Raw genomic sequence first — 144,179 nt, 5'->3', positions numbered from 1 at the left:
GTTTCCGGGAAACCTAGACCCTAGAGCTCAAGAGTTCCGACCTCGACATAATAATCTTCAAGATTTCACTACAAAATTTCCTCCTTTTGGGCCGCCGCCTCCGCCGCCACCACCACAACTACCTCAGCTCCTGCACCAAGTCTACTACCCCTACACCCCTCAAGCGGTGCCGTTTTGCGACTTTGTAGGTTTCACCCAGTATCATCATCATGTGCCTCCGATGTACGATACCGTGGGTACTCCTCTCCCTCTTCCTCCTACTGGTGCGCCAACCCGGACTCTGGTACTGAGTTCAGTGCCGAGCGACGTGAGCGAGACATTGATTAGGAGAGAATTGGAGGTTTTTGGAGAAGTTAGAGGGGTCCAGATGGAAAGAGTAGGTGATGGGATCGTGACCGTTCATTTCTACGATTTAAGGCATGCAGAGAGAGCCTTGAGGGAGATACGAGAGCAGCACATGCTGCATCAAGCCAGGCTAAGGAATCTCTTTATTCAAAATTGTGAGAGCCTGAGCTTGAACATTGCACCACCCCCACCGGCGCGTGGTTTGATTGCGGGTTGTGTAGTTTGGGCTCAGTTTATTATCCCGTCTTGTAAAGCGGTGCCCGACGGGCAAAATCAAGGGACCCTTGTGGTCTTCAATTTGGACCCCAATGTTTCTACTAGATGTCTCAAAGAAACTTTCCAAGCTTTTGGTAAATTATTTGTCTTGTTCTGGGGTTTTTTTGAGGTTTTGGTCTTGTTGGTTCAAGTCAGATTGCTTGAAACTTTCGTGGACTATTTTCTTCCTGCTAACTGTTTTTTGTTTTTGACATTTTCTCATTGGGCAGGTGCTGTTAAGGAATTGAGAGAGACTCCTTTGAAGAGGCACCAAAGGTTTGTGGAGTTCTATGATGTAAGAGATGCAGCCAAGGCACTCGGAGAGATGAATGGAAAGGAAATTTACGGAAAGCAAGTTGATATTGAATTCAGTCGTCCTGGTGGGTATGGAAAGAAGTTTTTCAATGCCAGCACCACCACTTCCAAAACCTCCTTCTCTGCTCCTGACATCAACTCCACAACAAACCTTAACCGTTCCAGAATTTCAACTTACGCCTCTCCACCATCACCACCATTGCTTCGTAGATTCTCCTCCGGCTGCTCGTCTCCGAATATCTCCCCCCGCTCATTTCTGTCTGAAACTCACTCCTCAGCTGGAAAGAAACCGTCTGGTAATCCTGGCAAGGGAAACCCTAATGAGGCTTCAAATGAAGCTGCTTCATCGGGGTGCTTGTCATTGGGTGGTGGTGCAGTTGGAGATGGAATTGTTGAGAAGGTTACTGATCATGGGCATCCCAAGAAAAGCTCAAAAAAGAGCCAGAACAGCCAGTCCTTCATAGCTACAAAGCATCAACAGAAGAGTGCGAAGTCATGGAAGGGAACAAGGCAAGCGAAGAAGTTTGATACTCGTTTTCTCATAAGTGGTGATGATTCCATGGTGGAAACCAGTGGTAGTGATTCCAGAACCACTGTCATGATCAAGAACATACCCAACAAGTATAGGTTGGTTTTCTTTTCTGCTACCATCATTATTATTCCTTTATTAGAACTAATCAATAAACTAATACTGCTGCGCACCTTTTTTTAATACTTACATATATGAGACTAGAGAGATGTTTTTACTAATATCTGCTGTTAATTTAGAAGCGTATATATGTTGAGGTGATTCATTAATGTTTATTAATGAATAATTGCAGTCAGAAGCTGTTGTTGAATATGTTGGACAATCACTGCATTCACTGCAACGAGCAGATTGCCGATGGGGATGACCAGCCCTTGTCTTCTTATGACTTTTTATACCTTCCCATTGATTTCAAGTGATTCCCCTTTTCTTCTCTATCCTTCATTTATTTCCTTTCTTTCTTTCGTTTCTGTGAGGTTAGGTTTCTTTGGCATATAAGTAGAAACAAATATTCAAGCAATTGAATTTCCATGTAGTAGTTAATAATTAAGTACAGAGCTGCACATTTCTGAATTTTTCTTGATTTGAAAATTAAACAGTAACAAATGCAATGTGGGGTATGGGTTCGTGAACATGACGTCCCCACAGGCAGCATGGAGGCTCTACAAGGCCTTCCATAATCAACACTGGGAGGTCTTCAACTCTCGAAAAATCTGTGCAGTCACTTACGCTAGAGTTCAGGTATTGCCCCCTATTTTCTCTTTCAACATCCCCAAGCGTGAGCAATACTGAAGTTTGTATTATTTTGTTCTGGTTTTAAAGAAAATATTTACTCGTGCAAATGATGAAGGGATTGGAAGCGTTGAAGGAGCACTTTAAGAACTCAAAGTTCCCGTGCGAGATGGACCACTATCTTCCAGTTGTTTTTTCTCCGCCTCGAGACGGGAGGCAACAGACGGAGCCTCTCCCCATTATTGGCCTCAAGCAGCTCCAACAGCCCATCAATCTAGGTCACCGCCCCCACCATGAGATTGAAGATGGTGTAGATGATAGCAGCCTCAAGACTTGCAACAAATTGTGTGGTAACACTGACCAAGAAGGAGAAAACCAGCACAAGTGCTGTAGCAGCATCTGCAGCAGCCAAAACGGCGGCGATGTTGGTGATGATGACAAAGACAGTAGTGGCGGCAGCAACTAGACGATAGGAGTATCATATAGATAATCATATATTTACTGCAAAAACCAACGCTGTGTCCATCACTGGTCTACTGCTAAAAACAGCTTAAGCTGCACCGCCCAATGAGGTGCTTGTTGAGCACCGAGCCTCCCACTCACTTACATATAAAAGCCCACTGTCACTTACCAAGCCTAAAACCTTTATCTGTCCTCACTCAGTCTAGCTAGCTGACCTGACCACCATCACCTCCATTTACTCTCTCCCTCTACTGTAATGTGGCAGTAAAAACTAAAGAAATTGTATTGTACAAGCTCGTTTTTGTTTTTGAATCTCTCTTTTTAGCTGGTTATGAAAATTGTAGTTCAAAATGGTGGTAGTGTTTATAGCATCATATGCATGGGGTTCTTTAGATTCACTTGAAAGATTATCATGACTGGGTTATGATTTATTAATTTATTTATTCTTGGTCTAGAATTAAGAATGGAATAATACTATTATTATGAAGATAATAAATATAAACATTGGAAAACGCAGTTGTATGTTTCATCTTCTTCGATACGAGGGATTAAAAATAATTTGGGTTTACGTTGAACGTTCCAAGGAAAGAGGGAAAAACCAGAGGATAAAGGGAAGCCTCCTCTATCAGCCGTTCAATGCTTTCTTCGCAGATGGCTGCCATTCACTTGTAGCATGTGTACGTCACCCTCTTCTACCATTGTTCATGCTCATGCTGCTGTCATTTTCGCTTCACCCTGGCGCACTCTAGCATTGCCTTCCCCGTTTATGCTATAATGCGCTGTACGTCCTCTTTACCTTTCACGTACTTGAATCCTGTTCGTACATGGCTGGGGTTATTTAGAGCACGTTCTATGTACCGCGGCGGATGCACTGTGGTAGTATTTAATTTATTTGAAAATATATTAAATTAGTTTTTTTTAATTTTTTTAATATTAATATATCAAAATAATCTGAAAAATATTTTTAAAATATAAAAATAAATAGCCTAAACCTGTTTCGTTTTTGTTAATAATGATGTTTGTTGTTTCAAGGTTGTAGCCTTGTTCGATGATGTTCCAAAAGACTTAAAGATTAGACTTTTGGTTTTCAACAAATGGGAGTTTTAAAATGCTTGGGGGAGGCAAGATTGTCCTTAAAGAACATGGAGCAAGATTGACTTCCATGAACGCCCAAAGTATTTTTTTTATGTTTTTATTAATTTGTTGAAATGTTACATAGTATGCTTGATATGAATTATTTATCTGATTGTTTTTGTGTTTCAAAAACGTTTTTAAAAAAGTCTAAATTTTTTTTATTTTTTTCTTTACTTCAAATTAATATTTTTTTGGTGTTTTCAGATTATTTTGATGTGCTGCATGAAAATGATTTTAAAAAAATAATAATAATAAATTATTTTAATACATTTTCGAGTGAAAAACACTTTGAAAAACAACCACACTCCAAAACAAACTTTAAATATCATGATTAATAGGGAATTAAATAGAAATTATGTTAAAAAAATAAATACCGAATACACTATGGTGGGTTCTAGATCTTACATGTGTAAACAGAAAGGAAAAAACTTGATATTGACTTGAAAACTGTGAGAGAACAGGTATAGGAGACGACAATTTTTCCTTCCTCAAACATATTTTCCCCTCGTCCTTTGAGGGCACATCCTCTTGTATTTGGTCTCGGATTATAAATTTAAGATAACTAGATTATTTACCTGCTTCATGCTGTGGGTTAGGTTAAACTGTTTTTCAATGTTAAAAAAATATTTAAATGCTGTTGATATTTTTTTTAATGGAAAATAATTCAAATCATTCAGGAGTTGATCTGATGTCATTCGATTGACTTTACAGGTTCAAAAACAACTCGGACTGCTTGTAAGAATATTGTTTGACTAAACGAAATTTCAAGATGATTTTTTTTAATATTAAAATAACAATATATTGAATTGACAAAAGTAAACTCAGGTTAATATGTTAAATTTACGATCCAGGTTATGAGACTATGATAACCCTATAAAAAGTAAATCAAAACAAATCATGAAACTTAATTCTCAATGAACTCAATATTAAAGGATAAAATAAAAACATTAATTGAAAAAAAGAAAAGAAAAGAAGAAGCACTATTTCAAGCTTTGTGAGATGAGATACAATAAAAACCTAATTTTTTTTAGTATTTTTGTTAATCATTACAGAAATAATTAATATATGGGTAGTTTTAATAGTTTAAAAATGGCTGTAAAAATGAGTTTTTAAAATTAGTTGATAGGAAGCTAAAAACTAAGTATATTAGCATGACACTTTAGAATTAAAAAAAAAATATCAAACAATATATAGAGGACCCATCGTTCATCAAAAAATTATTCCGATCCATGAGTTTAAGTTATTTAATGAGTTTACTATAATGATTTTATATTAATTATTCAATATATCTTCTGAAATATCAGCCAACTTTAAATTTTTATAGGGTAACCATTATCTCATACTCAATTTTAAATTTAATTACAGAGAATAAGAATGATGAGATTTAAAATTATAATTACTTAGACTACATTTGTTTCCTGTAAAGTAATTTCTGAGAAATCACTTTCTAAACTTTTTTGTGTTTGTTTGCCATTAGAAAAGTTGGTTAATGGAAAATATTTTCCGGTCAACGGAAAACACTTTCCAGTCAAAGAAAAATTTGGCTTAGTTTCTATGAAAGTGTTTTCTAGGGGTGATCATTTTCGGTTCGGTTCGGTTTTTATCAAAAAAAGTAACCAAACCGAAATTTTTTTTTTTTAAAAAACCGAAACCGGGTCAAACCGACCAGTTTCGGTTCGGTTTGTTTTTTTAGGGCAAAAACCGGTTCAAACTGCTTTGGCTCGGTTTTTTTGGTTTGGCTCGGTTTTTCCGGTTTTTTGTCGGTTTCAGTTCGGTTCGGTTTTTTCAGTTTTTTGCTTATAAAACCGAACCGAACCGGCCGGTTTTTTCAAAAATTTAATCGGTTTTTTTTTCGGTTCGGTTTTTTTGGTTATTTGTTTTCCGGTTTTCTCGGTTTAATCGGTTTTCCGGTTTTTTTGCTCACCCCTAGTGTTTTCCTTTTATTTTGGATGGAAAACACTTTCCGGAAATTGTGAAAAATTTAGAAATGTCATATTATTTGCTGATTATATCAAATTTGATCCTCAAACTTTTGATTACTATATATATTTTGTTTTGAATATTTGTTTTTCAATTTCATCCATTAGAATTTAATTTTTATATTAATTTTGATCCTCATTTTTATAATTGTTATTTTCTTTTCTCTTATCATTTTTAATTGAAATTTTTTTCTATCAAATTTAGTCCTCATTCTTTTGATTGTTACTTATTTTATTTGAAATAATTTATGAAATGTTAATTATTATTATTTTAATTTCTTCATCTTTCAATTTTTTTATTTTTTTGATTTGATCTCTATTATTTTGATTATTATTTATTTTATTTGAGATAATTTATGAAATTATATTTTTTTCAATTTCATTCTCATTCAACCTTTTAATTTTTAAGATTTGTTCCTCATTATTTTAATAAACTTGAAAAAAATAAAACATTAATAAGTTATTTTTCAGCTTATTTTCCATGACATAATCAAACACTGGAAAGTGTTTTCCAACTTATTTTTCATTACACTACCAAATGTCGGAAAATAATTCACTTTCCCGGAATTCACTTTTAAAAAGAAAACTACTTTCCAGCAAACAAACGGGGTCTTAGTTATTAAAATTTTAATATCATATTAAAGAATTATCATAATTTAAAAACTTAAAATATTAAATAAAATTCTTAAAATAACTTTAAATTAACTCTTTAACAATGAACAAATTAAAGAAGAAAACATATATTATAAATGTTAAAAAAACACAAATATAAAACTAATCTTGAAATATCACTTAAAAACTTAAGTTTTGGATCGAGCGATTCATTAATACGATATTAAAGTTTTTTAATCAATTATTAGGAGTTCATACTACCACACTTAATTTCTATAATTTATTAAATTAAATTTTAATATAATATAACATGGATCTATGTAAATATTAAAGTTAAATAGACTTCACTTAAAAAAAATACATTAAAGATTTAGATATAAAACTATTACTGTACTTTACTTGAAGCTTAATCTTTTAATTCAAAAAGGTGTTTTTATCTTAAGTTTGAGGTGAGAAAAGAAAAAGATTTTAACATGTGAGGTTGAAATTGAAATAAACTAAAAGGAAAAGGAGATGTTCACATTGCACATTATTGAAGTTCTATAGTGCATTGTGAATTGAAATAATAAAATTATAATTTTGCTTATCATTACATAAAAATTTAGCTTGGTTTGTAATGGTAATATGGTTTTTATTAATTTTTTAGTGGTAAAAATATAAAATTACCCTCGGTTGCAAAAAAATTAAGCTTGACATTTAGGGATATTTTTGTCTTTAAATACACAATGAAATTACTAGAACGCCTTTAAGGTAAAAAAAACCCTTATACATGATCAAGGAATATCTTGGTTTCAACAAATTTAAGCTTGACATTTAGGGATGTCTTTGCCTTTAAATGCACAATGAAATTACTAGAAAGGCTTTTATGTCAAAGAAACCTTAGGTATGATCAAGGAATAGTTTTATTTATTTTGACTTTTTGTTTTTATTTGTTATTATTACATGGGATTAGGGAGTAGATTTGTACTTTAATATTTAATAAATATTAAAAAAAAGTGATGATATCTGCGATGCACGTGTAAAGGATGATCTTTGTATTTAGGATGCGTGTGCTGCGTCGCCCAATGACTAGATGATGGCTTTCAGGGCAGCATCTATATCTTTTCGACGGGCCCTCCATCCATGGTCGGCACGTGTCCTGAAAGGACCTCCGGTTTGGCACAAATATCCATTTTTTCTTCTCTCTTTCATCATCAGATTTCGAGCCTAACCATCCAAAGCTTCCTCTTAATTTATTTATTTTTTTGTCTTTGGATTTGGTTATGTTCTCTTGGTTTTTAATTTTTTTTCCTTAGACCTTTTGTATAGTTTTGATTTTTTTTTAATTTTATCATTCAATCCCAATTTAGCATGTGTTAATTTTTTTTCCACTTTGGTCCTCATTCTTTTATTCTTTTATTTTTTTTCTTAACCCTTTTGTGCAATTTTTATTGATTTTTAATTTCATCCCTCAATCCAAGTTTATGGTACATTGTTTTTTTTTTTCAATTCGGTCATTATTCTTTTGATTTTATTATTCTTTTGTTAAAATTATTTTTCTTTTCAATTTCACCATTCAATAAAAAATTTGTAGTTTCCCTCTAATTTATTTTTTATAGTTTAATTAAAATAAAACCATCTTATTATACCCAATTATGGCTATAACTCGAGTCATTGCTTTTTTTTTTAAATACGCTTTCAACACCTAGATTTCATTTTTTATGAGGAAAAAAACACGGTCTTGCAGCATAGCCCGGGCCCAAATCTAATTAATAAAACCTATTTAGTGTGGGAAAAGTACTGTACACTTGACTTTGTGTCATTGTGGATTATAAAGTAAATCAACATTTTTGCCTTTCACTAACAAAAACCTATGAACTGGTCTTAAAGGATAAAAAAGTCTTTTCATGATGTTCATTTATTATTCTAAAAATTTTGGGGGCATAACAAGACTATTTTCATGTTCGAGTTATTTTTTTAATTGAATATTTTTTTTTTCATTTTATGCTTATGATATTTGGTTAGTTAGAATTGAATTTTCTAATTTGTTTCGATTTAAATTTTATGGGATTATCACGGGCTCATGCCTCATATTACATGTTTCACAAATTAAATATTGTTGGCCCAGGTAGATATAGTCTATCAATGTGAGAATATTTTTTAAAAAATGTATCGTCTAGTATTTTAAAGAATTTTAGTCCATTATTCATTAAATTTTTTACTTGCTAATGTCTTTATGATTTTTCAAGATTATAAAAAAATGACCTAACCATAGTGCAGTACGAGTAAAAAAGATCTAGTCTGTACTATATGTATGGAAGATGATGAGAAAGTGGAGGAAAAGAAAATGGAGAGAAAAAAAACATAAATTTCAAGATTTTTTTTTTTTGAAGGGCACTTACCAATCTCTGCGTTTAAATTTAAAGAGAGCAAGTAAAAAAAAAACATATTCATCTTGAAATTTGCATAATTTGGAGAGTAAATTGCAAGTCCCTTGACTGGAAAATCTCTCACTTTCATTTTCTTTGATGCCAAAAACTATATAGTATCAAACAACATTACTCGTGTGGTAATATTTTATCCCTTAAACCTTTCTATTTTTGGATAATGAATGTTGTAAATCACATGATGAGTTGATTCTTCACGTGAAGGATGTCTTCTGGGAAATCTTATTCCTTTGTCCCTTGCCAAAGATTAGATACAAAAAATGGTGATCATTGCAGAGATTATCGAACGTTGACCAGTTAAATATATCCTCCCTGTTAAAAGGATGTCCATGCAGAAAAGCTCTTGTTCCTGTGCCGTTGGCTTGACCATTTCGAGAAAGAAGCAGAAAGCTGCAGGGATTTGAGCTCATATTGCTTCTTTGGAATATGAACAGCAGCCATGCTTCCACTTTTCGACCTAGACTTGTTTAACGAAGATAAAAATAGTCACGTCTTTTTACTGACCGGATACGCTATATTATATGGTGATTTTGTGTATTCCCCCCCCCCCCTTTTTTTCACGTCTTTTCATTTGGTAAGTTGGAATTCCGAACATTTTTTATTTAAATATTTATTTTTATTTTGAACCATACAGGTGGATAGATCGATGTCGATCGACCTTTTTTATTTTGTCAACTAAAAAAAAGGAGAGGATATAGTCAATTTTACAGAAAAGATGGACGGAAGATTAATTAAAACATTACCAGAAAAGAAGACATTAAATTTCAACATCACTACAAACCCATAAATTTCCATCCAAACTAAATCGTAAAGAAATAACTTTGTGATTTCACAAGTAGTTTTACTTGAAACTTTAAAGCTCCTAGAACAACCATTGACAAATCTGAAAGCAAGGAATGCAAATCAAGAGGCATGCACCTTGTGGTGTGCCTGCCTATTGGGAAAATGATGAGAGGTTCCATGCATGCCTCCGTGGTGCTTCCTTCCCGGCTAGGCTTGTCGTGCGTCTATATATGATGGAATGCACATGGAAGTTGAATCAAATGCAAATTCGTCTTCGTTCTTTAATGCTATCAACTGCATTTCAAGAACACCCCCATCAACTAGAACCAAGTCAAATAGATAAAAGATCATGTTGAGAATGATCCCAATGAGGTCGTGAAAAACTTAAGACCGGATTTTAGCTCTTTAGAGTGCGATCTAGGGCTAGTTCATGAGTTTTTTTTTTTGCAAAACAAGTCCCATATGGATATAAAGAACACTCCAATGTTTAAGTTAGTGAAATAATGTTCTGGAATATAACTAAAACTGCAGGGAGAATGTATCTGTATGTTGTGTGTATGGATCCCAGAACTTAGGACTTGTCTGCGGCTGAGTGTAATATACATCTACTTTTTTAATTTTTTTCATATAGAAAAAAAATATTTTTTCAGAAAATTGAGTTATGGATGATGTGTCATGCTCGGTGTAGATTTTGGTTATGATTGGTCATGATGTCCTGCTATTTGATTGAATGACATGTTAGGAAGCCATCGTAGGCATGAAAAGTGGACATAGGAGACCAGCTAGCACGCCAAGGGTGGCCTGTGGCCAGGAGAGTAGTGTTGCAATTGGCGTGGAGAAGCAGTGCTGCTTTGCATAGAAAAATATGGTGCTTGCACATAAAACTTAATAAAAGCATATAGGTGGCTTTTTTTCTAAAATAAATCTGTGCACCATCAAATTAACCAATGATATTTGAGGAGGGGCATCGCTATTTTTCTTTCACAAAATATTATTTATTAAAATAATAATTTGTTGATAATAAGTTTTGCATATTAAACCGATTCACTTAGAATTTTTTGAGTATCTTTTTATATATATTTTTTAATTTCATCATTCATTATTTATATTTTGATTAGGAATTAAGTATCATAAACTGTTTTAATTTACTTTTTATAAAGTTATTATAGTCTCATGAAAAAAGTCAATAATTTAATGAGTTAGCCCGAGTTGTTAAATGTATTTTTTTTTTAATTTCATCCTTCAACATTTAATTGATTATGAAATAAGTTTTATAATTTATTTTGATTTACTTTTTATTGGGCTATCCTGGTCTCATAATCCATGTTAATTCAGGTTAACCTAAGTTAACTCGGGTTATTTTTTTGTCATTTTTTAATTAATTTTTCTTTCAATTTTATCTTTTAACACTAGGTTTATTGAGAATTGAACTTCAATATGTTTTTTTATTTGTTTTCTATGATGTAATCACTATCTCATGATTTGGATCGTGGATTTACATGTTAATTTCGATTGACCTATTGATCTTGGATCAAACCAATATATTTTCATCTCAATATATTAATACATATATTCTTAAAAGATGTCATTTTGAAAAAAAATATTCAGTCAAATTATGTTTTTTTCTTGGTTATGTAGACTGTTTTTGAATTTGCTAAGTTAACTAGATCATATCAAATCAATTCCTGTATATTTTAATTCATCTCATAACCCGGATTTCAAATTTTATATGTTAATTTGGATTGATCTAGATAAAGGATCGAATCAATCCCTATTGTGTTTGACTGCATTGTAAAGTCAAACAATTAAATTACTTAAAAATAAGTTATAATGTTATGTATACCGTGAATAGATCTACTATTGTTTATGCTAGTTGAATTAAAATGATTATAAAAAATATTCTAAATTTATTGTAGCTTTTTTAGTAGCTAAACTGGTAAGAAGAAAAACTTAAATACTGTTATTTAAATTTGAAATCTCGTATTAATTTAATATAACTTTTATACTTGTATTTTTTCAACTTACAATTTATAAAACAATTAATTTATTTATATATTTCATATGTCATAGATGATATTTAGTAAGATAAAATGTATAACTATCCAAAAAAAAATATATATTAAAAGAAAACAAGATAAAATGTTCAAAAAATGAAAAAAAAAGAATTCTAATCACTATAACATATAATTTATCGAGTTAAAAGTAATCTATTTACTCTATTTAAACACATCAATATTTATCCATAGATTTGCCTAAAAAAAAAAAACCAAACAATTCTTTTAGTGAACCCACAACACTGCATCTACACAAACCAAGCCCTCATACTAACTCACATTTAAAACACATGGTAGAACGATTTATTTTATTAAACTCAGTTAGATGATTGATTTAACTAAATGTTTGATTGTAGGTTGGGTAACTCGGATTAATCTAATTTTTATTTATTTTTACTAACTTGGCATAGTTTATGTTTTATGTTTTAGATTGATGTTTGACATTGCGTTGCAGACAAGATAGGGTAAATTTTGAATTTTTTTTATTTAAAATAAAATTATTTTATGATTTCGGATTGATTTGCTATATTAATATTAAAAAAAATAAAAAATTATTTTAATACTTTTCCATTTGTAAAATGGAAAAGTATATTTCTATTTCTATACATAGAGCTGTATGTTTCTTCGCCGTAGACTCTCCCTTTCTTGATCTGAGGGAGAGGAGAGAGGCTCGGTTATCTATACGTTAATCTGTAGTAGTATTAATGTGTGTTTGGCGCAGAATATTTTTTATTTGAAAATAAATTATAATAATTTCATTTACATATTTAAAATATATCTCAAAACAGCTACCGTACTTCCACGTACTCACTTATTAATCACTAATTTATCACGAAAGAGAAAGGAGACCATGTGATTTTGCTGATGAGCAGGAATCCAATGCCAGGTTGCAGCTGGTATACGTGGCAGTACCAGTGGCTCCAGGGCCTTTTGACCTTCATCCGTACTACATCCACCACCAGGCGCTGACACAAAGAGCCCTGAAAGGCCAAAGCCCTGCCTGACTCGGCGGCAAATTAGCATGACTCAGCTAAATTTTATTCTTAATTAAATTTATAAGACCCGGATAATTATTATAGTATTTGTTGAGCAGTTTAACAAAAAGAAGCTTTGGTTGGTTTTTTATTTGCCTTTTTTACTTCTTAAAATAAGATATCTTTTACTAGCGTGAATAAGAAATTCGAAAATAAAAAGGTAAAAAGTCTAGCAATAAATAAATAAATAAATAAATAATTGACAAACTTTTCAATAAACTCTAAATTTTATACTATATTACTTTCTACTATGCTTAAAAACAATTCTCTTAAATCTGAACTAATTAACATGACTTACAAGGGGCCTGTTTTAGAGTATAATTAAGCTTAATATATTATTATTATTATTATTACTACTACATTAAAACTTTCCAAAAAAATACTAAAAATATAACAATTTAATATTAAAAAATTAAAAATTGAAAAAAAAAAAACATGGTAGAGTCAGAATACCAATCAATACCTTAATCAACTCTACAAGCTTCACTTGAAATTGCCCCGTCTAATTTGCAATCCTTCTGTTCCATCCTCGTCTGTGCTGGATGCTTGTTGGCCTGGCCGTGCTTCCGCAGTGGTCTGTTTTTCTGTTCTTTCCTGTCACAGGGCGGAAGCTCTTCCAATCCTCTCCCTCCTTTTCTTGCTCTTTCTCAGTACCCATTTTAAATGCTTTCTGTCGTTTAGCTTCCTCCTCTACCTCTCTTACTGCCACCGTCGCTGATCCATCTGCGTGTCTTCGTGCTCTTTAATTTTCTCTCGTTTCTTGGGGTTTTGACACGTGGGCCACTTGATAGCTGCCACGTTCGTTGGGTTCTCCAGGCATCCCGTTCAGCCGTTTGGATCTCTCTGTACAGTACAAATATACATCTTTCAACCTCGTATTATTGGCATCAAATTGCCGGGCACTGCTGACAGTTACTGTTTCTTTTCAACCAGCAATCAAGCACTGCAAGACGAATCTCCAGGCTTCTTTATGAACACTACCAAATTACTAATTACTAATAATAACGGATAAATTGTGCAATTCGCATCGTAAAATGATATATATATATATATATATTGATTGTTAAATAACATATTTCTTAAAATCACGGTTCCAATATTGATTATATATGCAAATAATAACAAGATTTTAATTGATATCGTGGTTTATAACCGCGACATCTATTTAAATTCAAGATTAACTGGTCAATCGATTCATAAAAAAACCATAAAATTACCAAAATTAGAATTCCATAGTAACATTTTTAAAATTTAAAAATACGATGGTTATAGTAGCAATTTCATAACTACTTCAAGGAAAACAGCTTTCGAAAACTTATGTACAAATTTGAATTCGAGCCAGCAATCGAATCAAAAGTTATGATCATTTTGAGTCATCATTCGATCTTACGCGACTAAACCTCTTCCTAAGTCTAAACTAGTCATAATCACTTGTGAGAACTACTACGTGAATAATAACTTCTTAATATTTTAATTGGAGTTTGTTTTTTAGTCTATAAGTTGACAAAGATGATATTTTTACCCATAAAACATATTTGAAAGAAAAATTCATAAAATTATGATTTTTATGTGAAACGGTTGATCGAATATACAAATGTATCCAACCGGCTGACCGATTGGCAGTTGTGGCGCTTCAAAAGAGCAACAAGTTTAAACGACGCTATTCTGAAGCGCGACAACTATCTTGTCACGCTTAGAAATAATGATATTTAGTAAATATCGCATTCCATAAACACGACAAAGTGAAAATATGCTATTACACCAAATCTTTTTCAAATAGTAATATTCTATGAAAACTTTTAATTTACTTTACTAATTTTAAAAAAAATCCAATAACAACTCAACTCAACTTAAAATTTATAAGATCATATATATATAAAGAAGATAGAGAAAAAAAAAAAAAATCATTGATCCCTAGTGCTAATGCTTCTTCTTTTTTTCTTCATTTTAGTTGCATTGCCTTGTTTTTGCACCTTGCTAGTTATTCAGTACTGTGATTTATGTCAAATTTTCATGGTGGGTTTGTAAGAAAATTGTCTGTTTGTTTCTTTTATATATATATATATATATATATATATATATATATATATATATATATATATGATCTTATAAATTTTAAATGAATAAATTTGTTTGCATAGCGTTATTATTGTGGTTGTTAGCAGTTATTTATAACCGGTGGTGCATCGTTTATCAGACCGGGGAAAGAGAAGAATGGCCGGTAAATGGTCAAAGATTTTGGTTCGGGAGAAGTGACTGGACAGTGGCCAGTGGGCACCGTGGAGATAGTGGCATGCGTGCGCAGTATGTTCTTTTGTGCTGATCAAGACGACACGGTTGGCCACTTGGATCCTTCTTCTTAATTTATTACAATCAAGAAAGAAAAAAAAAAGAAAAAAAAAAAGAAACTGAATAGTACGTGCTCGATACAAGTAAAATAAAAAAAGCTTTTGAAAGACCCCCTTGCACGGATGCCTGTCTTCTTTTGGACACTGCATTTCTTTTAGAACAACACTATTTTAATGATGATGGTTAGAATGTTATTTTATTTATGGATTTAGTAAAATAAAATAAAATTAAATTAAGTTTATGTAAAATATTTAAGTTTAAAAAGATCAAATTTGAAATTAAAATAAATATAGTGGGGTGGGGTGTACATGCTTGCCAACTAGACTGACATGGTGGCGTCTAAAAGCGTCGCGTCAAGTTTTATCCATTAAAACAACACGTGTAGGTCCATGATCAATGATTACATGGCAGCCACATTTTTTCCTTCTTCCCCGTCTTTTCTCTCTCATCCTCTTGCTATTCGTCAACCAAAATTAAAAGGTGTGATATATGTTAATTTTAATTTTAATTTTTTTAAGTTATTTTTTAATTTATTATTTATTATTAAATTAATTTGAAATTAAACTTTGTAATTTTTTTATAGGATAATCATAACCTTATGATTCAGATCATGAGTTTAAAAAATTAACTAGAGTTTATATTGATCTTCTTTTCAGATATATTTTTACATTAATTATTTTTATTTGATTATTTAATTTAAAGCTCGTTAAAAATTAAATTTTATAATTTTTTTATTTTTCAAATTCATTCATTGCAGGTTTACAATTGTTTTTTAAAGATTTTTTTTGTTTCGTCCTTCATACATGGGTGAGGTGATCTACTCTCTTATTTGGCCATATCGACTGATCTCCATCCCTGCGAGATGGTGCTTTCTTGTTGTCTGAGCGCAGCTTGACTGGGTAGGAGGCCTCCAAAGTTACACCACACAATCCTTCCTCTGCATCAATCCCTCGTTGCATTCTTATGTATCCCTTTTCACCCCAATCAGTGCCCCATGAATTCTTCACTATCCAGTACTTCGTTCCATCTTGATTCAGCTCCATGATTCAGCTCTGTGCCACAATCTCCAGTGAATACTCCCTGCAATCAGAGCACACAAAATCCGTATTCGTTAATAATATATATAGCTGGAGATATTGGATTCTTGGCTTGCTAAAATTCAGTCAATGTTTATGGTTCTATGAATTATCATTTTAAAAATTTAGTCAGAAACTTGCCTCGGAAAAGAACTGGAGATCCTTGCCACCAGCATCCATTGCGATTGCTACAGGTTGGTTTGCGACAGCTTTCATCAAGGCATTTTCATCATTTTCAGGAACCATTTCATACCCATCAATATTCACAACTGGGGCATTCATCTGCTACAGCAAGAGGAGTTATGGTCCCATATGCACCAGGAAGATGCAATTAATGGAGAATTAATCTTGACGCAGAGGTCATCTTAACCTTGGTTGAGTCGCAAGATTCGTCTTTAGCTCTGTAAGGATACGAATTCTCTGATGTTAATCCACCAATTTGCTTAATAAACTTAAATGCGTCTTCCATTAATCCTCCATCGCAGCCATGGTTATCAGAATCGCAGTCAACTAGCTCTTGCTCAGATAAAGAGACCAGCTCTCCCGTTTTGATTTTGTTTATGCCTTCCACTGCTGCTACAGTTGAAAATGCCCAACAGCTACCTATAATAACAGCAGGAATTTTTGAGTAATATTGTTCAAATTAAGCAAGATCTAAAGTCATATATATTTGCCAAGTATATATATATACCGTAAAACTTAATCTTAACAAATTAATTAACACCGATAGGTAGAGGCGGAAAGAGAAAAAAAATCCAGTGATCAGAGACTTACCACACTTGCCTTGGTCCCTGATACTGGTTACTGCTCCATTCTTCCTCCAGTCAACAGAGGAAGGAAGGTTACTTGTACCCTCATGAATGAACCCAGTTCCTTGTCTTGGTCCATGGAGCATCCTGTAGTGGCTAACCTTTGAGCCTCCATAGTGTTACAAGAACTCATGGTTAGTCATATCAGCAAACCTATTCAGTTTCAACTTGTAAGGCTTGTCCTTGCTATTCACCTTGTGAACATGTTTCAAATTTGCCTTGAATACATTGAAGCGCTTTTGTTTTTCAGTGAGGCTGCGGGAAACTGTGTGTTGACCCCTCCATCTCTCTCGTACAAGTCCCAGAGTCTCTCCTCTGATGCCAAGTCCTCTTCAGAGTAATCAAAACTCTGAGCCAACCTGAAAACCAGAACTACTGAAAATACAACCAGGATGACCTTTCCCGTATCCATAACAACTGTCTCAGGTACTATAGATTAGCAAAATAGCTATGGTATTTTCTTAAAGGATTTAATGCTAATGTTGACTAAAGAAATAAATCCGAGATAAAGCTGTTTGATTTGATTTTGGAATGACAAGATGTATCCCTGTATTATATATACTCCCAGTGAAGAGATAAGCTTGTAGCTTCTTAGAACTTTAACCCAGAATCGAGGGAAAAATTTGTGAAGAAAATGGCTATAAATGTGGGAGAAGGGTCATATTCTTGGCTTCAAGCACCGAAAGAGACATAATGATTCTTGAAGAACTAGCTATTTGATTGACAGTCATTGGTTTTATATAGTAAGTATATCAAGAATAACGTTGTGGGCTTATATTATGCGTTGCAGCTTTTCTGGAGGTGATGCTTGATCATCTTGCGTCCGTCCTGAAGCCAACATGAAAACCACGGTCCGTACTCGACTCGTTTCGTAGAAGGGTGCCCAAAGTTTGCATGTCGTTTCTTAGAAAAATGAATAATCTCGTAGGGGTTCTGCTATTTACCTCTTTCATGAGTAAATTAATTAGTGCTTAGAATGATGAAACACATACAAAATCGGCGTAAGAAGTCACCAGGCGAATCCAGTTCCATGAAAAGAAAAGAATTACAAGGTGAAACAGCGTAGGTAATAGCATATGCATATTAAAGTAATGAAGCAGACTTGGTTTCTTCATAAAGATCCTGGCAAGCCCATCATCTTGGTGCAGTCAAGCTCGAATAGTCGTGTGATAGAGATTCTGATGGATCTTTGAGCTACTATCAATGAACTTTATAAGGGAATAAATTTATAGCCTTGAGCCCTTGTTGTTCAATGTCCCAAGGGAAGGAGATGGTCTTGGCTCAAGAAGTTGGCTGATGGCAGTCCTGGCATAGCAGGTGGTGGTTATGTCCTCCGGAGATGGCAGTCCTGGCAAGCCCAACTAGTATATCTACGCATGTATTAGCTTTTAAATCTGTTCTTTAAATGATGGGAATCGATGGGGTCTGATCGTCAAAGCAGATTTTCCATTTCAGCACTATGCGGTTAACCAGGTTGTTTTAAATATTTTTTTTTTTCATTTTAATTAATATATTGATAAAATATAAATTTTAAAAAATAAAAAATATTATCTTAATATATTTCTAAATAAAAAACATTTTAAAAAATTACCTACTCTCAAAATCTTAATATATTTCTAAATAAAAAACATTTTAAAAAATTACCTACTCTCAAAATCTTAATATAATTTTAAATAAAAAATATTTTTAAAAATTACCTGCTATCAAATAAATCAAAGCAAAATGATGGATATTATAACAAAATTTTCTTTTCCTTTCGCAAAACGAAGGAAAAAAATACTAATATTATTTTCGTGTTTCAACGTCCACTTTTAAGGATCAACACATTTATTTTAGTGCATGAGTTTACGTCTATTCTCATCTCCATCTCATGAAAAAAATTGTTATTAAAATAATATTTAACAGTTGTTTTTTTAAAATATTTATGATTTAATAATATATTTTTTAATATTTTTTAATTTATTTTAATATTAAAACATCAAAATAATTTAAAATAAAAAAATAATTTTTTTTAAAAACATTTTTAAAATACACAAACAAACAAGTTATAAATCTAAGTATTTTCCATAGTAATTAGGGAATTGGATCAACACCTTAACCCCCAAGGACTACCCATGTCATGAAGCGAGGTGAGAGTGAGACAGATTATTTTTCCAAGGAACTGATCCTTTTTCTGTCTCATCTAATTTCAAATTAGAACATGAACTCTTCCTCTCATTAACAAAGGGTTAGTTAACCATAATTTAATTAGTTGGTTTTTAACCAAATGGAGATGTGAATAGACGTCCGAAATTAATTAATTTATCATAAACACGTTCGATTATAACAACTAAGACTTTGATAATATCGAAATCAATTATTTTTTTCCTCCTACATAACATAACTACAAATGTTAATAAGAAGAAGAAGATGATGATGACGTGCCTAAAAATTTTGAAAAAGAAGAAGAAAAAACTTGCTGCTTTTGGGCCAAGCCCAACAAAATCTTTCTCCAATGAAGCTCACCCGAATTCTCCTCCTAACAAGCCCACCTGAACCCTTCTTCAATGAGGCCCAACCAAACCCTCCTCCAAGCAGGCCCATCAAAACCCTCTCCAAAAAGACCTAACCAAACACTCTCTCTCTCTATCATTAGTACATATTTAAGATTGTGATAACACTAATAATTCAAAATACTTTTTACTTAAAAATTCATTAAAATAAATTTGTTTTATTTTTTAAAAATAATTTGTAACATCAGCATATCAAAACAATCTGAAAAAATAATTTTTTTATTTTAAACAAAAAAAAATAATTTTAAAATTTTTAGGAACACTATTTGCACCACGTTAGACACACAACAATACAAATATCTCTCATCAAACATTATTCATCTTCTACAAAAACTATTTATCTTCTACAAATAGTATTTTTCTTCTTCAAATACTATCCATCTTTTTTATACATTATTTTTCTATTATAATTTATTAATTTAAACATTGAATTAGGATCTTATATTTCGATAAAAAAAAAAACTTGTTTTGCAGAAACCAAACTTATTAACAGTTTAGGACATACCCATGAAAACCTGAATCTAAGTCCGAAGATAATAAGCAATAAAGTCTTTCATGGTGAAGAGAAATGTATGTTGGACTTAGCTTACATTACAACACACATGCTTAATGTATAAGACCAAAAAAACTGAATCATGTAGCTTTAAACAAACAACTCTCGACTCTTGTCTTCGTTGTTATCGTATCAATGCCAAGGCCGTCAAAGCAACCTTAGTATGAACTCTTCGGCTTTAGGTTGAGAAAAACTAAAGAATGCATGGTATAAACAATTACTATTACACAAAACTAAAAGATTTGGTTGAAATATCCATTTATTTTGTACATTTACACCAAACACTATAGATTACATGGTATAAACAATGCATTTTTTGTGATTTCTTTCCTTTAAGATCTTTATATATTTTTTCAATTTGGCCATGAAAATTAATTTATTTGTAGTTTCATCCTCGTGGTTTGCATTAGTATTGTTTTAAGTGTTATAATTTATTTCGCAGCTAAGTGTTTTAGAATATACTAACAATAAATTAAAGATTGATATTATTAGAATTTTAGGTTAAAATTATATTAAAAAATGTATAAGGACTTGAAATATCACAAAAAAAAAAAAAAACATAGGCCCTTTTCATTTCCACAGTTAAAAAGGCACAAATTTTTTAATTTGAACCATGAAGTTTCAATTTAAACATATTTGATCCTTATTAATCAAGTAATCTAGTTTCAGTTCTAAACTTTATTTTTTTTTGTTACATTTTAGTATGTCAATATGGAGAGAGAATAGACTAAGTTGCAAAAAAAATATGAGAGAGAACATTTTAGTCCCCCATAAAAAAAAATCGATTTTAGTATCAAATAGTTCATCTTAGAAATGAGATTTCCTTGGACTTAGACTTTTCCTTCACGCTTGTCGGAAAAAATAGACAGAGATCCTTGTAATTTTTTATTCAATTTAATCTTTGGTTTTTCCATTTATTAGATGTTGCATTAGGGTTAAAAATGTATTTATTAAGGTTTTGAGGTTGTTTTTGAAAATTCTTTAGATGAAAACAGGTTGAAATTTCAGTGTTTGGGGTTCAAAAAGTTGGAACCTAATAAACTAGTGAATGGCATATTGCCCACCAAGCAAACAAGGTGTTGTTTATTTTGTAAAAAAAACATAACAAAACAAGGCGTGTGGGCTTGAACTTATAGGACAAGACGCACCAAACGCGATCAATATATATATATATATATATATATATATATATATATATATATATATAATGACTTCTTTTTAAAATCTATATTTCAGTAATATCCTCAAATTTTTTAAAATTATTTAGTTTAACTTTTTTGATAAATAGTAATTAATATTTTTGATTGTTTGCATAATTTCATAATACCTCAAAGATATTATTATAATTTGCCTTTAATTCTTTTTTATATTAATTGATAAAATTACATAAAAGGCTCAATTATGATTTTAAATTCATGATTAAAATCTATTTTTTATAAGACATGTTAGCAATACCTATATTCTTTTGTGATAGAAAACAATTTTACTTCAGCCTACATCGTAGCATGGACCAATTAGCTAGTTCATTAAGCTATTTGGCCAACAATTCATTATGAGTAAAATATATATATATATATATAAAAGGTGTTTTCCCGTGTTTGTTGATAAAAAAAATCTAATCATAAATCAAAAAGTTGATGTCTATATTTAATTAAATAAATCGAAATCATCTAGGGTCATATAAATGGAAAAAAATGTTAATGATAACCAAACACTTAATTAATTTATATAATTTTTCAGTTATTTGATTCTTGACATCGATAATATATCCGAGAAAGACATGATATTCAACTTCATGTCTGAACTCCAACCATTGGTGCAAACAAAACTAAAACGACAAAAAAACTAAAACGACAAAAAATAAAAGATATGTCCTCCGTTATTGTTGTTGCGGACAACTTGGTTAATTTTAAATCGAGTACTAGAGAGGGCTATGTGTCATCCTCGTTCAAATCTAAGGTAAAGGACAAGAAGGAAAAGTTCTAATAGGGGTGCATCGAAGGTTGTAGTGGATACGCGTGAGGCTAAATTTGTAGATGTATAAGGTAAAGGTACTAAACCAAACTATGCTTGCTTCATTTGTGATGATCCTCACTTTGAAAGGGAATATCCAAAGAGGGAGAAGCTAAACGCTATTCGAGTTGGAGATAACAATGAAGATGAGGGAGTAGTTACACACATCAATCATATACGTGTGTTAAACTGTCTAGTAGCTGAATTAATGGATTCAGCTTCTCAAACCAGTCTTGTTGATCAGGACTTAGCGAGGATTGATGCGTTGTGAAAAGGAAAGTCAGTGGTAGAAGATTTGATGTATATACAGACCAGTGTAAATGAGCAGCCAATTAATGTCATGCTAGATTCGGGTGTGACCCATACATTTGTGTCTAATCAATTAGTGAAAGATCTTGGTTTGAGATTGAGCAGTAACCACAACTTCATGAAAGCAGTCAATCCTAAGGCACAAAAGATTGTGGGTATGTCCTATGATGTGCTGATTATGCTGGATCAATGGAGAGGTAACCAAGATGTGTTGGTTGTGAATTTAGATGATTATGATATTATTCTTAGTCTTGATTTCTTGAGAAAAGCAAAGATTGTTTTGATGCCATATTTGAATGGAGTTATAATTGCAAGTTTGAAATTTTAATATTTCATATAAAAAAAATTAAGAAACAATATATAGGTTGTACATGTTGTAAATAATGAAGTTTAAAAGATTATTTCAAAAGGTTTTTTTTATCCCATATTGAAATGATATTATCTTATCCTTTTAAGTTGAAGTATTTAAACCAAAAATATTTTTTTTATCTCATATTATAAAAACACAACTTTTTTCTTGTGAACATAAAGTATATATACTAAACAGCTTCAAATTTTATATTGAAAAATTAACTTTTTTCTTGTGAACATAGAACATAGAGCATATTTCCCAAGTTCCAGGTTAACTCAGCAGGTTAAATATATGGTTTTCTCTATGCCAATACTTAGCCTTGATTTTGAATAAAACAAACCCAACCAAAACCTCAAATTTTAAATAAACCCGTCAGGCCGAGTCAGATCTAATAACTATGATATCAAGCCGAGCCTGGACGCTTGGAAAAGGTGTACAAGACGTGGTGGGCATCAATTGGGTCTAATCTATATTATTAAAGCACTGCCTGGTTAGAAGCCACTTCCTGTCCGAAGAGACATCACCGTAGAAGAAGGTGGCATTCGGGCCTGGAGGTGATGGTCTGATAGAGAGAGATTGTTAAACTGGCACGGTGTTGTTCGTCCATGGAGATATTTTTCAATTAAAGAGATTTCATTTACCATGCAGCGGGGCTAGATGCGGACCCAGTTACATTTTCTTTCCACTTTTTTTTTTAAATAATTATCTAAACCATTTTAATCAACGAAAGGAAAAATTAGATTCAAGTTTTCTGAATGATTAATCATAATACAATAATCTGTGCATCATGTGGTGAGTGAAATTGAAACATGATCTAAATATATATCTTTACGTGGTCTATGTTACTGTTTGGTGCAGCGGTTACATCACCTTTTCTTTAATTTTTTTAAAAAATTTTGTTTCAAACTATTTTCTTGGTATTTTTATATTGCGAAGATGTTAAAAATAAAATAAAATAAATATTATTTTAATACTTTTCTAATTAAAAAATATTTTAAAAAAAACAATCTTTACAGCTATTTTAAAAAATAACAAAAATATCTCAACTTCCACCATCAAATACTACAGGCAACACTACAAGGGATATATATATATATATATATTTCAGGGCCAGAAGGTGGAAAAAGAATTGAGGAGGAGATTTTGCAAGATATGTTTGCCACAAATATTCGTAGCTGTAGTGAAGTTGAGCTTTACAAACCATGTTCCATGTGCGGATCCGCATAAGAACAGACGCTAAAAACCACTGAACTTCACTTCATTTCTGTAAAGAGTGAAAAATTGATAGAGTTTTATCATGCAAGCAGTTGCACGATAAAACTCTATCAATTTTTTTTTAAAAAAAATAAAAAATAATTCATTTTTTATTTAATTACATTCATTTATTTTAATTTGTTGTTTTTTATAAATATATGTAACTGACAACATTTTTATCTTGTAAGTTACGATTCTTGGATGTGAGCAAAGCCCAATGAAGTTTTTTGCGGAAACGCACGTGCGGAGTGATGAACATCAAAAAATAGTGTAGCAGTTTGTGAATAACCGAGCTCAACACTTTGTGGCATGTTGGTTTTCAACTATTTTTTTTTCTTAAGTTATTATTTACTTAAATTTGATGAATTTATTTTTTATTTCCAAGAGACATATAATAGCTGGTTGGAGAAGAGATACGAGGATGATTTTTCGACCCACTTGAATATTGATTCGGATTTGTGGTTGGAGGCAGGATCGTCTGGTGGATTCGATGGAAATCAAGTGTATAAACTCTCTAACACTACGACTGAGAATTTGCGGATGACCTGTAGTGTTTCGAGCGTTGGATGCTTGCAACTGGTCTCGAGCACTCAATCTTCAGAGTTCGTGGACTTGTTAGATCAAGGAGTACAAGAACGTACGACTGATCATCTCAATGAAAAATATGAACGATTCTTTACGGATTATGAAAAACTCTGTCGGGTGGTAATGAAGATGAGATCAAAGATGAGTGGACATGTGTACCCTCTTATTGGCCTCACGGTCATGCGAACGACCAACCTCCTCCTCCTCCAGCGCAGCCTCTATTCTAGTTATTTTATATTTGAACACATAAATTTTTAAATTTTTAATAAATATTTGGCTTTTATATTAAGATAATTTATTTTTAAATATTTGAATTTTATATTAATTTAATTTTTGTAATTATTTTCTATTTCTGTTTAATAGATTTTTTTAAAAAATATATTTTTAAATTATTACTTGCGAGGTTACCAACAGACTAATTCTGCCGTTATATTACAGAGAGTTGGAAAAGAATTACAACAAATATCAATGCTACTGTTTACTCACCGACAAAATCAGTCTGTCGGTATATTCTAGAGAGTTGAAAAAGAATCACTGCAAATATCACTACAACTATTAACTCATCAAAATAATTACATGTGGTTCTCATGTCAGTGATATGCTAAATAGTACTGAGGGAATTATCAACAGAATGAAGTGGATATGTTTTTTTTTTTTTTTTTTTGCGAGCATGGTCCGTTTGTAAATCCATCGGTAAATTTATTGACAATAAACTTACCAACAGACCAGAAATTACCGACAAGTTTTTTTCAATGAATGTTTTATGTCCGTGATCCTGTTGATAAAATAATCACAGATGGACTGTTAGTGTAAAAACCGACAGAAATTTTTGTCAGAAAAACTATTAAATCTGTGTTGCAAATACAAAGCACTATTCGAGAGATTATTTTTTAAGGAATTGATCCCTTTCCTGTCTCATCTAATTTCAAGTTAGAAAATGAAATCTTTCTCTCATAAATGGAGATGAAAATAGACGTACGAAATTAATTAATTTATCATAAACAAGTTCGATTATAACTGCTATGACTTTGATAAGATCGCTCGGCTCTATCTGCTTCGAGGGACCAATTCCAAACTACCCGTCCCAGAGGGCCAAAAAAGAAGAAGAAGAAGCAGAAAAGTGCTAACATTACGCCATAGATGATGAGCAGTGAAGTATTTGATGGTATGATAATGCCACGAAGAGAAATGCATGTATGGTGGACTTGGCTTTCATTACAGCACAGGCTTGATGTAGAACCATGTAGCTTTAAGCAAATACCTTTCTGCTCTTGTCTTCGTTGCTGACGTGTTATTATGGCAAGCAATTTCAACCAGTGCCAAAGCCGTCAAAACCTAACTATAAACTCTTCGGCTTTTAGTTTTTGCAAGTGGCATAAAATAAACAAATAATAATTGTTGGTGAAGTTCGCAGGTAAATAAAACTTTTATTAGATGTTTATAGGCATAAGTTTTTATTAAGTAGTAAATTAAATAAAATTTATGGTGGATGGACTTTTCTAGCAGTTTTTTAAATGTTATTATATGAATATTTATAATATTAAAATATAACATTGTTAGGGATTATTGAGATAACACTGAATAGAACTATTCAGTTTAATTCAAAATATAATTATCTTATTAAGAATTATATAATTTCATTAAAATATTATTTTTTTTATTTATCTTTTAAAAGATTTAGAGAATTTAATTATATGTTGTCTCTATATGTAATAAATAAATACCTTAAAAATAATATTTCCATCCATCTAAACTAATTGATTTTACTTTTTATTTGTTTAATGTTACTAAGAATAATTGTTACAATCAAACAATAAAACACCTTATGAGGTAGCTAATATATGTTACTTCCTTGTAAAATAATAGGAGTAATAAATAATTTTTATTATGTTAAGAGATTGACTATTCCGACCTTTTTTGATTTACATGTTTTATCTGAAATTTTTTTTCTTTTGAAGATACCAAGTTTTAGCACTATGACTTTGCCCAAGCCATGTCATTTTCTTGCCACCACATCTTATAAACAAAGTTAACCACTACATCATAACGTATACATGTCATCATCTCTTTGCCTTTTCATTCTTTATTTTCTATTAATCTTCAATAAATTTGGATTGGAATCATAAAAAAAAAATTTATAGTTAGGTTGGTAAGTTATCATGAAGCTTAATTTATTTATAATTTCATCCTCGTAAGTTATATTTATATTGTTTTATGTTTTGTTTTATTTAACATACTCTCACATATTTGAAGTGTTGAAGAATATTTTAACATTAAATTAGAACTTGATGTTATGAAATAGAATTTAAGATTATGAATTAAAATAAATAAATAAACAAGGACCAATAATAGTTATCTATGAATTTACGTTAGAAATTAACATAAAATCTCATCCATAATATAACGCAAAAACCTTAGTAGTTATCTATGAATTTACTTGATAATCATCTAAATCATCTAATTAATAAACTCCATTTTCTAAATGATTGCACAATATATACTCCTATTTTTCTATAAATAGCGCCCCATTTATTGGATTAGGATAGGTTAATATTATGAGTTATGAATGTTATAATTGGTTAAATATAATATATATTTGATATTTCTTCTTGGATAAGTATAAATTCATAGTTCCTAGTTAACGTGGACTAAAATAGTGTTTTTTTTTTCCAGAGTCACCAAAATAGTGTAGTCGGTGCAATGACTTGAAGTATACCTTATAAATAATTTCTCTAGCTGTTTAATTATTTTCATTAAATAATTCCCCATATAAAAAAAATTGAACATTATTATTAGGATTAGTGAAAACAGATTTTATTCTAGAGCCGTCGATGTTCCTTTAATCCATATATATCTCCGTCCTTCTCGGTCATTGAATCCATTTACAAGGGACTCCAGAGGACTCAGAATTGTTAGCCAATAACTATTAGAAAGTAAGTAGATTATTGCCTGTGTTATGTTTACTGTCAGATTAATTTTTTTTAATATAAAAAAAATATTTAAGTATTGTTAATGTGTTTTTTTTAAAAAAAATTATATGAGAATTAATCTGATATGATTTAGTCGACTTGACATATTAAAAGACAACCAGGAAGACTGATAAAAATATAATTTAATTTTAAAAAAATTAAGATAACATCTTTTTTTAAATATTAAAACGACAACATATTAGATTAACTCAGATCAACTCGATTTAACCTGTCAAATCTATTATTTAGGTCATGAAACCTTGATAATCTTATAGGCTGCAAATAAAAAATTATTATTAAACTCAATTCTTAATCAATCCTATGTTAAAAAATGAAATTAAAAGCAAAATTCAACTAAAAAAACAAGTTGAGTTAACTCGGGCTAACCTTCTAAACATGGGTCATAAGACCGAGATAATCTTGTAAAAAACAAATAAAAAAAATATGAAACTCAATTCTCAATCAATCCTACATTGGAGTGTGAAATTAAAAAAAAAAATTAAAAACATGACATGAAAAACCTCTCAAGTCAACCGACCAAACCCGCAACTCGGGTCATAAGACAGAAATAATCTCAAATAATGCAGGTAAAAATAAATCATAAAGTCTAATTTTCAATCAATCTTATATTGAAGAATGAAATTCTAAAGAATTTAACTAAAAAAAGAACAAAAAAACTCAAAGCCTACCAACCTAACCCGCGACTCATATCATAAGATTGTGATAACTTTATAGAAAACAAATAAAAAAAATTATAAATCTCAATTCCCAATTAACCAAAGTCTTAATAATTAAATTGAAAAACAAATAAGAAAAAATAACTTGAGTTAACCAGGGTTAACTTGTCAAATCCAGGTCAGAAGACCGAGATAACTCTATAGAAAGATAATAAAAAAAATATAAAATATAATTATTAATCAACCCAATATTGAAAGATAATATTGAAAAAAAAATAAGAAATTGACAAAAAATAATCTAAATCAACACGACTATCTCGCAAAATTTACTATCCAGTTCATAAGACCAATATAACTTCATAGAAAAAAAATTGAAACATATTATGAAGCTTTATATCCAATAAATCTTAATATTAAAAGATAAAATTGAAAAAAAATATAAAATTAAAAAAAATTCTCAAAACTTTTGAGAATCATAGTAAAAAGTGCTTTTCACGACTCATTCATTTTAAAGTGAAAAAGAAATTTTTTTTTAGTATATATTAATATAATTGTTTTTATAGCTTCAGTCAACTCTCAAAAAGATTAGGTAAAGTAATTATATATATATATATATAAGTTAAATTAATTAGGAGTTTCTCTTGTTTTTTTTTTTTCGACATCCTTGAAATTAACTTTTTTTTAGATATTTTGAGTAAATTATCAACTAGTACTTTTAGTTTTGAAAAATGAATTAAATAGTTGTTCTAATTTTAAAAATTAATCAGCAAGTCCTTTAATTACTGTTGATAATGTTTAATTTAGTAATATTTTGTTTCAAAAATATATTATTTTCTCATTTTTTGATACTATCTAGCTACCTTTTTTTCCCTTATTCTATTTATTAAAATAAAAAAAAACATGAAATGAATAAAAATGATTAAGTTATAGAAGAATTCAAAAAACATAAAAACTAAATACATAATTTATGAAACTATGAATTAATAAAAAAAATTGATGAAGCTATAATTAACTTGAGATATTATTATGTGAAGCTATCCATACATGTTAACTAAACTAATTAACCATGCTTCATTAGTCAATTAAAACAAAAATAATATTGTTTTGATTATAATTATTAAATTAAGTTGGGATGTTCTTGCGAGTCAACCCAATGAACCCCTGATCTAGGGCCTAGTTTGGATACAATTTAATTTTAAATTTTTTTTATTTTTATTTTATTTTTATTAATATGAATATTCGAATCAGTTTGCACACACATCGACTAATTTCAAAGCTACTTCGGAGTTTTTTTCCCCTTTTCATCATCATTTTAGGTGCCTTTTATCTTATTTCCCTGGCACCAGTCCATAAATGAGTCTAGACTCGATGAATTCGGCATTTTGAGATCCTGTTGGCAAGTGGAAATTCCAAGGCCCATGCAACAGGTCATAAATACAGCAGGCTTGTGATGTGTGGGGTGCTCTATTTTCTTTCGTTTTTTTTTGCTTTATTCTTAATTAATCAAGGATGGTTAATTAAAGACTTAAACCTGTGTTAGTGTAACATTGTTTCCCTTAATCCAAAATATATAATTGGTTATAAGGAAAGAAAATTGAGGATTATAATTTGTCTCTGAGATTATTAAAACTTATATTCAAATTAGACAGCTTGAGCCGCCTCCTCCTCCTCTTCTCCGCCAGCCCTGTGGAGATATCATCATCGCCATCGCCATCGCCATCGATTTCTTAGAAAGAAAAGACAAAGGACCCATTTATGAAACAAGGAAGATGAGACAGCAACAATACCACTCCTTGTTTTTGTTTACTAGTACAATAGAAACGCGTCGTTTGGCCACCACTACTCTCACTGTAAAGCAACTGCTAGGAGTTAGGACCCACCCCACTTTATCTCTCCTCGATTACTATAATACCCCTACTCGCTATATCTTCTCTACATATAGATCAAAGGTAGGGAGGAAGAGCCGCGATACCATTCCACATTCTCCCTCCAATCGGCCGTCCGTTCAGAACCTCGGATAGATCGTACTGTCCTTTCTGACCGTCTACGTGGCATCTCTTTAATTTAGCACCTTCCCCTCGTTCTACTATATAGGATAGGAGTTTCCCATCTACTATCTGCCAGATTTTCCTTCCTGCCTTCCTTCTTTCTATCAAGAATCTAAGCTACCAAGTTACCAACCATGAGAGTCCGATCATGGCTAGCCTCCACCTGCGCCACCAATTCCACTCTAGACTCCACTTTCTCCTTCTCAAATAACCAATCACAGCCTCCGAAGCATCTTGCTTCCGACACAAGCAGCTCCTCCAACAGCACTCCATCGACCACTAGTACCGCGACAAGCAGTGTCAGCCTTCAAAGCAATCTCTCCCTCCAGACTCTTCCTTCTGTCCCTTCCCTCCAAAAAATCACACCCGAAACTCTCAACGTCTCTTCTCTTTGCATAAATTCTCTTAAACCCCAGAAAAATCACCTCCCGATCACCTGTCTAGTAGTTCAAGATAACCTTCTGTACGCTGCTTCCTCTCACGAAATCAATGTCTATGATCGAACCAACTTATCCCTTGTCGATTCCTTCAACGATAAAGATTCCTCCTTGGGCTCCGTCAAGTCAGTCTCTTTCTGTGACGGAAAAATCTTCACTGCTCACCAAGACTGTAAAATCCGTGCCTGGAAGATATCGTCAACTACCAAACACCACAAGCTGGTAACCGTTCTCCCCACACTCAACGACCGCTTACGCCGTTTCGTTCTCCCTAAGAACTACGTGAATGTTCGGCGTCACAAGAAGCTGCTGTGGATAAAACACGCTGATGCCGTTACAGGTCTTGCAGTTAACGATAACAACGGTTTGATCTATTCTGTTTCTTGGGATAAGAGCTTGAAGATATGGAGGGCCAGTGATTTGCAATGTCTAGAGTCTATCAAAGCTCATGAGGACGCAGTCAACGCTGTGGCTGTCTCCGTTGACGGCATGGTTTACACTGGGTCAGCGGATTGTAGGATTCGGGTTTGGGGCAAACCGTTAAACGAGAAGAGACATGTGTTGGTAGCTACTTTGGAGAAGCATAAATCGGCCGTAAATGCATTAGCCTTGAAGGACGACGGATCGGTGTTGTTTTCAGGTGCTTGTGACCGTTCTATTTTGGTGTGGGAGAGAGAGGACAGTGCTAACCATATGGTGGTGACTGGAGCTTTAAGAGGACATAATAAGGCCATCCTGAGTTTGATTAACGTCTCTGATTTGTTGCTGAGTGGGTCAGCTGATCGGACGGTTAGGATTTGGAGCGAGGGGCATGATGGGAAGTACATTTGTTTGTCTGTTCTTGACGGGCATCGGAAACCGGTGAAGACTTTGGCTGCTGTCAGGGATAACGATAACGATGTCGTTTCGGTGTTTAGCGGCACTCTAGACGGAGAAATTAAGAAGTGGCAGTTGTCGGTTTCACCTTGCAGCCAAGATATTGCAAAAATGAATTTGTAAAATATTAAAAAAATAAACAAAAATTATTTTGATAAATGCAGTGCCTCTCATTCACTTTGGCTGCAATTAATTATTTCAACTGTTTTTTTTTTTTTGAATTAATCATGTGATTGGCCTTTTGCATGTGTGTTCATTAATAGTTTGTGATGGTGTATGTCCCTAGCTAGCAAAAGAAAGGCGACAGTATGCTTGACATATAGATGACAACATTAATTAATTAGTTGGTATGTCACGTCGTCTTAAATAATATAATTAATGGCGTGATTAACTTAATTTTTACATTTTTCTTAATAAAAACATTTAATTAATTCAGTCTCCACCTTTCTTTTTTTCTTCTTCGTAAATATTACTGTGTTTTTTCTATAAATAAAGACCTTTTGTTCTCATATTGTCATTAAATTAGTGAACTCATATATATATATATATATATATATATCCATCCTCTTATTTCATTTACATATTTATGATTGTGATGACCAATGAGATGACTCAAACATGAACGATTTCTCAAGGGTATTTGGCTCTGCATTTCAACTGGATTTTTTTTTTTAAATTATTATTTTTTTATGTTTTTAAATATATACTAATATAAAAAATAAATTTTTAAAAAATATTATTATAATATATTTTTAGATAAAAAATAAAGAGCCCTGAATTAACCAACAACCCCTCATGTCATGATTTGTCTCTACACCATCTACCACAAGAAAAATTCTGAGGATGCCAAGTTTTGTACTGTTTTCATGGAAACGTGAGAGAGCAAGCTAATTACGGGTAAAAAAAAACAATTATTTTATTAAACAAGCATTTTACACGGCTGTTACTTTTGCAGTAACATTATTTCAATAAAGCGTTCAGTCTCTCCATCCTATCTAAATAAAATAAAGGTCAACAAAACCAACAGTGGAAATTGCTTGCCAAGTTGATAAGAAATTACCACAGTTGACTATTGGGAGACTTGGTAAATACCTTCGGCTCAGCTGGGATTAATTATTCTTTGCGGGTCTAGCATTTCCTCGATCGGCACTCAACCATGAAAAAAGAGAAGAAAATTCCTACGTGCTGCCGAAGCTGCTGGTAAAATGGTGTAAATGAATGTCAAAGAAAGTGCAAGAAATGTGCCGACACGTTAAGACTTTTCTTGAAGTGATCCTTTGTCAGGCTCTGACCTAGCTAATTTAATATTGCAAAATTCTTTCGGGCCAATCACTCGATGTTTTGACTCTGGAGTCCGGATAATGGAAGTGTACCAAACTGAAGAAGCATCTCCTTTGAAGATTTAGGTTTAGACATGGAGCGTATACAGGCACACACACAAATAAGAAAAAAGTTGAAATTGCAGACCAAAGAAAAGAACAGAAAAGAAAATTTATGATGCAATTTAATACTGTGTAGCCAACCAGCAGTAGTTGGTTGATTCGATGCTTTTTAATTTTAAATAAAAGTTTGAATTCGAGTTTTATATATAAAATATATTATAACTGAAAGAATTTTATTTTTTAATGGATCAACCTCATTCGACCGGATTAGGAGGTACAGTGAAATTTCGGATACCTACCTGTGTTTAGAAAAAAAAAAAAAAAAGACATGAGAAACTAATTGCTAGCTACCATGTTAGGTCTCTATGTTTATAGGGGTGAAAAAGGCAAGATTCAACGTAATATGCGAGGCCATGAGTCAACCTTTAGGTTTAGGATGTCAAAATTGTTGGTCTTGTATTTCTCACCATATCCATAGCTTGGGGAAAAAAGGAATTAACTCTCGAAACATTATCCCCGTTCGTCTTCTTTCCCCTTGCTATCTACGGCAATGATTGCAGTGTCGTCTAAACATCGAAATGAAAGAAAATTCAAAGAGAACGGCCACGAAAAACAACGATGACCAAAGCAAAGGGCCCCCTCTGAATTTTAGAACCTTTTGTATGAAGCTTCTCCTTGTATATATTCCTTTTACATTGTAAGCAGGTTGTGCAAGACAGCAAGCATAAAACTTCCAGGTTTTGCCCGAACGCATGAACATTGACCGTACAATTATTTTGTTGTTTCTTCTTTGTTTAGACAGCCTAGCTAAAAACGAAGAAAAACAATACCGGGAAATTTGTCAAAGACGAGACAAATACTAGTGCCCATAGAAAAGGATATTTCAGAAGTCGATTCTTCGAGGTTGTTCTCCACAAGAATGAAATGCAAGGAATGTTATTTTAATACCAATTAAATCATTTTGCTTATTAAAAAATGTTGGCTCACCAACATGTATAAATCTTATGTTATCTGGGTTGGTATAGCAAGCAAAACTTTAAAGGTTAGAATTATTATTTTTAAAATATTAGTTGCCTCCATTATAGAATGTATAGCATGTATATCTCTGAATATAAAATTAATGTAGGATTATTCCAATGTTGTAATCCCTATGGTTACTGCTGTATTCTGCCCTACATATATAAATAGGAAAGGTTGGCTAAGGCCAACCCAAGTCATTCTGTTATTCTCAACTTGGTATCAGAGCCCTAAATAAACTAAAACACCTCTTCTCCTCTCTGCAATGGATCCCTCTCAGCCGGCAGCCATCTCCTCCTCTGCAGCAGCACCGGTTGTGCCTTCCTGCACTCCTGCCGCAGGACCACTTTCTTCTTCAGCTTCAGTTCTGCAGTGGCCACAACATACAGATGTTGGCCATGCTTTTCTAAACCAATTCAACCCCAATAATGCTCCTCTGCTGCCGGCCTCTTCTGCTGAAGCTACTGCAGCTTCTGCCGTGGCAATTGTGTCCCTCTCCCACACTCATCAGGTCATCTCTTTGAAATTGACAAACACCAATTATTTGTATTGGCGAATGCAGATGAAACCGTATCTCTTAGGCCAAGGAGTTTTCGGCTTTGTTGATGGTTCAAACTCCTGCCCCTCTCCACATATTCTTGCTGCCGATGGTGTCTCTCTTCAGGTATCTCAACTCTTTCTTCGTTGGAAACAACATGACCAACTCATTCTAAGTGCCTTGCTCTCTTCGCTATCCATGGAAGTTCTTCATCTTGTTGTTGATTGTCCAACCTCATGTTCTGTCTGGCACACCCTTGAGCAAGCTCTAGCTTCTACATCCAATTCCCGTATTATGCAACTTCATGGCTCCCTTCAAGACCTTCGACAAGGTGATGATTCGGTAACTCAATTTCTGCAAAAAGCTAAGACTTTATTTGATGAGCTAGCAGCTGCTGGCCGGCCTATTTCGCTAACCGATTTCAATCTATATGTGTTTCGTGGCCTTCGCGGAGAATTTAAGGACTTAGTGACAAGTCTTGTTACAAGGGCAGATCCTCTACCATATGCAGATTTGCTTAGTCATCTGCTAACTCATGAATTTATTCATAAATCCTCTCACTTGTCTATAGGATCTGCTGCCATTCCTGCACCATTGCTGCCCACGCCGAACATCCCACCTTCAGCACTCCTCTCTCACCGTCAGCCTTCTGCTCAGTTTGGACGCAACAGGGGCCGTTCTTATGGCAGCTGGCATCCTCAACAAAACCTTCACAGAGGTCCTCGAAATTCTGGCTCCAGGCCTGATTTTTGTAGCTTCCATAGCACTCCCAGCAACGACAATAGACACAGCAGCTGGCAGGGAAATTGGCAGCGCAACAGGGGATCCAATTCCTGCTGCCAGTTATGTCAAACCTTCGGACACACTGCTCCTCAGTGCTCCCAACTTTAGCAACGTGGCTATGGACAACAACATAGTGCCAATCTGTCACTACATAATTCTGCAGGTACTGCTGACTGGTTTCTGGATACCGGTGCAAATCAACACGTCACACCTGACCTTGCAACCTTGACTGCTTTAGAACCATACAATGGTAATGATAATTTGCATGTTGGTGATGGTAAGGGACTTTCCATATCTCATATTGGCCATACAAAAATATATAACCCACATCGTTCGTTCATTTTATCTAATGTCCTACATGTTCCTGCAATTACGAAACCTCTGCTTTCTGTTCAGAAATTTTGTCTCGATAATAATGTTTATTTTGAGTTTCACCCTTTTCTGTTTTATGTCAAGGATCTCAACACCAATGAAGTACTTCTCTCAAGACAGAGTAAAGATGGTCTCTATACTTTGTCCAGGTTCAGGTCTTCCGTCCCGTCAATTCCTCAAGCCTATTGGTCTCCCTGCATCTCTGCTTCTGCTGATTTGTGGCATCGTCGCCTAGGTCATCCTACCTCTCGCATTTTTCAATTTTTAGTCTCGAAAAATAAGATTATTTGTAACAACAAACGTCTTAATTTTCAATGTCAAAGTTGTCCCTTAGGAAAATCATCGCGTTTGTCTTTAAGACCTACTGGTCACAAAACTTCTGCTCCGCTTAAATTAATTTTTAGTGATGTATGGGGTCCTGCTCCCCTTTTTTCTTCGGATGGTTATCGTTATTTTGTTATATTTGTTGATGCGCACACAAAATATATATGGTATTATCCACTTGTTGCAAAATCTGATGTTTATTCTGTTTTCCATCAATTTCAAACTCTTGTCAAACGTCAGTTTTCTTTAAAAATAAAATCTGTTCAAACTGATTGGGGCAGTGAATATCGCAAACTCTCCACTTTCTTTCAGACTATTGGTATTCATCACCGTCTGATTTGTCCTCATACTCACGAACAAAATGGAACAGTAGAAAGACGTCATAGGCATATTGTGGAAACCAGCCTTACTCTTCTAGGTCAATGTAAAGCTCCATTTTGTTTTTGGAATTATGCGTTTGACACTTCGGTTTATCTCATTAATCGTATGCCTACTCTTGTTCTTGATAATCGATCCCCTTTTGATTGTTTGTTTCAACGGTCTCCTGATTATAATTTTTTACGTACCTTTGGTTGTCTATGTTTTCCTTTTTTGCGTCCCTATAATAATCATAAATTGGATTTTCGGTCTTCTCCTTGTGTGTTTTTTGGCTACAGTTCCTCTCACCTTGGTTATCGATGTTTTGACATTGAATCTCATCGCATGTATATCTCCCGTCATGTCCGTTTTCATGAACATGTTTTTCCGTTTGATAAATCTGAACAGATTGCACAGGTCTCCACTCAAACCCACACACCATCTCCTATTACCATCCTCCCAAATCTAACCCACTCCCCATTGTTCACCACCCAAAACACACCCCATCCCGCCTCTGCCTCTGCCTCTGCCCCTGCCCTACCCTCACCGCCGAACCAAACACCACAACCTCCATCTTTCCCTTGCCGCTCACCACATGCATCTTTATTTCACCATACTGTTGCAGGTACAAGTTGCAGCTCAGAGTTTCCTGCTCTCCAGCACGAAGTCCTTGATAGCAGTGGGACATCCTCTGGTTCCTCCTCTGCTTCTCTTTATTCTGCCAGTAACCCGGTATCTGCAGACTCTGCCTCTACTGCCAGCCCTCCACTTGCGGCAGCTTCTTCCCCGGCTTCTTCCCCTGGTATAAATCTGGTGGTTGATCTCTCAGCTTATCCACGACATCAGGACACCTCTGTGATACCTCCTTCTCCTGCATCACCACCGTTGCTCAGCCGACACCCTATGGTCCTTAGATCACGGCAGCCCAAAATAGCAAATATGGTCTCATCTGCTGCAGCTAATACAGCTGCCACCCGGGTATTGCTCTCTCCTTCCTCTGAACCTGTTGCCTTTTCTGATGCAGATAAATATGTTGCTTGGCATGATGCTATGTGTGATGAGATCAAGGCTTTACGATCCAATCACACTTGGTCCCTAGTGCCCTTTCATCCTTCGATGAATGTTGTGGGAAGCCAATGGGTATATCGCATCAAACGTCGTGTTGATGGCAGCATTGACCGTTATAAAGCCCGTCTAGTTGCTAGAGGCTTTACTCAACAGGAAGGCATTGATTATTCTGAAACTTTCAGTCTAGTTATTAAACAGGCCACCGTCAGATTAGTCTTTTCAATTGCAGTTTCCCGAAATTGGAAGATTCATCAGCTTGATATTCATAATGCTTTTCTCAATGGTGTTCTTACTGAAGAGGTCTACATGAAACAACCTCCAGGTTTTGTTGACCCTACTCTTCCATCTCATGTGTGCAGACTGCACAAGCCACTATATGGTTTAAAACAGGCACCAAGGGCATGGTACACTCGTCTGAGTGACTTTTTACTCTCTATTGGTTTCATTGCCTCCAAGGTTGACACGTCCCTGTTTATCTTATCTGATGGCACTAATATCTTTTATCTCCTCGTCTATGTTGATGATATTCTGCTTACAGGCAGCAACTCTGTCATGCTTCATCATCTAGTCCAGTTACTAAGTTCTGAATTCAAGCTTCGTGACTTAGGTGATGTTCACTACTTTCTCGGTATTGAAGTTCAGTCTACAGGTATGGGTCTGATGTTGCGCCAACACAAATATATTCTTGACATCCTCACTCGGGCTGGTATGACTACTTACAAACCCGTTGATACTCCAGTTTCTCCTTCTAAACTTGCTATACAGCCGGATCATCCATTTTCTGATCCCACACGATTTCGTCAAATTATGGGTGCTCTTTAATATCTTACATTCACTCATCCAGATATCTGCTTTGCTGTTAACAGAGTCTGTCAGTACATGCATGCTCCTACAGATTCCCATTGGGTTGCTGTTAAACGCATACTCCGCTACCTCAAAGGAACGGCATCCTATGGTTTTCATATCACTCGAGGTACCTCTTTTGCTCTTCATGGTTTTACAGATGCCGATTGGGCTGGGAGTATTGATGATCGCAAGTCTACGGGTGGCTATCTTGTTTTCTTTGGTCAAACACCGATTTCATGGAAATCCGGCAAGCAACGTACTGTTGCTCGCTCATCCACTGAGGCTGAGTATAAAGCCTTAGCAGATGGTACTGCTGAGGTCATCTGACTTCAATATTTGTTAACAGATCTACAGGTTCCCTCCGTCTCTACTCCTACTATTTGGTGTGATAATCTTGATGCAACTTATCTCTCGGCGAATCCTATCTTTCATGCTCGTACTAAGCATGTTGAGGTAGATTATCATTTTGTCCGTGACTGGGTTGCGAAGAAGGAAATTCAGATTCGCTTTATCCCTTCTCGAGATCAACTTGCTGATGTTTTCACCAAACCACTTTCCGCTGCGTCCTTTACTGCTTTCAGGTTCAAGCTTCGGGTCGATCCTCCACCATTAGCTTGAGGGGGCATATTATAGAATGTATAGCATGTATATCTCTGAATAGGAAATTAATGTAGGATTATTCCAATGTTGTAATCCCTACGGTTATTGTTGTATTCTGCCCTACATATATAAATAGGAAAGGTTGATTAAGGTCAACCCAAGTCATTCTGTTATTCTCAACTGCCTCCACTATATTTATTATAGGTTTAAAACAATATACTTTCAAGAAACAACAAAACTCTAAATTTATAGAAAATAATTTTTATAAGTTTTTTAAGAATTTATGTTTTGTTTATGATAAACATGAATAAAGAGAGAATTTGTAGAGAAAAAATAAAAAGAAAAAAAAATTATTTTCTGATTGATTTTTAAGCTAATATCAATATGCCTGTAAAATTAAAAAGATACATCTCATCGGATTAATATGCTTGTAAAATTCAAAAGAAAACTCTCCATACAAATTAACTAATTGAATAACTTAGCAGGTGATGTCATATATAATTAATTAATTTAAAAAATAAAAAAAAAATATTTATTATAACACACACAGAGGCTTTCCTTCCAAATCTTCCCTCCAATATCTATTGATTTAATATCCCTTATGGCATAACAAAGCCTTTTTATCTGTATAATATATAATAAAAATCTCTTCATTTATCTACAAAATATAGGAGCTATTTTATAACATGATCAAGCCTCAAGCTGTCAAGAAGGAAGCAAAGGGAAAAGGTGTTGGTCGGGCGTGACCAAGTTGGCAAGTTGAGATATATATGGAGGTAAGGATCATCCAAGGCAGAAAGCCTGGTGCATGATAGCCTGTAGTGTCAAGTTGGTAAAAGCATTGAAGAAGATAATGTGAACATTTGACGCATGGCACGTTTCTTCAAACCCATGACCACGCCAGCATCGTATTTTCTATGTGGACATATTCATATATTGATTCCTGGTCTCGTGAATTACAGCCACAGCACGAAAATTATATGGTCTACCCAAAAAAATAATAATTACATTTTATATTACTATAACAAAATTGGATCACATTCCCCAAGTATTCACAATTCGATGCTAAATTGGGTCAAATATTAATAATTATTTCACCACATACATCACCGACCCCACGTATTCCTAGTCTAGGGTTGTGATCTGTAACGCATATTAGTTGAGACTGCAAATGGCAAAAAAAAAAAAAAAAATGTTTAAAGAAATAATCCACACCGAGTAGAAAAATTGAAATGAAGTAATGTGCATGCTAGTTTCGTCCATGTAGACTGTAGAGGTATTATAAAAGTAGAACTTGCATGATTTGATCATAATATATACTTGCAACCTGATTAAACTCTAGTAAATAAGATTTCCCACGCTGCTTTTCCAATGTAATCTCCAATTAAGTAGAATTAAGAACACAACTCTAAACGTGATTTCTTGTCTTATACAACCGTTAAACAAGCAATTAGCAGAGGTAAGCACATGAATCTGTCTCCTTGCCAGTTTCTTTATCGGTTTATAATTAATTAATTAAGAAAGATTGTGCATGGACCGACGTCCATTGCATAAACCAGGGATTATGACTTAATTATGAGATTAAAAATGGGTAAAGTCAACACTTGAACATTGATTACACAGCTTAAATATTAAATGCTTAAAATAAGCGTACGTACGTAGAATGGGGAAAGGACTTGGGAGTTGCATTGAAATAACTTATATAAAGTAATTATTGTAAATTGATAAGTCATCAGCTTAATTGAACATTTGATATGGATAGGACCGATGGGCTTTGTAGTCTTGTTGATAAATTGATTTGAAAAGATTATTCAAATATGATAAATAATTATAGAATCTAATTAAATATGCTCAAATCGTTGAATATCAGTGAAATAATTGATCTGATCGATCAATTCAAGCGTAAAAAAATGAAGAAATATAGCTAGTTCATGCATGGGACTCCAACCTGCAACTTTTATATAAAAAAACAATTTTATTTTGTAACAGTTATATATATATATATATACACACAAAAAAATTTTGTTTTATTTATGTGGGTGTCCGCATTAGCTTGCATAAAATTCTTAATTAACTTACAGATGAATATTTAAGAATTAACGGAATAATTTGATTAAAAAAAAAATATAACCTAGAGAGATCAACATCAAAATTTTGTGATCCATCAACAATAATTTTTTCAGCTGGAATATTCCTTGAACTGCATGCAATTCCTGGAGGCAAAAGTTTCTTGAAAAGAAAACTCTTTCATTGGTAGTTCCGACGGTAGCCACGATAGGGCATTGCCTGGACAAGCATTGCACAGTCAACTTGCCAAGTTGAGTGCTCATTGTTTTGTTTTGGAAGATGATAATTGTAATATTTTATCCATGCAAGCATCTTGGACTTATGTACAGTGTAAAGCTGCCAAAAAGCTTTGCTCAAAAATCCATGGTGGTTTCTCTTCCTTCACCGATACAAAAAAAATGCTTGCTTTCACCCACAGACCCTTGTGATCCAGCTCTCTTTGACTGTGGTGTCTGTTCCCTTGACCTCGCCGTTTGTTTGTTTGTTTTTTTTAATATTTCGTCTCATACTCCAATTCACGAAGAGAGCGTCATCGGAAATAGTCAATGTATTTAAAGTCCTGAGCTGTCTCCCACAAATTCACCTTTGCAAATCGCAGAAAAGATATATTCAAGAGAGAGCTGGGAAACAGGGCATGGTCAGAGAAAATGGATCGCTGTCTTCTCTCATGTTATTACCGGTGGCGAAGGGGCGCAGCAGAATTTAGATGGGAGGCAGTTTTTTCAACTCGTACGAAATGGCCTTGAATTGTTATTATTTTGAAGTAGCTGATATATTGAATACTACAAAACTAGTATTTCTAATTTTGTATCCCATGTTAAAGTAAAATAAAATATGAAATCCTTTTTTTTTATTTGCCTATACTTGTGATAATATTAGTCAAAAATAATGTTAAAGTCTTTATTAAACAAAGGGTGTTAAAAAAATAATATGATCGGTGTAGTATTTATATTATTTGAATTGACTTAACTTGTTAAGATAAATAATAATCAAATAATATAATATTATAAATGACAATAAGTAAACAAAAAGTCTAAAAGATAGATATTAAATGTTGGGTGACTGGTTGAGCTTTTTGAAACCCGGTCAACCCGTGTATCATATATTTTCATTGTCTTTATATTTGATAGTTTGTGAATTGAGTATTTATTTTTGTTTTATTTAGAAATATTTTAGCTCTAGAGTTTTTGTCAATGGACTTACTATTACTTTTCTTTAATATAACAAAAAAATATGAGTATTAATTTTTTTGCTTGAGAGAAGATGGGAGGTAAATAGAATTTAATATAGGTACAAAGTATGAAAATCAGACCTAATATTAAAGGTGTCATGATACCTATAATTTATGTTGTAAACCCGCCTTTAATATGGTCCGATAAAAATTAGTAATATAAGCCCAACCTGTTATTATGTGTAGTATCCACACAAAATTTAACCGAACCTGATGTATCCACCCTGCTTAAATCTAGAAAAATAATAAATAGATTGGATCTATAATACCTATATTCAAATATGAAAAACGATGAACTTTACTATTATAAAAGTCAATGCAACTTTAAATAACTTTAACTTCAAATCTCAAGTATACTCAATCCTCACATAATTATTAACTTACAAGAGAATATAATTTGACAAAAAAAAAATTTAATGAGCATTGTTTTTTAAATGAAATGATTCTTGATATCAGCGAGCATTGTTCTCTCGTAAAACATGTTATCTCTAGCCAAATATGTGGCACTTTGATTATTACTAGGAGGTAATTATTTTCGGTTCGATTTGGTTTTTTTTTTAAAAATAATCAAATAGAAATTTTTTTTTCAAAAAAACCGAAACCGGTTCAAACCGACCGGTTTTGGTTCGGTTCGGTTTTTTAGGACAAAAACCTGTTCAAACCGGTTTTGGCTCGGTTTTTTCCGGTTTTGGCTCGGTTTTTTTCTGGTTTGGCTCAGTTTTTTGCAGGTTTGGCTCGGTTTTTTTTTAGTTTTTTTCGGTTTCGATTCGGTTTTTCGGTTTTAGGCTTATAAAACCGAAACCGAACCGAACCGGCCAGTTTTTTTAAAATTTTAATCGGTTTAATCGGTTTTTTTTCACAGTTCGGTTTTTTCGGTTATTTTTTTTTTGTTTTTCTTAGTTTTTCGGTTTTTTTACTCACCCCTAATAATTACAATTCAAAACACTCTCGTCTTCATGGTAACCGGGCTAACTGAAAAACCCCTAAACCAAATAACTTAAATTTATTTTCCCGTATATAAGTTATATATGACGTTACATGGATGTTTATAATTAATATCTTATATAGACTTTATTTTTTACTAATTTAGTCTAACAAAAAAAAAAATGCTCTTTGTGATGTTATTTTTCTAAATATTACTCAGCCTTATAATAGCTTATGAAAATCTTAAGATCTTGCCTCTCTTAATTACAAATCATTGCTTTGCTAATGACTATCGCAAGTCATTTAGATTTAATTTTTAATGTAATACGTGTAAAGTTATGTAAATTAGTTGCTAACCTGGATCATTTACCCGCTTTACATTGTGGATTTGATTATTTAAAAAAAAAATTAAAAATATTCAGGTATTATTATTATATTTTTAAAAAGAAAAAAAAATTGAGTATAGATTGATCCGATATGACCTGGTTAACTTGACAAGCTCAAAAACAATCTGAATAGTATAAAAATAAAACATGGTTTGAATAAAAAAAAATTTAAAATGACATATTTTTTTTAAAAAAATATTGAAACAACAATAAATTGAATTTAAATTGAGTCAACTAGGCTTAACAAGTAAAATTTATAACTGGAGCAATGAGATTGTCATAACCCTATATAAAGCAAATAAAAAAAACATATTAAAGCTAGATTCTAAATCAACTTAATGTTGAAGAATAAAGTTGAATAAAATCAATTAAAAAAAAGATAAAATAACATAAGTCAACCCTAGATAACCTGTCAAACTTTGATTGTGAGATTGAAATAACCTAATAAAAAGTAAATTAAAATAAATTATGAAACTCAATTTCTAATCAGTCCAACATTGAAAGATTGAATTGAAAAAAAATAATTAAAAAAAGACAAGAAAAAAACCAAGTTAACCTAGTTTAACCTGCTAAGGCCTTGACTCGGGTCATGAGACTAAAATAGCCCCATAGAAAACAAAAACTTAAACAAATTATGAAGTTTAATTCCTAGTCAACACAAATGGTGAATGATGAAATTAAAAAAAAATCAATTACAAAAAAAGGACCTAAAAATCCTGAGTCAACTGGGTTAATATATAAAACTCGCGACTCGGGTTATAAGACTAGTATAACTTTACAAAAAGCAAACTAAAATAAATCATGAAGTTCAATCTTTAATAAATTTAATATTCATAAATAAAATTAATAAAAAAATTATTGTTTCAATGAACAATGCAATTTGAGAAGGGAAATAAATAATTTCCCCTCCACAATCAGTCCTTGTTGTTAATTTTGAAAGTTAAATGCGGTACCTGTTTTCTTATGATATAAACACAAGCAGGATTAATTATAAAACAAAAGGAAATAGTATTGCTTTATCACTCCTGTTAATTAGTTAAATTTTAATTAAAAAGGCACGATTCAAAAAAAATAAAATTATCAGACTAAAATTTCATACTCTAATTCTTACTATATCGATGGCCCACACTATGTCACGAAACAAATAAAAAAAAAATGTTAAGGTATTTGCGAGTGTATTTGCTAGAAATAACAAAATTTTTGATTCGGATATGATAATTTTCATAGATCTAACTAGGTTTAATAATATTTTTTATATGATAATAAAAAAAAATTCAACCATGATAAATAGTAAAAATTTTTAAAAAAATTGATCATTATGACATGCACAAAAACAATGCCTTAAAATTATGAAAAGATTTCTATAATCTTATTTGATAAGAAGGCTAAAATCAAATGAAATTTAATAAAATAACATATAAAAACGCATCTTTAAATATATTATAACATAAAAGAATATATAAATTAACAAAATATTATAGGATGAAATTGAGTGAAAAGTTCAATTTAAAAAGAAAAAAAAACCTAAATTAACCCACTAAACATGCAATTTGAGTCATAAGACCGAGACATTCTGATATAAAGAATATAACAAATCAACAAAATATTGAAGAACAAAATAGAAGAAAAAGATTTACGTTTTAAAAATTGACTACCTGCCAATCCGCATGCCAGGTCATGAGAATATGATAACGTAATAGAAAGCAAATCAAAATAAATTATGAAGAAATAAACCCAATGTTAAGGATGAAATTGAAAAAAACTAATTAAAAAAGGACAAAAAAATAACCTGAGTCAACCTGGGTTAACTTGACAAACCTGCAACCCGAATCATCAAACCAGGATAACCCAATAGAAAAAAAAGTTGAAATAAATTATGAGTCTAAATTCTCAATCAACCCAATATTGAAAGATGAAATTGAAAAATAAATTGATTAAAAAAACACAAAAAACCGACTCGAGTCAACTCAGGTTAATCCACTAAACCCCTGACCCCATTCATAAGACTAATTTGATAAGAAATCATGAAGTCTAATTTTCAATCAACCCAATATTGAAGGATGACATTGAGAAAAAAAGTCAATGAGAAAAATAGAAAAACAATTGAGTCAACCGAGTTAACTTGTCAAATCTGCAGTTAGGATCATGAGATTAGGATAATTTTATAAAAAGTAAATTGAAAAAAACCATAAAGGTCAATCCATAGTAAATATAATGTTGAAAGATGAAATTGAAATTCAATTAAAAAATAATAAAAAAATGACTCGAATCAACCCGAGTCAACCTATCAAACTTGTAGTTTGAGTTATCAGATTGAGATAACCATATAAAAAAGAAATTAAAAAAATAATGAAGTTAAATTCTCAATAAACCTAATGTTTTAGGATGAAATTGATTTTTTTTAAAAAAACATAGGTTTTAGATTAATGTTTGTAAGGAGAGGTACACTAAAATCCCCTTCTCTAATATTTCTTTGTTTATAAAATTAAAAAAAAATCAATTAGAAAAAAAAGAAAAAAAACTCAAGTCAACCCATCAAACTTGCGATTTAGGTCATAAGACTAAGATAACCTCATAAAAAATAAATTAAAATAATTATGAAGTCCAATCCCAAATAAATATAATATTAAAGGATAAAATTTATTTTTTTTTAAAATAAAAATGGTAAAAACAAAAAAACTATTTAAGTGAGTAAAATAAAATCCCCCTTTCTCTTTAGTTTTTTTGTGAATTCAAAATACAGGAAGGTCTTAACCTACACAACCCAACCCAACTCGAACCCACGTGCCTCGGGAGTACCGGTTAGAGTGAAGCCCATCCGTGTTGACTTCCATTAATTATCATTCTGGGCCTTGGCTTGAGGGGCATTCTTGTCATGTCACGAAAAGGAAGTCACATCCACGCTATATAAATAAAACGCCTAGCACGAGCACTGGAAGAAGCACAAGAATCCCTAACTCTGCTCTCCTCTCCTCTCCTCTGCTCTCCTCTCTTCTCCGTGTAGATCAACTTGTTTTAAGTCTCAATTTGTTTGTGTTTCTTGTTTTTGATTTTGCTGTTAATCGCTTTCGATAGGCGTTGCGTTCTTCAATGGCTTTTACAGTTCCGTAAGGACGTGTCAACGGAAGCGTATATTTATTGCAATCCCAAACCCTTTCATATATATGTACGTATGTATGTATGTATATAAGACATGCTACGTTTCTTTGGAAATGCGTGGTTTGGTTTCATGGCTGGGTTTGCAACATTTTTAATTAATTTCCATCTTTAATGATAATTTGGTGTTTATCTTGCTGTTGCTTCCTACTGGTGAACTCTCCCTTGTAATTAGTGGGAGAAATTCATGTTTCCGAAGCATAAATTAATTGATGTTATTACCAGTATTAAACAGCACGGTGCTTTGTTTCCAGCACCGTGTTACCTGTCTCCTGGTACATCCCTGCCTTTCTTTTTCGATCTGGTCTCTTGTTTTCTACTGTTTTTTTTTTTAATTTTATGGTGATGAAATTGATCGATGCCCGCCTGTAAACAAATCTTCCTTCTGCGAAATAAACAATGTATTCGAATAAGGAGCAGAGACAAAGAGTGTTCAAAGATCGAAAGGTTAATTTCAAGTCTTCATGAACTTCCAGGGGGGAAACGAGATTAAAAACGCCCCACGCAATAAGAAATCCGAATCAGTTACTGGCTGTTATTAAGGGTTGAGTATGGATTCAAATCCCTGAAGTTAATGGCTTTATGTTCTAAATCAAATCCTTGTCATCGAGGCCTAAGATATGCTCTGATTTCTAGTAGATTTTCGGATGAGTGGTAATAACATTGCTAAGCAAATGGACATGTAGAAACTAGAAATGGTACTGCAAACAACACCAGTTTGGTTTGTTTGATAGTGTGTTTGTAGGTTGTAGTTGTTTTTGAAAGATTTTTTTATTTTAAAATATATTAAAATAATATTTTTTTATTTTTTTAAAGTCTTTTTTGGAAGCATATCAACTATATAATATATATGATAAATTCTCCTTTGGACGGCCGCATTCAGCACAAACAACCCTCTCTGGGATGCTCCCTGTAGCCCCTATACGGAGTTCATGGAGGTAATCAATCAGTGCAGGCAGAAAACCATTTTCCTTTGCACCGTCCTTCCATCTCTCAAAGTCAACAAAAGATTTTAATATGGTTTCTCCCTTTGCCTTGGCCATATCAGCAGATCCCCTGCTGATCACAGCCCATCCTTGATCACTTCCATCGAAGATCAACATTGTTATTATCTCTTGCATGATGACGTCATTCTCTACAGTCCTCTTGTGTTGCACCTTGGAATGCCACATGCTCTCCAGCCTCACCCAAAAGAACCAGATCAAAGTGAGGTCTGGCAATACATGGCTAAGTTTCTCGGTCGTAATAATAGAGTTATTTTTCCTAACTTTCTCCCTGGGGTTGCTCTTCCCTACATAGAGCATTTCTAACGTTATACCGGCCCTGCTCGCAACATCTTTTGCAGTAACGGTGAATTTACGGATCCACTCCATGTCCTCCCCACCATACAAGCATATGTACTTCCTTTGATCTATCTGCAATAACAATTAATTAGTTGTGTAAAATTCATGAACAATGCGCGTATGAAATTCATGATCACCAGTCGGGTTGTTGTCTAGTTTATGAATCAGTTTCAAGTTGGGAAATTTGAATCCCTCTGCTGAGAAATTGCAAGTGGTAGATGATGTCGATAGAATGTTGAGATAAAGACTGCATTTTAGTTTGATTATGCATGCAAGAGAGCAAAGCTATACCCAAGACAAGATCATTGGATCAATGCTATCTGCCAATAGCTCGATGTTCCAGGTTTCTTCTTTCCAGAGTGCTTCCTCTTTTAAGCTGGTGAAAGGGAAAGCCAGGCTTCCCCAAATCCACATCATGTGGATTGCATTGGGGTTGACTACTCTCCCTTGTGGATCCAAAACCACAAGGAAGGGCCTCTTGTTGAAGTGCCACACCTCTTTGATGTACCTGATGACTGCAACATCTAGCAATGAAGGGTGATAGACAGAGTACCATGGCATAATCCTTTGAAAATCCTCAAACAGCTTTTCCTTTGTTTCACTCCACGGGGATGATCTGTCCACAACTGGGAGCCATACAACCTCATACTGGCTCTCTGGTCTTCCTGGTTGCTCCCGCGCCTCACTGTACATTTGTTGCAGCACTGAAAGCTCTTCGTGGGAGATTTCGAGGTCCGAAATCAGCAGCAACACACTCCTCCTTCTCAACACATCAAGGCTTGCCTGTAATCAACAGTGGGAAGTCTGTTTTATCCTTGTATATTCATATAGGAGGATCATTACCAAATATTCTCGTCAGGAAGTATGATTGATATCTGCATAACTACTATGTGGTAAGATTTCAAGCTAGACCGCATGCGGTTTTTACTCAACAATCTCTCTGGTCTCTATCATCCAGTGAATTAACTAACAGCATAATCTGAATAAAATGGACTGAAAGAACAGAACAATAACCGAACCCTTTTCTTGGTGGAACCATCAAAGAGTGGTAGTTGATCGTCCTCGGCATAAATCAAAGCCTTTAGAATCTTCATGTTGTCAATGTGGAAAGCTTCGAACAGGCTCACAAGTGTTTGAAATGCTTCAATATGTCGTTTCTCATCTGGGCCACAGAGAGATCACTAGTTATCACTATCCAGCATGTATTTTGCATCAAAACATAATTTTTTTAAATGGTGAATATATATTATAATATACTACGTGATATGAATTGCACTTGTTTGAGTGGGCTCGGACTCACCTATGTGCTGAAAACAAAGAGTGAGCTGCTTCATGAGATGGCTGTGAATGTTATTAACCTCTTGGGCCACGCTTGATAGCTCCGAAGCCTCTGTTGTGGATGCTATGTACCTGTGGAGCAGATAGTGAGATGCAAAAGAAAAATTTAGCACCCTTTTCACTCCACTTGGCTGCTTTGCATGCATGTGCAAACCGTTCTAGTACTTTTATAGCCAGGGCCAGAGTAGACTGAGCTTGTCTATATGTTATTTTGGTGCAAAAATATTTCTGATTGATATAAGCAAGTCATTGAGTAGCAACATGTATATTGGCTGGGAATGGAGCAAATTTATAATGGAGAAGGAAACACATACTCATGACCCTTGCCACTAAGGCCCATAATTTGTGATGCGCAAGCCACAATGCTCCTGATGGTCCAGTAAACAGCAGTGGGGATATGCGCAGTGGCAGTTAACATTTCTGGAGTGTCAGGGGTGATGTATTGAGACGGAAGCTCCTTGAACTCAAATATGCATTGGGCCACATCCATCATGACCTTGATAAGGCTTGTAAGTTCCTCAAACTTGGGCTTCATATTGTCAGCTCGTTCAATTATATCCGGCAATTGCTTCAGAAGTGCAACCGCTTTAGCTAGTGGGTTTGTAAGGTAAAGCTGGGCGACAAGCCAAAACTCCCCATAGTTCACGGCAAATCCAGCTAACGCTAGCACCAACTTTTCGTCCCACGTGTAGTTTGATACCAAGTTGAATATTGCCAAAGTTGTTGCATGTGCATCTCCACCTCCAGAACACTTGCAGGACATCTGTTGGAAAAAAGCAGCGTATTCAAAGTGTCTTCAAACATCATGAACTTATAAACCCACAAATCTTTTCTGTCCAAACTTACCTCGCAGGAAATCTTGTTGATAGTGTAAGACAGCATCTCGATCGTTTCATGAAAGCCATTTTGAAGAGCCTTCTCTTCCAATTCATCAAGTTGTGCTTGATGAGCTCCCTAAAATATAGAAGTACTCACCAGTGATGATTAGAAACATAATAATAATGCTGAATAAATTATCATACCAGTATAATAAGCACATAAAAATATAGCATGCAAGAGGCAGTATTACTGGTTATGTATCTACCTGCTGCTGAACAATGTTGGTCATGCCTAGGGCAGGAGCGGCACGGAGGAAAATGTCCTCAACAATATGAAGAAGAGGCTTCACTGAAAATTCACGGCCATCAGGAGCATGAGTGGCCTGAATTTGCTTCATCATTGCAGTGTCATCAGATGATGAAAACATACTGCGTTCACGACCATCAGGAGCATGAGTGGCCATCGAGGTCAAAGAAAACTATATAGATTCAAATTCTAAGAGGGAAAGAGAGAGGAGTGAACAGCTTGTGTTGGTATGGATTTGGTTAGCTGATCCGAGACTTGTATTTATAGGTCAAAGCTAGAATTAATACCTTGCTTCAGACGGGGTTTAAGGACTAAAGTGTCCCAGGGATATAATTTTGGTTAAGGTGCTGTCTATAATTAATGTAACTGATTTTACTCTCTCTTTTGGCTTTGATTTTAACAATGTTGTGGAAGATTCGAATACTATGATTGCTGATTTTACTTCTATATATTTTGTGGAACACGTTGATGCCGAGCATGTCACAGGTCCATACTTTCCGGTCAGCCCATGATCGGAATGTTGTTTCAGCGGCAACGCCCTTGCTATGCTTGTTGAGACTCAGAAGCTGAAATCCTTTCTTTTTCTTATAGAAATCATTAACGAGTTGTAACTCATCTGACTCAATGTAATCTACTCTTTTCAAGAGATCTGGAATTCAAATTTCAACGTCATAGAATGAAATTACGTTCTCAAACAAAGAGAAAGGCAGCAGTACTCTGATCATATTATTATGATGAAAGGCAACATTCAATCCACTAGCAATTATCTGTGCTGCACCCACATTCAATCCACATTCAATCGATTTGCACTTAGATTTTGAAAGAACATCACATCAAATCACTCCAAATGATTTTTGATCCTATCGAACTTGAAATAATAGCCCAAACTTTATGAAATTCCAAAGAATGACATGGTGGAAAAGGAAATTAAAGGATAAGGAAGAACCTTATATTCTCTAGACTTGAAGGCCAAGGAATGTGGGAATAAGACAGGCGTTCAGCACCTATACCTAGGAGGGGGGAAAAGTGGTGGATAACTAAGTTTTAAAATTGGATCTGCCCGTCAGGTTATCCAAAACCCGTCTAATTTGAGATCAGACTAATCTGGATTGAAGAACAAAAATTGATTGACTCAATGATTGATTTGACCGGGGTCTGACCCGTTTACAATATGATTATTAATTCGTTGATTTGTTTTTAATCTATTTTTTTTTTATCAAAATGATATTATTTTGATTCTTTAAAAATAATTACATCAACCTAGATTAATCATTTTGGCTTGTAACTAGAGACTTGCTCTTGTTGCTTTAAGTCGAGTTTTAAAACTATGATGGATGAGTTAATTAGATTTGATTTAGTTAATGATTTTTTTTATTTAATTAGAGTATGTTTGGAAGTATGATTATGGTTGATTTTCAAAGTACTTTTCACTCGGAAATGTATCAAAATAATATTTTTTTATTTTTTAAAAATTATTTTTGACATTAGCGTATCAAAATGATCTAACAACACCAAAAAATATTAATTTAAAGTACAGAAAAAAATAAAAAAATTTTAATTTTTTTTCAAAAACATTTTTAAAATGTAAAAACAAACAAGTTTAAAACTCAACCTGATAGAACTTTGGGTCTGGTTTTCTAGGATCAACTAGAGAGACTGGCCGGGTTTAACATCTATGAAATAATTAACTATGCTAGTACAGGAAAACTAATAAGAAACCACAGATTAACTGCTATTTGCTTCTAGCAAGTTTGGTTATATTTTATTTGTGATGGGAGATTCTAGTTTTTTTCTTTGCTGTCGTCTTTCTACTCATTTTTATCAATGGGCCTATATCCAGAGGATCAAAAGCTGCACCTTGTAGAAGGCCGCCTTTTCTACCTTATTTTTCTGCTCTTTATCTTTATACAGATCGCCGAGAATTAACAGAACATGATAGCAAGGATATAGTTACTGTATTGTTTACTAAGAACACGATCAAGTGTACTGTAAAATTAAGTTGCATCAATCTGTAATTAGATGATCATAATAAATTGTCAGACATTCTGTTTAACAGCGATAATCAAATAAATAGCTTGATGTTCGTTTGCTCAGTACATATCGATATTTCACTCATAAACAACGTTCTTCTTCATGGGATGTTTACACTTCTCACACAGTACAGTTTCTTCTGTTAGCCCTTCTGCATAAGGAACAACTTTCGAATGATTTCAAGGCCCTAGAGGAGGAGGAGGTGGATCGATGGCAGCTCTAAGTGCTGACACGAATCCTAACTTTGCCACATTTTCTTCCCATTCTGGAAACCTATCCAACCATTTTATTGCTTCACTAGCTGAAAGTTTTACAATGTCTGCCGTATTCCCTCTTCCGATTATAGCCCACCCTTCGTTGGCCGTATCTAGTAATGGTGACACCTCTTTCAAGATATATATGATCATCAGAATGGATTGATTGTCCCAGTTGGAGTTTTGATCTTCTGATACTCTCCAACCGAAGTCAAAAGAAATGAAGTTTTGTGAAAGAGAATGAACTTCTGTGCAGTTCTTCATCGATAATAGCTAACAGGCGTCTTACTTGTTCGCCAAGGTCTTTGCAGCCAACATACACCATTTCAAGCTGCACACCAGCATTTCTGATCACCTTACATGTGGCATTGAATTCCCTAATCCAATCTAGGTTGTCACTTCCATAAATGCAAATATTTCAGCCTTCTTCTACCTGAGATCAATGTAATGTAATGAGTGCAAAAGCGATGAAAGTAATTCCTTAAGTATGCAACCATATTGAGGATGCTAGTATCATACCCAGGTGGTTAATAGAGGGTCAATTTCATCAAGCAAAAGTTTCAGGGTCCAATTCTCTTCGTCCCAGAGTTCCTTTTCTTTCGAAGTTGAGAAGGGGTATGCTCTGGCATCCCAGATGAACACCATATCCATTGCATTTGATTTTCTGACCATACCTTATGAATCAAACACTACAATAAGAGGGACATTTTTTTAGTCCCATTCTTGTCTTATGTAGTTCACAACAACTGAGAAGAGCACCCACGGTCGCCGAACTAAGTATCATGGCAAAGAGTTTGATAAAAAATCGAATATGTCCCTTTCAGCATCAGTCCATGTATCAGAAATTGAGATCCAAACAATTTCATAACTTCCCTCTAACTTCTTGTGGTAAGGATGATCATATGTTCTATCAAGCAGTAGAAGCAATCCCTCTTGTGGAAGGAGCTCTGCCTTAGATACCAAAAGTAAAACTACCTTGCCCTTCATTTCAGATACACCTAGCTGTAAATGAACTCAAAGAAAATTGTATCAGATGCAATGTTGTGGATAGCACGAAAATCATAGGTTTTTTTTTGAAATCCAAAGGAAGAAAAAAAACATTATTATAGTGAATAATATTTGCAAGAGACATACAGTAAAACCTCATTCTCTTGTTGTTTTTTTATTTGTGAAATTAAAAAAAATATTAATTAAAAAAAAAGCCTTGAGTCAACCCGTCAAACTTGCAATTTAAGTCATGAGACTGAGACAACCTCATAAAAAATAAATTAAAAAAATTATAAAGTTCAATTCCAAATAAATTTAATATTGAAAAATAAAATTGATTTTTTTAAAAAAATAAAAATTGTAAAAACAAAAATAAAATCCAAAGAAAGAAAAAAACCACTATTCAAGTGACTAAAATAAAATCCCTCTATCTCTTAGTTTTTTTTTGTGAATTCAAAATACAGGAAGGTCTTAACCTACACAACCCAACCCAACTCGAACCCACGTGCCTCGGGAGTACCGGTTAGAGTATATGACTATAATCCGTGTTGGCTTCCATTAATTATCATTCTGGGCCTTGGCTCGAGGGGCATTCTTGTCATGTCACGAAAAGGAAATCACATCCACGCTATATAAATAAAACCCCTAGCACGAGCACTAGAAGAAGCATAAGAATCCCTAACGCCGCTCTCCTCTTCCCTCCTCTACTCTTCCCTCCTCTCTTCTCCGTGTAGATCAACTTGTTTTAAGTCTCAATTTGGTTGTGTTTCTTGTTTTTGATTTTGCTGTTCATCGCTTTCGATAGGCGTTGCGTTCTTCAATGGCTTTTACAGTTCCGTAAGGACGTGTCAACGGAAGCGTATATTTATTGCAATCCCAAACCCTTTCAAATATATATGTATGTATGTATGTATATAATACATGCTACGTTTCTTTGGAAATGCGTGGTTTGGTTTCATGGCTGGGTTTGCAACATTTTTAATTAATTGCCATCTTTAATGATAATTTGGTGTTTATCTTGCTGTTGCTTCCTACTGGTGAACTCTCCCTTGTAATTAGTGGGAGAAATTCATGTTTCCGAAGCATAAATTAATTTATGTTATTACCAGTATTAAACAGCACGGTGCTTTGTTTCCAGCACCGTGTTACCTGTCTCCTGGTACATCCCTGCCTTTCTTTCTCGATCACTGTTTTTTTTTTCAATTTTATGGTGATGAAATTAATCGATGCCCGCCTGTAAACAAATCTTCCTTTTGCGAAATAAACAATGTATTCGAATAAGGAGCAGAGACAGAGATTTCAAAGATCGAAAGATTAATTGAAGTCTTCATGAACTTTCATGGGGAATACGAGATTAAAAATGCCCCACGCAACAAGAACTCTGAATCAGTTACTGGATGTTATTAAGGGTTTCACTTTTGAGTATTGATTCTAATCCCCAAAGTTTAAGGCGTTATGTTCTAACTCAAATCCTTGTCATCGAGGCCTAAGATATGCTCTGATTTCTAGGAGATTTTCCGATGAGTGGTAAGGACATTGCTAAGCAAATGGAAATGTAGAAACTAGAAATGGTACTGCAAACAACACCTTTCATTAATTATAATCATCATATTACAATACAAATAGCATGTAGTAGTAGAAAAGCCTTGGTTTTTATTGAAATAGATAGTGATCGAAAACGTAAATAGCATACCGTATTACTGGTAATAAAGCTCAATCGGTACAGCAACGATACATGATGAACTTCTCCATGGGACGGCCGCATTCAGCACAAACAACCTTCTCTGGGATGCTCCCTGTAGCCCCTGGAAGTATCAGACGGTTGCAGTGTAACGGGCTATGGAGTGCAAGGAGGTTATCAATCAGTGCAGGCAAAAAACCCTTTTCCTGTGCACCGTCCCTCCATATCTCAAAGTCAACAAAAGATTTCAATATGGTTTCTCCCTTTGCCTTGGCCATATCAGCAGGTCCCCTGCTGATCACAGCCCATCCTTGATCACTTCCATCGAAGCTGAGCATTGTCATTATCTCCTGCATGATGGCATCATTCTCTACAGTCCTCTTGTGTTGCACCTTGGAATGCCACATGCTCTCCAGCCTCACCCAAAAGAACCAGATCAAAGTGAGGTCTGGCAATACATGGCTAAGTTTCTCGGTCGTAATAATAGAGTTATTTTTCCTAACTTTCTCCCTGGGGTTGCTCTTCCCTACATAGAGCATTTCTAACGTTATACCGGCCCTGCTCGCAACATCTTTTGCAGTAACGGTGAATTTACGGATCCACTCAATGTCCTCACCACCATACAAGCATATGTACTTCCCTTGATCTATCTGCAATAACAATTAATTAGTTGTGTAAAATTCATGAATAATGCGCGTATGAAATTCATATTCACCAGTCGGGTTGTTGTCTAGTTTATGAATCAGTTTCAAGTTGGGGAATTTGAATCCCTCTGCTGAGAAATTGCAAGTGGTAGATGATGTCGATAGAATGTTGAGATAAAGACTGCATTTTAGTTTGGTTATGCATGCAAGAGAGCAAAGCTATACCCAAGACACGATCATTGGATCAATGCTATCTGCCAATAGCTCGATTTTCCAGGTTTCTTCTTTCCAGAGTGCTTCCTCCCTTAAGCTGGTGAAAGGGAAAGCCAGGCTTCCCCAAATCCACATCATGTGGATTGCATTGGGGTTGACTACTCTCCCTTGTGGATCCAAAACCACAAGCAAGGGCCTCTTGTTGAAGTGCCACACCTCTTTGATGTACCTGATGACTGCAACATCTAGCAATGAAGGTTGATAGACAGAGTACCATGGCATAATCCTTTGAAAATCCTCAAACAGCTTTTGCTTTGTTTCACTCCACGGGGATGATCTGTCCACAACTGGGAGCCATACAACCTCATACTGGCTCTCTGGTCTTCCTGGTAGCTCCCGCGCCTCACTGTACATTTGTTGCAGCACTGAAAGCTCTTCGTGGGAGATTTCGAGGTCCGAAATCAGCAGCAACACACTCCTCCTTCTCAACACATCAAGGCTTGCCTGTAATCAACAGTGGGGAATCTGTTTTATCCTTGTATGTTCATATAGGAGGATCATTAACAAATATTCTCGTCAGGAAGTATGCTTGATATCTGCATAACTACTATGTGGTAAGATTTCAAGCAAGACCGCATGCAGTTTTTACTCAACAATCTCTCTGGTCTCTATCATCCAGTGAATTAACTAACAGCAATATAATCTGAATAAAATGGACTGAAAGAACAGAACAATAACCGAACCCTTTTCTTGGTGGAACCATCAAAGAGTGGTAGTTGATCGTCCTTGGCATAAATCAAAGCCTTTAGAATCTTCATGTTGTCAATGTGGAAAGCTTCGAACAGGCTCACAAGTGTTTGAAATGCTTCAATATGCCTTTTCTCATCTGGGCCACAGAGAGATCACTAGTTATCACTATCCAGCATGTATTTTGCATCAAAACATAATTTTTTTAAATGGTGAATATTATAATATACTGTTTGATATGAATTGCACTTGTTTGAGTGGGCTCGGACTCACCTATGTGATGAAAACAAAGAGTGAGCTGCTTCATGAGATGGCTGTGAATGTTATTAACCTTGTGGGCCAAGCTTGATAGCTCCCAAGCCTCTGTTGTGGATGCTATGTACCTGTGGAGCAGATAGTGAGATGCAAAAGAAAAGTTTAGCACCCTTTTCACTCTACTTTTGGCTGCTTTGCATGCATGTGCAAACCGTTCTAGTACTTTCATAGCCAGAGCCAGAGTAGACTGAGCTTGTCTATATGTTATTTTGGTGCAAAAATATTTCTGATTGATATAAGCAAGTCATTGAGAAGCAACATGTATATTGGCTGGGAATGGAGCAAATTTATCATGGAGAAGGAAACACATACTCATGACCCATGCCAATAAGGCCCATAATTTGTGACGCGCAAGCCACAATACTCCTGATGGTCCAGTAAACAGCAGTGGGGATATGCGCAGTGGCAGTTAACATTTCTGGAGTGTCAGGGGTGATGTATTGAGACGGAAGCTCCTTGAACTCAACTATGCATGTGGCCACATCCATCATGGCCTTGATAAGGCTTGTAAGTGCCTCAAACTTGGGCTTCATATTGTCAGCTCGTTCAATTATATCCGGCAATTGCTTCAGAAGCGCAACCGCTTTAGCTAGTGGGTTTGTAAGGTAAAGCTGGGCGACAAGCCAAAACTCCCCATAGTTCACGGCAAATCCAGCTAACGCTAGCACCACCTTTTCGTCCCACGAGTAGTTTGATACCAAGTTGAATATTGCCAAAGTTGTTGCATGTGCATCTCCACCTCCAGAACACTTGCAGGACATCTGTTGGAAAAAAGCAGCGTATTCATAAGTGTCTTTAAACATCATGAACTTATAAACCCACAAATCTTTTCTGTCCGAACTTACCTCGCAGGAAATCTTGTTGATATTGTAAGACAGCATCTCGATCGTTTCATGAAAGCCATTTTGAAGAGCCTTCTCTTCCAATTCATCAAGTTGTGCTTGATGAGCTCCCTAAAATATAGAAGTCACCAGTGATGATCAGAAACATAATAATAATGCTGAATAAATTATCATACCAGTATAATAAGCACATAAAAATATAGCATGCAAGAGGCAGTACTACTGGTTATGTATATACCTGCTGCTGAACAATGCTGGTCATGCCCAGGGCAGGAGTGGCACGGAGGAAAATGTCCTCAACAATATGAAGAAGAGGCTTCACTGAAAATTCACGGCCATCAGGAGCATGAGTGGCCTGAATTTGCTTCATCATTGCAGTGTCATCCGATGATGAAAACATACTGCGTTCACGCCTCATCTTTTGAGGTACCACTGCCATCGAGGTCATAGAAAACTATATAGATTCAAATTCTAAGAGGGAAATAGAGAGGAGCGAACAGCTTGTGTTGGTGCGGATTTGGTTAGCTGATCAGAGACTTGTATTTATAGGTCAGAGCTAGAATTAATACCTTGCTTCAGACAGGGTTTAAGCTCTAAAGTGCCCCAGGGATATAATTTTGGATAAGGTGCTGTCTATAATTAATGTAACTGATTTTACTATCTCTTTTGGCTTTGATTTTAACACTGTTGTGGAAGATTCGAATACTATGATTGCTGATTTTACTTCTATATATTTTGTGGAACACGTTGATGCCGAGCATGTCACAGGTCCATACTTTCCAGTCAGCCCATGATCGGAATGTTGTTTCAGCGGCAACGCCCTTGCTATGCTTGTTGAGACTCAGAAGCTGAAATCCTTTCTTTTTCTTATAGAAATCATTAACGAGTTGTAACTCATCTGACGTCAATGTAATCTACTCTTTTCAAGAGATCTGGAATTCAAATTTCAACGTCATAGAATGAAACTACGTTCTCAAACAAAGAGAAAGGCAGCAGTACTCTGATCATATATTATGAAAGGCAACATTTAATCCACTAGCAATTATCCGTGCTGCACCCGTGTGTAAAACAGAATTTCATGTGTTATTCTGAAATGGTTGCACGTTAATTTTAACCAGACAAGAAGACGAAGGAATGGAGAAAATGTTTATGAACTTTCTCTGAAGAATGTTTCTTTGTCTTTTATGACGTAAGAAACCTTGCATCATTAAAGTTAAAGGTTATTAGATGCTCATTGTTTTCTCTGTTTTCCATATCACCAGCAATAATGACGCATCTCTTTCCTCACTTTGTGGTAGGGTTTTTTGATTTAAAAAAACAATAACTTTTTTTATTTTTATTTTTATTTTTATTTTAAATTAATTTTATTTATTTATTTTAATTTTTATTAAATAATTTTAATTTGCTGATATCAAAAATAAATTTTATCTCGTTATATTTTTTTTTTAATTTTTAAAAATAACCTTATCACAAAATCAAACGGGCTCATTATAATGAATTATCAAAATAAATAAATAAATAAATTCATATAGTTTATTGAAACTAAGTAATTAGTTTTTATAGTATAAAAAATGACTAAACAATCATATTTACCATCCTTAATTCAATGGGATTTTCTTTTCTTCTAAAAAGTTGCTTCTTTTCTGTTTAGATCTCTTCATCTCACATGCTCCTTTAATTTCTATTTTCTTTTTATTTCTCAAAAACGAAAAAATAAAAAAAAAAAAACCGAAACAAATATAAAATTGAAGAAAGGAACATCCAAACCTTTCTAAATTTATGAGGATTCATTAATTAATTTTGTCAAACTGTAAGTACTAATTTATAGTTTAGTCACCACGTACGAACCATCCAGATTCTGAACTCCAAGCCATGCAAGCCACCTTTCTCCCCATTTCTTTACATTTTAGAAGGGTGTTTCCTATTTGCTCATCCTGCACGAGTCAAGTTATTAAAATTCTCCTCTATCCTCTGTAGCACTCCGCCGATATGACCAGTGACCACCGTCAGGTTGGGAATGCCGCCGCCGCTAGCCTCTGTCTTATACATTCCAAAGCCATTAGAATCCGATGTATAGAAGAAAACAAACTCGTAACTACAATATTAAAGTTTTTATTTTCTTTTTAATTGGCTCTCGTTTACACTTCAAACAAATATGAAAAACCACTCCTGCCTTTTCCTTTTTCCTTTTTTCTTTTTCCTTTTTACTTAATTACTCTTTCCCCCCCTAATTTTCTTATGAATCAAAATTCAAAACGCCAAATTATTTCCAACTTATTCATTTACCCAAAACAATATTTTAAATATATGGAAAAATTAAAATAAAATCTCATTAACTAATACAATACTTTGTTTTATTTTTTAATATACTCCTTTATCAATTATTTCTGTTAAATTTAATGGTAAAGTGTGCATCACATTATAGTTTTAGGTCCGGTTTGTTTTTGTTTATTAAAAGTATTTTTGAAAACATTTAATTTTTATTTTATTTTTTTGCTTCAAATTAATATTTTTTTAGTGTTTTTAAATTATTTTGATTCGCTGAGTTAAAAATAATTTAAAAAAATAAAAAAATAATATTTTAATATATTTTTAAATAAAAAATATTTTAAAAAACAATTAGAATCATATTTCAAATCAAGCCCTTGATATGACTTAACAAAAAGTACTTTAAAATACCTTTAAAAACTATTAATGGTCGTGTGCGCGTTGCGTTACATGAGGTCATTCCAATATATAACTAAGCTTACCCAAGTTCAAATATTTTTTATTATTATATATTTACTTAAAAGAGTACTTTTATTAATTCAAATTAAAATTACTCAAGCGTTGCAAACGTATGATTGCTTTTTTTCTTTGAAAAAAGTATGATTGAGAAATTAAAAATATTAGAGTATAATAAAAAGTTAAAGGTTACAATTGATTGCTTTTTTTCTTCGAAAAAAGTATGATTGAGAAATAAGAGTATTTTGATAGGTATTTACTTCCTTAATTAAAATAAAAACTCTCACTAAATTTTACGGGTGATTGAAATATAACATTATCTCAAACTAATCAAAAAGAAATTATAAAAAACCATCCAAGAACAGTGAAGGAATAGAAAAAGAAGGTCGTCTTTTAGTTCAGAACAAATATCAAATATACCATAAAACTATTGGATCATCATCGATTTGCACTTAGACTATCCAAACACCCTGTTTAGATTTTGAAAGAACATCACATCAAATCACTTCAAATTAGTTACATGCCTCGCGCGATGCCGCGGATCATTTTTTTTGTATAAAAAATATAAAAAAAAAACTAAGATTTAAAAGTGTTAGATCTTTCCACAAAGCTATACCCAAGAGTTTTGGGTTTGGCTGCAACGCCTGACCTAAGAGTAATATTTATAATATTAATAATAACATTAAACTTGCATGACCTAAGTTTAAGTGAGTTTGGCTGCAATACCAGATCCAATAGCCTTGGATGTAGGTCTGGTTGCAAGGTCGTGTCATAAAAGTGTAATTAAAAAGATTAATTAAATAGAAAAAAACAAAGAAAAAAAACAAACAGAAAGAAAAAAAACTAATGAAGAAAAAGAAAAAAATTCTGAATTAATTGGGTTAACCCTTCAAAGCAGGTTAACTCGTCAAACCTTGGATTCGTGTCATGAAAGTTTGATAACTGAATAGAAAAAAAATTAAACATTAACAAACTAAATTAAATAAAAAAAATTACTTAAAAGGGAAAAAACCAAGATAAACAAAAGGCATCAGCATTTTTACTGTGGATTGCACTTTGCAATCCACAGTCAAAGGCATAAAAACAAAAAAAGAAAAAGCAAAAAGACAAAAAAAATTCTTCAATTAGCCAAACCTAAGATAACTAAATAGAAAAAAAGGCATCAACCAATAACTAAATAGAAAAAAAAATCATATTAATGAACTAAATTAAATAAAAAAATATTAATTCAAAAGAAAAAATAACAAAAAAAAAAACTTATAAGAAGAAAAAAATTAATGAAGAAAAAGAAAAAATAATCTAAATTAATTTGGTTAACCTGTCAAACCTAAGATCTGTGTCATGAAAATTTGATAACTAAATAGAAAAACATTTAATATCAACAAACTAAATAAAAAAAATTAATTAAAAAGAAAAAAAAAGGCGCCAGCCTTTTCACCGTGGACTGCACTGTGCAGTCCACAATGAAAGGCATAAAAAGAAATAAAAAGCAAAAAAAAAAAAACTAAAGACATCAGCCTTTTCACTGTGGATTGCATACAATATTAAAAGATGAAATCGGAAGAAAAAAACTAATGAGAAAAAAGAAAAAAAACTGAATCAGCTGAGTTAACTCGCCAAATTAGGTTAACTCGTCAAACCCGGGATTCGTGTCATGAAAGTGTGATAACTAAATAGAAAAAAGATTTAATATTAATGAACTAAATTAAAAAAAAGATTAATTAAAAAGGAAAAAGCAAAGAGAAAAATACCTACAGGAAGGAAAAAATTAATGAAGAAAAAAAAATCTGAATCAACTGGGTTAAACCATCAAACCTGGGATCCGTGTCATGAAAGCCTGATAATTAAACAGAAAAAATTTAATGTTAAGAAACTATAGAAAAAAAATTAAACTAAAGGCATAAGCTTTTTCACTGTGGATTGCATCGTGCTATTCAAAGTAAAAGGCTTAAAAAGAAAAAGAAAAAGGAAAAAAAAAAAAACAAAGGCATGCACCACGGGTTAATTTTTTTTTCTTGCATAAAAATATCAAAAAATACTAAGATCTAAGAGTGTTAGGTCTTTCTGCAAAGATATACCCAAAAGCTTTGGGTCTAGCTGCAATGCTTGACCCAAGAATACTATTTATAATATTAATAATAACATTAAACTTACATAACTTAAGTTTAAGTGAGCCTGACTGCAACACCAGACCCTAGAGCATTGGATGTGGGTCTGACTATAAAGTCGTGTTATAAAAGTGTGATAATTAAATAGATTAATTAAAAAGAAAAAAAACAAAGGAAAAATAACCAATAGGAAGAAAAAAACTAATAAAGAAAAAGAAAAAAAATCTAAATTAACTGGGTTAACTCTTCAAATCAAGTTAACCCGTCAAACCTGGGATTCGCGTCATGAAAGTTTAATAACTAAATAGAAAAAAACAATTGATGAATTTACCCAAAATTAACTGGGTTAACCCGTCAAACCAAGTTAACCCGTCAAGTCCGGGATACATGTCATGAAAGTCTGATAATTAAATATAAAGAAATTTAACATTAACAAACTAAACTAAATGAAAAAAATTAATTAAAAAGAAAAAAAAATCCGGGTTAACTCGTCAAACTAGACTAACCCATCAAATCTGGGATCAAACAAAAAAATTCATTAAAAAAAACTAAAAATAAAATTTAGCGTTTCATTTAATTTTTAGTATATATTATATTATAATATAATATAATAATAATAATAATTATTATAATATAATAATTATAATAATATAATATATTAAAAATAGGAAAGTGAAAGGTGTGGGAAAGCTACAATAGTTTTCCCACGCTTTTTAGAGTATTACTTAATAATTTTTGATCCTATCAAACTTGAAATAATAGCCCAAACTTTATGAAATTCCAAAGAATGACAATATGGGGACTAAAATCTAAGCATAAGATGGAAAAGGAAAAGGACAAGGAAGAACCTTATATTCTCTAGACTTGAAGGCCAAGGAATGCGGGAATAAGGCAGGCATTCAGCACCTATACCCGGGAGGGGGGGGTAAGAAGCACTGTTATTAAACCCGGCCCGGCCCGGCGGGTCGACCCGACCGGTGGCTGGACCGGTCCGGGTTTAATAAAAGACCGGCTGTGGCAACAGCCCGGCCAAACCCGGACGAGACCCAGTTTTTTTTTTTTTTTTCAAATGTGGGATTTGAAACTCATTAATATATATACTTTATGTTCCCATAAAAAAAACCATGTTTTTTCAATGTGGGATAAAAACCTTTTGGTTTAAATATTTCAACTTAAAAGGATAACATAATATCTTTTCAATGTGGGATTTGAAACCCTTTCATATATATACACTATGTTCCCATGAAAAAAACCATGTTTTTTCAATGTGAGATAAAAAACCTTTTGGTTTAAATACTTCAACTTAAAAGGATAACATGATATCTTTTCAATGTGGGATTTGAAGCCCTTTCATATATATACTCTATGTTCCCATGAAAAAAACCATGTTTTTTCAATGTGGGATTTGAAACCCATTAGTATATATACTCTATGTTCCCAAGAAAAAAATCATGTTTTTTCAATGTGGGATAAAAAACATTTTGGTTTAAATACTTCAACTTAAAAGGATAATATATTATCTTTTCAATGTGGGATTTGAAACCCTTTCATATATATACTATATATTCCCATGAAAAAAGTTATGTTTTTTCAATGTAGGATTTGAAACCCATTAGTATATATACTCTATGTTTCCAAGAAAAAGCTATGTTTTTTCAATGTGGGATAAAAAACTTTTTTAGTTTAAATACTTTAACTTAAAAGCTTAACATAATATCTTTTTAATGTAGGATAAAAAACTTTTTAAAATATTCTTTTAAACTTCATAATATGTATAATCTATATTTACATGGATTTTTTCATATGAAATATTAAAACTTTAATTTTTTTTAATTTTTCCGGGTTAAGCCGGGTTGACCCGGGTTGACCCATGAAACCCGGAACCCGGCCCCTTGGCCGGGTCAACTCCCGAGCCGGGTTTAATAACTATGGTAAGAAGTGGTGGATAACGAAGTTTTAAAATTTGAGATCCGCCCGGCAGGTCACCCAAAACCTGTCTAATTTGAGATTGGACTGATCTGGATGGAAAAAAAAATTAATTGACTCAGTGACTGATTTGACGGGGGTCTGACTCGGTTATGATATGACTATCAATTCATTGATTTGTTTTTAATCTTTTTTATCAAAACGATATTGTTTTGATTCTTTTAAAAAAATTATGTCAACCTAGATTAATCATTCTGACTCGTAACATAGACTTGCCTTTGTTGTTTTAGGTCGAGTTTTAAAATTATAGTGAATGAGCTACTAAGTTATTGAGTTAATCTACTAGGGTTATAAGATCAATTCAAATAAATAATTTTTATTAAAAAAACATTTTTTTAAAATAAATCTTTTAAATCCAGTCTAAATCTAGTTGAGTTTGGACCAAGCGAGTCAGGTAATTAAAAACTCAATCGAGTTAATCAGATTTGACCTGGTTAATAACCTTTTCGATTCAACTTAAAACTCAATCTTGATAGAAGTTTGAGTCATGGGTTTCTAGGATCAACTAGCTAAGACTGGGCGAGTTTAACATCTATGAAATAATTAACTAAGCTAGTACAGCAAAACTAATAAGAAACCACAGATTAACTGCTATTTGCTTCTAGCAAGTTCGATTTTATTTTATTTGTGATGGGAGATTCTAGTTTGTTTCTTTGCTGTCGTCTTTCTACTAATAAAAAAACCAATCACCGATGGAACACCGACGGTTTTATAGACGGCGACGCGCGACAAAAAAATATTTCCCGCGAGAACATTACCGACGGACCACATCCGTCTGAATTTTCAATGGTAATTACCGACGGATAGTCCGTCAGTAATAGTAATGGTAAACACTGACGGAAATATTCCGTCGGTAATTATGGCATGGGTGGTAATTGTTTGGCAACTCTCGATAAAATACCGACGGCCTGGAGCCATCGATAAAGCCGTCAATATGTATTTAAAATATATATAAAAAATAATTTATTAATAGTAAAAAAGCTTAATAAACAAATAAAATCGTATTAAACATTAAAAATATAAAAATAATGTTAAATAATATTCATCCAAATATTCATTACAAATTTAATGTGTTTAAAAAACAAAATTAAACTAGAATAACGGTGGAGGAGGAGGAGGAGGCTAGTTGTTCTTGGGACCGTACGGCCAAAAAGGATTTGCACATGTATCATCACCCATCCTTGATCTAATCTCCATGACCATTTGACGAAGCTGATCATAATTCGTCGAGAGTTGTTGATATTGTTGTTTCAAGGCAATAAACTCCTCAGATTGGGTGCTCGATACTGATGGAGAGCTCCCAACAGTTGAGACACTACGGGCCGACCACAAGTTTTCAGCCGCAGTGTTGGAGAGCCCGTAGACCCGATTTTTTTTGGGTCCACCAGACGATCCCACCTCCATCCACAAATCCGAATCGAAATCCGGATGGGTCGAAGGATCGTCCCCATATCTCTCCCTCAACCGGCTATTATAGGTCTCCTGATTTTTTTTTTAAAATCATCATATTCAATTCAAGAAAATAATAACTTACAAAATTAAATGATTGAACGAACATACCATGAAGTGTTGAGGACGGTTGTCCACGAACTGCTGCACCTCCTTTTGGCGGTCTTGACTCCGCACATGTGTCTCTACAAACAACTCCATTGGACTCGGCTCACGTCCAAGAGACGCAGCCTGTAAGGAAAAAATAGGTTGCAAGTTAAATATATTATAAGGGACGACAAATTAATTAACGATATAATTCATTAAAATTAATCTTACCATCCGCTTTGCATGTGCGCTGAATGGGACGGAGCCGCCGGTGTGCATGGTCACCGAACCATAAATTTGCCGGTTCCGGTTGTTGGCGCCGGACTGTGATCGCTGTGAGAATCGCTCTGAGGTCACGTACTCAATATATGCCGTCCATATATCCCCCGAGATGAATGGTGGTTTGAATTCCCGCCAAACCGCCACCTCATTCCATCCTGCAAGACCGTTATCCCTCGCATGTCTTTTTGATTTTTTTTGGATGTCATACCAAAAATCACGCAACCTACTTCCATAGTAACAAATTAGAATTTAAACATAAAATTATAAAACAAAAATAAATATTATTTTTGATGTTACCTAGTTGCTACGTGATTCTCCCATACCCTCCTCACAACATTGTTGTTCGCCCTATCCCACTCAAATTTATGTTGTGTATATAAATAATTCATATAAAATAAAAATAGTACAAGATATAAAATTATAAAAATAATTTATTAAAAATAAGCTGAAAATTAAAAGTTAACACCGACCTGAAATCGCTGAAACCATGCATCAATATTAGGTCTCCACTCAGGATGTCTGGAAACCTGACTCCATTGAAACAATGAAATCTCCATCAACGATTTAAACGCCAATGTTATTGTCCTGGCAGCTTCAATGTTTGTGAACCTGAAATTAAATAAAATTAATAAAATATTAATTAGTTGTTCATAAATTATGTTATAAGTATATAAAAAAAACTAAAACCTAAACAAACTTATATTGAGAGGTCATCCTTCCATTGTGCCTGGTACTTGCGGGTGAATTGACCTCGCTGTGAAGGCACACCGCTTCTGCGCTGTGAAACCGCGCTAGAAGAGGCAACATCACAAGTTGGCGCAGATTCCTCGCCGTGATCAGCACATAAGGATACGTCCTCCGCGCTGCTAGAAGAACTAGCTACAACTGTCTGCTGACGACGTACTGTAGATTTCATTCTATACATTTACACAAATTTATACGAATAATTACATAATTAACTTCGATTATTTAAAAAAAATTCGGCAGCACCTCCCCTATACTGAAGACTACCCACAGTTTTTAAACCTGCAAATCTTTACAATAACCACAAACCAATTGACTCCAACAACATCATATATACAACCTAACATTTATAGAAATTCAATCATTTAAAAAAATTCGACAACACCTCCCCTATATTAAAGACTACCTGCAATTTTCATACCTATAAATATTGATAATTACACAAATATTGCAAAATCAACTCTATACAACCTAACATATACAACCTAACATCTATAGAAATTCAACATCTATATATTTTCAACTAACATCAATACAAATTCATAAATAACAATTAAAATTAATCAAAATAATAAACAACATAACAAACAATAATATCCTAAAATTAAGATAAACTAATTAAATTTAATTCTATATTTCAATTAACATTTAAAACATAAATTCAACAATAACAATTATGGCAATACAAACAATAATATCATAAAATTAATAAATAAAATGAAAAAACTAAAGAACACTACACTAAACATCCTAAACACAAAACAAACAATACATAAAACTAAAAAACACTACATCAATTCAAAATAAATTTAGGAATAAAAAATGTTTACCTTAATAGTGTGTTGATTTTAAGATTTTATCTACAAACAATACACAAAACAAAGAACACCAAAAAAATAATTATAATTAAAATAAAAAAATACAAAGATAAAGAAAAAAGAATACATACCTTTTAATATGTTTAAAACTACCACCAAAACAATAAAATCTATTCCAAAAACTAAATACAAACGAAGAGGAGAAGAGAAATGGAGATGAAGAGCCGAGAGAAAAAATGAACCAAATGGGGGGAAGGGGGGTTTTATATAGCAATTTTTCTGACGGTATTACCGACAGACCATTTATTATTGTCGGTGGCATTAAATTCCATCGGTAATTTCTGTCGGTAATGAATTGATATTCGCACCAAAAAATTTCAAAAATCCCGCCAAACTTTTCGATCCGTCGGTAAATGTGCTGACGGTAATTTCATCGGTAAACGTGACGAACAATCCATCGGTAAACGTGCCGACCGACCACGCCTTCGATGTGCGTGCGCTTCAGGATGTGCACAAACCGTCGGTGATTGTGGCACAATTCTATAATTTTCTCTCAACTCTCTGTGAAATACCGACGGGTGCCAGTCCGTCGGTGATTGTGGCACAATTCCATAATTTTCTCTCAACTTTTCTGTGAAATACCAACGGGCATTGTTGTCAAAATCGCGAGCTAACTCTTAAAATCTTATGATTCTACGAGTCAACATGTATATAACGTGTCAAATTGGGTTAAAACTCGAAATCGGTCAAACTCGGTTAAAATCGGTAAAATCGGACCGATTTTACGAGTTTGATCGATTTTGACCGAGTTTGACCAATTTCAAGTTTTAAGCCGTAAAAGTTAAAAAAATTTACTTATGGCATCTAGAAAAAATTCTTTTGGTAATAAGCTTGATGTGGGATGACAACATGGTATAGATATTGATAAGAATTCTAGAAAAGTTCAGTGCAAGTATTGTCAAAAAATTATCAGTGGAGATATTTTTCGTTTCAAACAGCATTTGGCTTGAATCGTGATTTGGAGATTCAAATTGATGATATTGGTGTTGGTACTTAGTAGTAGCACTAATGTTCATAATATTGATGTTGGTACTAGTAGTGATACTAATAATCATCTTGATGCTAATGATATTGATGAATGTCTAAGGAATAATGAGGAAGATGAAGGTAATGAAGCTGGTTTTAGTTTACATGACACACCAACAGATTGTTTGTTTTAAGTTTGTTAATTATTAGTTAATAAAAAGTTATTTAAATTATGTATGAATTTTTATTTGAACCATGTATTTTAAGGTGCTTGAACTATGTATGAATTTTTATTTGAAGCATGAATTTTTTTTAATGTATTTTAAAATTCCTTACGATTTTACGATCCGTTTTTACGATCCGAGTTTGTTTTGCATTTTCCGTGCCGTGTCAAAATCACAATTTTAACAACCTTGCCAACGGGTGCCAGTCTGTCGGTGACGCCGTCGGTGAAACCGTCAATATTTCCTTTTTGTCTATTCTCCTGCATAAAATCTTGAATTGCAAACTTAAAGCACACACATCATAATAACAAGAGCTGACAATTAAAGAAGAATAAATATTTCATGTTCCAAAATATTACATTATAAAAATAAGGCTTTACAACATGTTTAGTTAGTTAGAATTTTCATCTTCGTCCTCAATTGAATTGTTATCTTCAACTTCGTTGCACTCTTCAATGTAATTATCATCTTCTTCAGCAACATTCTCTTTTCCACTAGTAGAGCTCAAAACAACATTCAACTCCTCTGCGTCAACATCAACAAGACTATTGTCGAAAACACAAAAATTTGAATTTTCTTCTAAGTCAATTGAAAGAGCAACTCAGTATGGTTCAACCAACTCACTAGCTTGAAAGACTTCATCTATCACATTTGTGTCTTCGTTCTCATCCTGAACAACCTCGCAAGACCCTTAGGTTTTGTTTTTAAAACGGATAATCAATCAAATCTTGATCGGTCCTTTCTAAAGGAAGCGGTGTATGTGTAATAAACTTGTTGGCATTGCTTTGCGAAAACAGAGACATCGTTTACGTTGCGATGTCTAGCTTTTGAGTTGATTTCAATGAGACCATTATGAGGATCTACTCTGATTCCTCTGTCAGTTGTGTCATATCAATAGCATTTGAAAAAAAACACTCTATTCTGCTCGCTATGATATTGCAGTTCGATAACCTCTTCCAATCTACCGTAGTAGTAAACTTCAAACTCACTAGAAGTCAGTCCCTTAATACAAACATTGTTGTTGTATGTCTTTCTTCCTTGCCCGTATTCTTCAGTATGAAGACATATCCATTGATAAAATACTCGTTATAACACTTGACTTTTCTTTCAGGGCCCAGGCTTAGTAAAGATAGTGAAATAACAACATTACCTTCCATTTGATAAACCTTGTAAATTAAATACAACAATAATCAATAAACAGATATTATGTAATATTGACGTAAAATTAATTAATTACATTGCAAGAGATAATGAGTTTGTAATAGGACTTACTTGTGTTCTAAACCATGTGGCAAATTGTTTATCTTGTAATTGAAAGATCTAGGATTCGATCAGTTGTGAGTTATTGGACAGTAAGTATCGTCGATGTTGCCTGCAAGGTTGTTCCAAATTATATGAGTTTATGGTATCACAAAACATAAATAGTACACTCTTGACAAAGTTTAAGTCGAACATCTATTTACTTAATAAAAGGTCTCAGCTCATCACAATTAAATAGGACATAATTGTGTGCTTGTCTGAACTTTATTTCAGACAAATATCTTCCCCTCACGGTATTTTTAGGTGTGGGTCGTCCAGGATTACAAAATATTGACAAGTTCCCACTTGAAGGCACTTCATCACCATCATCATGCTGTGGAACACGGTTGATCCTCGTTCTCAAATGAGGTCAGAAATAGTATGAGATAAATGTTGAGATGAGATCTCCTCAACAATATAGGTCTCACATATTGACGCCTCAACATGCGCCTTGTTCTTAACCTTTTTTTTTAAGATTGAACAAGTACCTACATATATATATATATATATATATTATCAATTAAAAAAACATTTAATTATGAATTACATAGCAACTGTAATATCTAACCTCTCGAATAGATACATCCATCTGTACTGGACCGGTCCTCCAACTTTTACCTCAAATGGTAAATGCATGTTCCTTGATTCAGCTGAAAAGTGAGGATGCACAATGCTAAAGTGTTTCCAGGCTTCACCTTCAGAAGGATGCACCATCACTCCAACAACCGCATGATGTGATTGGTGCCATGTCATGTGCTCAGCAGTTCTTGGTGACATGAATAACCTCTGTAGTCTAGGTGTGATTGGGAAGTATCTAAGTTTTTTATATGCCACGAGAGTCTTCCCTCTACCAGTTCTGGGTTTGTAACGGGAATGCCACATGTCATGCACTCGGTCAGCTCAGCATTTTCAAGGTAGTATAACATGCAGAAGTTAGGGCACATGTCAATTTTCTGGTATCCTAAACCGAGGGGGTTTTATCATGGACTTGGCAACATAGAAGTTCTCTTTCAGCCTGTTCCCTTCAGGTAAAATGCTTCTTGCCCATTCGATAATCTTGTCATAACCGGCCTCACTCAACCCGTGATCTGACTTAATGGTGAACACCTGTGCTACGGCCGATAATTTACTGTGGTTTGTGCAGCCATCCCATAATGGTTCGTCAGAATCTTTCAACAGATCAAAAAACCTTGTTGCATCTGCATTAGGTTCTTCTTCTACGATTGGACATTCATTGACATTACCTTCACTCATTCTCATTGCATCCATAACCATATTCCTGTAAGGATTACTGTTCTCATTTCCAACTTCATGGATATTGCTAGCACTAAAAGTTGACCCAACCACCCGTTCTACCATGCTCTCATTAGGAACAAATAGTTCTCCGTGTGCATACCAACATAGGTAATCCTCCATAAACCCTTTGGTTAGAAGATGTATCGTTACAACATCTTGATGCAGAAACTTTAAATTTTTACACTTCCTGTATGGACACCTAATACCGCCATCAGTAAAATTTCTCAGGATAGATGTTGCGAAATTAATAAAATCCTGAACACCGTTACAATAATCCATCCTCCGCAATCCTTGGGGTGAGTCCTGATACATCCATGAACGATCATCCATGACTTCTATTGAATCTCTCTATAAAACATAACAAAAATATTGGTTTTTATGTTAAATATTCGTTATCAATTATCCAACAAACTAAAAAAACACTTATGTTAAATATTCATTATTAATTATCAACGTTCATACATACAAATTTAAACATATATAAATTTACAGAAATCACAACTTCGTAATAGAATTGATAACAATTAAAACAGACCCGTTAAACAAACTATTATTTAATTTATCACAACACATCTAATTCGGTGTAATTCAAACAAAATTTCAACAATTTACAAACAAATATAATTTGACAAAATCTAAAACAAACTATAACAACTACAAAATTATACATTCATACTACAAGTTTCTTTGACAAATAACAATCAAACAAGTACATACGTTAACAAAATATATATACTAAAAAAAAAAATTCACATTTAAATGTTAAAACTAAAAAGGAAAGATTTACTTACAAAAAATGATAAAATCCACAAGAACGAATGTTGTGACCACGTACAAAAGTATAAGAAACTTGAGTGCTTGTGTTGAGAAGAGGGGAGAGTTGGGATGGGTGGTTGACTGCAGTTTGGGAGGGGAGAGGTGGGATGGGAAAGAAGAAGGAGAAACAAAGGAAGAGAGTGTCGACAAAGTGGGTATATACTGGCTTTTACTGATGGAATCATCGACGTTCACGTTCCGTCAGTGATTCCGTCGGTGGAAGTGCCACGTCACTGTACAGCTATCCCGGTTTGAATCCCTCGGTAATTTCATCGGTAAAATTATCTGAAAAAATCCACGTCATCACACCGTTGCAACTTTCCAAAAAAACTGTATCGTCCGTCGGCGATACGGTCGGTATATACCGATAGATGTATTCCGTTGGCAAATACCGACCGTATCGCCGACGGCTTATATATGTCAGTAAATACCGATAGATTTTGAGACAGAAATATTTCCATCGGTAAAAATTTCCAACAAAAAAATTTCGTGCGATAATCAAATAAATAGCTTGATGTTTGTTTGCTCAGAACATATTGATATTTCACTCATAAACAACGTTCTTCTTCATGGGATGCGTACACTTCTCACACAATACAGTTTCTTCTGTTAGCCCTTCTGCATAAGGAACAACTTTCGAATGATTGCAAGGCCCTAGAGGAGGAGGAGGTGGATCAATGGCAGCTCTAAGTGCTGACACGAATCCTAACTTTACCACATTTTCTTCCCATTCTGGAAACCTGTCCAACCATTTTATTGCTTCACTAGCTGAAAGTTTTACAATGTCTGCCGTATTCCCTCTTCCGATTATGGCCCACCCTTCGTTGGCCGTATCTAGTAATGCTGACACCTCTTTCAAGAAATAATCATCAGAATGAATTGATTGTCCCAGGTGGAGTTTTGATCTTCTGATACTCTCCAACCGAAGCTAAAAGAAACGAAGTTTTGTGAAAGAGAATAAACTTCTGTGCAGTTCTTCATCGATAATAGCTAACAGGCGTCTTACTTGTTCGCCAAGGTCTTTGCAGCCAACATATAGCATTTCAAGCTGCACACCAGCATTTCTGATCACCTTACATGTGGCATTGAATTCCCTAATCCAGTCTAGGTTGTCACCTTGCATTTGATTTTCTGACCATACCTTTGAATCCAATACCACAATCAGAGGGACATTTTTGTAATCCCATTCTTGTTTTATGTAGTTCACAACAGCTGAGTAGAGCACCCACGATCGCCGGACTGAGTACCATGGCAAAGAGTTTGACAAAAAATCGAATATGTCCCTTTCAGCATCAGTCCATGTATCAGAAATTGAGATCCAAACAATTTCATAACTTCCCTCTAACTTCTTGTGGTAAGGATGATCATATGTTCTATCAAGCAGCAGAAGCAATCCCTCTTGTGGAAGGAGTTCTGCCTTTGATACCAAAAGTAAAACTACCTTGCCCTTCATTTCAAATACACCTAGCTGTAAATGAACTCAAAGAAAATCGCATCAGATGCAATGTTGTGGATAGAACGAAAATCATACTTTTTTTTTTTTTGAAATTTAAAGGAAGAAAAAAAACATTATATATAGTGAATAATATTTGCAAGGAGTAAAACCTCATTCTCTTGTTGTTTTTTGTTTGTGAAATTGAGAAAAAAGTTAATTAAAAAAAAAAACTCGAGTCAATTCGTTAAATTTATGATTTAGATAATGAAACGGAGACAATCTCAAATTTTTTTTAAACAAATTATAAAATTCAATCTCAAATAAATTTTATATTAAAGAATAAAATTGATTTTTTCTAAAAAATAAAAATGGTAAAAACAAAAATAAAATCCAAAGAAAGAAAAAAACCACTATTCAAGTAAGTAAAATAAAATCCCCTATTCTCTTAGTTTTTTTTTTTTTTTGAATTCAAAATACAGGAAGGTCTTCACCTACACAACCCAACCCGAACCCGCGTGCCTCGGGAGTACCGGTTAGAGTGAAGCCCATCCGTGTCGGCTTCCATTAATTATCATTCTGGGCCTTGGCTGGAGGGGCAGTTTTGTCATGTCACGAAAAGGAAATCACATCCACGCTATATAAATAAAACCCCTAGCACGAGCATTGGAAGAAGCATAAGAATCCCTAGCCGTTCTCCTTTGCTCTCCTCTCTTCTCCTTGTAGATCAACTTGTTTGAAGTCTCAATTTGTTTGTTTTTCGTGTTTTTGTTTTTGCTGTTAATCGCTTTCGATAGGCGTTGCGTTCTTCAATGGCTTTTACAGATCCGTAAGGACGTGTCAACGGAAGCGTATATTTATTGCAATCCCAAACCCTTTCATATGTATGTATGTATGTATGTATGTATGTATGTATATAAGACATGCTACGTTTCTTTGGAAATGCGTGGTTTGGTTTCATGGCTGGGTTTGCAACATTTTTAATTAATTTCCATCTTTAATGATAATTTGGTGTTTATCTTGCTGTTGCTTCCTACTGGTGAACTCTCCCTTGTAATTAGTGGGAGAAATTCATGTTTCCGAAGCATAAATTAATTGATGTTATTACCAGTATTAAACAGCACGGTGCTTTGTTTCCAGCACCGTGTTACCTGTCTCCTGGTACATCCCTGCCTTTCTTTCTCGATCTGGTCTCTTGTTTTCTACTTTTTTTTTTATTAATTTTATGGTGATGAAATTGATCGATGCCCGCCTGTAAACAAATCTTCCTTCTGCGAAATAAACAATGTATTCGAATAAGGAGCAGAGACAAAGAGTGTTCAAAGATCGAAAGGTTAATTTCAAGTCTTCATGAACTTCCAGGGGGGAAACGAGATTAAAAACGCCCCACGCAATAAGAAATCTGAATCAGTTACTGGCTGTTATTAAGGGTTGATTATGGATTCAAATCCCTGAAGTTAATGGCATTATGTTCTAAATCAAATCCTTGTCATCGAGGCCTAAGATATGCTCTGATTTCTAGTAGATTTTCCGATGAGTGGTAAGAACATTGCTAAGCAGGACTTGTAGAAACTAGAAATGGTACTGCAAACACCTTTCATTAATTATAAGCATCATATTACAATACAAATAACATGTAGTAGTAGAAAAGCCTCGACATATTCCACACCAGAGCTGATTATGCATCATCACAGATAGTAGCGGCAGCGACAGTGGCCGTGTCTGCCTTGGTTTTTACTGAAATAGATAGTGATTTAAAACGTAAATAGCATACCGTATTACTGGTAATAAGCTCAATCGGTACAGCAACGATACATGATGAACTTCTCCATGGGACGGCCGCATTCAGCACAAACAACCCTCTCTGGGATGCTCCCTGTAGCCCCTGGCAGTATCAGACGGTTGCAGTGGAATGGGGTATGGAGTTCATGGAGGTGATCAATCAGTGCAGGCAGAAAACCCTTTTCCTGTGCACCCTCCTTCCATATCTCAAAGTCAGCAAAAGATTTCAATATGGTTTCTCCCTTTGCCTTGGCCATATCAGCAGGTCCCCTGCTGATCACAGCCCATCCTTGATCACTTCCATCGAAGCTGAGCATTGTCATTATCTCCTGCATGATGGCATCATTCTCTACAGTCCTCTTGTGTTGCACCTTGGAATGCCACATGCTCTCCAGCCTCACCCAAAAGAACCAGATCAAAGTGAGGTCTGGCAATACATGGCTAAGTTTCTCGGTCGTAATAATAGAGTTATTTTTCCTAACTTTCTCCCTGGGGTTGCTCTTCCCTACATAGAGCATTTCTAACGTTATACCGGCCCTGCTCGCAACATCTTTTGCAGTAACGGTGAATTTACGGATCCACTCCATGTCCTCCCCACCATACAAGCATATGTACTTCCCTTGATCTATCTGCAATAACAATTAATTAGTTGTGTAAAATTCATGAATTATGCTCGTATGAAATTCATGTTCACCAGTCGGGTTGTTGTCTAGTTTATGAATCAGTTTCAAGTTGGGGAATTTGAATCCCTCTGCTGAGAAATTGCAAGTGGTAGATGATGTCGATAGAATGTTGAGATAAAGACTGCATTTTAGTTTGATTATGCATGCAAGAGAGCAAAGCTATACCCAAGACAAGATCATTGGATCAATGCTATCTGCCAATAGCTCGATTTTCCAGGTTTCTTCTTTCCAGAGTGCTTCCTCTTTTAAGCTGGTGAAAGGGAAAGCCAGGCTTCCCCAAATCCACATCATGTGGATTGCATTGGGGTTGACTACTCTCCCTTGTGGATCCAAAACCACAAGCAAGGGCCTCTTGTTGAAGTGCCACACCTCTTTGATGTACCTGATGACTGCAACATCTAGCAATGAAGGGTGATAGACAGAGTACCATGGCATAATCCTTTGAAAATCCTCAAACAGCTTTTGCTTAGTTTCACTCCACGGGGATGATCTGTCCACAACTGGGAGCCATACAACCTCATACTGGCTCTCTGGTCTTCCTGGTTGCTCCCGCGCCTCACTGTACATTTGTTGCAGCATTGAAAGCTCTTCGTGGGAGATTTCGAGGTCCGAAATCAGCAGCAACACACTCCTCCTTCTCAACACATCAAGGCTTGCCTGTAATCAACAGTGGGAAGTCTGTTTTATCCTTGTATATTCATATAGGAGGATAATTAACAAATATTCTCGTCAGGAAGTATGATTGATATCTGCATAACTACTATGTGGTAAGATTTCAAGCTAGACCGCATGCGGTTTTTACTCAACAATCTCTCTGGTCTCTATCATCCAGTGAATTAACTAACAGCATAATCTGAATAAAATGGACTGAAAGAACAGAACAATAACCGAACCCTTTTCTTGGTGGAACCATCAAAGAGTGGCAGTTGATCGTCCTTGGCATAAATCAAAGCCTTTAGAATCTTCATGTTGTCAATGTGGAAAGCTTCGAACAGGCTCACTAGTGTTTGAAATGCTTCAATATGTCTTTTCTCATCTGGCTCACAGAGAGATCACTAGTTATCACCATCCAGTATGTATTTTGCATCAAAACATAATTTTTTTAAATGGTGAATATTATAATATACTGTTTGATATGAATTGCACTTGTTTGAGTGGGCTCGGACTCACCTATGTGCTGTAAACAAAGAGTGAGCTGCTTCATGAGATGGCTGTGAATGTTATTAACCTTGTGGGCCAAGCTTGATAGCTCCCAAGCCTCTGTTGTGGATGCTATGTACCTGTGGAGCAGATAGTGAGATGCAAAAGAAAAGTTTAGCACCCTTTTCACTCTACTTTTGGCTGCTTTGCATGCATGTGCAAACCGTTCTAGTACTTTCATAGCCAGAGCCAGAGTAGACTGAGCTTGTCTATATGTTATTTTGGTGCAAAAATATTTCTGATTGATATAAGCAAGTCGTTGAGAAGCAACATGTATATTGGCTGGGAATGGAGCAAATTTATCATGGAGAAGGAAACACATACTCATGACCCATGCCAATAAGGCCCATAATTTGTGACGCGCAAGCCACAATACTCCTGATGGTCCAGTAAACAGCAGTGGGGATATGCGCAGTGGCAGTTAACATTTCTGGAGTGTCAGGGGTGATGTATTGAGACGGAAGCTCCTTGAACTCAACTATGCATTTGGCCACATCCATCATGGCCTTGATAAGGCTTGTAAGGGCCTCAAACTTGGGCTTCAGATTGTCAGCTCGTTCAATTATATCCGGCAGTTGCTTCAGAAGTGCAACCGCTTTAGCTAGTGGGTTTGTAAGGTAAAGCTGGGCGACAAGCCAAAACTCCCCATAGTTCACGGCAAATCCAGCTAACGCTAGCACCACCTTTTCGTCCCACGAGTAGTTTGATACCAAGTTGAATATTGCCAAAGTTGTTGCATGTGCATCTCCACCTCCAGAACACTTGCAGGACATCTGTTGGAAAAAAGCAGCGTATTCATAAGTGTCTTTAAACATCATGAACTTATAAACCCACAAATCTTTTCTGTCCAAACTTACCTCGCAGGAAATCTTGTTGATATTGTAAGACAGCATCTCGATCGTTTCATGAAAGCCATTTTGAAGAGCCTTCTCTTCCAATTCATCAAGTTGTGCTTGATGAGCTCCCTAAAATATAGAAGTCACCAGTGATGATCAGAAACATAATAATAATGCTGAATAAATTATCATACCAATATAATAAGCACATAGAAATATAGCATGCAAGAGGCAGCTACTGGTTATGTATATACCTGCTGCTGAACAATGCTGGTCATGCCCAGGGCAGGAGTGGCACGGAGGAAAATGTCCTCAACAATATGAAGAAGAGGCTTCACTGGAAATTCACGGCCATCAGGAGCATGAGTGGCCTGAATTTGCTTCATCATTGCAGTGTCATCAGATGATGAAAACATACTGCGTTCACGCCTCATCTTTTGAGGTACCACTGCCATCGAGGTCAAAGAAAACTATATAGAATCAAATTCTAAGAGGGAAAGAGAGAGGAGCGAACAGCTTGTGTTGGTATGGATTTGGTTAGCTGATCCGAGACTTGTATTTATAGGTCAAAGCTAGAATTAATACCTTGCTTCAGACAGGGTTTAAGCTCTAAAGTGCCCCAGGGATATAATTTTGGATAAGGTCCTGTCTATAATATTGTAACTGATTTTACTATCTCTTTTGCCTTTGATTTTAACTATGTTGTCGAAGATTCGAATACTATGATTGCTTATTTTACTTCTATATATTTTTGTGGAACACGTTGATGCCGAGCATGTCACAGGTCCATACTTTCCAGTCAGCCCATGATCGGAATGTTGTTTCAGCGGCAACGCCCTTGCGATGCTTGTTGAGACTCAGAAGCTGAAATCCTTTCTTTTTCTTATAGAAATCATTAACGAGTTGTAACTCATCTGACATCAATGTAATTTACTCTTTTCAAGAGATCTGGAATTCAAATTTCAACGTCATAGAATGAACTTACGTTCTCAAACAAAGAAAAAGGCAGCAGTACTCTGATCATATTATTATGAAAGGCAACATTTAATCCACTAGCAATTATCTGTGCTGCACCCGTGTGTTAAACAGAATTTCATGTGTTATTCTGAAATGGTTGCACGTTAATTTTAACCAGACAATAAGATGAAGGAATGGAGAAAATGTTAATCAACTTTCTCTGAAGAATGTTTCTTTGTCTTTTATGACGTAAGAAACCTTGCATCATTAAAGTTAAAGGTTATTAGATGCTCATTGTTTTCTCTGTTTTCCAGATCACCAGCAATAATGACGCATCTCTTTCCTCACTTTGTGGTAGGGTTTTTGTGTTTTAACCATGTTTTTTAAAAAATTATTTTTTTAATTTTAATTTTTATTTTAAATTAATTTTTTAAATAAATTTAATATGCAGATATCAAAAATAAATTTTATCTTATTATATTTAAAAAAAACTTTAAAAAATAATTATACCACAACACCAAATGAGCTCATCATCATGAATTATTAAAATTATATCTTAACTGTTCACCATAAATAAATAAATCTATAATTTATTAAAATTAATTAATTAGTTTTTATATTATAAAAAAATGACTAAACAGTCCCTTAACCAATACTTACCATCCTTAATTCAATTTCCTTCTTTTCTGATTAGATCTCTTCATCTTACATGCTCCTTTAATTTCTCTTTTCTTTTTATTTCTCAAAAACGAAAAAAAAAAAAAACCGAAACAAATATAAAATTGAAGAAAGGAACATCCAAACCAAGCCACCTTTCTAAATTGATGAGGATTCATTAATTAATTTTGTCAAACTGTAAGTACTAATTTATAGTTTAGTCACCACGTACGAGCCATCCAGATTCTGAACTCCAAGCCATGCAAGCCACCTTTCTCCCCATTTCTTTACATTTTAGAAGGGTGTTTCCTATTTGCTCATCCTGCACGAGTCAAGTTATTAAAATTCTCCTCTATCCTCTGTAGCACTCCGCCGATATGACCAGTGACCACCGTCAGGTTGGGAATGCCGCCGCCGCTAGCCTCTGTCTTATACATTCCAAAGCCATTAGAATCCGATGTATAGAAGAAAACAAACTCGTAACTACAATATTAAAGTTTTTATTTTCTTTTTAATTGGCTCTCGTTTACACTTCAAACAAATATGAAAAACCACTCCTGCCTTTTCCTTTTTCCTTTTTCCTTTTTCCTTTTTCCTTTTTACTTAATTACTCCCCCCCCCCCCCTAATTTTCTTATGAATCAAAATTTAAAACGCAAAATTATGTTCCAACCTATTCATTTATTCAAATTAAAAGGGTGGTTACTGCTGTTTTTCAAAGTTTTTTTTACTCGGAAATGTATTAAAATAATATATTTTTTATATTTTAAAAATTATTTTTGACTTCAGCACAATAAAATGATATGAAAACATAAAAAAATATTAATTTGAAATAAAGAAAAAAATAAAAAAATTTCAATTTTTTTTTAAAATACACTACTAAAAAAAGGGCTATTAGCATCTGAATTTAGCAACGGAAATATCCGTTGCTAAATTCAGTAACTGATTTGCAACGGATTAAACATATATTATTTTTTTAATATTAGCAACAGATTTTAGCAACGGAAAATCCGTTGCTAAAGACAACATAAAGTTTGCAACGGATAATCCGTTGCTAATTAAAAAAATAATTAATTAAATTTTAATATAAAATCAAAATTATAGAAACCGTTGATTACTTATGATAAAATAAAATCTTAACCATTGAATTTCTCTCCATTGCTTTCTAAACCTACAGGACAACAAAACAAAGAAAATTAATTAACTTCCCATCTTCTTCGTCCCTAATAACCCCCACACCCTTAGAAACATAAACAAAGAACAACAAAACCAGCAACCGAAAATTAATTAACTTCCCATCTTCTTCGTCCCTAATAACATGCATAGCTGTAGAAAAACCACCATCTCTTCATCGATTTGATTTTCCTTTGTCCCAAACTTTTCATTTTTTCTCATTCGTCTTCAACATCCCTAATTTTTTTTCTTCATCTTCTTCTCCTTCATCTTAACAGTTTAAATCTTTCTCTGTAAACCACCAAAAACAGAGACCCATGGCAACATCGCACCAGATCTATCATCGCCCCTTCAGTTCAATTCATTCTTCTTTTGGGATTCTTTTTTTTTCCTTCTCTCCCCTTCGGGAAAGAAAGAAAGAAGAGAAGTTTCCATCATAGCGTTGATACTTGTTTGGTGTGAGTTCTCTGTTTTGTGCTTGAAAGTTAAGTTAATTTCAATATTAACCGATTAGTGCTGGAGTTTTGACCACACTGGATGCTACTCTTTCTCAAGTATTTGCCTGTCCTGTGTCCCCGCTTTCCCACCGCTCTACTTCTTGCATCGCCTGCAACATTAGATCTATCTTTTGTTTGATGATACCGATGAGCAAATCCTGTTGTCTTCACCAATCACAAAGGGCAACAACCATTTATTCAGAAGGTGTTTGAAAATACAGTAGATGTTACGGTTTAATAATTTTATTTTTAAATTTTTTTAAAAATACCATTTCAACTAAATTTCTAAACAAAGTCTCAATCTGGGAACAACCTCCAGCACCATTGCCACCACCCAATCAGATCATTTTCGTTGCAATAATCCACCTTTTATTTTGCTTTGTGTTATGCAGGAGAAACATGGAAAAATGGGTCGTTGTGGGTATTTGTATATGGGTCTCTAATATGGAAAGCAGGTTTTAACTACGATGATGGTATCGTTGGCTTCATCAAAGGATATCGCCGTGTATTTTACCAAGGTTTCTTTCTCTTACTCGTAAATACAAATATATTGGAGGGAGTATTTGTTAGTGAAATGTATTGGTGGATGTTTTTTGTTCTGGTAATAGGCAGCACAACACTGACCATAGAGGCACAACAGAGTATCCAGGAAGGACTGTGACTTTAGAACCTGCTGATAGGGAAGTTTGTGTGAGTTTTTTCAACATTTTTCTAGTGGTTTTGCAATTCTATTTGCTTTCAAAGGCTAGCTACGCAATAAGATAAACGAAATCAGATTCTCTTTCTGATAAGTCTGTGTAATAAAAAATTGTTGATTCTATTTCTAATAAACCCGTGAGAGTTGAGTTTGCCCATTGCCATTTAACATTTTGTTTTCAATTATGTTTCTTTCTGTGTTATTGGAAATTGTTGATTCTCTTTCTAATAAACCTGTGGAAATTTTTTTTTCCAGAAGAAGAGGATAAAAGAGCAGTGAATATGGTTTGAAAATTTCACAGAAACAGCTTGTATTGTTCATGGTTGAGAATGTTCCAAAAGCATAAATACAATCCAGTTGGAAATTGGTTGGAGCAATCCTCGTATCAGTGAATTTGTTCTAACATCTTTGAAGATCTTATTGGTCATTAATCATTATGCATGCCATTGGATGATTCTCTACAAGCCTTTAACCTTCATGGTCGTTTTGTATTTGCTATCAGTCCAGGCTCAAATTAAGGCCATCTCTTTACATCGAATCCTTCTTGTGCATGTATTATTGACTTGGATGTAATTGGAAATTGTTGAATTTTTATAATATGAATATTATTTTTATTCCATTTTGTATTGGTGATGCAATTATTTTTAATATTAATTTATGTTGGTTATATATTCTACAACTTTTAAAATATCCATAAATAATTAAATAAATAAATTAAAAGCCATTTAAATAAATAAATAAAAATTAATTTATTAAAAATAATATACTCAGCAACGGATTTTCCGTTGCTGATTGTAAATAATTCATCAATCAGCAACGGACAATCCGTTGCTGATTCACAAAAATAGCAACGGATTATCCGTTGCTAAAATTAGCAACGGAAAATCCGTTGCTAATTGTAAGCAACGGAATTTCCGTTGCTGAGAAATCAGCAACGGATAAATCCGTTGCTAAAAAATCAGCAACGACAAATTTGCATCCGATATTTGCCGTTGCTGATTCCGTTGCTAAATTATTTTAGCAACGGATTTTAGTATTATTTGTAACGGAGTGATCGGTTGCTAATTACTATATTTTTTAGTAGTGATATTTTTGAAATACAAAAACAAATCTTTATATATTAATTGTCGTGTGCGGTTGCGGGGTTGTTTCAATATATAACTAAGCTAATTAAGGATCATTAATTAAGTAAGTGTGATTGAAATATAACATTATCTCAAACTAAATATCATAAAGAAATTATAAAAAAACCCACAAGGAATAGCTAATTAAGGACCATTAATTAAACTGTGCGAGTCTATTTGTTGATTCTTCATTTGGGTATAATTTAATGAAATAATTAATTAGTAAAATACTAATAGTATTTGTTAATTATTTTCAATACTAGAAAGCCACAAGATACGGTAAGAGCAATCATGAGATACATCCCTTGAATTTGATTAAAGATTAACCAAATATTCATTAATTTCATGTAGAAAAATGAATAATTCCATTTAGTTAGTTCTATATTCCCTATATACTTTATTATATATACTCATTTAAATATACTTAGTATAATTATATAAGAATTCTAATAATTTTAAGACATCTTTCTATTTAAGATATCTTTCTAATAATATTATTACATGAAGATACTTAGAAGTTTTGAGCAAATATATGATGTCAAATCTGATTTTGAAACAAAAATGAGTTATTTTTTTTTTAAATATTAACAAACCCTACTATTTCAAGGTTGTGAACTACCATTAACAAACTCTCTCTTTTTTTTTTTTTTTTTTTTCTCAAACTAAAGTATGAAAATATAATTAATGAAAATACATAGGTAGAGGAGCTGTGTGGCCCATCAGAGTTTTTAAAATTTTAATTTTTTTATTATTAAAATGATATCAAAAATAAATTTTAAAAAATAAAAAATATATTATTTTCATATATATATATATAAATAAAAAATATTTCAAAAAAATAATATCTATCAGTATCCCAAACACCCGATGTAAAATAGAGTACAAAAATACCATCCAAGAAGAGTGAAGGAATAGAAAAAGAAGGTCGTCTTTTAGTTCAAGTTTAGAACAAATATCAAATATATACCATAAAACTATCCAAACACCCTTGTTTAGATTTATTCCAGCAGAGTGACTGATTTTGAAAGAACGTCACATCAAATCACTCCAAATGATTTTTGACCCTATCGAACTTGAAATAATTAATAGCCCAAACTTTATGAAATTCCAAAAGAATGACAATATGGGGACCAAAATCAAAGCATAAGGTGGAAAAGAAAAGGTATAAGGAAGTGCCTAATATTCTCTAGACTTGATGGCCAAGGAATGTGGAAATAAGGGAGGCGTTCAACACCTTTACCCGGGGGAGGGGGTGTTGCAGGTCACCAATTAAAAGATCGGATTAATCTGGATTGAAGAAAAAAATTTGATTGACTTCATGATTGATTTGATTGGGGTCTAACCTGTTACAACATGACAAGTTTTTTTAATTTTTTTTTATCAAAACAATATTATTTTGATTTAAAAAAAATAGAATAACTTAAATTAATTATTCTGACTCATAACACATACTTGCCTTTGTTGTTTTAGGTCAAGTTTTAAAACTATGGTGAATGAGTTACTAAGTTATTAAGTTAATCTAGTAGGGTTATCAGATCAATTAAAATAAATTATTTTTTAAAAAAAAATCTTCTAAACTCAGTTTAAATCTAGTCGAGTTTGGACCAAGCTAGTCGGGTAATAAAAAACTCAACTGAGTTAATCAAATTTGACATGGTTAATGACTTATTCGATTGAACTTAAAACTCAACTATAATAGAACTTTGGGTCATGGTTTTTTAGGATTAACTAGCCAAGACTAGCCGAGTTTAACATCTATGAAATAATTAACCACAGATTAATTGCTATTTGCTTCTAGCAAGTTTGATTTTATTTTATTTGTGATGGGAGATTCTAGTTTCTTTCTATGCTGTCCTCTTTCTACTTATTTTATCAATGGGCCTATATCCGGAGGATCAAAAGCTGCACCTTGTAGAAGGCCGCCTTTTCTACCTTATTTTTCTGCTCTTTATCTTTATACAGATCGCCGAGAATTAACAGAACAAGCAATGATATTGTTACTGTATTGTTTACTAAGAACATGATCAAGTGTACTGTAAAATTAAGTTGCATCAATCTGTAATTAGATGATCATAATAAATTGTCAGGCATTCTGTTTAACAGCGATAATCAAATAAATAGCTTGATGTTTGTTTGCTCAGTACATATCGATATTTCACTCATAAACTACGTTCTTCTTCATGGGATGCTTACACTTCTCACACAGTACAGTTTCTTCTGTTAGCCCTTCTGCATAAGGAACAACTTCCGAATGATTGCAAGGCCCTAGAGGAGGAGGAGGTGGATCAATGGCAGCTCTAAGTGCTGACACGAATCCTAACTTTGCCACATTTTCTTCCCATTCTGGAAACCTATCCAACCATTTTATTGCTTCACTAGCTGAAAGTTTTACAATGTCTGTCGTATTCCCTCTTCCGATTATGGCCCACCCTTCGTTGGCCGTATCTAGTAATGCTGACACCTCTTTCAAGATATGATCATCAGAATGGATTGATTGTCCCAGTTGGAGTTTTGATCTTCTGATACTCTCCAACCGAAGCCAAAAGAAATGGAGTTTTGTGAAAGAGAATAAACTTTTGTGCAGTTCTTCATCGATAATAGCTAACAGACGTCTTACTTGTTCACCAAGGTCTTTACAACCAACATACACCATTTCAAGCTGCACACCAGCATTTTTGATCACCTTACACGTGGCATTGAATTCCCTAATCCAGTCTAGGTTGTCACTTCCATAAATGCAAATATTTCTGCCTTCTTCTACCTGAGATCAATGCAATGTAATGAGTGCAAAAGCGATACAAGTAATTCCTTAAGTATGCTATCATATTGAAGATGCTAGTATCATACCCAGGTGGTTAATAAAGGATCAATTTCATCAAGCAAAAGTTTCAGGGTCCAATTCTCTTCGTCCCAGAGTTCCTTTTCTTTCGAAGTTGAGAAGGGGTATGCTGTGGCACCCCAGATAAACACCATATCCATTGCATTTGATTTGCTGACCATACCTTTTGAATCCAATACCACAATAAGAGGGACATTTTTGTAGTCCCATTCTTGTTTTATGTAGTTCACAACAGCTGCGTAGAGCACCCACGGTCGCCGGACTGAGTACCATGGCAAAGAATTTGACAAAAAATTGAATATGTCCCTTTCAGCATCAGTCCATGTATCAGAAATTGAGATCCAAACAATTTCATAACTTCCCTCTAACTTCTTGTGGTAAGGATGATCATATGTTCTATCAAGCAGCAGAAGCAATCCCTCTTGTGGAAGGAGCTCTGCCTTAGATACCAAAAGTAAGACTACCTTGCCCTTCATTTCAGATACACCTAGCTGTAAATGAACTCAAAGAAAATCGTATCAGATGCAATGTTGTGGATAGAACGAAAATCAAATCCAAGAACTTTTTACCTTTTTTTCTTCTTCACATTTTTAGAACCAGAAAGCATTTAGACTACATGAATCAAGTGTCGTTAAGCATCATGGCTTGCTCACTCTCTCTTTCTCTCTGTTTTTCCCCTTCTTGCGTGGGTGTTGGGTTGCCAGACGAAGAAGACACTATTAGTAAAAACAGTAATTACCTTGTCTTGTGTGGAGGAATTCTTGAGTGGTAACTCATCCTTTGCAGCCAATAATATTCCTAGGACATCTTGGTTATCAGGATGGACCTCCTGGAAAACTTTTAATAGCTTCTGATGCATCTTTTCCTCTGCAAGTTGTGCAAAAAGATGAGGTGTCAAAATAATTCATAATGGATTTCACATTCACTCGGAAATAGGTTTCCAAATCTTTCCCGAGAAAGAAAGCACGTACCCATTTGTTGATGACACAAATCCACCTGCCGCCTGAGGTGACTGCATATGCTGCTCAACTTATAAGCCAGACTTGAGAGCTCCCATGCTGCAATCAATGTTGAATGTGACCACCTGAAAAGAAAATCTGTGTGTTATTAATGTTATAATAGTAGAAACTCTGTAAATGATCTCTATCTTTTCATATATGAACAGAATTTAATTTACACCAGTTTTATCCTAAATTGTACAGAAAGAAATGTAATTGGGAATGGACAATAGATTGAATCCATTTTAACATTGACATAACGATACATATCAATGCTTATTATTAATTATTAATTATAAATAAAATAAAATGGTACATATTAAATCCAGACTAAAGGGAAGGAACATGCACTTGCTCAGGCTTCATGGCTTTCAAGTCTCTGATTTGAGAAGTGCATGCCACTGTGCTTCTTGTGACCCAGTAAGCAGCTACATAGATGCAAGACTTTGCAATGACCATAGTTTCATCATCCAGCTGTGCATATCTAAAGGGAAGCCCTTCGAACTTTATTATGCACTTGGTAACATCAATCATTGTCCTGACTAAGAAGCTCAAGGCCTTAAATTGGGGCTTCAATGGCCATAAGTTGAGAGGTAGGTGCTTCAGCATGGCGACTGATACTGCCAAGGGGTTATAAGGGTATTCCTGCATTATGATGCAAAATTCACCGTAGGTTGTTGCAAAGGCCGCAAGTGTTAATACCGCCTTGACATCCCATCTATAATTTCCAAGCACATCAAACAAGATCATCGTTCTCGTGTGCAGGTTTTCCTTGCCAGAATGTTTGCGAAGCATCTTCAATAACGAATAGGAAAAAAAGGAAGTGTCAAAATGTCGGTTTACTTGCATGTTTGAAGGAAAGAAAATTGGAGTGGGGAAAATAATTACCTCAATCTTAATTCTGTCGATGATCTGTGCCAGTGTTTCTTGTGATCCAACCACTTCAATGTCGCTTACATCATCCTTTGCAATTGCATCAATATGAAAACCACAGACCTGAAAGAGGAACTTAATTTGAATTAATGTTCAAAATGCCGGTTAACTCTGCTAATTAATGGTATACATGTCGGTGACAGTAGCGTTGCTGTGGGGAGAAAATCTGAACGCCACAAGTGAAATCCAACAAAAATCAAATCTTTCATGCGATAAAGTTGAATGCTAGATGTTGATTATGATAAATAAACTGTTGAAACACAATCTTTCATGATTAGTCTTCTACTGCCATGCATAATGGTGAATATGCTGCACTCAGAAATAAGATGTCAATTTCCTAGTGCTCATTCTGTCAGGCACCTTTGAATCACTTTCCATGGAGATAACCAAAACCTGCCCCAAGAAAACAAGAAAAACTTTCTTTTCGTTTTCGTTTTCTTTTTTGTTTGTTTGAGAAAATATGATATGTCTTCATCCAAATATTGCCTCATAGATCTCTGAAAATCAATTGTACTAGTTTCTAAACCATAGTAGGGTGAAAATGAAAGGAAAAAAACCGCTTAAAAGTGTAGTACTTGGGATGCAGCAGCATAACACAGGACATTCTCCATTGCACGAAGCAGTAGCTCGGAATCTAGGCGACGACCATCAGGATCATGTGTCAACAGGAGTTTCTTTATCAGAATATCATCTTCTGAAGGCATCGAAGAATGCTGGGAAGAACAGTCATTACCAAACAAGTTCATGGCCTAAGTGATTGTGACTTGAAGGCTAAGTGTGCGTAGGTTAAGACATGCAACATGTGGTTGCATGATCTTATAATTATTGAACAATTAGGTGACAAATACGGGTTCACGTTGAGTAAACGAGCACAATTTGCATAATTAGGCCATATCCGAAAGAAGGATCAGGCTACAGCTAATCTCTTGTTTAAAGATTTCCTTGGAGACCACACTAAAGGAGCATTTCTTGCTTAAAGATTTCTTCACTGTTTGCAGGAATCAAGTTCAGGACCTTCCTTTTTCACTTTTTCCATAGTTTACTTACAAGGGACAAAAGCATGCAATACTAGAGCAAGTACGCACAAATTCTTTAATAATACACATAAATTTAGCTAATCTCTTTATTTTCAAGGTTTTTCCTGCACACACACACACACAAAACAAAGCTTCACTGACAAAAAGTATTCGACAAAAAAGACGAATTATATATAAAAGCATGTGCTATAACTTCAAATATTCTTTAATTGTTTCTTTAATGATCGATACATAAGAGAATCAGTTTGACTGCATACTGCATGTCTTGGCTTTCATTGACAAAGGCAAAAATAGCAACAAAAGAAAAAGACAAAAGGAATTGTGCTTCATCTTTATTTGCTTCTTATTCCAAGGGATGGAAAAAAAGGGTTCAGGGAAGAAAATAAAAGTAACGGCAAAACTACACGGTGGTTGATGCAATCACATAGTCAGTCTCAGAGGAGTATATATGGCTATCAACGATGGACTTCTGATTACAGAAAACATAACGTCGATCGTTACTCATTTGGCTGCCATAACTTGAAAAGGATGCAAGGAAAAAAGAAGAAGGAATTATGCATGGGAAACAGAGTTAACTATAGCTTAGTCCTTGTAGCTTAAAGAAACTAATATGTTAGTCCTTATGGTTTCAAAAGTTTTATATTTAATCCCCATAAGGTTTTGATTTGTTTGCATGTTAGTCCTTTTTATCAATTTTATGTTACTTTTCAATTTATTGTCTGAAAAGTATAGTAATAATGCCACGGAATTACCTCAAAACCCTGCTTTAATTTCTTTATCCATCATGCAAGATAATGAATTTTTTATTTGGATTTTGTTATAAATTAAAAATTAAAAATCTCCAGTCAAATGTTGATCTTCTAAAACTAAAATTCTTCATTTTCTATAATATATTAGCGAAACGGGGCATGAAAGAGCAATATCTTATAAATTTCAAGTGTTCTCTAGACTCTAGTTTAGTTTATACCTCACTCCTCATGCGGTGGTCACGAAGTAATGATCGAATTAGGGACAGAGGCTGCAGATTAATTTGCTGGGGAGACTAAGTTAGAAACAATAAAACCGCAGTAATTTTTTTTTCTTGGAGGAGCGAAATTAAAAAATTGTAATGATCAACATGAAAAATATATTGTAAAGACTGGAATTTTGGGAGGGCCATGACTCCTTGGATACCTCGAAAGGGTAAGGAGAGTAACAAATAATCTAAAAGGATAAGTGATTCACTGTAGCTCCTCTTATTTTTTTTTTTATTTACTACTGTAGTTTGATTACTCTTTTGTTCTTCACATGGGAGGGCCATGACTCCTTGGATACCTCAAACGGTAAGAAGATATAACAAATATACTAAAAAGATGAGTGATTCACTGCAGCTCCTCTCATTTTTTTTTATTTACAACTACAGTGTGACAATTGTTTTTGTCCTTCACATGAAAATTTGTATGCCTTTAAGCTAAGGGTTTCAAGTAGGGGTATTTTAGTATTTATGTTTTTCTATACACAATAAAGTTGCGTATGTACCTTTGGATCCAAGAAATTTAATTCATTAGGGTTAGGGGTATTATAGTCTTTCAGCGTCAACTTTTTTTTTGGTTAATTATTAGTTTGCTCAAGGTAATTATGTAATTGATGATTAAAATAATATTTTTAATTTGGAAAAGCTACTGACGTATGTAGTGCACGTGCCAATGCGTTGGAGTCGCTCACGCATTTTGAGCGGCGCATGCGACAACTCCAAGTGTTTAAAAATGAGATTCCATCGTCCATGTTATTCCTCTCCGTTTTCTTTTCCATTTGGAGTGGCGCGTAGCATTCAGATATTGTCGGTTTATCGCCCGTGACCCTTTCCCCCATTCATTTCTCTCTCCTAGCCTGATAAATACATTATGATCCTCATTGTTATTGCTATTTTAGATTTAATCCTTTTAATTTTGATTTCTGTATTTTTTTATTTTCCCTTTTGTTAAAGTTTTATTTTTTTTCCAATTTAACCATTTCTTTTTAATTTGTATAGATAATGTTTTTCGATTTGGTCATTCTACTTTTAATTTTTATCCTTTTCCCTTTGTCCTTTTGTCAAAGTTTTTATGGCTACAATTTTATCCTTTATAGTTTTTGTTTTTCAATGATAATAATGAATTTAATTTGGTCCCTCTTTTTTTGATTTTTTTGATTGTTTTTCTTGACCATTTTGTCAAAGTTTTTATAGTTTTCAATTCTATTGTTCAAATCAAGTTCATGGCTTTTATTTTTCCAACAACAACAACAACAATAATAATAGTGATGGAAATATTAACAACAACAACAACGATGATGATATAATAATAATAATAATAATAGTGGTGGTGGTGGTAGTAATAATAATGATGGTGGTGGCAGTGGCGGCAATGGCGGCAACGTGTTAGTCACAATGATGATAATAATATTTATAATAATACTAATAATAATGATAATGGTTGTAATAGTAGTAGTAGTACTAGTTTGTTATAATACTAATAATAGTTGTGGCGGTAGTGATAATTGTAATGATAATGATAATAATAATAAAAATGATGGTTAAATAATATTAGTAATAATGATAGTATTAATACTGATGGTGGTGAGAAAGATAATAACAATAATAGTAATAGTAATTGTGATGATGATGATGATAATAATAATAATGGTGATAGTGGTGATGATGATAATAGTAATAAAAATAATAATGATAAAAATAATAGTAGTAGTAATAATGGTAATATTAATTACTTATTAATATTAATAATAATAGTGATTTTGATCCTCATTATTTGAATTACTATTTTCTTAAATTCTTTTGTATGGTTGATTTTTTTTTAATTTCATCATTTAATATTTAATTTATTAAAAATTAAACTTCATGATTTTTCTAAAATGGATGTTTCAAGTCTAATGACTCGGGTCACAGGTTTAAAAAGTTAATATTTTTTTTTAAAGAGCTTAATAATTCTTTTTATTTTTTTATTGAGTTATTTTAGTTATATAATCTAGACCGCGGGGTTTGACAAAGTATCCGATATTAGCTTAACTTTAATTATTGTTATTACATATTTATCCTAATCAGTTTTTAATATTTTTATTTTATTTTATTTCAATACTTTAACATTATTTTTTATAAAAAAAATAGTCCTGCTCACATCTACGGGCATCAAGGCTAGTAGATGCTAAACTGGCTATAGGTTAATGGGCAAGTAATGATCTTTAAGACGAGTTTCTCTCTCAATTAAGAGCTCTCTAAAGAGTGATGGAGTTGGTAGTTAATTAAATTCATGGCCGTCGGCATAATCAAGTGTCCGTCCATCAGAGTATTTTTGTCCCCACCGGACTTCCATTGGACCACCGTACGGCACCCCAGCATTGTTAATTGCTTAGCTAACTGCTCCTAACTAACGAAGTGAATGGTGGTGGTGGACAATTTTGATGTGATAGCACGTGCGAGTTAATGGCAAATGGGTATAAAATACTATAAAAGCAACTCCTCTCTCATTAGAGACAATACGGCAGCCACTTGAACTCAAACCTTGTTCCATTAAATACATAACTAACCAACCAAAATTGATGGTGTAAATTTTAGTTACTTCTTTGCTTCATCATTCTACTGTTTTTTTTTTAATGCTATGACATAATTTGTACTTAGAATGAGGTGCCTCGATCAATTTGTGAAATTTAAGTATTTACTATGTTTTTTCTTCCTTAAATGCTCCATGTCTTGGCTGTATTTGAGACCTGTTTTTATTTAATTTTATGATAATTAAAATAAATATTGATAAGAATTCTAATATTTTAAATTCTCAAGTAAAAAATATATTTTTTTTAGGTCAAGATTTACTTTCTTTATTCATCATTTTTTTTAAATGAAAACATGTCCTTTTTTTTTTAATCAAAAGCAAGATTTAAAAAAAAAAACATATCATGATGTGAAAAGAAAGCTTGAAAAAAAAAGAGAGTAAAAAATTCATGTCTCAATACTTTTTACATGGATGTATACAAAATAAAGAATAAGTAATTTAAAAAATTATAATACCAAAATAAATATTTTATTCTTATTTAACAATCATTATTCATTTTTTAAAAAACAAATCTGCATATTAAATTTACAAATAATTATTCTTAAAACAATTGCTATAATTATTTTTTAAAAATTAAAAATTATGGTATAATCAAATAATTTTTAAAATATCATCTCAAAAATTTTATTTTGTTTAGGCTAGCATAAAAAAAAAGAGCCTAAGCATGCCTAGGCTTAGAAGTCCAGGACTGTACACCTAGTTGTTTCTTTTTACAAAAAAATAGGTGAAGACTCAATGTCCACCCAATATTTTTTAAATATAACAAACAATGTGTCATGTACTATAATAGTTTTTTTTGGTTATTTTCCATGATTGAAAGATTAGGGTCCGAGTTTTGGACCTTCAAAACCCAAATAGTTTTCACCATAAAAACTCTACAAACATTATAAAAATCTCAATAACTCTATTTTCAACCAAAAAAATACTCTTTAATCAGACTTAAAATAAAAAATCAAATTGAATAAAAAAGCTTTAGGGATCTAATATACTCTCTTTTTTCCCGACATAGTTAAAGGATAAAACCACCTCCATTGAACTTCTCTTCTCCAAGACAAATCAATTAACATCAAGATTGGATTTTTTTTGTGGCTAACTAAAATCTTTCTCTTTTATCTTTATTTTCTAGTGACTTTCTCTTCATCCTCTCAATATCCAGGGAATAAAACGTTAAAAATTAAAATTTTAGGAATGAAACATAAGAACTAAAAACTACAAGAACAAATTAATATAAAAGAAATTTCAAGAATTAAATTGAATTTTTTGAAATAAATCAGATTATACTATAGTACAACAATGCAATCTATAGAGTTTTCGCTTTAGCTGTAGTGAAACCCATAACTATTTTAGTTTATACTAGATATGTTGTCTGCGTGTAGCCGTAGGCTAGACAATTTTTTTTAATGTAAAAAAAGTGATAGGTTAAAAAAATTCAAACCCCAAGTTATTGGTTAAATTGTCAATTTAAATATTTACAAAAAAAAAACAACAATAGTAAATAAATAGACAAAAAAAGAAGAAGAACCACACCTAAGCCTATTTGGATTATCATACAACTCGATGCTAACCTAACTAAAGGAAAACTGAGAAAAAAAAAAGAGTTACACTTGAAAAAAAAATAGAAAACATCAGCTTAAAAAAAGGGGAAAAAACCAGGCAAACTTAGACGAACCTCTTAAATCTAGTCCAATCTAAAAAATTACAACTTGTTAAATTATGGACCCGAGTTCATTCAAGAAATTTAGATGTTATCCAATTTAATTTTGAAGAATGCAATCGTTGAAAAAACTATTAATAAAGAAACTTGCAAAAGAAAAAGAACAACAAAACAATAAGGCTAAAATATGACAAGAAAAAACCCGATGAGGATGAAATCCAAAAAAAAGAAGAAACAATTATCGCAAACAAAAAAATTACAATTAAAAGAATTAGGACCAACCTTGAAAGATTAAAAAATCATAGGGGGGGTGAAATTAAAAATCATTTGTAATATGATATATTATTTATAGATTAAAAAATGGTGGGGGTGAAATAGAAAAACATTGTTAAGGGCTAATCCAATATAATCAAACCGAAAAAAATAAGAAAACAAAAGGTAAAAAAAGAGAATTAAACAGAAAAAATAACAAAAGTTAAAAAAGAGGATAAAAAATAAGACAAAATCAATTTAGAAAAAGAAAAAAAAACAAGACAAACCTTTTAAATTTGATCTAATCTCTAAAAGTTGTATCTTGTGAAATTTGTTTCCTAGATTTAATCAAGAAGTATAATTTTCAATCAACTTAATTTCAAATGATGATATCGATAGAAAATTTAATAAAAAAACTTGCAAAAACAATAAAAAGAACGAGGATAAAATTTGACAGGAAAAACCCAAGGAGGATGCAATTTAATGAAAAAATAAAACATTATTCCAAATAAAATAAATATTAATTAAAATAATAAGCCCAAATTTTAAAGATTAAAAAAAATTATATGGGGTGAAATTGAAAACATATGTAAAAACCAAGAAAACTCAAACAAACATCCTAAACATGATCAAATTTTAAAAAGCTCGCAATCCATGAAACTCTAGATTTAGGTCCTATCAAGAATATTATAAGCCAATTTAAAGATATAAATTTAGAAAACTTATCAAAGCAAAAAACAAATAACAAAAAAAATCCTCGAGCGAACCCGGGTAAACAAATCAAACACATGACCTACAACATGAAATTGGAAAGTCCTTATAAATAGGAAAGCGAAAAAGAAACACTGGTAAAAAAATATATTAAAAAATGCTTTAAAAAAGACAGAAGTCGACTCGAGCTAATCCTTCAAATCTATTATCCAGGTCATGAGACTGAGGTGTCCTCATTAAAGGCAAACCTAAAAAAATAAAGAAGCAAAATTCTTAATCAAATAAATATTGAGGGATGAAATTGAGAAAAAATAATCAATAAAAAAACATTTAATTTGAAAATAAATGCCTAGGGGTGGAATTGAAAAAAAAATCAATCAAGAAAATGATTCAAAACAAAATAAATAGAAATTAAAAGAATAAGGAATAAATTATAAAAAAATTAAATGATTAGAAATGAAATCGAAAATAAAATCCAATTAGAAAAAATCAATATAAATAAAAGAATTACAAATAAAAGAAGAGAGATTGATTCAAAAGAAAAAATAAATTAAAAGGTTGATATGAATTTTTACATGGCGAAGATGCAATTCAAGAAAAAAAAAAGAAAAACAATAATTTCAAGCTAAATCATGTTGAATTACTATGCACATACCACCCAAAAAAAATCAAGATAAATTAAATAATACATCGGAATTACAGTTATAATTATCAGAACCAGCCGAACACGGCGCTAGAAATTCACGGAGATTAAACTGTCCTTTTCTCAGTGAATAGAACTTATCAGATTGGTTCAGGTAAATGTGCCTGCTTTCAGAAATGTCATTTTCGGGGAACCATAGTTAATAATTCAATGCAGCTAGGGTACAGTACTTACTCCATGAATCACCATCATCACCATCATATATATTTATAGATCAGATGGTCCACAGATACTATTTTTACAGAGATGGAGCTCCTAACTACCCAAGTGAATGATGGTGGGATATTTTGTTGTGATAGCACATGCGTGTTAATTATAAATGGGTTTGAAATTGACCAAAATACAAGATTTGTATATTAATTACTTTTATTTTTCATTTTATGACGAACATAATGGGTATATATATACTGGGTATTTCTTAATTTTGTGATAATATTAGGTATACATTATAAGAACTTTTACTATATTAACTTATTTTCTTTCAAGTGGAGCCAAATGAGTTTGAAGTTGGTACAAATGTTTAATGTGAGTCGACCCTGCCCTCCCAAGTCCAAACTATAATATAAATGTTGTATTATTATACTAACAAGTAAAGATATTTATTTTATCATAATAAGAATATACATAACATAAAAAATTATCTAAGAAAAGCCTAGAGTTTTTTTAGTAGGAAAATCAAGGGTTTTTAAAAATTAATTTCTTGTTCATTCATAATTTATTTAATTTATTTAAATTATGTTAACTAAATAAATTTCTAACACTAACCTAATATGATTGTCAAGTCTCCTAATTTCTCTCTTTCTTTTCTTTAATAAGAAGAGTTGAGAGTTTTTGCAAGAAGAGATCATTTCCAATAATTATGTGGGTGGATAGGATTTTACATGGCGTAGTCATTTTACTTACACCGGTACAAACTAATCCAGGACCTTCTGCCAGCGCTAACACCATCCGAGCTTGCACTTTTCTTAAAGCAAAAGAAAAAATTAAAAAATTTAAATATTAAAGAATGAAATTGAAATAAAAATAATAATAAAAACAAACATTCAAAGGTAAAATTAAAAAAATAAATAAAAAAACCAAAGTATCCAAAAATAGACCCAAGTAAGCCTGTGTGGTTCAGCAGGCCTAGACCTTAATAAAAAAAAACCCGGGCATGTGAAAATCCATTCTCAACCATTGGTTTTTTTTTTTTACATAAAACACTTAAAAATAATCATAGAGACCTAAATAAATCCTTTTATATCTTTAAATAACTCAAAAAAAAAAACAATCCAAAAATAAAAAAACAATTTGAAACCTAAAAACTTCCTGATATCAAATCTATTCTCTAAGACAATTTATAGATGAAAAAACACTTTCATGAAACTTCTTTCATCAAATGAAACTTGTTGACATCAAAATCGATTATTTTGTTGGTTCAAATCGATGTTAATTAATGATTTTTTCTTTATACTACTAGAATCCAGTGACTTTCTCTCTTCTACCTTATTATTTTGGGTTTTTATTTAAAAATAATCTTGTTAATATATATATATAAAACAACATTTAGAGGAGAAAATGTATTTGACAATATATATATAAATGTAAAATTTTGCAAACTCTTACAAATATTTATTTTAATTATCTTCAAATTAAATAAAAATTAGTTTTAAAATTACCTCAAGACATCGGGTTACCAATAAAATCTAGTGAATACTAAGCTGAGTTTTGAAAATTTAGGGGATGAACACGTTTTAGCTAAAGAAAAATTCTTTTTACTCTTACTGCAGGTGAGCAGGTGCTCACATAAATGCCATCGCCCTAGGCTACTTCAATAACCTTTTAAAAAAAATATCCTCTCATTGCAAAAATATCACTGTTTCTGTCATGGAAAGAGAACCAACAACGGCAACAAATTTCTTGTTCTCTGCAACGCAATGGATGTACATTCACTCATCCCTTTGGGATGTATCTCTTGCTTTGTTGGGACTCTTTGTTTTCCGATGTATCAATGAAAGGCTCACCAACAAAGGCCCTATGCTATGGCCTGTGTTGGGGATCTTACCCACCATGTTCCTCCACATCAACGACATGTACAATTTCGTCACGAGAGCTTTAAGCAGAGCAGGGGGGACTTTCCACCATAAAGGAATGTGGATGGGAGGGGCATATGGAATCGCCACGGCTGATCCTTCCAATGTCGCGTATATGCTTAAAACGAATTTCAAGAACTTCCCAAAAGGGAAATACTTCAGAGACAGGTTTCGGGATTTGCTAGGAGATGGTATTTTCAATGCTGACGATGAATTGTGGAGGGAACAAAGGCAAGTTGTGAAAGCAGAGATGCATTCAAGCAGGTTCATTGAGCACTCGCTTCAAACCATGCAAGATCTGTTGCACCAGAAGCTGTTGAAGCTGACAGAAAAACTGGTAAAGTCAGGAGATAGTTTTGATCTCCAAGAAGTGCTTCTTCGGTTTACGTTTGATAACATTTGTACTGCAGCTTTTGGCGTTGATCCTGGGTGCTTAGCCCTGGATTTCCCTGAAGTTCCCTTCGCAAAAGCTTTCGAAAAAGCAACAGAATTAACTTTGTTCAGGTTCCTGATTCCGCCTTTCATTTGGAAGCCCATGAAGTTCTTTGGAATAGGATACGAGAAGGCACTGAAGGAGGCAGTTGGGATTGTGCATGACTTTGCTGAGAAGACAGTGAAGGGTAGAAGGGATGAGGCAAGGAAGCATGGTAGCTTGTGTCATCAATCTGATCTCTTGTCCAGGCTAATTGAGATTGAAAATACTGGACAAGGAAAGAAGCTGCAATTCCCAGATAAGTATTTCAGAGATTTGTGTGTAAATTTCATCCTAGCAGGGAGAGACACGACTTCGGTGGCATTGGCATGGTTTTTCTGGTTAGTACACAGCAATCCAGAAGTGGAAAACAGAATTCTACGTGAGATTAATGACATTTTGTCCCTTCGTGAGACACAGACAAAAAATGAGATCATTTTTACTATGGAAGAATTGAACAAGATGGTGTATCTCCATGCAGCATTATCCGAATCCCTGAGGCTGTATCCATCCGTACCAATTGAAATGAAAGAAGTGGCAGAAGACGATGTTCTCCCTGACGGTTCCATAGTTAAGAAGGGCGCTCGAGTTTTCTACTGCATATTCTCAATGGGCAGGATGGATTCTATATGGGGGCAAAATTGCTTGGAGTTCAAACCAGAGAGGTGGATTAGGGATGGAAAGTTCGTAAGTGAAAATCAGTTCAACTATGCAGTGTTCAACGCCGGTCCAAGGTTGTGTCTGGGGAAGAAGTTTGCATACATGCAGATGAAAATGGTGGCAGCTTCAATCCTGTTGAGGTACTCAGTTAAGGTCATTGAAGGCCATGATGCTTCTCCGAAGATGACAACCACACTTTACATGAAGAATGGACTCCTGGTGACTCTGATGCCTAGGTTGGTGAACGTTTAATGTTGCTCTAATGCCAATATTTAATTTGTTTGCATATGCGGAGCTGTCTTAGCTCTCGCTTCACTTTCCATATCTTATCAATGAAACTTCAGCCTATGCGTATGATACGTACGATCGATCTAAGAATATTTTACCCGAAAGAATAAGAACAGCGTCCTCTTTGTTTAGCATATTTATGATATAGAGATTCCGTCCGAATTTTCTGTTTGTTTAACATCCAATCAAATGTAAAGTCTGCGTGCCTTTTAGAGATTTACAATCATTATTAAAATCTTGATATCATTTTAAATTTAATAATTTGAATTTGGATTTTATTAATTTCAAATATTTAAATCTTATTATGATAAGCAATGCATTCTGATCAATCTTTTATTGATTTATTTGTTCTTTTTTATATATATTTATTTGATTTGAGATATTTCTCCCAACGCTCTTTTTACCTGCAATTAACTTTGAGAACTTTCAAGTGATATGAATCTAGCCGTTAAACTTTTTCTAAGATTTCAATGCTATGCATATTGAATTTAAGATGATAAAACCTTTTCTAAGACTCTGATAGCACGCATAATGAATTTAAGACTGTAAAAATAAATTTCAAAAAAGATTTTATATAAAAATACATAGCAATAATGTCAATGCGTGACCTGATATAAAACCCAACTTTTCTTAGGTTCAGCAAAGAAAAAGACCCACCTCCCTAATTACTATCAGTAAAATATTGGTTCAAACCATGTAACTTCATGAGTCATTGCAAACTAGTGACTTCATTGTCATTATCATCCCTAATTATTATCGAATTTGAAACTTCGAGGTTTAGAAAAACATTCAATGGCTACTAATAGAATATTGGTTAAAACTACATAACTTTAGGGCTTATTGTAAACTAATGAGTTCATTGTTATTATCATCCCTAATTACCATCAAAGTTGGAACTTCAAAATTTTAAAAAGCCTTTAATAGCTATAATCCGAGGAGTTATTGCTAACTAAGGACTCCAATCAAGTTTGTAGACTTGACATGCTATATTTTGAATCTCACTCTCTCTATATCTATTTTCTTCAATGACTAACTATATTTTTATTAATATTAATATTGTGTAAGAGATAATGTATCCATATTAATACATATATGAGAGATATTTACTCTCATTAATACATATGACAAAAATATTTTTTCTTGTTATATATGTCAGAGATATTTCTCATTAATATTTATACATATGTCAATGATATTTTTTCTATTTAATACTATCAGAAACATATTACATTTTAGCTCATCCTCTCTATAAAAAAACTTATGACCTATAAATAGACCATGAATTCTTTAAACAAAGGGTTTGTAAATCCATTCTCTACTGCATATTTATTTCTAGGATATGTTTATGTAATATTAATGTATTTTCTTTCAAAAAGACATTGATTTAATCATTGGAGAGTCTTAAATTCACCAAAAAGATTTTAGTAGGTATCAAACACCCGCCTCCAACCATCTTGACTTTGACTAAAAATATAGATCAAATTATAAAATAAAAAAATTAACCAATTACCCAAGATATATCCAAGCTGTAATCTTTGGTACATCAACTGTAATGGTAGTGGTGATATTTCGTAGCTGGCTCGTTCAATATCTTTCGTAATAATTCATTTTATTTATTAGCCAACAACCCCCTTTCTGGGCATAAATGAATGCCACCGGCCAAAATTCATATGGATGGATCAAGTCCAAAAATATTACTGCTTTAAAAAAACCAGAGGAAACCATCCAGGTGCCCCGTTTCCTTCTCATGACCCAACTTTTCAGAGTTAGTAACTTCTGCTTTATTTGGTAACTGTAAGAACTTAAACAAATTAATTTACAATGGCTTCAGAAAAATCGAAAGGTATGGTGTTTTTTCTGGTGCTTGACTTTGATCCACTCGTAGCTTAACCAGAACGTCTGGTATTCAATATTTAAGTTGTTCCAAAACGTTGCAGAAAAAACCAGTTGAACTCTGTATCACCGTTGCAGAAAATTCAACGTTGTTTCCTAAAACATTACAGGAAAAAACAGTGTCTTTTTCTTAAGACAATTAGCTAGAATTTCCCTTTTTACGAACTCATGTTTCCTACAATCCTTGTATTATTCATTGTATTTTACACAGAAGCATGTCTGCATTTTTATTTTTTGTTTTGTTTTTTGGTTTGATAAAAAAGTTCAATGGATCTTAGACACTATATATATATATATATATATATAATAGGGATATCTCTTTCTTATCTCCAAATCTTATCTCAGTTTTTTTTTTTTTTAGAATTTAAACGTGCAATGAAAATCTCATGCATGTTTTTAATTTTTGGATCCTGGCTCGACAAGGACCGACATAACTACATAAGCATGTTAATATGCTTGGACTAAGCTATAACAAGCTAGTTTCTATTAGCATTAACTAAACCTATCTGAAGCCGAGCAATGGCTTTGCCTACCACTACAAGTCTACAATGGGCTATTAGCACTTCCTCCATTTGTAAGGTTTTCCAGATGAGAAACTGCTTGAATAATTGGACAGTGCTTCAGTTTTAAATTAGAATAGGCGTTTTCAACAGAGGAAAAAAAAATAGAGAGGCTATACTAGTTTATGGAGGGGGGGAAAACAAGAAGAAGAAGAAGAAGAAGAGAAGAAAGGAAGCATTGCAGATTTTAAACCTTTTTTTTTTTCCATAGATTTTTAGGGGCAAAGAGTAGATTTATTAAATTCAAAACTGAAAGGTTGAAGCACTAATGTTTTTATAAGTGAATATGCAATAATATTTTTTTAGCTAAATGGAAAGCTAAAAATATAAAAATATTAATTTAAAAAATTACTGACGATCAATATTCCGACGGATTGATTCTGTTGATGAGGTCGTCGATAATAATATTACCGATGATTTATGTGCCTCACACCGACGGAATGAATCTGTCTATAAAACTGTTTAATGGTGTAGTGGAATGATGCTAAACAAAATGTTAAAATTCATTTTTTTTTGTAAAAATATTATTCTTATATATCTTGTAAAAAAAAAATCAAAATCTTGAAAAATATTATTCATTGTAATAATATTTTTTTCCTTTGATTTTTTTAATATATATATATATATATATATATATTTATTTATTTATTTTACTTTCTATAAAATTATTTTGATTTCATGACCCATGTCACGAATTTTATAAATTTATCCAGGTTGACTCTTGTTTTTTTTTCATTTTTTAAATGAATTATTTTTTAATTTTACCTTTTAATATTAAATTGATTAAGAATCGTTCAGGTTATATTTAGATCCATTAAATCAACTGAATAATATCAAATTATTAAAATAATTATATATCACATATATTAAAAATACAATATGCTCTTCTAAATAACAATTTAATTTTGAAATAAATATAAATATAAATTTATATTTATACTATTCAATAAGTTATATTATCAATTTGTCAAAGTGAATGCATACAGTTCCCCAATCACGTGCGTAGTCTTAACAATAAATTAAAGAGAACAGAGAAGTAGAGAAGTACACTGCCTATTTATTAGACTTTCTGTACATTACCATTGAAATAATTGGCGATTCCGACAACCAGATGTATTTAAGACAACCACTAGAATTAAACACAACCAACCACCGAGACAAACACACTTTACAGCTTAGTATTTACTACCTATTTCACCCAGCAGATGGAATAATTTTTTTTTTCAGAAAAAGAAAGAATAAATAGATATTTTCAAAGCGTTTTTTATATAAAAATTCTCAAAACATCACTAGAAGAACTTTTATATATATATATATATATATATATATATATATATATATTTAATTAAATAAATTGATATTAGATCCAAAAATAGCTAAGATTAAGATACATGATCTCGTAATATGAATTTTACACTCAGTTAATAAAATATATATAAAAATCATTAACAAAAATAAATTGAATAAAATTCTATAGTTCAACTATCAAACAACACAATATTAAAAGGCAAAACTAAAAAAATAATTTTAAAATAAGCTATGAAAAACAATTTGGATCATTTAGGGTTAAGTCGCAAACCACGTAACCATGGGTGCTGGATTGAAATAACTCAATAGAAGGAAAAATAAAAAAAACAAGAGCACGAAGATCACTTCCAAAATTAAGTGTTCAATGATAAAATAAAAAAAATCAATTTAAAAAAATGATCAATAAAAGATCAAAGTCAACCCAAGTTAATTTTTGAAATCTGAAGTTATAAGGGCGAGATTAATTGCATGGAAGACAAGCCCCAAAAAACAATGATGAAAAATTCTTAATAAAAAAATACTAAGGGGTGAAACTCTAAAAAAAATTAATCTAAAAAAACAAAAAAAAAAAATAAGTTAACATAAGTTAATTTGCTAACCCCATAACTATGAGCATATGATTGAGATAACTCCACAAAAAGAAAAGTGAAAAAAAAATGAAGACCAATTTCAAAATAAAATAAAATGTTGAACGATGAAATTGAAAATAAAACAATTTTATAAAAATAACTATAAAAAACCAAAGTCAACACGTGTCATCTTTTAAAATCCATAACCCTGATCATGAGGTCGGAACTAAGCCAATAAAAAGAAAAACAATGTTAAATGATGAAATTGAAAACAAAATACAAAAAAAAGGGGGAGGAAATTCGACATAAAAATAATTAAAAAAGAAAAAAAAAACAACTCAAGTCAACTCGAGTTAACCTGCCAAATCTATTAATCAGATTATGAGACCAAAATAACCTTATAAAAAGTTAATTGAAATAAGTTATGAAGCCTAATCCTTAATCAACCAAATGTTAAAGGATAAAATTAAAAAAAAATCAATTAAAAAAATACAAAAAACAATCCGAATCAACCTAGGTTAACCCACCAAACTAATGACCTAGATCATGAGACTTGGATAATCTCATAGAAAGTAATCTGAAAAAATATCGGGTTAACCTGGCAAGCCCGCGACCCAGGTTATGAAACTAAGATAACCCGATAGAAAATAAATCGAACAAATTATGAAGCTCAATTCTCAATAAAATCATTGTTAAATGATGAAATTGAAAAAAAATTCAATCTAAAAAAAACACAATAAAACAACATGAGTCTACCCAATTTAACTCACAAAACCTGTGACACAGGTCATGGGATCAAGATAACCTAAAAAAAACAAATCGAAATAAATGACAAAACCAAATTTCTAATCAACCTAGGAAAAACCCTCATTTCCTTATTACTTTAATTTTTTTATATAAAAATATGTCTTTTCTTACTAGTAATTTTTCTAAATAAAAACTTATCATTATTTAAAAAGCAAGTTTCAAACAAAAATAAAAAAATTATTTCTTTGTAATTTTTAAGTGGTTGTATAAAAAATAAATAAAAAATTAATTCATGAAACCCATATAAAAATTTACATATATTATCATTGAATATTCATGCATTTTTTTAATTATTTGTTGCATATTGGGCTTATATATAATTATTATAAAATTATTAAAAATATAACCATATATATAAAAAAATCTTATTTAAAAAGTATGACATAATAGGATGATCTTAACATTGTAATTTTTTTTTAAATTTAAATAGATATTTTTTTTAAATTAAAAAAGGTTTTCAGGCCCGAAAAGCCAGACTCATATGTTCGTTCTCTAAAAAAAAAGTCTAGCAACACTTTGACCAAGGCCAAGCCCATGTGCGTGGCATTATTCTTTCTTGTTAATTGAGTGGATGAGGCATCGTCATTTAAAAAAAAAAAAAGTTTTAGCAGACGATACGTCGTCTACTGCAATAATTTTCTCACTAACTCTAATGGTTGAATTATAAGAATCAAGCTTTTAGATAATCAAAAACCAAATCTGAACAATTTTTACTTGAAAATATTCTTAAAACATCATAAAAATTTCAACAACCTCATTCTCGATCCGTAAACACCCATGATCATTCTAAAAATTAATAATTAAATTGAATGCAAAAAACTTATGAGTCTTTATCTATGTTTTCTAGCATGGTTAAAGGGCAAAACCACCATTATTAAACTCTCCACTTTAAAATAAACTTGTTGATATTAAAATTAATTTTTTTTTTTACGGTTATAATATGACTAGTCAAATTCCTTTTCTCTTGTCTCTCCTTTTCAATGACTTGCTCCTTTACTTTTCTGAACTAAAAGACTGAAATATAATGAAAATAAAGTTAAAGATTGAAACATAATGTAAAACTTAAAAAATCAAATAATAATAAGAAAATAACTTCAAGGACCAAAGTTTGCCTTTTACAGGCTCCAAGAATAAAGAATTGTATTGTTTTTCTGCAGTGATGTTCATAGTGTTTTTAGGTGTAGGGAAACGATGCACAAACACAGTAAAACACCATTTTTGTTTAGTGTTTTTTATAATATAATTATAATTATAATTATAATTATAATATAATGTAATTAATAGATATTTTCAAGGTTAGAGTCAAAATGAATCTAGATAAGTGAAGGCTAATAGATTTGGATAAAACACATGGCATGTAGACTCGAGAAAGAGCCCACGTAGCGCTAGACATGAATTCTTCATCTGGCAGACAGTCCTCAGCCGCCTCGCACCAATATGTGGCAGGCACAGACTCGAGTAGGCAAAGACTCTCGATGCTTGACTGACCGGAGGTGACCAAACATGACACGATCGGTGGTTAAAATCCTGCCAATCGTAATGTCATTTTTTTCTTTCTTACATTATGTAAATAGTATTTTTTTTCCTTTTCAATTTTTTTTAATATATTTAAATAATATTTTATTTTACTTTTTAAAATTTATTTTTCACATTAACATATTAAAATATCTAAAAATATAAAAAATTAATTTTAAATAAAACAAATTCAAAACTTTTAATAACATTATACCATTTATATCTTCAAACCAACTCTTAATAACAAATTATGGGATCTTCTAATAAGATTATTTCTATGAATTGTATGTTTGATTTTTTTACCTATCAATGTCAAAGGATTCATAAAATATATTTAAATTTAAATATAATGCATACACAATAGATTAAAATATATTTAAATTTAAATATAATGCATACACAATATATTAAATACTATAACATTCATATTGTCTTAAAATATTCCACAAATCACTACTGAATGAATTCAATTCATGTAAATTTAAATTAATTAAGAAATTAAAACGGATTTGTATAAGAGGACTTGCAACAACACATAACTAGGTAAGTTATTAAATTCATTGTAGAATGTTTTATTCGAACAATACTAGGGGTCAGAAATGTCATTAAACAAATTTTATTGAGAAAGCCTTTTTTTTTTTCCTCAAAGACTATATATAAATAGAATGATAATAGATACTAATAGATGAAGGTTCTAGTATATTTAAACTATAATCATTATTTATATCTTATCCATTATTTATTAAATAATAAAAAATATAAATATCCATACCACTTCTTAAAGTTTTAGATATTCAGTTTAGTATCATTATTCTAGTATTATTTATTATTCACTATAAAAAAATAATATTTATATTTAATATATGTTGATGTTAAAAAATAAGTTGATTGAGATGGGAGAGGTGAAAAAAGTCGTCTGTGCCTTAATAAACCAAACATCCTGACTTCCTGGAGCTAGTGAGTAATTGTAATGTTATGTGGGACATAATTATAAAATACAGAAACTAGCTCTTTGCTTGCTTCAGATATTGGTTTTCATGGTGGAACTCAAGATGTTACAGACAGTTGTGGCACTTCCTCCAAAAGGGTGTATTCAGCTTCGATTTTTGTAAAAGAAATGATGATACGCTGTTGAAGAAAGGTGCACAGCCTCCAATCTAACAGAAAGACGAGGACAACGATTTTTGGCCTATTTTTTCAGCTGAATAAATGATTTAAAACTATCCTTAATTATCAGTCAACAGAGAGACTTAATCCTTTAACATTGTGCTCTTAGGATGGAATCATTCCTGGAGCATATACAAGAGCCATGTTCAAAAGCACTGTAAGTGATAGAAATTGTGAGAAAATACATAATATGGCTCCTGATTTTTACTGCTGTGGAGCAGGAACTGCTGCTGATACAGAGGCAGTTACAGGTTTCCAATCTGGCATGTGGTCCTTGTTCAAGTCACTGCCTTATTGTAGCTGTTTATCTTTGAATGTCCAATTAATAGTCTCTATTACATCTTTGGCTTCATGATTGCTTGTCATCAGATATATTCACTTCCTAGCTGAATCTGCTTCGGGACCATACGGGCCCAGAATCAAAAGTTGATATTCAGATAAAACTTCTTCTATAGAAAGATTAGCTATTTTCTCCCTGATAAGAGAATGGCAATTTGAGAAAGCCCAACACCTGTCCGGTTTTCCAGGTACCATGGCCATGTTCAAGCTGGTTTGGTGCAAACATCACTGGACCACATCTACACTTGGTCAGTTTTCTTATGAGGATGACAGTTCTATAAACTTGTACACGTTTTGCTTGAGGAACTGAGTTTTCTTATTGTTATATTGTATTGCACTGATCACTTTTGAGGGGTACAGAAACTCTGCCATTTTCTACCATGGCCTCTGGTTCCCTTGCTGCAATGGCTATTTTTGAGTCTGTGATGAAGGATTGGCTGTAAGTTGGAGTTGTAGTGGTCAAGATCTTGACCTGCCAATTAGCTAATTGTTTTTTTTCCTTGTTTTTTTTGAGAAGGTTGTATCTTGATGGTTTGACACGATAATTTTGTCATGATTGTAGAGGTTATATCCACAAAGTTTACTCCTTTGCAATGGATTGTTGAACCATATAGGAGTGGCAAGATCTCTCTTGTTGATCATTTATTGTGTGTCAAAACTATAAGGTTTAGTCTATCTATTTTCTTAATGGTATTCATTAGCATTTGTCCTTTCAGAACAGGACAGGTAATCTGCCAGTTCTTGTCTTTCATTTCCTGAAATTCTTGTGCATTTTTTTTAAGAAAAATATAGTAAAAGAAGAAGAGCATAGTTTTAGAAAGTCTACAAAATGCTGCAGTCCTTTTCATATATTTGCTTAGTTGGTTGCAATATTACTAGATAGTAGACATTTTAGTGCCTGGGTCCATCTGCTAGCTTCTGCAATAAGCAAATATACAAATAGCAAACCTGCACTAATTTGCAGCTAAATTTGACCAAAGGGAAATGGACAGGAGAGAGAATGTTCTGATTGATGCATCCGACAGTCCTGCCAGCTCAACCCGATTATTGCTATATACTTTTAGGTTCGCCCACACTAGCAACTTGTAAAGGTGCTCCATAGGCAGCTTCTGCCATATAAGTTACAGTACTGAGCCTAAAAACTTCCTCAAAAAGTCCTTTGCTGGGAAATTGAGGTTTGCATTCATCCGAGTCAAAGTTTTGTCATGGTAGAACTTCTTGTGCTGTTAACTAATTTAAACCATTGGCTTTCTGGGTCGCATGCGTTATCTTTACTCAAACATTTGCAAGTATTTGTCACGATGGTGTTGTTGGAATCTATATCTAGGCAAACAGTTGTGCCACTCGAGGCGTTAGATGACAAGTGCATTTTGGAATCTGAGATGGTTTCCCATTTTGAATTAGAATCTGTGCATATTATACCAAGTTTTGCTGGTTTGGCCGCATCATCTGTTTGTAAGCAGAAATATGTTCCTTTCACTGACAGTATCTTCTGGGGTGTATAGCTCCAGGCTTCAGATTCAGTGCAACGACCTAACCTTAGTGGTGCAAGCATAGATTTCCTCAATACACAAAGACCCGTTGATGGGTGGAAAATCACTTTATGTGGATTAGCTTCTGATAAACCTGGCCCTGAATTTTACACGAACGGTGTAGATGAAAGTTTATAAATATATTAGACTAGTTTGCAAATATGCTTAGTTTATTGTAACACGATTGTAGTTAAAAAAATAATTAGCATGAGTTGATAATTTATCATTACAAAGACATGTTAAATAAAAGATATTTCAGAAAGGACAAGAGTTTATCATGTTTAAATCTATAAATTCAAGACAAAAAAAATTAAATCAACTATGCTTAAATTAAAATAAAAAAGATATTGACTTGTTGAAACACTTTAAAGTAATGAACTTTTTGTTGTTGTCAATGATGAATCATTTGTCCTTGATATTTTATTACTCCTCACTTGTGCAATTAGGATGTATGCAATATGCCTCTCAAAATTTCAATAACACAACATTGGTTTAGATGCACTTCTAAACTAAGGTCTTTGAACCAAAAAATATAAAACTCAAATATGTCTAATGCGATCTAAGCAGCACCAAAGGATCCATTGGAGGTTCCAGTTGGTCCAATGACAAGGCTTAGGGTTAAGAGGTTCAAAGAGGTTTTCAATGGACTTCTTTGAGATACATAGACTAATGTGAACTTCAAGAGGGTAATAAATAATGAAAAGCAAGCCTTGATTAATCTGATTCATGTTCAAGAACGTCTTGTTAGTAGAATCAAGGCCATTACACAAGGAATTGGATACGAAGACTGAAATCAGACAGTTTGACCTTTCCCTATTGTTTTGATCATAACTAGAGCTACATATCGAATTTTGGTGCGATTCTAGTTGGGAGGGAAACTAGACTTCCATACATTTCTAATGATATATGGCATGTCTTCTAACTCATTAAGACAAGAGAGAACCATTTGCTTGAAGTTGAGTTTTGATGCTGCCAACAAATTACGAGAAAAACCAACTTTGTCTTATTTTAATTAGTTGAGCTATTGATCTATCTTTGTTTTGTGCGGCAACACTTGTTTAAGTTTCAGACTTGTTTATTTTATTTATTTTAATTAGTTTGGGCTAGTTTTAGCTTAGTTTGAGTATTATTTAAATTAAGTTTATGTGTGACACATTAGAAAAACTAGGGTTACTTAGCTTTCTAGTATAAGTACTCTTTGTGAAGAATATTAAAAAAAAAATGAATTTTTGCAAAATAAAAATATTGCCTCTCTTGGTTCTTGATTGAACTTCAACTTTTCAAAGAATTAATCAATTTTTGCGAGTGATTTTATACTTTTTTTGCTCGTCTCCAGGTGTAGCCGTTGTGATTGAGTGGTTTATAGTCTTGTCCTTGGAGCAAGTCTTCCATTGTGATAAGCTCAATTTCATACTTAAACTTTGATTAGATAGATCTTAGGTTCGTGAATTCCAATAAGTTCCGCTAGGGTTTGCATCAGTTGGTATCAGAGCCACGTCTAATCTTAGGTTATATCTTTTCAATTTATGTCTTTATTTTCTTCTTAAAAGTTTCGACCATAGATAACAAAAAGAGAATAAAAACTAGGGTTTTTGCATCATCTTGATTTGTTGAACACATAATCACAAGCTTGTATTCTTATTAATGCATTCTTGAGCAAATCGACACACACCCCTATTAAGCTCTTTGATTTTTCTTGTTGCCAAATATATTACAAAAAAAAGAAATAAAAAAAAGAAAAGAAAAGAGAAATATATATACATATATATATATATATGTATACATATATATATATGTATACATATATATATATGTATATTCTTCCTTTACTTGCCAAAGTTAAAAAAGAGAGAGGAGAAATCACAATTTTAGTTTTGGCTGAAGGTTTGCTTGCTTAAATTTTGATAATTGGACAATTTTGTTAGTCTTGAATTTTTTAGTGTCTTGATTGTGTTTTCTTGATAAATTGATTAGTTTAATTGATTTCTTTAGTTTCTTGAATTGTTTTGAATTAAATCTTTAGTTCTTGATAATTCATATCCGTGTTAGTTTTTTCTGAATTTATTTTGTCTTCAAATTGTCATTATACTCGCACAAATTTACATTATTATTCATGAATTTGTCATTGTAGTTTTGTTTTGAAAGTTTCGTAATTTTCTTGATTCTTAATTCTTAAATTTATTCTATAAGATCACTGCGAAATTTATGGATTTATTTGATAGGTTGCTAGTTACTTTTAAGAACTATAGTAAGGAAATAGAGTGAAAAAAAAAAAGAGGCTTAGTGAGCATATTAGAGTAAAAAGCCTATAAATTGTGTAAAACATGGTGTGAGATATTTTTTTTTATTTCTAATATTTTTCGTGTAGGGTAAAAAAAATGTCTTCAGACAATGTATCATAGAAAAGGACTAAAACTTCAGATAAGGGGATTTATGAAATGTGCCAACAAATAGAATTTATGTTTGGGGAGATGATGAATGGGTTTGAGAAATTAAAGACTAGGGTTGAAAGTAGGCTTAGCAAAAAGGATAGAGAAGTTAGGAAAAATTCAAGAAGGGTTGTTTCATCTCCGGATGAAAGTGTGACTGAAAACTCTAAAAATGAAGCCGAAGATGATGTCTTTAACCATAGTAGTGGTTTTGTACACATAGGAATGACCTCTATAAGTCTCAGCCAAATAAGAAGAGTAGTCGGGCCAGGGCCAAATTTGGTAGCAAGGGCAATTTTGATGATGTAGGTGATTTGGATAGAAATTTGGGTAGTGTTAAGTTAGAAATTCCAGCTTTTTAAGGTAAGATGGATCCAGAAGCTTATTTAAAGTAGGAGAAAAAGGTAGAGCTATTTTTTTTTATATCCATAACTATTTTGAAGGAAAGAAAGTTAAGCTTGTTGTTGTAGAGTTTACTGCTTATACTATGGTTCGGTTGGAAAGATTAATGGTAGATAGGAAAAGGAATGGAGAGAGAGTTGTTGGTATATGAGAGGAGATGCAGATAATCATGAGAAAGAGATTTGTTCCCAAGCATTATTATAAGGAATTGTTTAATCGATTATAGACTATTACTCAAGGTTTCAAGAGTGTGGAGGAATATCATAAGGAGTTAGAGGTTGTTATGATTAAAGCCAATGTTATTAAGGATGAAGAAGTAACAATGTCTAGGTTTTTGAGTGGGTTGAATAAAGACAGTAATATGGTGGAATTACAACCTTATATGGATTTAGAGGATTTAGTACATTTGGCTATTAAAGTGGAGAAATAGATGAAAAGAAAGAGTAGTGCACAACCAAGAGCTTATTCAGGTTCTTCTTTAAGTTGGAAAATGAATTATAAGAGAGAGAGAGTAATGCACCATCAAAGCCAATAGTGACTCCTAAAGTTGCCAAACCTAGCAACCCAAAGAAGCAAGTTTCGACCACTAAAACTGACGTGAAAACGAAGCGTAATCAACATATTAAGTGTTTTAATTATCAGGGATTGGGGTACTATGCATCAAAACGTGCAAATCGAAGAATCATGATTTTGAGGGATGATGAAAAGATTGAATCTACTAGTGAGATGTCTGATTATGTTGATATGCCACCACTTGTGGATGATAATGATGTTGAATATGCACATGGAGGGTAAATCATGGTGATAAGGAGAGCTTTGAATGCTCAGGTTAAAAATGATGATGTGGAGCAACAAAGGGAGAATATTTTCCATGCTAGATGTCAAATCTAAAATAAAATATGTAGTGTGATCATTGATAGTGGTAATTGTGCTAATGTTGCTAGTGTAGTTTTGATTAGAAAGTTGGGTTAGAGTACTATAAGGCACGAGAGACCTTATTAGGTTCAATGGTTGAATGAATGTGGTATTATTAAGGTGAATAGACATGTGTTGGTTACATTCTTAGTAGGCAATTATAAGGATAAAATCTTATGTGTTGTTGTTCATATGCATGCTACACATCTATTATTAGGAAGACATTGACAATTTGATAGAAAAGCCAAACATGATGGGTTTAAGAACATATATTCATTGGAGAAAGATGGTAGAGTATACACACTTGCACCATTATCACCTAAGCAAGTACATGAAGATCAGATGAGGTTGAAGAAGGATTTTGATTAAGAACAACTCTAGATAGAACATTATGGTGAGGAAGTGAGGAAAAGTGAAATAAAGTGAGTCATGAGTTGGAAAAACAAAGGGACAAAGTTTTGGCCATTAGGAAGGGAGAAAAAGGTTTCAGCCAAATGGAAAAAAGGGTTAGAGGCCTTGAGTAGAGAGAAAATGAGTGGAGAGAAGAAATTAAAGGTGAGAAAAGAAGAGTGAACAAAAAAAGTTGGGAAACACTTTAATTTCTATGCAAAACCTAATGATATTAAATATGCTTATGTTTTCTGAGATGCCTAATTTTACTTATGTATAAGAAGTCATACTTTAATTCTAATCGCTTGAATTCTTGTGTTTCTAGTGTTGCAAAAATTCTTTTGCAGGAATTTAAGGATATATTTCCAGATGAGATATGCAGTAGTTTGCCACCGATTAGAGAAATTGAGCATCAAATAGACTTTGTGCCAGGAGTAGCTATACCTAATCGGCCAGCTTACAGCAACCTAGAAGAGACTAAGGAACTATAAAGGCAAATGGATGAGTTAATGTCAAAGGGTTACATTCGACAGAGCATAAGTCCTTGTACAGTTCCTGTACTTCTAATGCCAAAGAAAGACCATACTTGGCGAATATATGTTAATTGCAGAGCCATCAATAATATCACTATAAAGTATAGACATCCTATCTCTAGATTAGATAATATGTTGGATGAATTGCATGATTCTAATTTATTTTCTAAAATTGATTTGAGAAGTGGTTATCATCAAATTAGGATGAAAGAAGGTGATGAATGAAAAACTGCTTTTAAAACTAAATATAGTTTGAATGAGTGGTTAGTTATGCTTTTTGAACTTACTTATGCACCACCTAACACCTTTATAAGATTAATGAATTAAGTTTTGCGTGCATTTATTGGTAAGTTTGTGGTTGTGTACTTTAATGATATACTCATTTATAGTAAAAGATTATATGAGCATATAAGACATTTAAGACAAGTTCTTGAAGTACTTAGAAAGGAATCGTTGTATCCTAATTTACAAAAGTGTGACGCATGGATAAGATTATATTTCTTGGTTATGTTGTTAGTACAAAAGACACACAGATGAATGAGTCTAAGGTTAAGGCTATACAAGAATGGCCTACTCCTAAATCAATCACATAAGTTAGGAGTTTTCATGATTTGGCTAGTTTTTACAAGAGGTTTGTTAAAGATTTTAGTACATTAGTCTCACCATTGACTGAAATAATTAAGAAATCAGTAGGATTCAAATGGAGTGAAAAACAAGAAAATACGTTTAATTTGTTGAAATCAAAATTAATTTCGGCATCTTTGTTATCTTTACCTGATTTTAATAAAGCCTTTGAGATTAAATGCGATGCTTCAGGAATAGGTATTGACATTGTTCTAATGCAAGAGAAACGACCCATTGCTTATTTTAGTGAAAAACTTAATGGTGTAGCTCTCAATTACTCAACTTATGACAAAGAGTTGTATGCATTAATAAAAGCTTCGAAAAATTGGCAACATTATCTTTGGCCAAGGAAGTTTGTGATACATATGGAACACCTATCATTGAAACATTTGAAAAGCCAAGGTAAGTTAAATAGGTGACATGTCAAGTGGATTGGATTTATTAAGACATTCCTATATGTGACTAAGTACAAGCAGAGTTAGAAAAATATGGTTGCAAATACTTTATCGCGAATGTATGTTCTTCTTAAAACTCCGAATACTAAATTGTTAGGATTTGAGTATATTAAAGAATTATATCTTGATGATAATGATTTTGGTACGATATATGTAAAAGTGTAGAGTTTTGGCCAAAGACAAATTTTTTAGGCATGATGGATTTTTATTTAAGAAGAATAGATTATGTATGCCTAATTGTTTTATGCGTGAATTGCTTGTAAGGAAAGCTTATGAGAGAGGTTTAATAAGGCATTTTGGAATTGCTAAGACTTTAAAAGTTTTACATGAACATTTTTATTGGCCTAACATGAAAAGAGATGTGTAAAGAATTTATGATAAATACATAACTTGTAGACAGGCTAAGTCTAGAGTAAAGCCTTATGTATATACGCCTTTACCTGTTCCTAAGGAACTTTGGGTTGATATTTCTATGGAGCTCAATGAGCACACCCCCTCCCCCCTTTTCAAATCCATGTTACAATTGTAAGTAATTGTTTAGTGTTGTGTTTTAGATGTTTTCAAGATTTGATGTTTGTTTTGTTTATTTCAATTTTCTTTTTTTAGCTATTTTTATGTCTTTTTGTATATTGTTCTTTTGCAAGCTGTTTTTGCTAAGTTATAGCTGCTACATGTTCATGTAATGACAACTTGAAATGAGTGTTCGATAAACATATTTTGTTTTGTTAGATTTTAGACGCTTTTGTTCAGTATTTCGGGTGGGTGCTGTTACATTGGTTTTGGGTTTTTTTTTTAGATTCACTTTGAAGCATTTTTTGCTCCTATTTGTGTGATGTCGGAATGCCTAGTTTGGATCCAAGTTTTGCATAATGAATTTCTATTTTGACTTAGCAGCTTTGAAAATTGCATTTCGTGTATGAAGAATAATGATTTGGTGTTGTTTGTTTGTTTATTTGAGATCCAAAGGTTTAGTTTTGATCATTTGTTTTGCGGGGCTAAACATGCATGTTAAAGAGGTAAAATGAATGTTTTTTTGGGTTTCTGGTATGTCTGTATTCTTTCTAAGAACGCACCCAGAGTGCCAGCAGATGAACATGGCTTTAGTTACTAGTTTTAGAACCCGTTTTGATTCATTGTTGGTTTCTACAAGTTCGCATGTCACTACCACAGTCTTTAGATTTACTGACGGATTTTTTTGTCGGTATTTGTACTATCATTTCGTTGGTAATTAATTTACCAATGAAATCATCGATGAAAATGCTTCGTCGGTAATTTTTTTTTTCCGTCGATAAGTCTGTTAGTAATAAAAAAAAATATTATTATTGATGGAAAAGACGCGCAAAAACAATTATCCGCTTCATTCTGTCGGTAATTATTTAAAAATATTTTTTAAAAAATCCATTTTACAAAACTATAAAATCATTAAATTAATATAAATCACCACTCTATAATACTCAAAACCCTTGGAAAAAAGAAGAAAATCATATGAAAAAAAATCCTACAACAATATTTATATAATTATTAAGAACAAAAACAATTAAAAATAAAATAAAAAACAAATATAGTGAAAACAAAACATGAAAAAAGAAGAAAAAAGAAAAATCTTACCTTAATGTGGTTGTAAGTGAAGCTAAGAAGAGAAAAAAAAAAAACAAATTCATAAAGTATATTAATTAAAGAAATTGAGAAGAAAAACGAAGAAAAGAGAAGAATACATACCAGAGCATGAAGGAGAAGAGAAGGAGTTGAGGAGAGAAGAGAAGAGAAATAAATGGATATCGATGTTTTTTATATATAGCGATTCCGTCAGTAATATTTTATTTAAAATTTTAATTTAATCGAAATTTTTCAGAAAACCACCAAATAACACTGATGACTTTTCAATCCGTCGGTAATTTTGTCTGTAAAGAACAATAATTAACAATGTAATTGGGAAGTGAACAGTTTCAGAGCTCTCTGAAAAATACCGACGGAATTTTCCGTTGGTGATTCCCTTTGTAATTGACATAATGAACAGTTTACACATATCACCAACGAATTTACCAACAGATTTTATCGGCGGAATAAATTCCGTTGGTAATTTAGTTGGTAAAAATGGCACATCATTGTTTTTTTTATTTGTTTTAATTATTATTTTTCTCACTGTAATTCCGTCGGTAAATACCGAGGGAATACTTCTGTCGGTAAAATCCGTCGGCAATTTACCAACGAAAATATTCCCTCGGGATTTCCATTTGTATTTATCGATTTTCTGGTAGTGTGTCATCATCATTAAATAATCTAGGACTTTTATGCATCAAGAACACGCTTTAGTAAGTTTTAATCTTAGGGTTTCGGTTTCGAACCGAAACCCATTCTTGACAAAAATCGTGTTTGCTGAATGTTAATTAATGCTAACAGACCCTTGATTTTTGTTCTATAGATGTTTGCAAATTACACTATGCCTTTATTTGTTTAAAACCTGGTCTCTTTCGTTCATCACGTTTCGGGGTTAACAAAGAACATTTATCGTATTCTTCATTTTGGTTTGCATTTGATCCATATTTTTTAGAAATTTGAGTTTGTACTGTTTGTAAAAAAATGCAAAACTTGTAGTGTGTGAGTAAATAATGGAAAAGGAAGTGTGTGTGAGTGTATGTGTGTGTGTGTGTGTGTTTTTTTTTTTTTGCATTTTATTTTATTGTGTTAAATGAATGATAAAAAAAGTGGAAGAGAAAAAGATAAAAAAAAATCATTAACCCAATTGTTTTAATTGCATACATTCAAATTCTAAAAATTTTCAAGCATATTTTCTAAAAAACAAAATTTGTTTTTATCATGTTTTAAAAAAATAAAAAATGAATATCGTAAGCAGTTTATGATCATCTATTATGATTTGACTAAAATTTCAAAAAACCACAAAATTTAATTTGTTTAATTAATATTCGAGGTATAAATTTTGCAATATAACGTATACTCATGATATTAAATTAAATGAATTAATAGCAATAAACATTAGGAATTAGTTGTATCTAGCAAATAATTACGAATCTAAAATTTAAGCCTTTGAACGGTTATAATTTAACCCAATAAAGTAGAGACTTCCTCACGAAAAGAAATTTGTCTTGAACCTTAGGCAAGACAAACATATAGAAACATGACCTAAAAAATAATTAATCAACAATGCAGCTTACCTTACATAGGGTGCACTGGGGGTGTTGTGTCTTTCCCTTGCACAAGTAGTCCCCTTATCTAAGCTCTCGCAGGCCATAGGTTTTCTAATGACCATGCTACTAGGTGGTGACTCCCTCAAATCATAACCTTATGATTAAACCCAAAACCCCTTCAATTCTAGAAGGCAGCTCTGTTATACGATGTCGTGCACGTCACGACAACAACACAATAATAATAGTTTATTATATTTTGGTGGTTTTGATATCAATAATTGTGGTGGTGGTGGTGGTGGTGGTAATAATAATAATAATAAGGGTGCTAATTATAGTGCTAATAATAATAATAATAATAGTGCTATTAACAACAATAATAATGGTAATAATAGTGATAATAATAGTTTGTTATAATAATAATAATAATAATAATAATAATAACAATTGTATTAATACTAATAATAATAACGATGGTGGTAGTAGTAGTAGTAGTAGTAGTAGTAGTAATAATAATAGCTGTAATTATAGTAATAATAGTAGCAATTAATATGATAATAAAGATGATAATAGTAATAATGATAGTTCATCATTCAACATTAGATTTACAAGGATTAAGTTTCAAAGCTTTTCCATGCATGGTATTTTCATTCTAATAACCCGAGTTATGGGTTTGAAAAATTTATATGGCTCGGCGTTCTCTTTTATTTCTTGTTTTATTGTTTTTTTTTCCTAATTTCATCGTTCAATATTAGTTTTTCAAAATAAAAACTAGTCATCTATGTTTTTTTTGAATTTATTAAATAAACCAATTCACATTGAGTTAGCTCTTATATAGTTTTATTAGAAACTCGGGCTAGGAAAAGATCCAAGTCAAGGGATTTCAAGATTTATCTTCTTTCCTAGGTTTAATAGCATTGCAAAAATAATCTCCACACTCTTAGTGTTCTTTTTTGTGTTTTAGAAAAAATAGTTTAGCCTGCGGCAAAGCGCGAGCTAATAGATTGGTTATATTTAAACAACAAAGACAAAATCCATGATTATGCCAACAAATTTACAAGTAACATGTATAAAACAAAGAAATAAACAGGTTTATGAAAGCTTAGTTCATAAAACATATATCATGTGGCAACTCAAAGATATTCAAATAAATTGCATAAATTATAATTTTAAAAGATAAATTATAACTTTAAAATAAAAATAAAATAAAATAAAGTTATAAGCAAACCAAATGGTTATAAATTAAACATATAGTATTGAAATAAATCTATATGATTAATTTTTTTCCCACGTGATAAACTAAACAAAGTCTAATATATATAAAAATAAAGTTTTAAGATTGTAAATCAAAGTTGGTAAATACATTAGAATAGTGTGCAAATATGCTTAGTTTATCATAACAAGATTGTTGTTAAAAAAAATAATTAGCATGGATTCGTAGTTTATCATCACAAATCACAAAGACATGCTAAACAAAAGATATCATAGAAAAGACTAGAGTTTATACATGTTTAAATTTATAAACTCAAGACAAAAAAAACTTAAATCAGCTATGCTTAAATTAAAACAAAAAGAATACTTACTTATTAAAACACTTTAAAATAATGAATCTTTTGTTGTTGTTAAAGATGAATATTTTGTCTTTAAGACTTTTTTGTTACGCACTTGTGCAACTAGGATATATGCAATATGCTTTCTAAGATTCCAACAACAATATCTTCTTGGTTTAGCATCTAAATCAAGGTCATTGAACCAAAAAATATAAAACTCAAATATCTCTCAACAATATGAATATAAACTATAGATTTTTGAGGAAAACCAAAACAAAAAATGAGAATAAAATGCTAACATGTGAGGTGAGGAACAATGTGTTAAAATCTGAAAAATTCTTGGATTAAACTCTTTATTTACCCTATTTTTTATAATGAATTTTGAGAACTAAAAATGTTTAAGAATTCATTCTTATTAATTTTCACCATTAACAACCTTTAATTAATCCTCATGAATCAAGAATTAAATCTAAAAAAATTAAGGATTTTTTGAGTAGAAAAACCAAGAGCTTTTATAAATTAATTTCTTATTTACCGTTAATTTGTATAATGAAAAACAAATTTCCAACAAACACAACCTTAAGGATTGACTATAAAAAACAATTGAATAGATCAGGAGCATAAGATTCATATTTGAGGAACTTATAAAAAGTGAAGAAGTCACAAATGCTATACCTCGAAACGGAGATTGGAGGGCAGATATAAGCTGCAAGAATGTTGAATTCCTGACCTCACGCCAATTCCAATTCAAAACTCCATAGTACTCATTCATTCCTATAACACCTTGCCTCAAATAGTAGCTTCCAACTAGTGTCCACAAAGCCCAGTCCAAGTCAAGTTCAGCTGCAACACTAAGGAAGCATCCCAAGTACCTATTATCATTAACATTTGTGCCTCTTTGATCCACCCCAAACTCACTCACAAACAATGGCCAGCCTTGGTCCAACAAAAATCCAGATACCCTCATCATATTATCCACCACTCTTCCACACACTTGGTTCGAGTTGCCACTTTTCCATGCCTCCCCATCTGTAAAGCCATACCAATGCACTTCAAACACTATTTTACCACTAAATGTTAGATGCACCGGTCGATTGCGCAGGAAAGACAAGTCTTTGTCATAGTTCAGGCCCGATAGAATGACAATAACATCGGGGTTCGCTGAGTGCACTGCTTCAGCTCCTTTTTGCATGTACCTGGCTCATGTCATTAGCATGTAAATGAAACATTCGATTTAGGAAGACAACAATTGATTAAGGACTAATATTTCTTTTTTCAAAAAGATTCACCGAGGACAAATTACCTGTACCAATCATTGACATTTTGTTTGGGGCCTCGAAGCTCATTCCTCAAGCTCATGCCCACCACATTAGGCACACCTTTAAACATGCTCGCCATTCTAGTTAGGCCTGTGATCCATAGATCCGGGTCGAAATATTGGTCACCGAAGAAGCCATTGCCATCAGAATTACTGCAGCACCAACCAGGCTTGCTTATGTGATTGTCCAATATCACCATCACATTATTGTTCCCAAGACTAGACACCACTGCCTGAAACACAATTATGTTGCGTTTAATTAGGGTCAGAGACAAATGTAGAAGAGATAAAACCGTATTTGGTTTAGTAAACATAAAATAGGATGCTTGGCTGTTACCTTAAACTCAATTTTCATTTCTCTCTGGTTCTTTTTTAAGGAAATTAAACTGAACTGAACTAAATTGATAGCGTAATAATGCTGCTTAAAGTTTCACTAAACCAACGACATTTAGCATGACTTCTAACAATATCATCATCATTCCAACTTCTTCCTATCTTATCAACCACCATGTTCTTATGTCAACTAGTCATACTTCAATTACAAAACCCACAAGTACAAAAGAATAGGCATTTGGATAACTGAGTACTTAAATATGAAAAAAAAGGCAAAGAACATGATGCAAATTATCTTGTAGATACCGCAACTTGCTAAGTTTTCATGATTCTGTCTCATTTTAATCTTTACAGTTAGGTGATGTCAAGCAGTGGTATGATTAGCATTAGAGCTATAATTACCTGGTAAACGTCAAGGAGGGAGAGATCAATGATGGAGGGGTTGTTGGCCTGGATACCAGATATTGATTCGAGGAGACCATGGCTTTGAAGGGATTGTCTTACAGTGAGGGAGCCCAGAGTGTCATTGGTTACCAAGAAAACTGGCCAAGTGAGTCTAACACAGTTGAACCCCATGGACAAAATCCGCTTGGCGATACCATCCATGGGCTGCTTGCTAATCCCCTCGGCTACCATGACCTCAAGATGTGATACCCAATTCACGCATGCCAGCTTCACTCTTTGCCCGTTTTCGTCCACGATCCACCGTGAGTCAGTTGACAGAGGGAGTGCCATGACTTGCTTTTGTGGTATCATCACATCAGAGAATGGTGTAAGGAAAGAGAAGAAGGAGATAAATGAGAAGAAAACAAGCCTCCCCATCGGTGGATTATTTGTTCTGCCTTCGGAGGTTTTCCAAGGGCGGAGCTCCAAGTCCTTATTTATATCTTAGGAATACATTCCATTTTAGTTTTGAACTAAGTTTTTTAAGTTTTGAACAATAAAATTATATTTATACTATTCAATAAGTTATATTATCAATTTGTCTCCGGTCATGCATACAGTTCACCAATCACGGGCGTAGTATTTATTGTGAAATAATTGTCGATTCGTACAATCAGATGGATTTAAGACAACCACAGAATTAAACAGAACCAAGCACCGACACAAGCACACTTGTAGCTTAGTATTTACTACCTATTTCACCCCTTGCCTGGCGGCAGTTTGAATAATATTTATTCAGTAAAAAAAAAAAGGAATGAACAGATATTTTCAATGCATTATTGTATATAAAAAGATTCTCATTCATCGAATAAAAATACTTATAACTAAGATTAATGTACATGATTTTGTAACACAGGTTACACTTAATTCTATTAAATAACTTTTTTTCTTAGAATAAATATTTTAATTAATCAAACTATTATTTATGTAAATAAAATTTTAAAAAAATCATTAATGAAACCAAATTAAATAAAACTATGAAACTCAACTATTAAATAATCTAACACTGAATGACGAAACTAAAAAAAGTAATGAAAATTTTTTGGGTCATCCCGAGTTAACCTGCAAACCTTATAGGCACTGAATTAGAATAACCCCATAGAAAGAAAAGTAAAAACAAAACACAAAAATCAATTCCTAAAAAATTAAATGTTGAAAAATGAAATTAAAAAAAATTAATTTGAAAATATAATCTAAAAAGACAAAAGTCAATCCATGTTAATTTTTAAAACTCAAGGTCATGAGCTTAGGACTAATTGCATAGGAGAACAACCTAAAAAACAACTATGCAAAATTCTTAATAAACAAATGTTGAGAAATGAAACTCTAAAAAAATTATTCTAAAAAAAAGCAACGAAAAAAAAATCTAACTCAACATGAGTTAACCTACTAACCCTGCAATTATGGGCATATGATTGGGATAACTCTATAGAAAGAAAAGTGAAAAAATAATAATAAAGACCAATTTTGAAAAAAAAAATGTTAAAGGATGAAATTGAAATTAAATCAATTTTATATAAATACCTAAAAAAATCAAAGTCAACTCATGTCAACCATTGACACTTATGACCAAAGTCATGAGGTCAGGACCAAGTCAATAAAAGGCAAACAAAAAACAAAGAAAAATTCTTTAAAAAATTTTAAAGGGATGAAATTGAAAAGAAATAAAAAAGCAATAAAAAATGTTAACCCGAGTCAATCCGGATTAACCTACCAAACCTGCGACGTTGGTTATGAGACTAGGATAACCCCTCAAAAATATCGAACAAATTATAAAGTCTGATTCTCAATTAACTCATTGTTGAATGATGAAATTTAAAAAAAAATCAATTTAAAAACAAGACACAATAAAACGACTTAAGTCTACCCAAGTACTTGCAAAAATCATAACCCGGGTCATAAGATCAAAATAATCTCATAGAAAATAAATCAAAACAAATGACAAAATCTAATTACTAATCAACTCAATGTAAAAGATGTTGAAAGATTAAACTGAAAAAATATCAGTTAAAAAAAGAGACAAAAATAAAACTCAAGTCAAGCGGGTTCACCGACCAAACTCGTGACATGACTCATGAGACTAAAATAATCACATAAAAAAAACCTCAACAAATCACGAAACTCAATCTCCAATAAACCAAATGTTCAATGATGAAATTAGGGGAAAAAACATAGATTTAAAAGGAAAAAAACAGCAAAAAGTTCACTATTGCAATGAATAATGTTTTGTGAGGTGATACACAATAAAATAATCACCTTTTTTTTTTGAGGTGGCGCATCTGCGCCCTATTTTTTTTAATCTGCATCTGGGGCGGATGATTTTTTTAAAAAATAAACAGACAACACATTACATGTTTGCCTAGATTCTAACCATTGTGGTGGCCGAAAAATCAAGGTTTATGTTCTTTTGACCCAAAAACCTATTTTCAACTTGTTTTTAACCCAAAACACCTATAAAGCATCTTAGAAATCATGATAAACTTATCCATAACCTCAAACAATCACCCCATAAACCAAACTCAACCCGAAACCAAAAATCAATCCAAGCTCAAACCTGTATTTTCATAAACTTTTAAGGTACAAAAACACTATGAACTCTTCTCATTAAATGAAACAATTTGAAACAAATATCCTCTATTTTGGTGGCCTAATTCGGTGTCAACGGCATGTTTCTCCCCCCCTCCTCTTTCTCTCTCTCCCCCCTCTCTCAACTAATGACCAAAAAAATAACAAAAATTAACTTTTATACCAAAATAGAATTGGAACAATTTTGAGGGACCAAAATTGTATAATTTACATCATTGTTTAAGTTGGAGGACCAAAGTGCATAGAAACTTTTGGTATGCCACCCGTGTTTGCCGAGTGTTTCATTTCAGTCCCCCCTCTTCCAATCCCGTCATTTCATAAGAATTCAAAATCAATTGCTGCTTAAAAAGGATGAAATCGCCCAAAACAAACTTTGAGGACCAAATTGAAAAAAGACAAAATTTTGCACAGTACATCCACAATAAAATGTGAGAGAATGAAAAGTAAAAAATAGACAATGAAAATCCCACGCGGTTTAAAGTATAAGTTAACTAGATTGAAGCTCACACTTTGCTGCGAGTCTGCCTAATTTCTTTGCAGTGTAAAAATACAATTCTAAAATGTTGTCATTGTATTTTAAAGAACGAAAAAAAAAATCAAAGACTCAAAAAAATAGAAGAAAACTAAAAAAAATTAGTGATCATCAAACCTCATGAATAAAACTGTAGAAAGATGAAATCAGAAAAAAAAATCAATGAAAAAAAAATATTAAAAAACAAAACGCCAGCAAAACCAAGTGAGGTTATCAAAACCTGTGAGTAATATCATGCAGACAAGATAATTCAATAGAAGAAAAAACATATAATAAAGTAATAAATTTGTAGAAAGATGAAATTAGAAAAAAAGTCAATGAAAAAAATAAGTATTAAAAAACAAAGCACCAACAAAACCAAGTGAGGTTATCAAAACCTGTGAGTAGTATCATGCAGACAAGATAATTCAATAGAAGAAAAAACATATAAAAAAACAAAGTTTAATTTTAAAAAGAATCAAATTTTGAAGGATAAAAAAAAAAAAAAAAAAAAAGCGATTTCTAAAAAAACCTAGGTCACTCGGATAAACCTTCCACCTAGATCATGAAATAGAGATAGCCTGATTGAAAATAAAACTAAAGAAAATAATGAAGTTTATTTTTTAAATCAAACAACTTTGAAGGATATATTGGGAAACAAAACAACTTTAACTCCTGTTAACTTTTCAAACCCATAACCTTAGGTAGTGACTAAACTGGAAGCATCACGTCTGAAAAGAAACTATTTAAAAATTTAGCTCAACCTGATGTGTTGACCCGTGTCCCAGGTGACTCTTGTCTTAGAATGACTTGAGTTTCAAAAGAAATTGGGGGAGAATTGATCCAGTGTAATATGGTCAAAAACCTCAGTTAACCAATGTTTCTGTTAACATGGGGAAAATCCAGTCAAAACTCGTTTATTATTTTCATTTTTTAAAAACAAAATGGTATAATTTTATCTTTTTTATATATAAAAAAAGATTTGTTTGACTAGGGTAAACTCAAGCCAACCCACTTGACCCGTGACCGATAATTGTCTCAGATTGGCTCTTAAGTGAGGCCTAGAAGCAATGGAAAAAACCAAGGAGACCAAATCCTAACAAATGAAATGTCGAATGATGAAATAAAAAAATGAATGATAAAAAATAGCAATTAAGAGAATAAAAACCTAAATTTGAAAAAAAAAAGTTGAGAGGATAAACTAAAATTTTGAATTGAAAGGCAAAATTTAAAAAAAAATTCAAATTAACAAATGAATAAAAAATGAAATATAAAACTCAAGAGAATGATGACCAAACTTTAACAAGAAAAAAATCAAGATTATGGATCTAAGGATGAAATTAAAAACAAATTAAAATTTGATTAAAAAAAGCTAAGAATCAAAATTAGAAATCATAACATTGAGGGCCGAACTTTAAATATATATATAAAAAATACTAAACTGAAGGGCAAAATCAAAAAAGAAAAATCAAATTCACAAAATAATCCAAAACAAAAAACACAAGCAAAGAGAAACAATTTTCAACGAACTCAATGATGATGGATGAAAGTTTTAAAAATAATTAAAAATGACTGAAGCCAACTTTGTCCAACCTTAAGTATTTCTGAAACAAATCATGAGGCCGGATCACAATGTAAAAGACAAGCCCAAAAAATTAACAATGTAAAATTCTAAACCAACAAAAATAATTAAGGATAAACTTGAAAAAACAAATTAAAAAATGATTTGAAAATATTGATTTGAAAAAAAAAAACCAAATTTAACACAAAAAAAATAAAACCAAAACATAAGGTATGAAATTAGAAAACAATTTCAATTAAAAAAACGACAAGAACAACTAAAAATAAAAATTAAAAGAACGATGACCATATTTTATATAAAAATAAAATGTCAAGAGATGAAATCCAAGGACAAATTAATTCAATAAAGGATTCAAGATAAAAAAAAATCACAATTAAAAGAATAAGGACCAAATCTAATATAAAAACAAAGTGTAAAATGATGAAATTGAAAAAAACAATTAAATTAATAAATGATTCAAGACCAAATACATTAGCATTAAAAGAATGAGAACCAAACATGATATAAAAATAAAGTATCAAAGGATGAAATTGAAAAAATAAATTAACTAAATAAATGCTTAAAGACCAAATACATTGTAATCAAAAAAATATGAACCTAATTTAACCTAACAAACAAATAGCTAGACTTTTTTGTTTTTTTCAATGGTCAGCATAGTTTTCTTGGAGAAGAGAGGAAAAGGAATGAGGAATGGAAAAACTCGCAGGAGCTCCTCCGTGTGCTGTCGGAGAACATGTGCCTCACCACCGTGATGGGGGTGGTGAGGTGCATTGAATGCAACTCCGAAAAACAACATTCGGTGTTGTGTGGTCGCCACACACGCCACCATAAAGGCGTAGATGGCGCCCACTTGTCAGCCCGTGCTACGTATGTGCCAATCACTTTTGAATTTTAATATTAATTTATATATATTAAAATATCAAATCACCTCTAACCCCGCATGAGAATTACAAAAAAAAAACAACAACAAAAACCCTAAAATGACCTTGCATCCATAGTAAAGAGAGTTTATGTTTTAGGAATAATTAAATAATTGACATGCACAAAAAAAATATAAAAACCCGAAAAGCCCTCAAACCAAAGTTCCCTTTTTTTTAGGGTCATTTGGTAATTATATTGCAGAAAAAAAAACATGAAATTACTAATTAACACCTTTTTTATTGTAATTATTAATAAGTCTCGTACACAAGACTTTTATACCCCTATACCCAAGCTTGTCTACTAAGAGAAAAATAGTAGTTTTAATGTGGATTGCGCTATGCACAATCCACAATAAAACACTACACTGATCTATTTTAGTTTTTTTAATTAATAATATAATATAATATAATATAATTATAATAAAATGTAATTAATAGATATTTTCAAAATGAATCTAGCATAGTTGTTACTAGAAAGATGGCTCGCGCGTTGTTGCGGGCCGACTAACAAACAATATATATGGTTATTGTAATGGCAGTTGGAAGTGTCAGACCCATGTTACTGTGGATTTGGGTAACCGTTAAGTCCAGACGCCGTAAGTCTGGCAACCATGCCACACCCATATTGCTTGGGTTTGACAAACATGTCAGACCCTTGCCAGAGCGTGTGGGTCTTGTGACCACGCCATACCTATGCGCCCGGGCCTTGCGACAACTCCAGACCCAAGACGCATGAGTTTGGTAACCACACCAAATCCAAAGCACATGAGTGTGGCAACCATGCCAAACCTACACGTCTGGGTTGCCAGACTCGCGCCTAGATTTGGCATGTCTGCATCTAGGTCTGGCAAACATACAAGACCCACGCTCTTAGGCCTTGCGACCATTCCAGACCCAATCACCTGGGTATTGCAACCATTCCAGACCTAGGCGCCCCAGCCTAGCAAGGCGATGGAAAATCTCAAATGCACATTCAAGGTTTGCTCATCATGATCAATAAAACTAATTGACTATTACATGTATTAATAAATAAATGAATATTAACAATAATAAATAAAGAAAAAAAATTACATGATGTGTCATGCTATTTAGCCTATTTATTTAATCACGTGCCCAAATTATTTTTGAAAAAAGAAAAATACAATTTGAAGCAAAAAACTAACTTATTAACACAATTCATTCGCTTTTTATTTATCCAACTCTGCATCATATTATAGTCCCTTGCATGGTCTAGGTTTTAACTTCAATTGTGTTGGAGTTGGCTTAGCGTGGCTCATTTGACCAAGCTAATCCACATGCGACTTAGTCGTCTTATTAGAAACTCAATCAAGCTCTCAACAAATTTTAAGTTCGCCATTGTTTTAACATTTGCCTAACTTAATCAAGTGAAATTGTGAAATAGTTAATCATCAAAGGATAAAATAAAGCAAAAATTTAAGGATTGAAACAAAAAGACAATGCCATATTGGATCAATCTTGGTCAAACCAGGTTAACTATTAAATTCACAGCTCGGGTCATGATATTAGCACAATAAGCTAACCCGGTATGACAATTTGTCCCATTCATTTCTCTTACCATCTTTTCTCCTTGGTTGGGCCTCAATTAGGCTCGAGTTGTTTGAAATTTAGGACTAAATTAAAGAATCATCTAAGAATTAAGGATGATAATCAAGAAATTAAGAGTTACCAAAGAATTAGGGACCAATTAAATTTTTTTACAACTATATAGATAGTTTTAATGTTACAACTATAATTTGTAGCATGGCTTAATGATAAGATTGATTCAAAAATAATTTGGATATAAAATTATTAGTGGTATATATAATATTTATCCTAAAAAAACCCAATATCTATATTGTGGAGCCAAAAGAATAAGGGAAAAAAAATCATGTCCCGAAACTTCCTTCACCCCATTCTCTACCCCGAGCAAGAAATTTACCTTTTTTTTGTTTTAAAGTAAAAGAAGAAGAGACGAGGGATTTACTTAGAATTGTTTAAATAGGGCCGTGAGATGAATGAGTTTCCTAAGATAAACCTAAAAAAATAGGTCTGACAAGCATCTTAGACCCATGTGTCTGGGCCTGGTAACAACGCCATACCTAAGGCGCCTAGGCCTAGCAACCATGCTAGACCTAAGTGCCTGGGCTTACCGACAACGCTAGACCTAAGGACTTTGGGTTTGGCAACCATGCCTAACCCGCACCTGGGTTTGTCAACCATGGCAGACCCGCAAACCCATGCGCTGGGCTTGGCAACCAAGCCAGCCTAACAACCATTCCAGACTCAGGCACTTAGACTTGATACCCATGCTAGACACGTGCTTGGGTGTGGCCAGACCTAGGCGTCAGGGTCTGGCAACCATATGGAAATGACAAAAACACCCCTACATATAACCTTGTTTTTATTGAAACCTAAGGATAATTTTGTATTTGAACTGTTTTAATAAAAGGAAAATACTGAGAAGCCCATTAACATATGCATATTTCCTCTATAGGGACATAATTGTATTTTCACTGTTAATTTTTTTTTAAAAGACAAAAGAAGCCCCAATCCAGAGGTTAAAATTTTGTGCCCCGAAGGGCAAAACATTATCTATACTATAGCCCAAAAAACTCAAACAGATCATTTTGTTCCCTATCATTTTTTCAATGCCAAATGTATCCCATGAAAAAGACAATCATACCCCCAATTGTATGCTTAACAAGTTTCTTTGGCAAGGACAATTCCGTTATTATACTGCTCCAATTCATGGTAATCTGGGTTTGGATAAATAATGAAAAGAACACTGACCCCTTTCAATTGAAAAAAGTCAAACATTTCATAAAAGAAATCAAAACAAAAACCAAAAATAAAAAAAATAAGGATCAAACTTCAAACTAAGACAAAATAAGAGGAAAAATAACATTTCAATCAAGGGTGAAATAAATAAAAAATCTAAAGTTTATGAAAGAAATTAAGACAAAAATCATACAATCAAAAGCCAGAGGACTTAATCAAATATCAAGACAAAATAAGAGAACAATGTGAATTTTCTGATTGGACAACATGTTTTCAAAGGTAAAGAGAGGAAAAAAAAAGAAAAAAAGAAAATGTTGTCGGAGCCAAACCGTCAAACAAACCACCACACACGCCACCTCATTTGGAAAAGGATGCCATGATCTTTCTAAAGCTGCCACAAATGAGAAATTTCCGCCACTTAAATCCTTTACACGTGTCGCATGAAGTGCGCAGAATGACCTAACATGTTGGCGCGTAAACAAAACGCGCTAGTAAACTTCCTTCTTTAAATATTATTTTTTAAAATACCAAATTGTCCTTGTCTTGACCCACAGCTATAAAAAGACCACAATTAAAAGATGAATAAGCCCTTAAACTCTAGTTTCAAATTTTTTGATTGAAAGGGTAACCAAGTAAATTTATTGTTGATTTTTAAAGCAAAAGATGAATTCACCCCTCTCTTGACTCGGTAATTACAAAAAGACCAAAAGAAAAAGGAAGAACAAGCCCTTAGACCCTAGTTAAAATATATTTATTTCAAGGGGCAACAAAGTAAAATTACTATGCTTTTTTAAAGAGAAAGACAAAATCACCCCTTATGACATGTAAAATTTCTTGTGTTTCAAAGGCATCCTAATCATTACACTGTACAATTAAAAAAGAGAGAGAAATACTATACCCTAATCAAAATGATAATAACTGATTGATCCCTGTGCAAGTACAATTCTACCTCTAAAGGCTATGTAAATGAGTTTTTTTTAGAAGGCTAAAATAGTAATTATATTATTCTCGTCCACGGTGCTCTAAGTCTGTGTGCACAATGGTTTCTCCTTCTCTTTCAATTTTTTTAAATAATTCTAATATATTAGTTTCAAGTTTTGAATTGGGCTTTGAAAATTTCGGTATATTATTTATTATTTATTATCTATTGAAAAAAATTTAGATATCTATTTTTATTAGAAATAGTAAATATTCATAAAAAAATATATTCATTCAAGTGGTTGAATATTCATTAGATTTGTATTAAATTATCATGTTTGTTTAAAATATGATTGCGGTTGCTTTTTAAAGTGTTTTTTTCTTATAAATACATAAAAATAATATATATATATATATATATATTATTTTTAAAAATTATTTTTGATATCAGCACATTAAAATGATTTAAAAACACTAAAAAAATATATTAATTTAAAATAAAAAAAATTTAAAAAAAATTAATTTTTTTAAAAACACTTTTAAAATACAAAAACAAATATCACTAGTTTCCCTTTCCATTATTTTAATCAGCTTTAGACTTTGTTGCTTTTAACGTGGCCAACCATGCATTGGCCACAGTAACAAACGACCACTACTCTTTCATTACATAGCCCCTAAAGAGGCCTGCCAGCATTCTGCATTATGCTCACAATTCTCATCTCGAACTCCGTATTTTGCTCTCTCTTCATATATAAATAAGCAGTAAATTTGAGTTTCCATTTAATTTTTATATTGAATATAATCATACAAATTCCATTGGAGTTAGTAACTGTAATGTTACGTGGGACATAATTATAAATATAGCTAGCTATTTGCTTGCTTCAGACTGGTTTTCTTGGTGGAACTCAAGAATGTTCAGACTGGGCTTGTATGGTAAAAGCCTGTTAGAAATAATTGATGCATCAGACAGTCTTGGCAATTCAACCAAAGTGTTGCTATATACTTTTAGATTGTCCAAACTAGCACACCTCCATAGGCAGCTTCTGCCATATAAGTTATAGTACCGACCCTAAAAACTTCCATGAAAGTCATTTGCTGGGAAATTAAGGATTGAATTCATCCGAGACAAAGGTTTTGTCATGGTGGAACTTCTTGTGCTGTTAACTAATTTAAACCATTGGCTTTCCGGGTCGCATGCGTTATCTTTACTCAAACATTTGCAAGTATTTGTCACGATGGTGTTGTTGGAATCTACATCTAGGCAAACGGCTATGCCATTAGCGGCGGTAGATGAAAAGTGCATTTTGGAATCCGAGATGGTTTCCCATTTTGAATTAGAATCTGTGCATATTATACCAAGTTTTGCTGGTTTGGCCAAGTCATCTGTTTGTAAGCAGAAATATGTCCCTTTCACTGACAGTATCTTCTGAGGTGTATAGTTCCAGGCTTCAGATTCAGTGCAACGACCTAACCTTAGTGGCTCAAACATTGATTTCCTCAAAACACAAAGACCCGTTGATGGGTGGAAAATCACTTTATGTGGATTAGCTTCTGATAAACCTGGCCCTGAATTTTACACAAAGACAACCTTAAGGATCGGCTATAGAAAACAATTGAAAAGATCAAGAGCCTAGGATTCAGATTTAAGGAACTTGTAAGTGAAGAAGTCACAAATGCTATACCTTGAAATGGAGATTGGAGGACAGATATTTGCTGCAAGAATGTTGAATTCCTAGCCTCACACCAATTCCAATTCATAACTCCATAGTACTCATTCATCCCTATAACACCTTGCCTCAAATAGTAGCTTCCAACTAGTGTCCACAAAGCCCAGTCCAAGTCAAGTTCAGCTGCAACACTAAGGAAGCATCCCAAGTACCTATTATCATTAACATTTGTGCCTCTTTGATCCACCCCAAACTCACTCACAAACAATGGCCAGCCTTGGTCCAACAAAAATCCAGATACCCTCATCATATTATCCACCACTCTTCCACACACTTGGTTCGAGTTGCCATTTTTCCATGCCTCCCCATCTGTAAAGCTATACCAATGTACTTCGAACACTATTTTACCACTAAATGTTAGATTCATCGGTCGATTGCGCAGGAAAGACAAGTCTTTGTCATAATTCAGGCCCGATAGAATGACAATAACATCGGGGTTCGCTGAGTGCACTGCTTCAGCTCCTTTTTGCATGTACCTGGCTCATGTCATTAGCATGTAAACGAATCATTCGATTTAGGAAGACAACTGATTCAGGACTAATATTTCTTTTTTCAAAAAGATTCACCGAGACAAATTACCTGTACCAATCATTGACATTTTGTTTGGGGCCTCGAAGCTCATTCCTCAAGCTCATGCCCACCACATTAGGCACACCGTTAAACATGCTCGCCATTCTAGTTAGGCCTGTGATCCATAGATCCGGGTCGAAATATTGGTCACCGAAGAAGCCATTGCCATCAAAATTACTGCAGCACCAGCCAGGCTTGCTTATGTGATTGTCCAGTATCACCATCACATTATTGTTCCCAAGACTAGACACCACTGCCTGAAACATAATTATGTTGCGTTTAATTAGTGTCAGAGACAAATATAGAAGAGATAAAACCGTATTTGGTTTAGTAAACATAAAATAAGATGCTTGGCTGTTACCTTAAACTCAATTTTCATTTCTCTCTGGTTCTTTTTTAAGGAAATTAAACTGAACTGAACTAAATTGATAGCGTAATAATGCTGCTTAAAGTTTCACTAAACCAACGACATTTAGCATGACTTATAACAATATCATCATCATTCCAACTTCTTCCTATCTTATCAACCACCATGTTCTTATGTCAACTAGTCATACTTCAATTACAAAACCCACAAGTACTTCAATATGAAAAAAATGGCAAAGAACATGATGCAAATTATCTTGTAGATACCGCAACTTGCTAATTTTTCATGATTCTGTCTCATTTTAATCTTTACTGTTAGTTGATGTGAAGCAGTGGCATGATTAGCATTACAGCTATAATTACCTGGTAAACGTCAAGGAGGGAGAGATCAATGATGGAGGGGTTGTTGGCCTGGATACCAGATATTGATTCGAGGAGACCATGGCTTTGAAGGGATTGTCTTACAGTGAGGGAGCCCAGAGTGTCATTGGTTACCAAGAAAACTGGCCAAGTGAGTCTAACACAGTTGAACCCCATGGACAAAATCCGCTTGGCGATACCATCCAAGGGCTGCTTGCTAAGCCCCTCGGCTACCATGACCTCAAGATGTGATACCCAATTCACGCATGCCAGCTTCACTCTTTGCCCGTTTTCGTCCACGATCCACCGTGAGTCAGTTGACAGAGGGAGTGCCATGACTTGCTTTTGTGGTATCATCACATCAGAGAATGTTATAAGGAAAGAGAAGATGGAGAGAAATGAGAAGAAAACAAGCCTCCCCATCGGTGGATTATTTGTTCTGCCTTCGGAGGTTTTCCAAGGGCGGAGCTGCAAGTCCTTATTTATATCCTAGGAATACATTCCATTTTAGTGTTGTTAATATGTTTCTAATAAAGAAAGATTAATTACAAACTGTATATTGATAGATATTTTTTAAAATATTAATACGGAAATATTTTAGATAATATTTATTTTTAAATATTAAGATGTTAATATATTAGATAGATTTGTGTTAATTTTTGAAATATGAGATCTAAATCATGAAATTATGATAACTTTATAGAAATAAAATCAAAATAAATTGTGAATGTTAATTTTAATATTGAATGATGACAAAAAAAGTTTTTAATTAAAAAAAAAACTATTTGGATTAACATGTCAAACTCATAACCAATATCATAATATTAGAATAACCTTATAGAAAAAAAATAAAAAAAAATTATAAATCTTAATTTCCAACCAATCTAATATTAAATGATGAAATAAAAAACAATTAAAAACAAACAAACCAAACAAAAATGGGCTAACCTTTTAAATATGTGATCTGGGTTATGAGATCAGGATAACTTCTTTAAAGTCAAATAAAAAAAACACAAAGCTTCATTTCTAACAGATCCTATGTTGAAGGTTAAAATTAAAAAAAAAAACACCTAAATCCATAAGACCAATATAACTCCATATAAAGCAATTTGAAAAAAAATATGAAGTACAATTTCCAGACAATCTAATATTAAAGGATTAAATTTAGAAGAAATACTAAACAAAAAAGAAGATTAAGTTGTTGGAGTTTGAAATTAAAAAAAATCAATTAAAAAATAAATGAAATCAACCTGGCGAACCAGTAATCCTGATCATGAGACTGAGATAAACATATAGAAAGAAAATAAAAAAAACTATGAAATTCAATTAAAAATGACCAAGAAAATAAACAGAGTTAACCTAGATCAACAGTTTAAAAAGTTACTGTTAAACTTTCACCCTAAATTATGAGGCCATGATAAATTTATAGAAAGAATGAAAAAAAAATTACAAGACCTACTCCTAATATATTTAATGTTAAAAGTTGAAATAAAAAAAAAACAATTAAAGCCACAAGATCAGTATATAACCCAACATAAAAAATAATTAAAAAAAATTACAAAACATAATTTTCAAAACAATCTAATATTAAATGATGAAATAAAAAAAATACAAAAAAAAAAGTAAAACACAAAACATTATTATAATTATTAATGTTTGATAGGTATGGTTAGAATGATTTAGTCATATCCTTAGTATTTTGTTAATTAATTGCCCTATCAATTCTCATAGTTATAAAACATGAATGGTCTCGACGGATTAAACAAGTAATTATTTAACCTTGAACGAATTGTATTGGATTTTATTTTGAATTGTGTTTATTTATTTATTTTTTAAATCATAGTTTGAGTTTACCTGTCAACTCATAAAATATTTTTTTCAACTCACAATCTTGTATAAACTCAATTCTCAAATTACATCTTATAACTATCATCTCATGTATCAAATTTAGATTCATATATCCTTGAAAAGTTTATAACCAGGAGGAGAAAAAAAAGACTTTCTTATGCCGCTACCATGCTTTTTTTTCCCTGGTTAGCTTTTAATGAAAGTTTTCAAGGAATTATTTGTGTATCTCAGAAGATGTTTGATTTCTTTACTCAGTTGAGCTACTATATATATATATATATAAAACAACTAAAATGGGTGGTAAATTTATTGTAGCTATGCACACATTATTTTATTCACTGCTGCAATGAAATGACACTTTTACCCTTGGTTTTAGGAGTATTTTGATGTTTTTATATGGTTCATTAGTCATTTAATAATTGTACAAAATTATTTATGTTTTTTTCATAATTTTTAAACATTTAAATTACTTAATTACCTCTAATTCAAAAAAAAAAAATGGTTAGCTAAATGTATATTTGCTTTTTCATTTTTCTTTGTACAGTTTAAAACTATATTTACCCTTTCAGTCAAGGAGAAATGAACTATTGACCAAAGGTTATTTAAGTCTTTTTAAATAGGTTTTATGGTGAATCACAAATACATGAAGGGTAATTTGGTCTTTCTCTCTTGAAATATTAAATTTTTATTTAATAAAGCTACTAACGAGTGCTTACCATGCATCAGCATATAGGAGGCACCACGCCTTTTAAATAGCACATGTGACGCTACTTGGTGACCGGATAAGCCTTTCCGCCGTCTCATTGGGTACATTATCGCATCCTTTTCCATTAGGTCGACACAAGTGGTTATAGGTGTGGCGGTTTATCAATAGGTGTCATTTCTTTTCTTCTTTTTATTTTTTTTCTCTCCTCCCAAAAAATGCAAGTTTGTCTTTTTTCTGTTTGATTTTTTAATTTTTGTCCTCATTCTTTTTATTTCTATTTTTTTACCATTTTATAGAAGTTTTATTTGTTTTCAATTTAGTCCTTGAATTTCAATTTGGAATATTTTATTTTTTCTCATTTAGTCCTCATTGTTTTGATTATTGATTTTTTCCTTGTCCCTTTTTGTACTTTTAATTTAGTCCTCAATTCTAATTTGTCATATATAATATTTTTCATTTTGGTCTTCTTCTTTTAATTTTTAATTTTTTTCTTTTCTTTTTTGTCTTAGGTGTGGCTTGGCCGTCAGACACAAGACACTTAAAATATTCTCTATACTCTTAATATTTTTTTATATTTTAAAAAAAGTGTTATTGGCCTACTGCGGAGCACGTGCCAATATACTAGTTATTATTATTTTAGATCTTTCCATGCAATTGGTCCCCCTCATTTCATCATTCGACATTTGATTTGTTGAGAATTGGATTTTTCAGTTTTTTTTCATATATGATGTTTCCATTTTAATGATCCATGTCACGAGTTTTGAAAATTATTTCTCGCATACTTTTCTAACCAAACTTAATGATCAATCCGTAGCAAGCCCCGAGTCACAAGTTAAGTTGGTTGATTTGGATTAACCTAGGCTAATTTTTTTTTTAATTTTATAAAATGTAAGAATGACATTGTTCTTTTTTTAAAAAAAAAAAAATCAATGGGTTTTGACTAGGTTTTCTCATGGCTAATTGGTTAGTCGAGCGAGACTATAATCAGGGTTATTATGTTTTTGTTTCTTTTTTAAATGCACCTACAACGTCTAAATATTTTACAAAAAGAAATAGTTTAGACCTATGGTGTAACGCGAGCCCTCGTCTTGTATACTTCTAGAGCTCATGATAGGCTAGTTGTGTTGCCTTTGCCAGGACTTGGTGAATTTGGTTTTTTCCCCCCTTCTTTTTGATCATTTGTTAGAAAGGGAAAGGGAAATAATAACATATTCCAAAGGGATAATTACAAAAACTTCTTATATTTTGATCTGAATTTTACTTTTTTTTTTTATACTTTCATAAATTATACTTTTCATCATGTGGTTTATATGTTCAATAACAATGTACATCTTTAACAATGTATTTTGTTTGAAATTTTTGTGTAATTTATGAAAATATGAAAAGAAAATGAAATTTAAATCAAGGAGGATTTTTGTAATTATCCATATTCTAAATTTTAATATTTGTTTTGTAGAGATCTAAAAACATGAGTAAACTAATTTCATCTATTCATAAAAATAAAAATAAAACCTAATTTGAACTTCACCTAAATTTTGAATTCCACATTGTAATTTTTTTCATTAATGGATTTCAAATAATTAGGATTACTCCGTTTGTGATGAGATGCAAATCAATTATTTGATGGCAGCATAAAGTGACCAAATCAAAACCTCTTCAAGGTAGGAATACAAGCATAGTTATAAAATTTAACCTGCTCAAACCTTGGCTCAGACCATATTTCAGTTACAGCTGAGTTTGTTTATATATATATATATCAAATTAAGAAAAAAATTTAAAAAATATTATTCTAATAAAAAAACTAGATTGACCCATTAATTTATATCAAGAACCGAAACAAGTCTTAGAACTATGAGTACAAGGACGCATCGAGAAGCATTTTAATGCTTAAAGATAGTCCTTTCTCATTCCTTCAGTATCTTTTTCTTTCATCCAGCCACACCATTTCAAACACTTAATTGTTGGAAACACGCTAAGCAATCAATACAATGGGTACGTAGTGGTGACTCTTGTGAGAAGGAGAAAACGCCAATGAAGAAAATCCACACCTGCGCCCTCACGCCTCCTTCACCAAGAGAGATGATGGCGGTTGCGTCTTTGGCAACCTTGATAGACTTGCAAGGCAATTCATTTATGATGGCGGTTGCATCTTTCACAACCTTGATAGAATTGCCGGCCAAGGATATGCTGATAGCTAAATTGATGCTTATGCTTCTTTTTTAAAAAAAATCTCATCATTCTAATTTTTTTTTTCTATAAAAAAATACGTTAGAAAAGCCTGCATAATTATTTTTTTAATAAAAAAAATTATCCATGTGCAGAGTTCTACTTACTAAAGGATACGCTAATATGCTTCCCTGTTTTGATATCTACGACTCTGTAGGTTGTTTCCCGTTGTGAAAGTCCTGCTTTTGCTTGTGTGCATGCCATTGTTCTTGTTGCTTCACAGGTAAAGCTTGTCAATTTGCCTTGTTCTCTTTTGTTTTCTTATTTGTGTCTTGTTCAAAGAAGGGTGGTTAATTTTGGTGAGATAAATTAAGTTCTTATCATGCTCTCTGTGCTGTGTAAGCCTGATGATTGTGTGATGATACTCCTGATACGAAAAGAAAAGAAAAAGACATCCTAAGTGCAGCCATTTAGAACGTTCCAAGAATTTTGAATTTTAAAAAAAATTATTATTTTATGTTTTTGAATTGTTTTGATGTGTTGTGAATAATAGATTTTAAAAATTCAAAATTATTATTTAAATATATTTCTAAATAAAAAACACTTTAAAAATAATTGTCACTACAATTAAAAAAAAAAAACACTAGCTGATGAACTTTGCATTGCACCATTTGATTCTACAATGACAATAAAAGGATTTCACGAATGATTTGGTGAATAACTTAATTGATATTTGCACAGTATTGCCTATATATATTACAGAACATGTAACTATGTAAGGAAAACTAGTAAAGGAATATACACGGCTGCAACTATTTAGGAAACATAATAAAACATAGGTGCTAAACATAGAATGAGATCATTGATGAGCTGAAGTCATGGTGTAGATCCCTGATGAGCTGAAGTCATGGTATTTTCCTTGTACGACCCCTCAAAATAGACGTTCCATCAGCAACGTGGATTTTGTCATGTAATAGAGTGAAACGAGACCTGGCGAGAGGCTTAGTTTGTAAATCTGCAAGCTGGTCGTCCGTGTGAACATGAGCAACACGCAATTGGCCACGATGAACAAAGTCGCGGACAAAGTGAAGGTCAATTACGATATGCTTCATTCGGGAATGAAGAACAGGATTGAGGCTAAGTTGAGTAGCACCAACATTATCACAGAGTAGGAGAGGAGGTGCATGTAGCGTGAGCCCAAGTTCATCAAGAAGAGATTTTATCCATGCAATATCAGAAGCAGCAGTTGCAAGTGCCCTATACTCAGCTTCTGTAGAGGAACGAGCCACAACCTTCTGTTTTCTGGTGCGCCAGCTGATAAGATTATCACCCAGGAAAATGATGTAAGCGGTGGTGGACTTGTGATCATCAAGATCACCACCTCAGTCAACATCAGAGAGCCCCCGAAGCACAGGATTGGACTGGTGGCGTAGCAAGAGACCAAAGTGAATTGTCTGTTTGACATAGCGCAAGAGACGTTTAACATGTTGCCAGTGCATTACTGATGGTTTGTGCATGAATTGAGCAAGGCGATTGACTGCAAAGCCCAGGTCAAGACGAGCAAGTGAAAGATATTGGAGAGAACCAATGGTGCGTCTGTATTCAGTGGCATCACAAGTTCACAACCAACTGAACCATCATTAAGCAGGAGTTTAGCAGACACAGACATAGGGGTGTGAACTGTCTTCGCACCAGCCATGTTTAACCTGGAAAGAAGATCATGAATATACCGATTCTGTAACAGAAACAAACCTTGCTGAACTGGAATGACCTCTACCCCGAGAAAATAGTGCAAGTCACTAAGCTCTTTTAAAGAGAAAGTTGCACCTAAAGAGTTAACAACATGCTGCAGAAAAGAGTTGTTATTGCCGGTGAGAATTAAATCATCAACGTAGACCAGTACATAGAGCAGAATACCATCTTGAGCATAAATGAACAAGGAGCTGTCTGACTGTGAATTAAAGAACCCCAGGGCAAGGAGGCTGGAACGTAAAGCAGTATACCAGGCTCTAGGCTCCTGTTTGAGGCCATAAATGGACTTCTGAAGAGAACAAACATGATGAGGATGAGACTGATCAATGAAGCCAGCAAGTTGATGCATGAACACCTGCTCATTTAACTGACCGTGAAGAAACACATTGTTAACATCCAGCTGCTTGAGAGACCAGTTATGTGACAGTGCAACGGAGAGGATGAGACGAATAGTGGTTGGTTTTATGACTGGGCTGAAGGTCTCAGTATAGTCGACTCCCGGCCTTTGATTAAATCTTTTAGCTACAAGACGTGCCTTGAAGCGATCCACAGTACCATTTGGATGACGTTTAATCATAAACACCCATTTACAGCCAATTAAATTGGTAGTAGAAGGGCGAGGGACCAGACGCCAAGTGCCATGAGAGACTAAGACAGTGAATTCTGTTGCCATGGCCTTACACCACTTGGGATCTTTGAGAGCCTGAGAGATGCAGGTGGGTTCCAATGACGGGTCAAGAGGATGCTTGGTGGTGACTGAGAGTTGCTTAGGACAGAAGATATTATTTTGAGCTCGGGTGACCATGGGATGTGTTTGGCCAAGCAGTGTAGGGGCAGCTGGAAGTGGAGAGACAGAGGAAGATGAATTATTGAGAGGAGAAGATGAGGGCATACCTGGTGTATGAGAAGGAGGCACGGTTGCTGCACCATCATGCACGAGAGGTGTGGTGATAGGAGTATCTAATGGAACCATGCAAACTGGAGGAACAAGAGAAGGAGGGGAAGATGCTTGACACTGTGTGGCAAAATGAGGATCGGCCGAAGGTGGTGCCAGTTTGAAGGGAAAAATGCTTTCATCAAAAGTGACATGGCAAGATAAATAAATCTTACCAATGTGAATATTCAGACATTGAAATGCATGTTGGGTGAGGGAGTACCCAAGAAAAACACAAGGTTGGGATTTAGATTGAAATTTATTTGCACGATATGGAACAAGCCATGGATAACATTGACAACCAAAAGTGCGCAACTTTTTGTAGTCAGGAACCCGACCAAATAACACTTCAAAAGGACTTTGACGTGAGTGTAAGATAGTGGGAAGACGATTAATAAGATAGACTGTTGTAGCTAAGGCATAAGTCCAGTAAGTGGAAGGAGCCGAAGCATGATGTAAGAGAGCCATAACGGTGTCGACAACATGTCGATGACGACGTTCAACAGTGCCATTTTGTTGGGGAGTATGTGGTGCAGTAGTAAAATGGCTAATACCATGAATAGCAAGGATAGGTCTAAGTTTGATAAATTCACCACCATTGTCAGAATAAAAAATTTTAATTTTTCTAGAAAACTGATTTTCAACCATAGTGGTAAATTGGACAAATATAGAAGACACATTCGACTTGTTATGCATAGGATAAAACCAGCAATACTTGGTAAAATGATCGACAAAGAGTACATAATAGCGGTAGCCATCAACAGAAGGAACCGGTGATGGTCCCCAAACATCAGCATACAAATATTCGAGAGGATTATGACTTGTAAGGGAAGTAACACTAAAAGGCAATTTATGGGATTTATTGCACCGACACGAAACACACGATAATGAAGACTTAGAGAGGGACACAGGTAAGTGATAACTATTAATAAGAGAGGATAAAGTTTGTGAACTAGGATGTCCCAGCCTATGATGCCAGCAATCAAGAGAGGTATGAGTTCCATCCAAAGTGATGGCGTGAGCTTGCAATGAGGGAGAACATAGTTCCACTGGATAAACTCCATCTTCACACCTACCGCACATGAGCACTGCCCCCGTTTTCGAATCCTTTACAAGGTAAAAGAAGGGGTGAAATTCAACAACAACATTGTTATCAAGAGTAAACTTATGAACGAAGATCAAGTTTTTATGAATGAGGGGCACATGCAGGGTTTCTTTCAAGTTAAGAGGGCGAGAAGGAGAAGAGACAGTGGTGGAACCAATATGAGTAACATGCAAACCTGTACCATCACCAAGAACCACCTCATCCTGGCCATCATACTCAGAGTGAATGGAGAGATTAGCCAAGTCAGACGTGATATTGTGAGAGGCAGCGGAGTCAAGAAGCCATTTGTCTTTTGATGGAGCCGAAGAAGTAGTATAATTGGCAGTAGGTGAAGACTGCAGTTTGATACAATTCTTGGCAGTGTGACCAGGACGGTCACATATTTGGCACACAACAAAGGGTCGTTTGGGAGAAGTAGTGTTAGAGAAATTCTGTTTGAAATGATTCTTATTGTTTCTGAAACACGGATTAGAAGACCTTCGTTGAGAGGTGTTTGCAGTAACAACCAGTGTTGAAGAAGAGTGGGCATCCATGCGTTTGAGATATTGTTCATGGCCAATTAACAGGTCATGTAATTCTGCAAAGGATAAGACAGTTTCTCTTGTGCGTATGGGTGCCACCATATCTCTAAACTCAAAGCCAAGTTCATTAAGCACATATAATGTCAAATCATCATCTGAAACAGGTGCATCAATCAAAGAGAGTTTGTTTGCAGTTACCTTGACTGCATGGAGAAACTCAGACACCGTGCAAGAGCCCCTTTACATAAGGGTAAGGTCTTCTTTCAACTGCATAATTCTAGCCCGAGATTTGCTAGCAAACAAGTGGGCAAGATGTTGCCAAGCATCACGGCTTGTTGTGGTAATAGCAATAAGGGACATAACTGCTTCAGAAACAGAAGCAAAAATAGCATGTAGCAGCGACTGGTCTTGTCTGTT

The 144,179-nt window shown here is 33.1% G+C and overlaps 8 protein-coding genes, 3 non-coding genes and 1 pseudogene across 16 annotated transcripts in view; 6 read left to right on the top strand and 6 right to left on the bottom strand.

Annotated features, from left to right (window-relative positions):
* Positions 1-2,986, top strand: part of LOC7477069 (protein terminal ear1) — a 3,158-nt gene extending 172 nt beyond the window's left edge. Inside the window, exons 1-5 of the mRNA XM_024610229.2 lie at positions 1-695; positions 831-1,542; positions 1,737-1,856; positions 2,041-2,182; positions 2,292-2,986. The exon at positions 1-695 is cut by the window's left edge and continues 172 nt beyond it. Coding sequence (XP_024465997.2) covers positions 1-695; positions 831-1,542; positions 1,737-1,856; positions 2,041-2,182; positions 2,292-2,639 — 2,017 coding nt within the window. The 3' untranslated portion in view covers positions 2,640-2,986. The remainder of the gene's footprint in view (positions 696-830; positions 1,543-1,736; positions 1,857-2,040; positions 2,183-2,291) is intronic.
* Positions 2,987-15,803: 12,817 nt separating this feature from the next.
* Positions 15,804-17,303, bottom strand: LOC112328956 (vignain-like; annotated as a pseudogene).
* A 12,807-nt stretch (positions 17,304-30,110) lies between these two features.
* Positions 30,111-31,675, top strand: LOC7460733 (protein JINGUBANG). Its single transcript, XM_024609584.2, has one exon. The coding sequence runs from the start codon at positions 30,338-30,340 to the stop codon at positions 31,637-31,639; it is 1,302 nt and encodes a 433-aa protein (XP_024465352.2). The 5' UTR covers positions 30,111-30,337; the 3' UTR covers positions 31,640-31,675.
* Positions 31,676-46,706: 15,031 nt separating this feature from the next.
* On the top strand, positions 46,707-46,850 carry LOC112325910 (small nucleolar RNA snoR137). The gene has a single exon (XR_002979731.1). It is a non-coding gene; the product is annotated as a small nucleolar RNA snoR137 (small nucleolar RNA).
* Positions 46,851-47,385: 535 nt separating this feature from the next.
* LOC18102423 (protein SIEVE ELEMENT OCCLUSION B) lies at positions 47,386-50,601 on the bottom strand. Its single transcript, XM_024593047.2, has 7 exons — positions 50,333-50,601; positions 50,095-50,202; positions 49,563-50,011; positions 49,211-49,320; positions 48,930-49,072; positions 48,202-48,693; positions 47,386-47,982 (listed from the first exon to the last, which is right to left on the bottom strand). The coding sequence occupies exons 1-7, from the start codon at positions 50,528-50,530 to the stop codon at positions 47,401-47,403; spliced, it is 2,082 nt and encodes a 693-aa protein (XP_024448815.1). The 5' UTR covers positions 50,531-50,601; the 3' UTR covers positions 47,386-47,400.
* A 1,772-nt stretch (positions 50,602-52,373) lies between these two features.
* Positions 52,374-89,704, bottom strand: LOC7460735 (protein SIEVE ELEMENT OCCLUSION C). Of its 2 annotated transcripts, XM_052456551.1 has the most exons (8): positions 89,329-89,704; positions 88,709-88,816; positions 88,170-88,615; positions 87,794-87,906; positions 87,562-87,689; positions 86,831-87,313; positions 86,667-86,744; positions 52,374-53,013 (listed from the first exon to the last, which is right to left on the bottom strand). In XM_052456551.1, the coding sequence occupies exons 1-8, from the start codon at positions 89,497-89,499 to the stop codon at positions 52,870-52,872; spliced, it is 1,671 nt and encodes a 556-aa protein (XP_052312511.1). In that variant the 5' UTR covers positions 89,500-89,704; the 3' UTR covers positions 52,374-52,869. The 2 variants fall into 2 exon arrangements, with proteins under 2 accessions (XP_052312511.1, XP_024466106.2); XM_024610338.2 differs by lacking the exon at positions 52,374-53,013 and having other exon boundaries at positions 86,015-86,744; positions 89,329-89,698.
* LOC112325908 (small nucleolar RNA snoR137) lies at positions 54,669-54,812 on the top strand. Its single transcript, XR_002979729.1, has one exon. It is a non-coding gene; the product is annotated as a small nucleolar RNA snoR137 (small nucleolar RNA).
* LOC18102422 (protein SIEVE ELEMENT OCCLUSION B) lies at positions 55,206-79,421 on the bottom strand. 5 transcript variants are annotated; one of them, XR_008060368.1, is made up of 8 exons: positions 79,134-79,420; positions 78,901-79,008; positions 78,368-78,816; positions 78,014-78,123; positions 77,737-77,879; positions 77,009-77,500; positions 75,973-76,789; positions 55,206-55,232 (listed from the first exon to the last, which is right to left on the bottom strand). XR_008060368.1 is itself a non-coding variant. In XM_052456549.1 (8 exons), the coding sequence occupies exons 1-8, from the start codon at positions 79,332-79,334 to the stop codon at positions 55,359-55,361; spliced, it is 2,121 nt and encodes a 706-aa protein (XP_052312509.1). In that variant the 5' UTR covers positions 79,335-79,421; the 3' UTR covers positions 55,215-55,358. The 5 variants fall into 5 exon arrangements, 4 of the variants coding, with proteins under 4 accessions (XP_052312509.1, XP_052312510.1, XP_024448814.1 ...); XM_052456549.1 differs by having other exon boundaries at positions 55,215-55,424; positions 76,238-76,789; positions 79,134-79,421; XM_052456550.1 differs by lacking the exons at positions 75,973-76,789; positions 77,009-77,500; positions 77,737-77,879; ... (1 more) ...; positions 78,368-78,816; positions 78,901-79,008 and adding exons at positions 56,196-56,687; positions 56,927-57,069; positions 57,204-57,313; ... (1 more) ...; positions 58,091-58,198; positions 58,326-58,530 and having other exon boundaries at positions 55,215-55,976; positions 79,339-79,417.
* LOC112325909 (small nucleolar RNA snoR137) lies at positions 75,404-75,547 on the top strand. Its single transcript, XR_002979730.1, has one exon. It is a non-coding gene; the product is annotated as a small nucleolar RNA snoR137 (small nucleolar RNA).
* An 8,779-nt stretch (positions 89,705-98,483) lies between the features above and the next one.
* Positions 98,484-100,320, top strand: LOC7460736 (cytochrome P450 86B1). Its single transcript, XM_002314545.3, has one exon. It carries the CDS (start codon positions 98,561-98,563, stop codon positions 100,148-100,150), a length of 1,590 nt encoding a protein of 529 aa, XP_002314581.1. The 5' UTR covers positions 98,484-98,560; the 3' UTR covers positions 100,151-100,320.
* Positions 100,321-109,155: 8,835 nt separating this feature from the next.
* Positions 109,156-122,893, bottom strand: LOC7477073 (glycosyl hydrolase 5 family protein). Its single transcript, XM_024610339.2, has 4 exons — positions 122,371-122,893; positions 121,621-121,868; positions 120,993-121,513; positions 109,156-109,976 (listed from the first exon to the last, which is right to left on the bottom strand). The coding sequence occupies exons 1-4, from the start codon at positions 122,788-122,790 to the stop codon at positions 109,537-109,539; spliced, it is 1,629 nt and encodes a 542-aa protein (XP_024466107.2). The 5' UTR covers positions 122,791-122,893; the 3' UTR covers positions 109,156-109,536.
* A 9,570-nt stretch (positions 122,894-132,463) lies between these two features.
* LOC18102414 (glycosyl hydrolase 5 family protein-like) lies at positions 132,464-135,223 on the bottom strand. Its single transcript, XM_052456552.1, has 4 exons — positions 134,734-135,223; positions 134,014-134,261; positions 133,390-133,910; positions 132,464-133,273 (listed from the first exon to the last, which is right to left on the bottom strand). The coding sequence occupies exons 1-4, from the start codon at positions 135,151-135,153 to the stop codon at positions 132,777-132,779; spliced, it is 1,686 nt and encodes a 561-aa protein (XP_052312512.1). The 5' UTR covers positions 135,154-135,223; the 3' UTR covers positions 132,464-132,776.
* Between the last annotated feature and the right edge of the window lie 8,956 nt (positions 135,224-144,179).

Source organism: Populus trichocarpa, chromosome 10 (genome assembly GCF_000002775.5).
Source record: "Populus trichocarpa isolate Nisqually-1 chromosome 10, P.trichocarpa_v4.1, whole genome shotgun sequence".
Classification (NCBI taxonomy): domain Eukaryota; kingdom Viridiplantae; phylum Streptophyta; class Magnoliopsida; order Malpighiales; family Salicaceae; genus Populus; species Populus trichocarpa.
The sequence above is the reverse complement of the archived record's forward strand: the minus strand, read 5'-3'. Positions and strand labels throughout refer to the sequence as shown.

Bases quoted from the DNA above. Each gene is read 5' to 3' on its own strand.
- LOC7460733 (XM_024609584.2), top strand. From the start codon at position 30,338: ATGAGAGTCCGATCATGGCTAGCCTCCACCTGCGCCACCAATTCCACT.
- LOC18102423 (XM_024593047.2), bottom strand. From the start codon at position 50,530: ATGGCCACTCATGCTCCTGATGGTCGTGAACGCAGTATGTTTTCATCA. The intron at 49,321-49,562 runs GTATGTGTTTCC...TCTGCTCCACAG, and splicing joins CTTAGTGGCAAGGGTCATGA to GTACATAGCATCCACAACAG. The intron at 48,694-48,929 runs GTTCGGTTATTG...TGTTGATTACAG, and splicing joins ATGGTTCCACCAAGAAAAGG to GCAAGCCTTGATGTGTTGAG.
- LOC18102422 (XM_024593046.2), bottom strand. From the start codon at position 58,535: ATGACCTCGATGGCAGTGGTACCTCAAAAGATGAGGCGTGAACGCAGT. The intron at 58,199-58,325 runs GTATATACATAA...TCTATATTTTAG, and splicing joins CCAGCATTGTTCAGCAGCAG to GGAGCTCATCAAGCACAACT. The intron at 57,070-57,203 runs GTGAGTCCGAGC...TCTGTGGCCCAG, and splicing joins TCTTTGTTTTCATCACATAG to ATGAGAAAAGGCATATTGAA.
- LOC7460735 (XM_024610338.2), bottom strand. From the start codon at position 89,499: ATGAACTTGTTTGGTAATGACTGTTCTTCCCAGCATTCTTCGATGCCT. The intron at 88,616-88,708 runs GTAATTATTTTC...TCGTTATTGAAG, and splicing joins TCGACAGAATTAAGATTGAG to ATGCTTCGCAAACATTCTGG. The intron at 87,690-87,793 runs GTACGTGCTTTC...CACAACTTGCAG, and splicing joins TTTGTGTCATCAACAAATGG to AGGAAAAGATGCATCAGAAG.
- LOC7460736 (XM_002314545.3), top strand. From the start codon at position 98,561: ATGGAAAGAGAACCAACAACGGCAACAAATTTCTTGTTCTCTGCAACG.
- LOC7477073 (XM_024610339.2), bottom strand. From the start codon at position 122,790: ATGGGGAGGCTTGTTTTCTTCTCATTTATCTCCTTCTTCTCTTTCCTT. The intron at 121,869-122,370 runs GTAATTATAGCT...ATTGTGTTTCAG, and splicing joins CCCTCCTTGACGTTTACCAG to GCAGTGGTGTCTAGTCTTGG. The intron at 109,977-120,992 runs GTATAGCATTTG...TGTAAAATTCAG, and splicing joins CCTCCAATCTCCGTTTCGAG to GGCCAGGTTTATCAGAAGCT.
- LOC18102414 (XM_052456552.1), bottom strand. From the start codon at position 135,153: ATGGGGAGGCTTGTTTTCTTCTCATTTCTCTCCATCTTCTCTTTCCTT. The intron at 134,262-134,733 runs GTAATTATAGCT...ATTATGTTTCAG, and splicing joins CCCTCCTTGACGTTTACCAG to GCAGTGGTGTCTAGTCTTGG. The intron at 133,911-134,013 runs GTAATTTGTCTC...GACATGAGCCAG, and splicing joins AATGTCAATGATTGGTACAG to GTACATGCAAAAAGGAGCTG.